We start from the raw sequence: 144,179 nt of genomic DNA, 5'->3' as shown, positions 1-144,179 counted from the left end.
TTTAATAATGACACAACATCCACAATTCATGCAGTCCTTATATTTGAAGAGTTTAGTGGTGCTAGTGCTAGTGCTAGGCTAGTGCATGTCTATGGTAACTAGTAGCCTGCATTAAAAACAGTCTGACCCAAGCACAGTGCACCTGAGGCAAATCACATAACACCAGAATACTGATATAAACGTCTGTGTTGACTGAATCATTTTTGAAATATAACCATTTTGCATTTAAATTAACTTATACTTGAGCAGCATTAGCTTCCTGGTCGTAAGCTACGCTGCGGTGGAGTGATCTGCTCGGTTGCCGGATCTTCATTAGTTTGTTTACCTGCGACCGGCATTACTACACGTGGAATTCACAAAGGAGCTTTCTTCAAATCAGATATGGCAACGTTTGGAGGACAACCTGATGATTTTGAAGAGGTTTTTAATGCAGGCTACTAGCTACCATAGACATGCGCTAGCCTAGCACTAGCCTAGCATCACTAAACTCTTCAAATATATGGACTGCATGAATACAAAATACAAAAAAATCTCCAGAAATCAACAACACTCAACTAGGAAATGAGGCCCTTCGTCAAGAATACTGAAACATCCCTTTAAGGAGAGATACTGCAGACAAAGGGTTGTTAGGATTTCAAAACATATTGGTCTCTAAACCTATAAGCTTTCACAAAGAAACAAAGAAATAGTCCAATCTAAAAACTCACTAAGAAGTCCAAACTCCTTAGTGCCTGAACAATAGTAATTCTGCCTCTCCAAATTTGTGTTTTTATCCACATCAGACAAATTAAACACTTTTGCTGATGTTTACAGAGTTTCTTAAAAAGAAACCCTTATGCTGTTGTGATACAGTGTAGTCTGTACAAACAGGCGGCTCTATGTCTTCCCTGCATCCTCATTGTCTCATTAGCTTTCCCGGCTAATCCCCATCCCGTGACTTTACTCGACTGTCAAAACAACCCCCCCCTACGCCCTGTGTTTCTCCGTGGGATGTCCCGTAAACAAACAGCATTGATTCTGTATGTCCGTGACATTTGCACTGTTGAGGAAGTATAAAAGGGAGGGCAATTATTTGAAGAACATGATGGGAAGTACACCAAAAGTGCCAGAGGGAAATACCAGAAAACCGCAGTGTGAGTAATTAGATAAGACAGTAATGAACATAATATGACTTAAGCAGAACATGCCGGTTATGTATGAGAACTATGAGAACTATGAACAACACTATCACTTCGCCTCCACTGGCACATGTTTGTACCCTAAGATATTTAATAAAGCTCTAGATGGCGCTTATTTTCGTGGCAAACGTAGTGGCCCTCTTGTAACTAGTCGGTGAGGCTAACCCCTATAGCAGCCAATACAAAACCAGGAGCAACATTTTCATTGATCAATGGCAGAATGTGAGATACACTCATTGTTTGTGATTGGTTGAATCACTTCCTAAGGCGAGGTGTCTCAGTCAGAATCATGACTTTGAAGTGTCTGTGTTTCTAGTTGTGTTGTTAATAGCATTGTTTTTTTCTCTGTTATTTCTGTCCCATGTATATAAAAAAATGTGTCATGTAGTGTAGACAGCTTTAAAGTAGGAAACAAATGTTCTATTTGGTATAAATAGAACTGAATCAGAAGTGTTTGACAGGAAAATGCATGAACAAATAGTCTATGCAACTGAAATAAAACTGCAAAAACCTTATTTTCTAGCTTTATGACATATGATCAGTCATAATTATCAACGAGTCATGAAATAACTAAAAATAGATAAAAACAGTATTAAGGAAATAAGTGATGTTTCCCATGTGATTGCATTGCACTTGATTGGAAGGGCTAGTCACAAGATGGACGCCAGAATTGCCATATATCTATCTACCTACCTACCTACCTACCTACCTACCTACCTACCTACCTACCTACCTACCTATCTATCTATCTATCTATCTATCTATCTATCTATCTATCTATCTATCTATCTATCTATCTATCTATCTATCTATCTATCTAAACCAAATAAATTCTAGCTTATGGTCATAGAAATTGATGTCAAATGGCCAAAAACTGTCATTGAATAATCTAGAAGCTTGAAGTCTCTCCCAACTCTTGACCCCATCGCTGTCCAGTCCAATAAAGCCTACAGGACAAAAATACATAAAAACAAAATAAAATAATGAATGAACAATGCATTACTGTAGCAACCGAAACATATTGTGTTACGGCTCGGACTGGAACATCCTCCACTCCTGTCACGTCCAAACTAAACTAACCCGAACATGATATTTTACTCCGCTGCATTCACGGTACATGATGTAGTGCACCCACACTGATGCCAGGATGTTGCTCCGAGAACTGTCCGTCTCTAAATATTTGACCTATTCAACCTTTCAGGGACATTTGGCAGCGTCTGTGCGAGTTTGTGCCGTGAATAAGCCTTTCCCTCTGGCCCGTGTGCGTCTGATTACTGCATCGTTGTGTTTTGCTTGTCACTCTCGCCCCGTGACGCATCGGATTCAGTATTTTGTTATCTGCCTGTCCTCGTCTTCCTCCACGCTGCCCCCCTCCTGCATACCAGCCCGGGCTGTTCAAAAACAGCCATTGGACCGAGATACAAAGCGCTATTCATTTTTTCCCCCCACAAGCAACAGATTTTAATCTTCATGGTGCCTTGCAAAAAATGTGAGAATGTTCGAGAGATGGGACTGAGAAAAAGGACGGAGAAAGTTTCTTCTCAAGCCCGAAAGCAGAGGACGATGAGATTTCTCGAGAACACATTTGAGAAGTTAATTTCTTACGGCGGTAGTTTGTCAGTTATTCACAGAGAAGTGTTGGGCAAGTTGCTTAAAAATTGCAATATATTCTATATTAGTGATTACAGCTCTAAAAATGTACTATGTTTGTATATTGCTTCACAAATGTAGCTGTTACACTATTTTGAGTTACTTTTGAGTTACTTCAGGCAAATTATAAACTGAATATAATAATAATGCCACCGAGCAAAAGCGCGGTCAAAGATTTCCTTTTCCTTCGTTTTCCCCCATTTTGTTTTGAGGACATTAAAGGGACTAGATGCAAGTTGGTCATTTTTATACTCACTACTGCCCCCTCGGGTCTTACGTGTAACTGCAGGTTCTATATTAAGTTCTATATATGTTTGTTAAGTGTGACGTCACGACTTCCGCTTCCGGGTCCTAAAAGACCGGCAAATATGTGAGAAAAAAACATAAAAAACTCTTAAAAACAACCATCAGTATTTCTGAAACTCAACGGAGAGTTACTGAACCTACTTATTTCTCAAACTCATTAGTCAAAAATGCCGCACCTACTGCTAAAAAAGTATTATTTACTAAAGTCACTACTTCCGGGGTTAGCGTAGCTGCTGCTACGCATTTATCTCCACTAACACGGATGTAGCAATTTTGGTAAATATTACTTTTACATCCAACATTTTGGCTAATGGGCCTAATAAATAGGTATGTTCAGAAACTCTCTGTTGAGTTGGTGAGTGAGAAATATTGATTGTGGTATTAAAGAGTTTTTTGTAGTTTCTCGCACATCTGTGGACCCGGAAGTAGAGCTGTCATGTCACCACTTAAACGTATTATAACTCATTACTCTTAATACGTTACTTTTAATATGTTACTCCCAACACTGTCACGAGAGACTGGTGCACAGTAGAAGTTGCCAGCTCCAACAGCCACAGTCCTATTCGTCACTAAACTAATAGCTGTACCAGAAACCCCCAGTGATAATTTTTCAAAGCAGGTGCGTCCACTTTAACACCTTTAATCCGAGCCCTGCAGTGTACGATCGTTACTCCTCTATCGAGTCGCTGCCCTCCTTCTGGGCTACCTGCCGAGAAGCTTTCTTGGCTGTGGCTTTCAAGACGTAGCATGACAGTGTACAGTGGGAAGTAGCTCACAATACAAGAATGGGAAAGTTGATAGACAGCGACAGAACCCCCTGGGGAAATCGGCCGACCTGAGCCTCACTAAGCAGGGAGCATTCATAGACATAGACCTAGATCAAGATTGTGACAGACACAGACACATCACTGAAAAGAACTTTAAGGGGCAATTTGGACAATGTTAAACCAAATTGAGGCTTAGTATGAATTCAGTTTGATTTATGTGTATTAATTTTGCCATTAAACCCAGAGGAAATGAACCCTGACCTGAGCCTTGCCCTAACCCTAACCTTGAAGACTTCAATGTAGGGCCTAACCTCATTGTGGAATTGTGGAAGGAGCCTTAAGTTACACGTATATTCTCTTCCACAGGTATGCATCAACTCGTCTAAGCTCAGGTAAGAACATATCTCAGTATGTAAAAAAAATGGTGGCCTATTCCTTTAAATACAGTACAGTAGAATAGAACATACAGCTGAATTCACTCAAGCTGTTCTTCTGAAAGGCCCCTATACTTTTTACAACAAACAATGAAATCCAGTAAATTAAATTCTTAGATGTGGTCTAAACTCATTTCAAAGTCTTTCCTAGCACATTTGTAGCGTCCCAATTCTTCACAGGGAAGACTTTATGGGCAGGTTTCACAACTTTCAGAGTCACTTTTCACTTACGAATACAAATTTGTTCCACTGCTAGAAAATGATCAGGTATAGGGCCTTTAATTATTCTGTAGTAGCAGCACTTTCACTTCTTCCATCTCCGTCTATTCGGCCCCCAGCTGCTTGCTCTGACACCGGTCCCCTCCTGCCTCTTTAGCCTCTTCACTGGGGGCCAAGTGTGTAACAAGGGGGGCCCCTCACCTTTGAACCTTGAACTCTGAACCCAAAATTCGGGCCCTCCAGCCTACGTGCCCGATCCCAACGGCAGATACGGAGTCTGCATTCAAGCGCAAGACCAGACCTGCTCCTCCATTCTTCACATTAGTGGGCCATCACATCAGGACGGAGCCCCTCGTGGAAAAGCGCGGCAGACGCATATTTCACCACGTGCAAACAAGACATCGCCAGGATACAAGGACCAACAGTACCAGTGACGTAGGCGAAGGCACAAGCTGGCATAATCTAATTTGCTCGATGTGATACGGTGAAAGAAGCATTGTTACGAGACCAATCTTCTCTAACACGACAATGCTCAGGATGAAGCTATTTCTAACTTAAGATTTTGTGCATGTGTCTGTTTGGGTAAGTTTCCTTTTGGTGCTATGGTTTCTCTCTCATGGTGTGAAACAATAGACTAAAGCCTAGAGCTTGGTACAGAGCATGAACCTGCATCAAAACCTGGAAATGTGTCTCTAGGCCGTGTAAAATCTTCCTATAGTAGTTTATTTATAGTAGAATCAGACAGTTCTACTTGCATGTCTTCATTGTTTTAGCCAATTTGTAGCTCTCAAACTGTGTTTCAGGAACCACTATATTTTTAAACCACTAGGACCAACCTTTTTTAGTCCTAGTTTTTATATCTCTATTGAATTAGTTTGCCCCAAGACTCAGTTCAGTATTTGACAGCCAAATGCTTTCAAAATACCAAAATGGTGCTAACTTACTAGTATTAGCGTTATCGGTACTTGGTTTTCGATACCGATTCTATACCAATAAATCCTTTTTTCAATACTTATGCTAAAATATTTGTCATAATAGAACCATAAAATAAAACAACAACGTTAATTTATTCCGTAAAACACAATCTTCTTTTATTTGAGGAGAAACAATCACATAATTTCCTTTAATGATGTCCCTGGACTGACAGGCATCAAAAGTTGGTCTCTAAAGATACATACATTTTCAATTGAGTGTATTTAGCAGAGTTTTAACCGGGGCTGCACATCTTTATTTAGTCCTAGAACCTTAAAGCAGTTCTAAGTAACTTGTTCACCTTCATAAATCCCTTCCGTAGTCCCTCTGGGGATAATAAGTGTTGATAAAGAGATTGAGGGGTCTTTCCTCTCGCCCTGGTGTCTCTGGCCAGAAAACAACAATTGCCACACTTCCCTGCACCGGGTCCGAGTCACCAATACACACTAATGGAATCACGAAGAAGAAGCTAACAAGCTAATGGGAAAAGCTAACTGCGGGCTAGCGCCACTTCAACAATATTTACAGCCACTGCTTTAATCTTCGATACCAGTAGTACCTAAACTTCTTTTTCCGATACCATACTGGTACCATTTGACGCCCTAGCATTAGCACACGTTTGATTCTCTTCTTGCACATGTTTACAATCCAAACTGATTTATCTTGACATAAATGACTCCCGTCTACCATTACTATCAATTACTGTTTACTGTTCTAATCAAAGTCAGACTGAGTGATTGGATACGGTCCAACTTTCACTCCATATCTTACATCTTATTTTTGTTTCACCATATTCTTTTGCACACACACAACTGGCCGAGAAAACGTTTGATCGAAAAGCGATAAGCTTTCGCAGTCTGCATCTGACAAAGTAGTCCAACGGTTCCCATGTAATTTAGCATTTTCAAGTTATGAAAGAGTAAAAACAGTGTTGAAATCAAGAACGACGACCATGGCAAAAGTAGAACCAAATGGCCAGCTTAATCGAAACGGCATGGCTTTCTGAAAAACAAAAAAAGGAGTTTATTTAAGATCCAAAGTTAGGCCAAGAATAAATCACTACAAAGAGGCACAATGAGCAAACAAAGCCTGCATTTATCCTCTGTTTCGCTGCTTGGGGAGGGGGATTTTTCCACATACGCAACTGATCGGCAATCAATAACAGAATCGATATTTTCTCATGAATTGACATGGCGAAATTTTTTTTTTAAAGTGAAGCGAAAATGAGAGTCCTTTGAAGACTATTCCCTAAACATCGGGTATGTTTAGACGTCGGGGAATGAGCGGTAAACTGACTGTAGGAAAAGGAGATCAATGCGGAGCCATTAGCTGCAGAAACGCAGCTGCTGATAGAGCCGCTCCCCTCGCACTGGAGTAAACAAGGTCAGGCCCGGCTCACGTCCTTCCAGTTCACCTCAACAAACTCTGCCTATGGATTTGTAAAAAAACTGACAGCCATTGTGTTAACTTTTATGTGTTTTTCAAGTTTGTTTGAGAATGTTGCTACACCAAAACCCAATTTCTTGTATTGGGAAACAAAACATATATCTGGATGCGTGTGTGTTTTTTGTCCCCCATAGGGAAATTTGTCTGATGTGTTGGCCCATTTTCCTGATCTTGAGTCAGGACCATATCAAGCCAGAGAAGTAGCAGGTTCTGAGGAAACACATGAAGTGAAGTGAGATGTCTCTCTTTCAAAGCAAATCAACTTAATAGCCTTTTTTATAGAATTCCTAGTATTTTCAGTAAATGTTGAAGTAAAGCAAACAAATCCAGTGTTGCCTGTATTAGCACAAACTATTACCTACACCACAAAAAGTAAATATCAAGCAGTGGATTAGGCCCTGTCCATTCAGCAGTCAAGCTGAGGACCAAACGCAAAGATATTTTCTCCATCCGGTGTTTCGTTCATACGAGCCCGGCGTTTTGGGCGTCTGTAAACAAACATTTTCCAAACTAGCTCCCAGAGTGGAAAGATCTCAAAACGCCGTTTACGTGGCCCCGTTGTTACGACGTCTCCGCAACTTTTACTAAAACAATGACATCACAGCACCAGAGTGGTGTCTGTTATCCATAATCTACTGACCTTGTAATGAGTTTTACTCATGGATCTATGATGGTTTTTCTTTGCTTCACTGCAGTCCGCAAGCCACAGGTGACAAGTAGGAAAACACGGTCGAGTCAATCTGTGTTTTTGGACTGACAGCAAAAGTCACTGACAGGTTTTTCTGCTTTAGTCCCGTTACATATGAAGAATAAACATCTCATCTCTTCTGTAGATCGTAAATCCTTGAATCTGCTTCATTTTCACCTCTACCTTTCACCCTCTACATCTTGTTCTATTATCTGTGTTAGCGTCACAGCGCCTCACACAGGCCTGGAAGATGAATTGCGCCGTTTTCTCAGACCTGAGTCGACCCATTTGGACGCACACATTTACTAAACTGGCTTCTTTCTTACAAAGAAGATGAGTTTACTTTGCTAGTTTGATTACATTTGAGACTAGTTCTAAGGCCATCTTGCTTGAAAAAATAAAACAAAACTGCCACTGGAGAAAAGTGCTTGAATTCCCAGAAATTGTTCTGATTGTGAGAAGGTTTGGACTATCGTATTGCCAATGGAACTAGACAGATTTTTCTTATCTTTAACTTTTTAATCTCATTTCAAGTTAATTTCTCTTATCTTATTTCAAGACAAACATTCTTGTCTTATTTTAAGCACAATTCAAGCCATTTTTCTAAGACAAAATGGCATTGTTTTTCCCAGTGATTGGGATAAGACCAGTTCTCTTACCCCATTGGCAAAGAAAATTACCTGAAATAAAGACAAAATATATTGAAACGAGTCAGAAACATCTCAGAACAAGTGAAATAATCTGGGTCAAATGCCCACCTAAATCTTAGCTACTCAAAACAACTAAAACTTTGATTGGTTAGTCTAGCTAATTACTTTTTGAAGTGCACAAAAAAGTCCATAAGCCCTATTTAACCCTATGATTTCCTTCACACACAGAAAAGTTCTCACACCTTTATCCCCCTTTAGGTGCCGCTTTGACCCGTAAAGCGTAATCCAAACAGTGAAAAGTGCCGTTTGAACACCTGTGCTGGGACCCACGTGTGCGTGATTGATGAAGCCCGTGTCCACAGCCCTCACAGGTTAATGATTGAACAGAGGAGAGCAGAGGATCCGTGACCAGCTGCTAGAGTGGAAGAATGCAGAGGAGAGAGGTGTCAATGGAGTGATGCCAGAAAGACTCGCTGGTATTTTGTATCGGTGCTTTCACACTGCACTGAAAGCTTTATGGATATCACATCATTGTTAGACGCAAAAGTTCAATGTGTGTAATGTAAATAACCCCTGGAAGAGTCATGTAAGTCATTTAAGATGGCCCTTTTTCCATGCTATCTACCATTATACTATTATACGATTATTCAACTATTATTCAAAGAGTGATTTGACAGGATTCTACACCAGACTGATCTTCTGTAAAAGCCAGCTGTAATATTACTGTAGTACTAATACTGCTGTTTACTACTGCAACTACAATTGTATACTTTAACAGCGACTATAATGCTTTTTAATGCCATTTTAATGCCCAAATACTATATTCTACTGCCATAAACGAATACAATTTGGGGATTGGATTGGACATGACGGGCGACTTTAGAGCAAAAACAATGCAATCAATTTCAGCTAAGACTGCAGCTGAACATTAGACCATAATTCTGATTCTGAAGTGCTTTATTGTTATTGTACAAGCGTAGTCGACAATAGTGTTCTGGTGTTAGTCCTGAGCCGCTGCAGCTGAGCCGCGCTGCCACTGTGTGTCAACCTGACCCGCTTGACCCTGGAGGGCGGGGAAACTATAGCACTCGGAAGAAACCTTACTGGCTGCTCTCTGTCTCCTCTGATCCTCCAAAACGGTGCAGCGCCTCCAGGGTTTGTCCCTGTTTCAGAGCGTGGTGTCCTGCACTGGTCAGCTCCTCTACCTCGTCTTCGTCCTGCTGCTCCAAAACAGTTTTTCACCATCTCCTCTTGGTCCCTTTTTTGTTTCCTGTAGCTCCTCTTATGACGCCTCTTCTGTGCTGCAGGTGTGGGGGCTCTTGGTGCCTCTTCAGTGTCTCAGAAGAAGAAATTTGTAGGTCTCAAAAAAGCTGATGAGCTAACTTTTGTTTACCTTTAAAGGGTCCTGCTTTCTTCAGGGCCGTTATGGACTGTCAAAATAAACAAATCCACCAAATCTCCACAAAAAAAACAGCAAAGACGTACAAAAGTATCCAGAAAAACAATGTGGAACACAGAGACCACAATGCAGTTAAAGGTAAAAAAAATAATAAGCTGTACCAGGAGAAAGGGCGGTTTCTTCCTATTTTCAGGTTGTAATTTCTATTAACTTAACTGGTAAAAAGTGTTGAATTTTCTAATAAATTTGGAGCCAGTTTGAATCCGATTTAATGCTTTTTAATGACATTTAAGGCCTTGATTTTGGCACTGAACGACTTGTAATGCTTTTTAATGCACCGTAGAAACACCAAACAACAACCGATCCACATAAACTAGATGTAGCCTGCCAAATATCCAAAATACAAAAAGATGTCGTCACACTCTCAAATGAGGAGCACGATTATGAATTATATTGTATTTTTTAAAGTGATGAGGTCCGTGAGCTGGCTATATCGCACAGACATTCATTCATAAATCCATAAACATTCCCCGTGTGGCAGAGCAGTCCGGCGTTACGTGCCTCTTCAGAGCCCGCGCATCTGTTAGTGCTCTCAGAAACGCTTCCCTCTGCAGCATCTCGCATGTGTTTCCACTTACTGCCGCCTTAATCATTCCGGACCTGCTGACTTCACTGCTGCCTGTGGTCTGAGCACTGAAGCACCCGCACAAGACTCAAAAGACCATTAGTGGAAAATGCTCCGCTCTGAAGTTCGGGTCTTCGTTATTAATAGAGGCTATGTTTGAAGGGTCAACAATTAGGCAGCAGCGCGATTTAGACAAAATTAAAGTTTTGCCATTAGGTTTGCAATTTACTGATATGTTCCTCGACCCCTTTCACCCTGAAGTGTCTGGTCTAGTAAAGCCTAGTTGTGGAAAATACCACTCTTGTGGTGGTGAAGATGAGGACATGAAGAGGCAGATAGTTGTACTGCTGCTGTTGTTTAGAGGAGGGCTGCGACTAGAGGAGCTCAATATATTACAGAATTATTATTAAATAGTATAACAGGGTTTGTACAGATTGTTTTTCAGGTTTTCCATGACTTCTCCATGACCCTTGACAAAATTTCCATGACGCCAATGCCACTATTATTAACCGCAATTGTTTTTTAGCTGTTTATCAGTGCTATCATTATCAGTTTCAGTTTGGGATTAATAGGAGTACGCCTGCTGTCGTCGAGACCCCCGATATCCCCGGGACATTGGACATTACACTGGAAAGAGCGAAGTCAGGGCTTCAAAACAAGTCTTCCCACAACTTGCCTCAGGGGAACAGAGAAACATCACAATGAAAATTGCTGCATGTCATTTTCAAGCTAAGAACCTGGATAATTCAATCACTGAGTTAGTTTTAATCTCCCCGGTTTTGTGTTTTTTATGCAAAATGCCGTGGCTATCATCAGTATGCTCATGCTAATGGCAGGATGCTAATGCTAATGGACACTAATCAAAGCTGGGACAGAAACTATGATTGAATTACCTAAAGTAATATAATAACTGCTGATGAAGTGGTCAAGTATTGATGTTTTTAGAAGATTATAGACCAGACATTTGGAAAATGTCGGTCAAAGATATCGGCCCAGCATATCGGCATTGGCCAATAAGAATACCCAAAAATCTGTATCGGCCTTACAGTACAGTACACACTTTGTGCATTTTTATCAACACAACTACAGACTAACTCTCTGTTCTCCTCTGAGGGTTTAGTTTAGCTCACTTTAGTTCGCTGTGAGTTTGGCTTGCTTGCCTCATCTGTGCATAATCTGGAGTGGCCTGAAGCTTGAGACAAATGTGGGGAGCGGCTCGGACAGACAGGTAGAAGCCTAAGTATGTTTCAAATCGGGCTCACGGTTGGATGCTCTGAGGGAACCTCCCTACATAAGGTGATGCAATATCCACAAGAGGCCACAATATGTCACAAAATCACTGAGGCCTGACTGAGTTTAACATATCACATACATTGTTTTGTGCTTTTTATGATGTCACAATTTGATAGAAAAAGACAATATTTATATGAGTGAGTTGCATGAATAGCTTGAGGTGATCGGTTGAGCGGCTGTCATTTGATGAGAGGAGAAAATATTTCATTAGAACGATATAGGAAATACTGTAAGTGTCTTCCTGGTTGTATTTCACTTAAGCTTAATTACTTTTTACTGAGACTACCCTCCTCTGCCAGTAAGCCTGCGAAGTTCACCCGTAACAAGGAACAAGACGGCCATTATATAAAACACAGAGTCATGCACACGCCACAATGTGATAGTGATACAGGAGCCCAGCACTAAAGACATGGCATCGACCGCTCCATCTCAAGACTTTCATAACAGTGCGCTCATGTTTCCTGTTATCAATTCAGTCAGCAGCATCACATGGAGGGAAAAAAACCTGCAGCTTTTAGCCTCGCTCCCCCCCCCCCCCCCCCCCCACTGCCCCGCCCTCGAGCGTTATTGATCTCACTGCACAACGTTGGCCCGGGACGCAGTAACAGTATTACACTGGTCCCCTGCGGTGGCCATTCAAACCGGCGTCATGTTCTGAAACAGCAAAAACAGATTTACTCGGGAGCCGGCCTGACGAATTAGAGAGTAATTACATTGCATTGAGTGATTTTCAGGCACTTTTTATCAACTGGATCTACACACTTGCAGGGGCAGAGGCTAAGTAGGTTGTAAATGTGTTAACTTCACAAAAGGATAAGTTACAAGAAAGGCTGTATAAGAGAAAGGCCTGTCACAATAACACTGTTTCAATGTTTTAAGTAATTTTATGGCAGAATATAAACTTATTTATCACACACAAAGTCAAGTCCAGATCAAGTCCATATGGATGTTTTTTTCACAGTAGATTGTTCAGTAGAAGAGAAATAACGGCAGTCATAGCTAGCATTAGCATGTAGCATGATGCTAACATGAAGCATTGTGTTAGCATTCTCCGTTATTTATGTATTTATGGGCTGTTGAACCACTTTGCTCCTCTCCATTATCTTTATATAGTAGAAAACTGTATATTCATAATTCAGCATTTGTTAAAGTAGTAGTCAAACATGACCAAATATGGGCGATTCCAGAGATGCCGTCTTTATCTATGGACATTGCACTAAATAGCTGCAACCATTCAAACTGCAATTTCAATTAAAGCCGCAAGCGGCATCGAACGGCCCTCGCGGGCCGTGCCTCCTTTAGCGCCTCTATTGCCGCGTCTATGTAACCGTACCAAGGGCGCCACACTGCATTTTATTGCCCTGATGTGCCATTAATCTTTGTCAGTAAACATCAGAGCTACATTTTTAGCCTCTCCATGTAAGCAATGGCTCAAGCCTGCAGAGGGCGCTAGCGCGCCCGTAATCTTTTTAATTTCACAACTGGCATCAGATGACCCTAACGGGCCGTATTTCCATGACCACTGTCCACAAGCTCCTGACAGGGGGCGCTAACGCGCTGTAATGTTGTATAATGTGAGATGTATGTGTCAGCCCCATTGGATAACATGGGGGGCCCCGGGGGTCACCATGGCAACACCGTACAAAATACGATATGGGTGTCATTGGCTTTTTGGATCGGGACGCCATCAACTATTTTTGTACCGAATTTCATCCATTTCCGACAAACTAATTTTTTTCCCATAATGCATTTTTTCTTCTGCACCTGGAGGGGGCGCTATCGCGCCCAATGGCACTTTTTCCACATTTGTTGCGTCCAGGGGTGAAAGGTCAACAAAATGTATATTTCCGATTTTTAATCGGAGTTTGTTTGTGCGAATGGGAGCGATTTTTAGTTTTTGATGAATCGCAAAATACTTCGGAAAGATTGCGGCTTCGCCGCAAACGAACCATAAAACTTAGCCAAAAAATTTGGATAACTTTTGATGCCCCACATCTGGAGATGAGCTGGAGCGATTTTGAGCTCATTTGGTGAAACGCCCTAGGAGGAGTTCGTTAAAATGCGACGTCAGCGAAAACGCTGACTCAGCATTCTCAGGACTTCCTGTCAAAATGGCGGACTTCCGGTTTGTCAGGGGGCGTGGCCACAATAATATTTTTTTTTTGTCGTCACATGACGAATGTCTGGACCGAATCTCGTCGCTCTACGACAAAGTTTACTTCGGCCCCTCCCCCATTGGCGCAATGTATTTTGATTTTTGTAGGTGGCGCTGTCGCGCCATTTTTTTTCCCCCCAATATGAAACACACATTTAAATTAATTTTTCACCGGACCTGAATTTTGGGCAAAGTTTGGTGAGTTTTCGACAATGTTCAGGGGGTCAAATTCCTGCTCAAAGAGCAGAAGAAGAAGAAAGAAAGAATAATAATAATATTTTTTACAAAAACAATATCGTCGCTTTCGCGACGATATCATAATATACATTTTTGGAAAGCTTTCAACGAACCGCACGCACCCGTGGGGGTCCTGGGTGGATGACGAGCGCTTCGCGCTCGTCATCCACTATATACCCCCATTCACACTATATACCCCCATTCATTTTAATGCAATAATAAGTATAAAGGGCCCACACCTCCGGTGTGGGCTGTCACTGTTTTACACGGTGAGTTTACGGTTGACATGGGGACAGCGCTTCGCGCTGTTTTTGTGCGCTCCGCGCACTTAGGTTCAGTGCGCTGCGCGCACTGCGCTGTGATTACGATTACAATAGGCCCTTGCGACGGCAGGCCGCTCGGGCCTAATTAAGCATTAAGTTGCCTCGATGACATTTAGACAACACGAGAACAATAGAAGTCGAGTCTGTTGATCCAAACAAACCACAAATTGGGAAGTCGATGAGGAATTCTGACGTGGGATGACATCTGTAACATTTCTTAAACAAAGTGAGTCTTGTGCTTGTGACAAACAGTGGAGTTTTGAGAGTACGAATGCAATCAAACACCAATGAAGCCTGAGCTGTCTGGAAAAGCCTGTCTATGTTACACAAATCTTCATCTGAAATGTCAAAGGAGCGGATAATTCCACACAAAAATGAAATGGCCCAACAGAACAAATGTGTAACAGCGTCTTAAATACAGTTTTTTGGTAGAATCTCGCTTATAAGCTTATTGTTTTCTATTTGACATCAATCCAAAGGGAGTGAATTCCTTTCAGCGTGTAAAGGCAGGTGAAATTAGCTTCGCGGAAATTACAGCTAAATTGAAGCCGGTGGGCGTTGGCTGAAACATGCAGGGTCAAAGGCTAGGTATGAAACGGTTTGGACACTGGGGTGAGCAAAGCAGAGGCGAAGAGAGCGAGAGCCCACAGTGCAGCTTTGTAGGACGTTTTATTAGTTAGCGTTGATTAAGGAGGCAATTTTGCGGCTACAGACGCAGCAGTACCAGTGCACTTACTACCGGCTGCGTGGAGCTTAAGTCCTGTTACGAGCCTAGAATTAAAAAACATAAAAGCGAATTAAACATGCTTGAAGGCAACAGGCTATAAAGGCAACATGCAACTGAAGTGGTTCAATTATAGGGCCACAGCGGGGAGGAAACGCTCAAATCTTTGCTGGGGGGAAGCAGAGCAGGGAGGTGAGGAAAAGTGCCGTGCAAGCAGGTAGGCTGATAGATAAATACAACCATAGGTGGTCACAAGCTCATTTAAAAAGTTAGAGAATGAGAGGGATGTGTCAGGAAGGGCATTCAGGTTAAGACTTGTGTCAAAGGGGCGGCACGGTAGCACCTCCGCTTCACAGCTAGAAGGTCCCGGGTTCAATTCCCACCAGGACGGGGCCTTCTTGTGTGGAGTTTGCATGTTCTCCCCGTGTCTGCGTAGGTTTCCTCCGGGAACTCCGGTTTCCCCTACCACTAAAAACATATGCAATAGGTGACTCCTCCAGCCAGGTGATTCTGACCATCAGCCTGGCTCCACATCATGGAGATGGGTCCCCGGGCGCGGCACAGCCGTCGACCATTGCTCCGTACGGGTTGCCCCAGTGGCATTGAAGGATGGGTTAAATGCAGAGGACAAATTTCCCTACAGGGACAATAAAGTATACAAACAAACAAAGAAATGATAAATACAAGCTCAAGGCAAGGGCATACTTGTATCACCAGTAACATGGTGAAGGGGTTTGAGCACCTGAATGATCTTGGGAGATCTGTTGTCGGGGGCTTCGTGCCCCTGGTAGGGTCTCCCATGGCAAAAGCCCCTTATGAGAGACCAACAGGCCCAGTTAATGAGGCCGTCCTCCTGTCGACCCACCACCTGCAGGAGGAGCCATAAGGGGCTGGTGCAATGTGATTTGGGCAGCTTGAACAGTTGCCCTCACGACCCGGCAACAGACAAGTGGATGAAGATGGATGGATGGATATTAGATGATGCAATATCTGTATCGCAAGAAGCCACAATATGCATGAGACCCATGTATGTTCATTAACATGCACTGTCCCAACCAAATAAACCAATAAATAAACAAATATATTGCAACATGATTAAAGTCTTCATCTGACTGAGCTCGACACATTTTTTTTTACAAACTCAGCCAAAAACAAACAATGCATCTAACTTATAAAGGTGTTTTAGTTCAGTTTTAGTTAAACATTTACTAACTTCAACTGTTTTGTTCCTGATGTTGCTTGGTTTTGCCATACCCTCGTACTCTTTGCGTTTCGTACAAGGGTCTGGACCTTCACAATTGAGCTCCGTTATCAGGTGGGAGGGGTGAACTCCTTTGAAACGAATGGATCTGATTTTCGCTAGCGTTTGTAATGTAATGCCCCCGAGTGAGTGAAGCAGCTATCATGACTCTATCATAAGTCTTGGAGGCATTCCTTGTGTATTCCAAGGCATCAATTTCTATTACTCGATATTTGGGAGCCGAGCCAGAACGGATTGAAGAGCTTCCATTACTTCCGCATCCGCCGCCATTGTCAAACTACAACCAGCAAATGCGGCGTAAATGCTTGACGTCACCTGCAACACCCGCCTCCTCCGCTCGCTGAATGGCAGGTTAAAATTCAACCGATGTAACGCGGCCACTGAGATCAGACCCAGACGTACATGTAGGGAAATTATAATTGACCGGAGTTTACGGATGTCTATGGATGACGCAGCCCTGATGGCCAGTATTGAGAAATGTGTCCCAGTGGGAATTCAGTACAATCCAAATGTTGACAATACAAAATGTTTAGCAGATAGAGATAGCTGTATCTGCTTGTGTTTCTATTCGTGACTGAGAAAAAGTCCCTGACAGTCATTTTGCTGCTATGTCAGGTGGGCGGCATAGAATCACTATCATTTATTTCATTATTATCATTGCCTCCAGTCTTAAATATGAATACAGAGTGAGCATGAAAAGGTGCCCCTGAGAGTGATTTACAACGGGAGAGAGTGTGACAGCAAACTGAATCTAACTAAGCCAATTTCATGTTTACAGACTTGTACTAACACCATGTCTCAACAGCCTTGTGATCTAAGAGTATGGCTCTGTTTGATAAGAAACGCGCACATATTCCAAGGCCGTAACTTGCTGTGAACAAGACCAGGCCAAACTACACCGAGACTTCAATGCCACAAGATGTTTTTTTAGGGTTTTTTTTCCTGTTCAACTCCCGGCACTGACAACACACCCTTGCAGCGTTAAGTTGTGGGAAAGTGCTGTGGTTTAGCCCCAAAAGCAGAAGAGATTTCCTTTGAAGATATGGCCAATTAAAATAATTATGCGTTCAAACATATGAATTGGTTGTGGTTTCGGCTATGCTTGATGTAGAATCCAGAGGCCACGAGTGTAGCGTTTATGTCAAAGGTTTAAAACTTATTGCTACCACTCAAAGACAAGCCGGGCAACGGGGACCGAATCATGAAACATGTATTATCTCAATATTGTTTGTGAAAAGTGTCAATAAATGTCTCAGTTTAGGCAGATGTGAAAGAGAAGTGACTTTTTTCCCATTATTAGTAACACATCATTTATTGTGTTTAGATTATAGATGATAAATAACCCACAGATAGTATAGAGAAGAAACTCAATGCCATATTGTCGCACACAAACACCATTATACCGCCAACCCTAGACAAACAATCCTACATTCATACAGAGGGAAGGCAGAGAGGAAGTCATATCTACTGCAAATAACCAAACAGCCCCATATGTTCAACTATACTGCCCTGTCAAAGACCTCCGCCCCTCATGACTCCATCATGACACACCACGTTCCTGAGTCACACTCTTACAATTAAATACCTGCACATTTAGCGTGCAGGGAAAAGGGAGATACAGAGGTGCTTTGTTAAGCTTATAGCAAATTCAACACACCCTGGGGCAGGAATAATGGCGAGGTGAACTAAAAACTAAAAAAAGCACGAGCAAAAAAGTTTAAATCACATCCAGAGACTTGGTGGCTCTACCCGTAATAACCTGATCGATTTGATTTTGCACAGTGGGAACAAAGATGGCACTGTGTACAGGCAATAGTTGCCTGCGAGCAGCGTCGGAGTTTGGGACGTCCTGTCTCGTCTGACAGCAGCCTGATGCAGCGAGAGGCGGACAAAAGACTGCAGCAGCCCACGCGTAAAGACAAGTCGGAATCACTTTTAAGGAACTTTTAGCCGCTAAATCCTGAAAAAAAAAAACGTGGCACGAGCGTTGCGAGCGACCAAGCAAAAAGCAGCACACAAACTGTGATTAGATTCTTCACCTTTAGCGCAGTATATAGTTCATTGTGTGTACACAGTGGCTGTGTAAACTAGTGGTAATCCTCTTAGGAAATCACGCTCTCTGACCAGCCCCGGTGCAGCGGACTTCAGGCGGTCCCGACACAATAACGTGCAGGTAATAACGGTGCCAGCGCGCGGTACTTACGTGGTTCTCAGCGTAGGGTGGTATTCCAACAAGGCAAAAAGCAACTCCATTCATTGGACAACACGAACTGTTCGGTTGCAACAGGGAGAGGCAATTAGTGTCGCTCCAACAGCGATAATAAACACGGACGAGGTCCGCGCGTAACGAAGCGAATCGCTCCAACTCCAAACTTATATCTCCAACTCTACTCCAGCTTCCTTCCTTCTTCAAAAAGCCCACTCAGTTCCCGTTGTTTCGGGCTGCTCCCCCCGCCTCCCCCTTCTCCTCCTCTTCTTCAACGGGACATAACTAAATCCCTCCGTGTGCTGGGCCTGCCTGGAAACAGGAGCCGCAGCGCACAAAACACACGGGCCATCGGAAGTGCCACGAGCGCCCCTTCAAAGTAAAAAGGGGTCAGTGGGGTTTGATTCGCGAGATCAGATGGACATTAATGGAGGCTCGACGCATCGTCTCGGAGAACAATAGTCTGCAAATAGCGGAGTTAGACGATGCAGTGAGATTTTTCAAGTAAAACTGAACACTAATGCGTAAAGTTCTCCTTTTTCACACTTTCACAGTGTTTTGCAACGTTGAGTCTGACTCTTGAGCAAAAACAGTGGGTTAAACATGTTCTATGAAAGGTTAGGAAACTCATCACGACTTAACGCACCATTTGATTATTTTTCAAAGGTTTTTTTTAAATAACAATAACGAGGTACAGGAAGTCACCGCCGTGTGTTATGGTTGACTTGACTTTTCTGAGCGAGGGCAAATTACAGCAGAGTGCATGTGGGTGCACGAGCGCGCTCCGCCCTATAGGCTGCAGTGTGCGGGCTCCCTCTGTCTGCGCTAACCTGATTTAGACCCATTTAATGTTACCAAAGATGCACATTAGACGTATGAGTCAGACAAACAATAATAATGCAACGATATAAATGAAATACACAGGCCTGTCACGATAACAAAAGCTAAAGTTTGATATATTGAGGCAGGAAACTATTGCGATAAACAATATGATTTAACCTCTGAAACCCCGCCTTTACCATGTGTATTTTCTCCAGTTCGGCTTTACACAAATCTAAAAGCTTCCCGACACATTTTTTCAACATTTTTGTCGCGTTTTCGTACATTTTTTGCCTTGTTTTGGTCACTTTTCTTCGCATTTTTGTCGCTCTTTCATGGCTTTCTTGTTGATTTTTTATGGCTTTTTCTTTTCTCTTTCGTAGTGTTTTGAATTGCTTTTTTTTGTTGTGCAATTGTTGCTTTTCTGGCACATTTTTGTCACTCTTTTGCCGTGTTTTTGTCACATTTTGGAAGTGTTTTTGTTATGTTCTCGTCTTTTTAATCGCTTTTTTGTCATGGTTTTGTCAAGGTTTTTTTTGTTGCTTTTTCATCTGTTTTTGTTAGAAAAATGGGGGGAAAATGTGTTGTTTATCTGTCATTTATTGAAGTAATTCTCGTGAAAGCCCGAAAGACAAAAAGAATCCCAGAATTTCCCCACTCGACGGACTGTGTGAATCATATCAACATGTTCAAACCCAACAATAACTTACAATAACTACCAAGAGCTATATTTTTAGCCCTAAACATGCCCCACACCCAGAATCCGTAATTCTTCTGGGAACCGCGCTGACAGACCTGTATTTTTAGCCACATAAATAATGCTCATGTGAGTTTATGGAGAAGTGAAAGGAAGCTTACTCATCGGGAGGAAGAATGCAGTACACATCACTCATAGCGACTTGTTGGATTTGGCTGCTCCCCTTGGCACAAAGATGAGAAAATAAGCGACACAAGAATCAAGAGAATGGACACTTGACCGTTTATAGTTTGACATCATTCTTTTTAATCATAAATTGCAGCCCAGGATGTCCAGTTTCTCATTTTCAGAAGATTTTTCCCTTATATATAAACCAATTGAAATCTATAGGTCTAGTGTGAAAGGCCTAAACTTCAGTGTATAAGTTATGTCACGGATAAAACGGATAAAAAACCAGGGTCAGATGGAAAGGTAAAGTGAATATACGGCCATAATGCTGGTGTGACAGCTTTAAACTGTGCTGTGCATGTGGCTGCTATTACTCTGAGGGGAGCAAGTGTCGGGAGCCACTTCAAACGCTCCTAATGGAGAGACCGACTACAGTCACAGACAAGAAAGCGGCTTATACTTAATACAGGGACAGATGAATTCCCACGACTATAGCGGGTCCAGGGTGAAAAAGGAATCACAGACACTCAACGTTGTCAGTAAAGACTCAATAATATATCCTTTTAGTTTTACAATGAGGTTTTAGCTCAAGATGGAGATCAGTCGTCTGACATTGCTCCTGCACATCAGCACTGAAGGATGGATCAAATCACAGAACAGATTTCTAACCGAACCTTAATCTTATAATGCATCTGGCTTATATGATTCTTTGCAACAAACTTATTCTCTTCAACAAACACCAACCAAGCAGCTAATTTAATTGAGTGATTACTTTGTGAACTAACCTCCGTCCAAAGTGAACAGGAGATGGCCGGATTTGAAGCACCAACCTTTTTGTTATAGCACAGCCTAGAGCCTTATTACAACATTTGGAACAAGGACTGAATGATTTTGGAGGAGAATAAGTATTCGGATCGCAAATATAGTTGCAATTCAGGGTTTAAAGAAGAACTAAGTAACTTGTTAACTTTAATAAATCCTTTTCGTAGTCCCTCTGGGGGTAATACAAGTGTTTCATCTCCCCTGGTGTCTCTGGCCAGAAAACCACAATTGCAACATCCCTCCCTCCGGGTTGGAGGTGCAATACACACTAATGGAATCACGAAGAATAAGCTAACAGGCTAACGGGCAAAGCTAACTGCAAGCTAGCGCCACTTAAACAGTATTTACAGCCAAGTTTGGGCGAAAACAATTATCTCCATTGTGTAATTGGATGTACAATATTCCTCTCTCCCTTTGTTGGCGTAGTATTTACTGTCACGGACAATTAATAAGTGAAAAATCGCAACATGCTACGACGCCTGCAGTGACGCTTATGGCCTCTAGGGGCATGAGTTACTTAGTTCTGCTTTAAGACCAAGATTCAGTTCTCGGTGCACATTTTAAACGCAACCAGGAGCTCTGAAATCTAAATAAAGACTGAAACTGTTCTGGTTTTATGGATTAGAAGACCTCATGGATATACTGGGACAGATAATTTTCTGCTGAGTGAGGACACAGTAATAACTTAGAAACTGCAGATTTTTTATCCATTGAACATAAGATACCTTTATTTACTATTACTTGTTTACCCATTACCTTGTTCTTCTTTGATTTTTCCAAACTATTTGCACAGCCTGAGTGTTCTTGAAATATGTTGTAACAAGTCCATTTTGAGATCAGTAAAGACCTTATCTTATCTTTTGCCATTTGCAACCATTTAAATTGCCATTTAAAATCATTGTGCACCTTTCCCAAATGTGTTTTCAATCTCCCCTCAACAGGGATAGTATCCCAGGCCAAAAGCTTAGACAGGACACTCTCCAAAAGTCTCGGATCTTACCCCCTCTCATCTCCCAATCTGCCCCATTTCAGGGTGGATAATTCCCACATGTCTCCCCAAATCCCTCCTCGTTCAGGACAGCGGACTCGAACAAGCTCCAGGGCTCTCGGTGAAATCCACCAGACCAGCCCGGAGCCCAGTGGGACTTAACAGAAGTATCCCGGTCTTAAGGCGGAAAAGGCAGATGGTCCGAACTTAACCTTCAAGCTGAGAATACGATACTTTCCCAATAGAGATGTCGTGTCGCAGCAGGGGCTGGTGTCGCATCAACGTGGACACACAAGAGACACAACAAACAAAATGGCAGAGTTCTTTAGAGCACGATTACTGTTTGTAAACCTGTTATGTAGGGCTGGATTTGCTCTTTTTTAGATAATAGTACTTAACGATACTTGGTTTATGATACTTTTTTAAATACCTACACTGAAATGTTTGTCATCTAGAAACATAAATAATAATGTGAATTTACTTACTATTTGAGCTGAAACAATCAAGTGCCTTCCTTTAGTGCTGTGCCTTTTTTTTGGTACCTGCTTTCAATTATTCTATTTTTTGGATACCAGTAGAAGCTAAACTTTCAGTACAATACTGGTATCATTTCACCTCCTAACCCTGAACCTGAGTACATTTTCTCTAGTTTGGCTTTATCCAAATCTAAAAGCTTCTTGAAAAAAGCAGCAAAATAGCAACAAAAATGAGAAGAATGAAAGAGGACGAATACACAACAAAAAAAAAGCATAAAAAAGTGATAACAAAAAAAAGCTATAAAGGAGCAACAAAAAAGTGTCAAACAAGGGATGAAAATGCGATGCGGCCAATAAGCCAAATCAGCATTGTCAGTACGCATGGGCGGTAATTTTCTGGTCAAAGTTCACAACTACCCACGGTGTCAACAAAGCCCATTAAAACCACACTATCATAGTAGAACAACCGGCTATGTAGTGACTATTACGTCGCTTAAAGTGGTTTTACGGCGATATGCAGGTTCGCATTCAGTCTCCATTGCAGTGCGACTGTCCACGTGGGCTTAATCAGTCTGTGGAAGAGTTTTGCTCTATTCACGAGGGCAATAAAGGAACCTCACAGCGTTGTATGTATGGATATGTGTATATGAAGCCACCATACGCACTCATCACATTTCCTACTGAAAGAAAAGATCCAGAACGTCGTGACGAATGGATTCAATTAGTAAGTTTGACATACAGCTAACTAGTAATGCTATTTGTAACCAATACCTATTTACTTAATACTACAACTGTTTTTTTATTTAGGTATTGGTTTAGTACGGGGCGTGAGTTCTTTCATTCTCTTCCCAGTAACACTGTGTCCCCATTTCTTACAGAATTCTTTTAAGACATCGATTTTCAACGTTATTCAATATCTGCATCACACTTGGTCATGTCAACAGTTTGGGATACGACCTGTAACCTGGACAACAATGCAGGGAAAAAGATCTGTTCAAATGAGGCTTTGCACTGGCCTATAGGCTGTAATCTCCAGTTAAGAGCTTTTAAATTTGGGTAAAACTGGAGAAAAGGCAAAATGCAAAAAAAGGCAGGTGGTAAGAGGTTAACGGTACCCATCCCTACTATTATGTAGGTGCATATGAGAATCCTCCAGACTGTGAGGAAAAGTGTGGCAAAATGAGGCAAACTGGCCAATAAAAAGGGGGAACTATATCGTAAGGCGTAATAACACTTTAGGAGCACTTTGAAGTCCACAAAGTAAAGTCACGCACAAAGACCATCTAAGAACATACAGTATCTCCGTATGGAAAAACGGTGTCCTGATCCTTTAAACATGTCCAGGAGACTGAAATATGAATATGTGATCCTTTTACTAATACAGTACCAGAATAAGAATCACATGAGGGGATATTACGCTGCCTAAATAATTATTTCAGGAGTCTTTGCATTCAAACAGAGACTTCAACTCAAGACTGTCCTTTCTGAAATAAAGAAAATAAAGCCTTCTGGACCAAATATATGTATAAGTAAAGTTGAAAACTAAAAACACGACATCTGTGGAAAACTCAAGTTACATCTCATGTGGGACATTGCCTGTTTGATGATGGGGAAAAGTCTGATTCCCAGACAAGGCACAAAAAACCCATCTCCATCCCTCTCTGCAGGACATCGATGTAGCACTGACTCCTCTCTCCTGCATTGCATGTGTTTTCTATTTGAGCGGACAGAAAAGATAAATCAGGCCAAGCCCCTGCGCTTTTCTGTGGGAGAATAATCGTCCCGCGCCGGTGCCCCCCTCCGGAGCCGAGGTCTGGCCACATCTCGTCCCGGATCACATGGAAATACAGACTCAGGTCGGGCATAAATTCGCTTGTCAGGGACGTAGCAAAAGGAGCTTTGTGTTATTGATGGCAGAGGGAGAAAAAGAGAGATTTGTACATTGTCAACGCATCATCACGGCGAGGTTTAGCTCACACAAACCTTGAACCATTGGAACTATTACAATGAGAACAAGCACTGGGCCTCATATATTTGACAGTGCAGACATGTTCTCTTAAATGTGTTTATTTAAGAGGAGGGAAAACAGTAGATCGTTTTTCCATTTGAAGTTTGAACAATCTCACTTGTTTGAGTGAGTTAAGGATTTTCTCTGCCAACTTAAAACATGCACAATGGGCTACTCGTAATCATGTTGAGTCACTTTTTGAAGAAACTGTACATTTTGGAGTTTAATCTCATAATATGCTTTACTTCTACTTGAGGAATAACATTTTGAGGTACCAACGCAATTGTTTGGGTAGTACTTTTTCTTTCTTTTTTTTTTTTTGCTTCTGCTTGATTAAAGTCATTTTAAAGTAGCATTCCTCTTATTGGAGTAAACATTTTGACTTCTGTACCCACTTGCTCCTGAACCTACAGCTCACACTTTAGAGATGGGTCTGTGGGTGCGGCACTGCTGATACAAACGCATTTAACCTCTTACCTCCCGTCTGAACCAAGTCGAGTTTGGCTTTACCCAAATCTAAAAGTTTCTCGACTGGACGGCAACAGCGTAATGCCTCATTTTAAAGTTTAAGGCTCATTCATACTTCACAAGACGCAAGAACTTCTTGTTCTTGCGCCCTGAGCTGCAGAACAAAATGAAGTCACTCTTGCCCCGTCGCCATGGAACTGTCATCAGTTACAAAATGTTTCCATGGCGACAAGGCAAAAGTGACTTCATACGTCTTGTGATGTATGAGCCTGAAAGCCTATAAAACTGATCCCTAACTTTTTTGTTTTCATCCGTCTTTTGTCTATTTTGTTGTAATGTAAAATTGTTAGTTTTCTTGCTTCTTTGTCGCTTTTCTTGTCACCGATTTGCTTCGTTTTTGTCACTTTTCTGTGGCTTTTTTTGTTGCTTTTTTGTTTTCGTGTTTTCGGTTGCTTTTTTGTCGTGTTTCGCCACATTTTTGTCAGTCTTTTGCTGCTTTTCTGGCACGTTTTTGTTGCTTTTTTGTTACATTTTCATCTCCCTTTTGGCACTTTTTTGTCACAGGTTTGTTACATCTTCATCCTCGTCTCTGTTGCTATATTGACACTTTTTTCCCCAAAAGCTTTTAGATTTAGGTAAAGCCAAACTGGAGAAAATGTGTTTGGTTCAGGTGGGGGTTTAGAGGTTAAGGATGGGTCAAATGCAGAAGACAATAGTCATAATACTGAATACTTGCCGTAAAATGTATTTTGTAACGTTTTCTGTTACTTTGTCCACTCTGGGTACTGTATTCGGAATACTTAGAATACTTTCAGGTTGATTTACATTATATTCATGCATAAATTAATTAAATATCATGCATAAATCAATGACTTGTCGGCTAAACCTGTTATAAACTTATTTACTATTAATCAGGAATGCCAAAAAAGCACTTTGCAAATGTCCACAGCCCAGAATGACACACATGGATCTTCTCTTTCTTATTAATCTTATGATTATGAATTTGAAATGTATTAATGATAGTGTACTGTGATGCGTTCCTTTGATTTTAAGAAAGTAACTGTGTTCTAAGTACCTCAAATGAAAGAGTACCTGACACAGATACTCAAACACTGCAAATAAGCGATAGCCCGCACTGATAGGACTTCCTCCACACAGTTCTAATAATTTTGCTTAACGACCTACTAAAAGATTTCTCATTTCAGCCTCTTCCCTGCCTTGACCCTGACACAGAGCCTGGGGGGACGCACTCACTCCATCTCCATCATGAGTGACTGTTCGGGCCTCAACAAAGTGGCAATAATTTGAGCAGACACCCCCCGATCTGCCCGCTCCAGGGCTGACACGGGGCAAACGGGGAGCACCCATAAACCAGAGAGAGAAAGAAAGAAAGAGACACCCTCCAGCCATTACATAATCACAATTAACAAGTGTCATCCTCTTTACTCGCATGACTGCGCCCAGACACCAGCCTCCTGTGTGGCCCCTGCAATCTGCTATTTAAGTAATAGGATTTTTTACTGTTCTATATAGCTCTGCACAGTTGATCGACAAATTGCTGTCATTGCAGGATTGGATATTCTATATTCAGTAATAAAACTAAAACTGATTCACTCTGACATGTCACGCCGCTTTGCCCAATTGTCATTTCATTCTTTGGACGGTCCATTTTCTGACCTTGTTCATATAACTTAATCTTCCACTAAAAGCCACTCAAAAGTAGTAGCAGTTTAACCTCTTAAAGTCTAAAAGCTTCTCGACTGGAAGAGAGTTTACAGCGTATAGGCCAGTGTAACGCCTCATTTGAAAGCTAAGGCAATCTTTCCATGTTTTTGTCGTCACATTTTTGTTGCTTAATCCCAGCTACATTACACTAAAATACAAGATGCGGCCAGAGTGCGTCAAAAATGTGCCGAAAACGTAACAAAAATATGCCAAAACCCCTACATTAAAGGGGCTAGATGCAAGTTTGCCATTTTATGCTCACTACTGCCATCTCAGGTCATACATGTAGCTGCAGCTTCTATGTTAAGCTCGTGCATGACGGCACTTTGGACCCGAATTAACACGTTTTTGAGTGCAGGATTTTAGAGGCAGTTGTGGTGAACAGGTCTGGGCTCATTCTACACATTAGGACATGGCTGGAACATGTAGGGGATGAAAATACATTATTTTAAATTTTTTAAACTCTGTTTAGTCCCTTTAAGCAACAAAAATGACTAAAACTAGACAACAAAAACAACAAAGAAGCTTAGATGAGTTTTGTAGGCCTTAGCTTTCAAATGAAGCGTTACCCTGATCTACTGGCTGTAAGGTCTAAGGCTAAGAAGCTTTAATATATTAGGGTAATTAGGTCGCAATATTAGGTGATGCAATATCCATATCGCAAGAAGCCATGATATATATATCGCAACATCACTAAAAACTTAATCTGACTGTGATCGACACATTTTTTTGCAAACTCAGACAAAAACAAACAATGCATTGAACTTAATGTCTAAAAGTTCAGTTTTAGTTAAACATTTACTAACTTAGTTCAATTTTAGTCTTGTTTTGGTCTTTATTTAAGTTTACACAATTTGCTGAAAAACGAGTTACTCACAGTTTGTGTTTAATAAGCATGAAACATGTTGAAATGGTTTAGTGAAATATCGCAATAAGATTGTTATTACAATAATATTAAAATTGCATGGCCGTATCGCACATTACAAGTTACTTCAATATCGTTCAGCCCTAGACTTTAGACTTTATTGTCCGCGGGGGAAATTCTGCAGGCACACAGTGAATGTTTGACAAAAGAGCAGACAGAACAACAGGGAACAAACAATATGGGATACACTCAGCGGGGCCTGTTGTTAAGAAATGCTATGGCTGACGGGATCAGGCTTCTTTAAAAACGAGCCTTCCTTCATCTGAGCATCCTGTACCGTCCTGAGGGCAGAGGGGTGAGGAGAATGTGCAGGGGGTGTGTGGAGTCCTGTTCTATGAAGAGTGCGATGCGTCCAATGGCCCGGTTATTCAGATCTTTGAGGTTTGGTGTGGGGAGTACTATGATTTTTGCTGCAGGGTTTGTTACCTTGGTGAGTTTGGTTTTGTTCTTGACAGTCACCAGGTTAAAAAAGAAGGTGGAACAGAACAATATTACCGGTTGAATAATTGATAGATATAAGCTGAGTAGCAGAGATGGGGCAACATAAGTAGTAAGCACATTTAGATGCTATATTCCAAAATTATGCAGCCCTGATGTCACACTCCTCTTCCTCTCCTTTATCTTTGAAACAAATGCCAAGCCCTGGTTGAGACATTGTACAAACTGTGATGCTTCTCACTATCTCTCCCACTTAGCTAATCTAATAAAAAAGTAACTGTATTTTCTCCTCGTGCAAATGCAATAAGAAGCGGGACATTATCACTCGAGCTCAGCTGATAACATGAAGGTTTACAGGCGGAAAATATGATCACAGACTCGTTCACAAATCTATCCATATGTGAAGGAAATGGATGCTGATTGTGGCAAAAAGATGTAATGATAACTCTTCAGTGGTATTTGGTTTTGTAACATAGCTGGCCAACATGTAAACAGAAGTTGTATGTACCTTAACTACACCACGATAATAAGTCACAACTGTAGTAGAAGAAGTCCTTTGGGTAATAATACGGACTAAACAGGTTTAGAACCACTGTATTATTCATCGAAACATCAAAACTAATATAAATGTGACTAGTAAAAACACAAACTGGCTCTTAGGGCTGAAACAACGTATTGAGGGTTCTGTGCATTGTGTATTTCATAAATATCTGTCTGTGTCTCAGGACAATTATCCAATCAGAAAGCAGAAGAGTCTCCTACAAACACATTCACATTAAAGGCTATACACCTGATTATTTTTATTTCAAACAATGAAAGGGGAAGCCACTAAATTAAAATGTTAGTTGTGGTCCAAACTCATTAGTAACTTTCCTAATGTATTTGCAGCATCCACATTCTTTTCAGGGACAAGTTTCTAGGCAAATTTCACAACTTGCAGGGTCACTTTTCAGGTTCTCATTCACAAAAATGCTGCAAAAATAGCCTGAAAGATCATGAAATTGATACAAATGTTTTATAATTTGATGCACGCTATTTTCCCTACAAGCATTTGAGTTTACGATATACTAAAGGAGGATAAAATAATTTTCATTCCATTCCTAGAGGTAAAATCAGGTATAGCTCCTTTAAGTTTGCTCCATCAACATGTCCTCAAGCGGCGTCACTTTAAAAAATGAATCGAGCAATTCATCATAAAAGTAATCTCTGCACTGGCTTCCTGTCGTTCAGAGGATAGACTTTAAACAGCTCTTCTCAAAGTCTCTTCATGGTTTAGCACCGAAGTACATCTCTGACATGTTTGAGCCGTATGAACCATCTCGGGCCCTGAGAACTTCAGGGAGGGGTCTCCTGGTGGTTCCCAGAGTCAATAACAAACACAGTGACGCTGCATTTCAGCTAGAATCAGTCTTCATGAGGATGTGAGACAAGCCTCAACTCTGCAATGTCCAAATCCAGGCTGAAAACCGTTCTTTCTACCCGTGCATATGAGACTGGAAGTATTTTATCTGCACTCTTGATGTCGATGTTCTATTTGATCTGCTTTCGTATAATTTCATGCAACTGTGAAGCACTTGTGTATGAACTGTGCATGTACCCGTGTTGTGTGTGGGGCATAGAGAGGTTATCTATGGTCTATAGGCTGGTGGTCGTAGTGTTTTTGCTTGATCAGCTGTTTACGTCACATATGTAGGAGCTTAATAAGTTATGTCCAGCTGCTGTGCGTATGACTGTCCCATTATAATTGAAAAATGTATGGGCTTAAAGCAACAGAGCGGGTAAATCTGCACTTGTGGTCTTCATACATGCAAGTCTATGGTGGTCTCTGTTGACACTGCTTTGAAGAGGCTGCGGGACGTCCTGAGCAGAGCAAGGGGGGTGTCGAGAGAGGGCGCAGGGGGGTGTAGGGGGATTCCTGCCAGAGAGCCGTAAATCTCCCCCCCTCTCTCTCTCTTTCTCTGCGGGACACGGGGGCAGCTCTTTGTCAGTCGGGACAACTGGCACGAGAGCAGGAAACAGCTGATGGTCGGAACAAGTGGGCATTGTTACAGTTTATTACAGTTTACATAAGAATATCAAAAGATTTCCACTCAGTTTACAAGACAGATTCGTCGGAAATTTGCTTCAAAGGCCAGTTACTGTCTAAGATGAAAGCTCGTCCAAGTAGCACCCGCAATAAATTACCTGAACGTTGAAATTATACACTGTACCAGAAGCAATTCAAGTCTTAAAGGGATATTTCAGGACGTAAGGGCCTAATTTCCTAGTTATCCAGAGTGTTGCTGAATTCTGGAGATATTTTTTTTGTAATTCATGCAGTTCTTATATTTGAAGTGTTTCGTGGCGCTAGGCTAGTGCTAGGCTAGTGCATTTCTATGGTATCAGTTAGCCTACTTTAAAAACAGTCTGACTCGCTCCACAGAGCACCTGAGGAAAAAAACTTATAACACCAGACTAACCATATAAATGTCTGTGTTGATAGAATATTTTTTGGAACCTTGCATCACATGAATGATCACATTTTGAGGGACTATTTTCTAGCAGATCCCTCCACCGCTACGCAGCTTATACAACCACGAAGCTCATGCTGCTCAAATATAAGGTATTTTAAAAGCAAAATGTTAAAATGATTCTATTAAAGGGGGGGTATTATGCAAAATCGACTTTTTCAAGCTTTACATCATGTTATTAAGTCATTCCCTCATTAAAAACATGCCTGAAGTGTTGCCTTGGCACATTCACGTATTTTTGAGTAATCTGTAAAAACTCTGATGGCGGCCATTTTAGGGATAGGTTTGCCTGAGTCCTCCTAGGAACGCCCCCACCTCCTGGAGACGCCTCCGAGCTTTCGTCACCAGCCGAGTAACCAACCACTGCTCCTCAGCAGAACCCCCTCCCCACTGACGCCACAGGCAGCGTGTGGAGGAGGCGTGTCTGAAAGGGTCAGAGGTTCTTAAAGAGACAGAGGCCTATTTCAAGACATTCACTACAGCCATTTTGAGAGAGCAATTTTATACAAGACAGTTATTCTAATTTACTGCATTTACAGACCAACAGAAGGTTTGGTCATCATTGTAGTGTGATATATACTGGTGCTATGTGATTGAAAAAAGCATAATACCCCCTCTTTAACACAGACATGTATATGGTTAGTCTGGTGTTATAAGTGATTTGCCTCAGGTGCTCTGTGGAGCGAGTCAGACTGTTTTTAGTGCAGGCTAGCTGATACCATAGAAATGCGCTAGCCTTGCACTAGCCTAGCACTACGAAACTCTTCAAATATAAGAACTGCATGAATTACAAAAAAATATCTCCAGAAATCAACAACACTCTGGATAACTAGAAAATGAGGCCCTATGTCAAAAATCCTGAAATATCCCTTTAATGTTCCCCTATAATGTAACGTAAAAGAAATGTGAGCAAAGAATGGTGGCGCGTTAATAACATGTTATCAATGAAGTCTCTAGACCTTTGTGAAGCAGCATATTGAAAAATTAATCTTCAAATCAAACTAAAACATAGTCATTTTCTTATAATAGTAATATGCTTAATATAATTACAGTTCAGGCAAGTCAGAAATGAAGACAAAGGGGCTGGGAAATGCATTAATCTCACTAACTTTGTACCCGTATTCACAAGACATGTAATGTTAGAGTTTCTATTGAGATAATTCCACATAATGTATATAGAGCTGTTTTGTTTTGTTTTTTTCTATTGTCGGAACCCTTTCATGTCCAGATTTGTCTTTGCTCTGCTGATAGACTATCTCGCAAAGTGCTGAGGCCCCACTTCGTATAGTTTTCTTTTTTGGCCTGCACACAGGGAGAGTCGATTAGAGACGCCTTGTTCGAGATATAAGAACAAAGGGGAGGAAATAACTTGGAATGTGTCACACACACAAAAAAAAACTTCGGGATGACTGGTGTCGGTCTGCGATTCATCTTTCCACAAGTGTCCAGACTGTTGCAATAGGAAACATCCAAACAATAAAATGAATCATATCAGTGTTTTAGAGATGCTATAAAAAGTACCAGTGTTATCAAAGAGGGAGAATTCTATATTGGGGGGGGGGGAAAGTCCCTTAAATCTATTCCTGCATATCAAATATCTAAATTGTGATCCCACCAGTTGGATTTTTGGCCTGGTCAAAAGATGGATTTAACAAACTGTTCTGATCTGGGGATCCCGCAGCAGTGTTAAAGCTGTGGTACCTGATTTTTTGGTGTTGTAGAATACACTTATTTTTGTCAACTCTGTTTGACACAGAAAAACACAGACCTTGTTGTTTTGTCTTCACCTAAAGTTTTGAGCAATGGATGATAGAAGGCGAATCTAAATGAGTGGAATTTATCCTGCTTTACTTTGTCACCGCTCAATGCTGTACATGGGTGTAAAATGTGCATGTCATTACATTCTTTGAACGATTTGAATACACAGGAGGGACTGTGAGAGCTAGAAACAAGTTTGGGCCAAAAGAAAAAATGTCACTATTTGAACAGAAAAAATCAAGTTCCCCAGCTTTAATTTTTTTTAAAAATATTTTTATTTAGTTTTAGGGTTTAGACGAAAATGTAATTTATTTTTAGTCGGGATTTAGTCAAATAATTCTCTTCAATTTTAGTCTAGTTTTAGTCGCCTAAAACAAAGACAAATTTCGTTCACTTATATTTAGGGCTGTGCAATTAATCGAAATTCGATTACGATTTCGATTACAACAGTAAACGATTACAAAATTAGCATAATCGCAAAAAATCGATTATTGATTGTTGTCTTTTTTTTGATGGATTTTTGTCTTTTTTTGATGGATTTTTGTCATTTTTTTGATGGATTTTTGTCTTTTTTTTATGGATTTTTGTAATTTTTTTGATGGATTTTTGTCTTTTTTTTTATGGATTTTTGTAATTTTTTTGATGGATTTTTGTAATTTTTTTGATGGATTTTTGTCTTTTTTTTTGATGGATTTTTGTAATTTTTTTGATGGATTTTTGTAATTTTTTTGATGGATTTTTGTCTTTTTTTTAATGGATTTTTGTAATTTTTTTGATGGATTTTTGTCTTTTTTTTAATGGATTTTTGTCTTTTTTTGATGGATTTTTTTTTAAAGGCAACAAATAATCGTTTGAATAATCGTGATTTCAATTATGACAAAAATAATCGTGATTATTATTTTTTCAATAATCGAGCAGCCCTACTTATATTTATTATGATCATATTTAAAGGGACTATACAGAGTTTAAAAATGTTAAAAGTATTTTCCTCCCCCTACATGTTCCAGTAATGTCCTAATGTGTAGAATGAGCCCAGACCTGTTCACCACAACTGCCTCTAAAATCCTGCACTGGACACATTTTTCGTTTAGTTTGTTTGTCAAGGGGCCGTGTACGAAATACATCTTAAAGAAAAAGATGCTTGTACCTGATTTTGCTATTGTTTTTTCTATCTGGACACTGCAGTTTAAATGTTTGTGTTTTTCTCATACTACTACCGCCAAACATCAGTCTATTTTTAAGTCTCCAGACTAATAAATGAGTCCCATCCACGCTTGGGATAGTCCATGTTGCTATAAAAGGGAATTGTTCCTAAAAAAAAAGGAAAAAGGTCAACACGCTATTTCTCTAAAGGACATCCCCGATCGCAGCCCCCGCTTTAAACACCAGTCAGGAAAAACAAACAGTGGTCTCATAGTAGCAGTGGGAGCGCTGGGGGCTTCCTTCCTGGTTCATTCAAACTCCATAATAGAGTAGCTTTCTACCTTTCACAGCTCCACTTCCCGTATTTTGGAGTTTACTTCCTGTCCGTGGGGATTCACTTCCTGCGTCGGTGGGGGAGCGGACGGGACAATAGAAACAGCGACGTCGTGCACGGGTGGAGGTTCTTGGGTCAGATTCGGGAAGACGAGCTCTGCTTCGGGGTAAATATTTCCAGTAGGACAAACATGAGTCAGATATGAGGGGATGTAAATGAGGCGGGAGCGCTGAAAGGTGAAGTGTTGTGCTTCCTAAATGCCAATGAAGAAATGAAAGATCAGTTTACCCAATGAAAACCCAATGAAAAAAGCCAATGAGTGCAAATTAGTACAATAACAGAGTAAAATAAGGACTGGTGCCGGTGTCTGTTCAGTAAATTCAACTTTTACTTCCACTTGACCAATGCTATTTTCACATAGAGCAGAGATAACTTCATCTGGACGTGGCCTTAATGCACTGAGCACTGTTTTCTCAAGCGGCAGCAAGTGCACAAAGACAAAGCCAAGGGCTCAAGAGAGCGATGGAGAGTCTACAAACCAGCAATGACCGTTTAAAGTCTCTATGTTGAGCGGAGAAAGTGGCAGAAATGTTTCTTTGCTCATAATGTGACTGTTTATGGGAAAATTACAAGCGATATGATACATAAACGTCAAATTAGTACAGGGGACGTTTCATTAGATGAGTATTATGAAAAAATATACAGCATGACTTTTGATTTAACCCCTTAAACTCTTGACCCCCACTTTATTGAATGTTCCGCAGTGTGGCTTTAAAGTGCATGTGACACATTAGACACACTTTTTGCTAAAACAACACAGCTATATTTAAGATTTTGCTAAAGAGCGTACCCAGCTTTCTTTATTTTGTGTGATCATGAGAAATAAGACTAAACTAAAACTAGCGATTATAAATGCAAATCTACAATTAAATAATGTGCTCCTGTTGTGGCTTAAGTTGCAAGAACATGAGGAATGACATTTGAGTCGATAAAATAAGGTTTATCTGATATTTCCAACAACAGTTAGACATTTGTTTATCATTACTATACCAACAGCTACAATGGAAATAGATAGGAATCTAGCTTCCCGCCTCCAGCTAAGCCAGGAATGTTTACAAACAATTAAAGGGTCTATTGGACACTGACAGGAAGTGACACATGCTGCGTTCATGTGGTCCTCAAGAACTCGGGCGAACGACTTCCCCAGTTGGGGAAATCATGTGAACGCTCGCTCAACAGGGGAAAAGGACAGGGGAACTCGGGTCAATACGAGCTTCCCGACTTCCGCACCTGACCGTGGAAATCAGCTGATTTATTGTTTTATCGTCTAATGTGAGCTTTATAGTTTATAGTAGTAACACTGCTCCTTTATTTAGTTTAGTGTGAGCTGTCGTCGTCCTCGTAGTAACAAAATTGCCTGATAAACGCTAGCAAAAAGTTTACGTGACACTTTTTTAAAACTAGCAAACTAACGTTAAGCTTTTGAGATGCTAACACATTTAAATGACAAGCTAAGCTAAGCGCTAATCAATGATAAAAGACCTTTTTTTTATTTGATGATGTCAAAATCCCCACTTTCCCAGATAAAAACCACATGAACACAAACCAACTGGGGACAATGTCGTCACATCTCGGGAAAACGAGCTCCCCAGTCCACATGAACGCACCAAAAGATGAAGTCAAACAATTTTCAACTGTTGCCGTGACAACCATGTTAAGTCAATACGTTTGTTAATAATATAAGTATTTGTATAAGTATTCCGGTACCAGCAGACCGGCAAATATGCGAGAAAAAAACATTTAAAACTCTTAAAAACAACCGTCAATATTTCTGAAACTCAACGGAGAGTTACTGAACCTACTTATTTCTCATTAGCCAAAAATGCCGCACCTAATGGTAAAAAAGTAATATTTACTAAAGTCTTCCGGTGTTAGCTGCTGTGTGTATACCAACAGAGTATGAAGAAGAAGAAAAAAGAAAAGAGGAAAAAAAAGAGTCAAAATGCTATGGAACTTCCAGTCAGCAGCTTAAATATTCTGATAAAAATAACTTTTCTGCCCAACTGAAATAAAATAAGTCATATTGTCAAAAGCATTAAAACCTGTCAAGCATTAAAACACTTTAAATTCAAACACATATACATAATAATGCATTTTCGCATTTATCGAACCTCTTTAAAAATGTTTCATACCTCACTTTATGTGACTGAAAGCCCTTAGCCTCGCACTTCCTGGAGAGGTATGAAATAATAAGAGAAAAGGACTCGTCTAGACAGGATTTTACACGTTAAACGAAAGATAGTATTACCCTAAAAGTGCAGAGTCATCACCGTCTGTGCTGACAAACATCTTACTGAGAGGCTAAATTCATGACAGAAACCGCCATCTGCTGCTAAAGTGATAATCCCCTCTCCCCCTGTAAACGGAGGGGAGGCAGTGACGGGAGGAGGCCACAAGAGGGCGCACTACTTGGAGGGAAACAGGAGTAAAAGCATGACTATGTGGTCAATGGGTATTTTTATAGAATAGAACGGCTACATGGGAGAACAGACTAATGACAAATGGATGTAAGATGACACAGATAAAGAGAGTTACTGGTTTATAGGGACAAATACAAAAATAAAGGGAAGCTGGGTTGCCTTAACATGTGTATTTCAAGTTTATTGCCAATATGATCTGGCAACTCTGTGAGCGTCATGTAAAATGTTTGTTTAGCTGTAAATAAATCTGTCTTTTTTATTGAGACATGTTTATTAAGGGGAGACACTACAGGCAAAACTCAACAAAAAATATACCTAATCTTCACAATAACTTGTTTAAATATTGCACTGATTCAATGTTTCCCCATAGATTTATATAGGACAACGCAATTTCAAGGGCCTTTTTCTCAAAACACATTTTTCTATCATTGTGGCGACACTTTCTCCACAACAGTAGCTCCTAAAGACTTCACATTTTCACCTTGTTTTTGTATGAAAACATAAAATACACTTGCAATGTATTTTTTTCTCACATTTATCCCAGTAATCTACAGCAGAAGTTTCAAATTGATATCTGTAAATTTAAACATTTTCCCTATTCACCTGCAGTGTCTCGCCTTAAATAGCCAACAACTTACGAACCCCTTTAACCTCTTAACCCCCACCTGAACTGAGCAAGTTTTCTCTAGTTTGGCTTTCTCCAAATCTAAAAGCTTCTTGAAAAAAAGTGTCAAATTAGCTACGAAAATGAGAGTGACATAAAAGCCACCAGACTAACAGAAAAGTGAGAAATAATTATAACAAAAATGCAAAAAAGTGACGACAACCCGGCAACAACACTAGGAAAAAGATCCATTTAGATGAGTTTTGCAGGTCTTAGCTTTCAAATGAGGTGTTACACTGGCCTATAGATACAGACGGCATCTCTGGAATCGCCCATATGTGGTCATGTTTGAAAACAGTTAAGGGGGAAAACAATTTTGAGAAAAGTCTAAACTTTCTCTATTTATTAAAAAATTACTTTAACAAACGCTGAATTATGAATATAGTTTTCTACAAATTAAAGATACAAAGACGTGAGGAGCACAGTGGTTCAACAGCCCATAAATACATAAAAAAAACGGAGAATGCTAACATGATGCTACATGTTAGCAACGTGCTAATGCTAACTCAAGCTAGCGCTGGCTACGACTGCCGTTTTCTCACTTCTACTGAACAATGTGCTGTGAATAAACATCCATATGGACCCGATTTAGACTTGACTTTATTTGTATGTGATAAATAAGTTTGTATTGCACCAGAAAATGGCTGAAAAGAGTAAAAATTCTTCACTTTTCTTCCATGATGTCACATTATGTAACTGACACTTGAACTAAACAATGACACATTATGTAACTTTCTTTTAGATTAAGAGGAAACAAAAGACACTATACAAGTTTAATCACCTTATTCCAACAATCATCGCTATTTACTCGAGAGACAAATGCATAAATCATCCACACAAGCTGCTTTTTCTACAATATTTTAACCTTTAACAGGATGCTGAGATTGTAGCTTTATTTCCACCAACTGCAGTCATGTTCGAAGCCCCTTGTAATTGAATGTTCTCCTCCTGTCGCTCCTATACCCTGAGGCTTAAATGTTTAGTCCCATTAGCCGCCCTCAACCCACTCTCAAGCAAAGTGCTGCTGACAGGACGGGCCTAACCACACGGGTCGAACTTTAAACCCTCAGAAAGGACCACCCCTCTCATTATAAGTTCATCCGAAGAAAATTGTTGTCGAGATATCCGCGGAGAATTGTTCAAACATCTCATTTCTCTCTCGTTTTGTGCGGCTCTGACTTGCTATTATTAAGCCCGTGGTCTTGAGTTGTTTACTTGCAGAAGTAGGTTGTCCCAGATTCGGTCTTGAGACAATCTGTGCATTGTCTGCTCATGTACCAGTGGGTTATTGCAGCCTGACAATATAATGGCCCCCAGACCCGTCCCCTTCACACAAGACTTCACTGCGCTAATAAAGTTTCCAGTCACTTTTCACCACTTTTCACTAATGTGAGCTCAGACGTTGGCGCAATAAAGTGTAGTGCTGATTGCAAGTGCAGGAGCTTCCAGAGTTGAGTCAAACTGATATATTAAATTTAGACTAAAACTAAATCAACTGGTTCATCCTGATGCTTGTAGTAAAATCAGTGTAAATATGATACAGTTTAAAGGGACTATATATGTATTTTCCTCCCCCTACATGTTCCAGCCATGTCCTAAGGTGTAGAATGAGCCCAGACCTATTCACCACACCTAAAATCCTGCACTGTCACTCAAAAGGTTGTTACTTTGGGGCCGAATTGCCGTCATACACAAACTTAATATAGACGGTGCAGTTACACGTATGACCTGAGGTGGCAGTATTGAGTATAAAATGGCCAACCTGCATCGAACCCCTTTAATTTTATAACATATCTGTCGAGTGCTTTATGTGGCCTCCTGTACTGGGCCTAACTCTTCATAATGAAGTTTTTGCAGGACTTTAAACACTTCTTTTGAATTCCAAAAGGTAAAAACCATGGAACAAAGACATGAATTAACATTTTTCCCATATGAGCATTCATCCCTTGGCTCGTCCTTCACATTAAAAAAATAATGGAAAAGAAGCTGTATCTAGTTTTAACCTCTTAACCTCAAAATGAACTGAGCACATTTTCACCAGTTTGGATTTACGCATATCTAAAAGCTTCTTGGGAAAAAAGCATCGCTATAGCAATGAAAATGAGGATGAAAACGCAACAAGAACAACTAAAACGTAACAAAAAAAGCAATGAAAAAAAGGCCACAAATAGTGACAAAAACGAAGTGACAAAGAAGCAACAATAATACAACAAAAAAGTGACTAAAGAGCGACAAAAAGGTGACAAACACGTGATGAAAACACAACAAAAAAGGACAAATATCTGACGAAACACGTAAAAAAAAACTATGGAAAAACGGAAAAAAAACTATGAAAGAACTATGAAAAACTGCACATGTAGCTAGCGCTAACTGCCGTTAACATTAGCACGATACTAACATGAAGCATTGTGAAGCATCATGTTAGCATTCTCCATTTTTTATGTGTTTATGGGCTGTTAAACCACTTTGCTCATCCCCATGTCTTTGTATCTTTATTTAGTAGAAAACTATATTTAGAATTCAGCGTTTTTGAATAATTAATTTAGAGAAAGTTTAGATTTTTCTCCAAATGGTTTTCCCCCTTAACTGTTTTCAAACATGACCACATGTTGTTGTTATTGTTGTTTTATTAGGATCCCCATTAGCTGCCCGTTTAATGGCAGCTAGTCTTCCCGGGGTCTTTCAAAGGACTGTACATACTTTGCAAAAAATATATTTGCACAAATGCTTGAAGGTGTCTACAGAAATACAGTGAAACACAGTGTCAATGAAAAACATTGCTGGAAAAGTCAAATTTTCACATGGTCATCTGCAGTAGTTCTCGTGAAGACATATTTCTAAATATGTATTTATTTTGTACTCTGCGTGTGCTGACTGAGAGCTGATTCCAGGTAAATACTGCTCTGTAAAGCACTGTGGACTTCAGAGAATTGGTCCCACATATGGGCGATTCCAGAGATGCCGTCTGTATATACATTAAAAAAGACTTCAAAACTTTCTACTGGACCTTTCTGACACCTGCCGTAATTGAAAGCAAACAAATGGTCCATAAAATCAGAAATACTGTAAAATGCTGCTCAGGTGAAAGCAGCAAGATGCATGTTTCCCTGTACACTGCGTTCCAAATTATTATGCAAATGACATTTATCTAAGATTTTCTAAATTGTCAACTCAAATGAGAGTCAGCATAATTTTTAAGTCTTTAACTGGTAGAGGATCATTTAAATGTGGTGGAAAAAATTTCCTAGTGAAAACAGTATTTTTTTCAAAAATAAATATAGTAAAAACCTCAAAATCCACTGTTCCAAATTATTATGCAACTCATCGTTTCAATACATTTTAAAGCTCGTAATTAACTGAAAATGGTCATTTGTTGTATTTGTAGCATTAGGAGGTCATACTTACTGAAATCAAAAGCTATTTCAATCAAAAAAATATTAACAGGTCAAGTTATATTTTAACATAGGAGCCCTTGTGTGATCGCAGCTTCAAAATTCTTAAATCCATTAAAATTGTGAGTTTTTGGACAGTTTCTGCTTGGATTTCTTTGCAGGATGTTAGAATAGCCTCCCATAGCTGCCGTTTGGATGAAAACTGCCTCCCACCCTCATAGAAGTTTTTTTTGTTGAGGCTCCAAAGGTTCTCAATAGGGTTGAAGTCAGGGGAGGAGGGGGTCCACATCATGAGTTTCTCTCCTTTTATGCCCATAGCAGCTAGTGATACAGAGGTATTGTTTACAGCAGGACATGGTGCGTTGTCAAGCATGAAGAGGATTTCGTTAAGGAAAGCACGGCTCTTCTTTTTGTAGCATAGAAGACAGTGGCCAGTCAGAAACTCCACATATTTTTCAAAGGTCATTTTCACATCTTCAGGGAGCCTAAAAGGGCCTAAAGGGGCCGACCAGCTCTCTCACCATGATTCTGGCCCAAAACATGACTCCGCCACCTCTTTACTGACGTCACAGCCTTGTTTGGACATTGTGGCCATTCACCAACCATTCACTACTCCATTGATCTGACCATCCAGGGTTACACGGCCTCATCAGTGAACAAGACTGTTTGAAAATGAGTCCTCATGTATTTCTGAGCCACTGCAGCCGTTTCTGTTCATCAGCATTCAATTAACCATTTAGGGGAGGCCCGGATAGAAGGTTTATGCACAACTGCAGCCTCTGGAGGGTCCTACACCTTGATGTTTGGGGGACTCCAGAGGCACCAGCAGCTTCAAATACCTGTCTGCTGCTTTGTAGCATCTGTTCTCATAATCTGATGTGTTTGTCTGGCAGAAACCGTCCATATTATGCCTTTATCGGCACAAAACGGAGTGTGCTCCGAATCATCCACAAATCTCTTATCTGTATGATGATTACGCCTAATATTTCATGAAATATCGAAGGTTTTCATACCTAGACCAAGGCATTCAACTATTTCACACTTTTCATCAGCAGAAAGACCCTTTTTCTTTCCCATATTGCTTGAAAATGATGATCTGCATAATAAAGTGGAACACCCTTTTTCAGTAGTTTTTCCCTTAACTGGGCTTAACCTGACAACTAATCATCTCAGGTCTCTGAGATTAATGTCAGTGATTCATAGAGCCCCAAGACACGATACCATCCATGAGTTTCATTATTATTGCTTTTTTTTTAACCTTTTTGACACAAAAATCCAATTTGCATAATAATTTGGAACGCAGTGTAGTAACTAAGCTAACCTCCCCGGACTCCCTCATGAGCGTCCCGTGTGTCTCCAGAGGGGCGCGGCGTGGCATGTTTTGCTCATGTCACGCAATACCACTTGAAAACATCTCTTCGCCTCCTGCGGTGTGGTTAATTTTCATTGTAAGTCCTTTCTGTTTCCCCCCCGTTTCAGAGTAGAAAATTAGGTCACGGGGGCCACAGTGACTCAGGCATAGGCCCATAGTGTCGAGCATGAGAGGGCCGCTATATGCTTTTAATATGTGGGCCCGCATTTGGATTTGAATGCAAAATAGCCAGAACGAGCTGATGTTTTTGAACTTTCTATCACCGGGGACAATAGTGAGAAATTCCTAAGAGTGCGTAAAGATTGAGGCGCGTTAAGTCCACGGGCTTTGGGGTGGGGTGTTGGAGTCGACCACCTGTTCGCCCCCGTTTTTATCCCAACCGTCTGCACACACTTGTTGTTTTTGAACATTCGTGTTGAACCTGAAGTAAATCAATCTCTGCAAACAACAAAATGTCGATTGGTCCTAGAATCCTGCTAATCCTGTGGTTTAGATCTCGACAAACATGTTCATCTGAAATGCAGCATTTTGTGTTTTATCAGTTAAGCTCTTAGCCCCCAACCTGAACCAAGCACATTTTCCCCAGTTTGGTATTAGTCAAATCAAAAAGCTTCTTGAAAAAAAAAAAGTGCGACAAAAACGAGAAGAAAAGTGACAAAAACACAATTAAAAAAGCCACAAAAGAGTAAAAAAAAAAACACAAAAATGTTATAAAAAAAGAGGGAAAAAATGCATGCAAAAGCAAAAAATGCGATGAAAAAGAGGAAAACAAATTTATTAAAAAGAGAAAAAAAATTATGAAAAAGGTGAAAAACTTGTGAAAAAGAGGCAAAAATGTGGTGAAAAAGAGAAAAAAATATGATGAAAAAGAGGAAAAAATTTGATGAAAAAGAGGAAAAAATATGATGAAAAAGAGGAAAACAAATTTATTAAAAAGAGAAAAAAAATTATGAAAAAGGTGAAAAACTTCTGAAAAAGAGGCAAAAATGTGATGAAAAAGAGGAAAAAATGTGATGAAAAAGAGGAAAAAATATGATGAAAAAGGGGAAAAAATATCAAAAAGTTTGTTGAAAAAAAATCAAAAAATTTGTTGAAAAATAGGCAAAAGTGTGACAACACAAAAAAAAGCCACTGAAACACAACAAAAAGTGATGATAACAACGCGAGGAAAAAGATCCGTTTAGATCAGTTTTTTGGGTCTTAGCTTTCAAATGAGGCGTTATCTGGCCTGTAGGCTGTGAACTCTCCAGTCAAGAAGCTTTAAGATTTGTGTAAAACTGGAGAAAATGCACTCTGTTAAGGCGGGGTGTAAGGGGTTAATATTCAAGCTTTGCTCTTAAATATTGCTCCTGAATAAATGTTGGTTTCAAACATCAGTCTGGCTGCAAAATCAATATTTGTCTGAAAAATCACACAACCCCAAAACATACTTTTACTTTAAAAAACATATCTTGGTGCTGTGTAGCTTTGAGCTAATTCTGACTGCATTCCTTTCCAGTCAGGCCTCTGGGAAACAGACAGTTTAGCAGATAAGTCAATGAGCTGGGAGCTGCACTGTTAAAGACACATAGTTCAGACGCTGAAAGAACCGCCAGAACGCATGGCACTTTTCTGCTGAAAAATGGCCTCGTGGGAGATTTTACTGGCAGAAATATAAACAAGATTAGGAACGCATAGCAGAGAAAATGTTAGCCAGATATTTCCATTCCCTTTGGGGCTTCAACAAATGTGGATTTGTCAAACAATGAATGATCCACCATTAGACTCTAGTCTTGTTTTGACTATCCCTGAACTGGAGTATTGCAGTTGGATTGTGCAAATAAATGTTTTACTCTGTGCAATGCAACATTTGGCTTTTATAGTTGTTAACTTGTAAGTTCAAAAAATCCAATATAAAAGTGCTTGGGAAGATTTTGTAAAATAATGTTCTGTGGAGAAGATGCGCTTTGATCTTAAAGGGACTATACGGAGTTTAAAAATGTTAAAATTATCTATTTTCCTCCCCCTACATGTTCCAGCCATGTCCTAATGTGTAGAATGAGCTCAGACTTATTCACCACAACTGCCTCTAAAATCCTGCACTGTCACTCAAACAGGTGTTACTCTGGGTCCGAAGTGCCGTCATGCACAAGCTTAATGTAGAAGGTGCAGTTACACGTATGACCTGAGGTGGCAGTAGTGAGTATAAAATGGCCAACTTGCATCTAGCCTCTTTCAGGGAACATTAACATAGACTAGAAAATCTAAATAGGTTGCTTTTGCTTTTCTTTCATATAAACTTGTATATCGTCAGTGTACTGTGACTCTATGTATGAGAGAAAAAAGGTGATATTCAAAAACAGTCTTGAATATTGTCACTGAAATATTACAGCACTATTTTACAGAATTATTTCAAAGAAGTACATAGATATTAAACAAATTGTGTCAAAATAAAACTTAGAATAAAAAAAAAACTGGACATGAACGAGGATAAAATGGAAAAAAATGTTGACAAAAACTGAAATTTTGCACATTTTTGAGTACATGTGTTTTTGTGCAACTATCAGTCAGATGAAAGTCCTCAACTGGATGGATAGAGTAGAGCTGCTCGATTACAGAAAACATTATAATAAACGATCATTATAGTAATAATTAAAATCACGATTATTTGTTGCCTTTAAAAATATATCATTTTATTTATTTATTAATCTAAATATCTTTTTTGGACAATTAAAAAAAATAAAATACATACTTAATATGCTCACATTTCAAAACTAATACCTCTATTGAGAGCCCTGTCACACCTACCCCCTGCTGATCCCTCCACCAGCCCTCACACCTGCCCAAGCAAACCAAGCACGCGGCCTGATGACATCATCACACAGCGCTGTTTGTTTATGTCGGACCAAAGCATTTTCCATTAGCACAGCAAATGCGAAAGGAACAAAAACAATCATCCCAGCGGCATGAAATAATATGTATTTGTTGAGATCTGCTCCTGAAGAAGAGTTTTAGACGCTTCGACACAAAAGCAGCGCCTGGGCAAAGGATGTAGAACTCCATTATGCTATTTTTGTAAAGTTTAGTGTAATACTCTAAATCGTAATTTAATTTTGATTAATTGCACAGCCTATAGGTTATAGTGTCACCTAATACTACAATAACAATAATTAGGCGATATATTGTGTAGCTGTAACTGTCACAAAATGGTTTATACTCGACATTTACATCATATGATATTGGCTTTCAAAGGCTACTACGCCCACTGTCCTCCTCTCCGATTGCGCTGCGGCCGTTAAAGCTTTAAGGAAACCGCTTGTTTGTGATGGATGTGTTTTGGACCGATCCATTTCAGATGCCAGAGTTCAATGGACAGTGGCTGCCACAAACTCCTGTCCCACTGAGGCCTTAATTACTATTGATTGGGGAAAAAGCACTAATGACACAAACGCAGATGCGCTGAATGTAACAATTAATCCTCCCGGAGCTAATGTTTAACAAACTTTCATTGAGTTGGCCAGTGTTTTACGAGCTTATAAGAGCGGACGCATCCCGATTAAAAGTATCATGCCTGGAGAGGAGTGTGAAGCGTTGCAGTAATGAGACGGCACCAGCGAGAAGGAAAAGGCCTTTTATATAACCAGCCCTATCCCTGTATGGGACACTGTCTTCTTTTCTGCTGTTGTGTGTTGATGCATGTGGGATGCTGCCTCATATTAACAAGAGGAGGTGGACTCAGATTATGGACAATGATGCTCTGTGTACTTTGAAACATGAAGTAAACACTGGGAGTTGAGGGTAAAGCCATTTGTTTACACGTCTATTTCGGATTGTAGGATCCGGCTCGAAGGACCAATGTTCAGGATTGTAGGACTGTATAGATACAGACGGCATCGTGTCATAGAAGGGGCGTGGTTAAATAGAATCTTCTGACACAGTTTTTTAGCTATTCTCTGGTGAAATATTAACTTATTTATCACATACAAATAAATTCAAGTCTAAATCGGCTCCATATGGATGTTTATTCACGGCGGATTGTTCAGTAGAGGCGGAAAAAAAATGGCAGTCGTAGCTAGCGTTAGCATTAGCACGATGCTAACATGTAGCATCATGTTCGCATTCTCTGTTATTCTCTGTTATTTATGTATAATTTATGTTATCTATGTATTACCCTGTTGAACCACTTCGCTCCTCTCCATGTCTTTGTATCTTTATTTAGTAGGAAACGGTTCATAATCCAGCATTTGTTTTAGTAGTTTTTGAATAATCAGAGAAAGTTTAGATTTTTCTCCAAATTGTTTTCCCCTTTACTGTTTTGAAACACCAAATATGGGCGAATCGAGAGATGCCTGTATCAAAACTGATTTCTAGAATTCTTCATCCACCCAACACTCTTATTTAGTTTAGAAGTTTTAATGAAGTTTCAATCTGTCATAAAGTCTAGTGATCTGAAAAGTAATGGTGGACGATTTACTACTGTAAGTAACTAACTGTTACAAACAAAAGTGTTCACCAGAAACTAATAACTGACTAAAAATCACCAAAAATATGAATTAGCTGTCAAAATACATCTTTAACCCACCTCTGTCACAGACTGCCCAACTATTTATCTGCTGCTCCGTAACCTAGCAACCATAAACTCCACCCACCTGGGCAACTATAATAGAGAATCTATGACAATGTCTAAAAATGTAAATATATGTAGGCTATGTAAGCAGAGAGTGATCCCAAATCTGTTGCTTCAGTGTTCAAGGCTCACTTAGATGTCACAACATTAAATCCTTTGTCAAAGTACTTGTAAAAGTGTAAATTAAACATCACAGTCTGCCTCTATTACGTTACTATAGGCGGTGGATGGATTTTGTGGAGTTTGCATATTCTCCTCTTGCGTAGGGTTTCGTCTGAGTTCTCTGGTTTCCCCTCCCGCTGAAAACATGTACAATAGGGTCCCCTCTAGGACCAGGACTGCCCTTCAAATGGGACTTTCCTGGTCAAATAAAGAATAGCACTGCTGTAACTGGTTCTAATAGAAAGCTCAAAGTGAGGATTTTTAACAAGTACGCTGTCAATGTGTACAACAAGCGTGCAAAATTACTTCAGTGCGATTATTTGTACCATTAAACAAAGACTCAAAATGCACATCGCATACTTCCCTAAAACTAAGTCTGATCACAGATTAGTTTCTGTCCACAAAAGCTCATTACAGCCCCTCTTACCATGAACCAAACCCATTTCAGGAGTAAACAAGTGAAAAAGAAAAAAAGCCGGAAGAGATAAAAGCTCCTTAGCCACAAACTAACGTCACGTGACTCACAGGAAGTCCGACTGTAGAGCGATTACGTCACAATATGTTTCCATCCATCAGAGCGTCCCGCGTCCCGGGCCGAGCTCTGCACCAAGGCCACGCGGCGTCAGCGTTTCACGGCACTGCGCACAAGTATAAATAGTGTTTGTTTCCTCTGATATAGAAGGTTGTAAGTTACACCAGTCTACGCCTTCATGCAGAGAGCAACTGGAGAGTCTTTTACAGTTTTGTATCAAACGTCCTATTATTTACGGATGCCGTTCCCCCATGATCCCTCCTATGTCTGACCCTCTGTACTTTGCAGAGTACAGGCGAAGGTTAGCTTCATATGTACTGGGTTGTTTGGGGTTTTTGTTGCCTTGCAGGACGATTTTTCTCTCTTCTCTGACCTCAAGGTGTTCAACTGGACTTATGTCTACTATTCCTATATCCTATGTGACTGAGTGGAACTTCTTTAACCCCACCTGAACTGAGCACATTTTCTCCAGTTTGGCATCACTCAAATCTAAAAGCTTCTTGAAAAAAGCATCAAAACAGCGACAAATCGAGAAGAAAATCAAGATGAAAAGGCAACAAAAAAGTGACAAAAAAGCAATGGTAAAAGTGGCAAAAAATGATGGAAAAAGAGACAAAATGTGATGAAAATGAGACCAAAATGCAACAGAAAAGCCACAAAACAGCAAGAAAAAGTGACAAAAAAGCAATGGAAAAAGTGGCCAAAATGTGATGAAAAAGAAAGTGAAAAAAAGAGATGACAACACAGCAACAACGCAAGGAAAAAGATCAATTTGTTTCAGTTTTGTAGGTCTTTCAAATGAGGTGTTACACTGGCCTATAGGCTTACTATGGACCTCATGGTTTTGGGTATTGAAGCCTAGGCGTTAATTCAACCTGGTAGACTAATTTCAGCATCACCTACCAGCCGATGATCGCTTCAGAGAGGGCCACACCTCCACCTCAGCCATCAGCGTACGAGCCGCACCTCTGTAGCAGCCAATCATTTCCCTCGGTCCCGCTTTTAAGCCCCAGCAATCATGGTTTGTTCACTTCCCAGCTGTGCTGCGACCCGCCTCCACCCCCCCGTCCACGGCTTCTCCCTGCTGCATCTTCACAGGTCTCCTAAACCACCACCAGTGTCCAGGCTCCGAGGAAGACACCCCAAACTCCAGGCTGTACATCCATACTGACTTTCATGCATACATCGATGTTACCGCCGGGGTCTGATCGCCAAAACTAATAAACATGTCAATAAATCTTCATAATCGCAGCTTTTGTCTGTTTGAGTCTATCCAGGTTGAAATGCCGAAATGGAGAAAATCACTTGGTTAAAGCAGGGGTTAATGCATTTTTTCTGTTATTTTGGATGTACATGGTTTTAATATTGGATGTATTGTATTCCTGATGTAATGTAAGCAATTTTCCTCCATAGACCAGTAAAGTTTGTAAAAGTCGTGCTGTTTTTGTGTTCCTTATGGCTCATGAAACTATAATTTCACACTTACACAGCAAACGTGATAAACTATTGGAGAGTGCTAGTTGTATTCCCTAAAGATTGCATTTGCTCTGAATGAAATGAATTTGTCGTGAATGAATGCTGCACACCCATTACTGTCTAAAAAAGGCTGTTTTTTTTATCAACCTCGCAGAGTCGGGCCGTGACTGCACTTAACTATGCGGCGCTCAGGCCATGAACCGCACACATGTGGCCTTCGCATTTCTCCGACACACTGCGCGCTCTGTGCCGCGGCCTCGGGCTTCCTATTCGGGGGAATAAGGTTATGAGATAAGCAGACAACAAACAGAGTGCTTGTTCTTTTGTGCGTCTGACCTTACAGCTACATGCTACACACAACAACGCGCAAGCCAAGGTTCCCCCTGACTCTTACATGTGCACCAAGGCATGCGCACCCAAACAAACACATTGTCTGGCTGGCAATGGGGTGACATCATCCAAGCTAAAGCGGGCGGGCCAACGTCACAATGACCTAGACCCGCGGTGAGGAGATGTGCCTCTTTTGGATCACTCATCAGGCTGTAAAGACAATCACTATCAAGTCGGAAATCCTATGAATGGAGTTGGCAAATGTGATTCTTGTATTAACATGGCCGTGTATATCCATTATATATCATGCTTCTGTCATATGTTAAAGCCTTGGATGTGTTTAAAATGAGAACTAAGAACTGAATCTAGATTTCAAAAACATAAATCACAATCAGACAATTTGCCAAAGCTATTGTTCAAATACCGGACTCTCCCCATACTCTCTGAAAAACCTGCTGCACGTGCCCCTCCCATCAGAGCAGCCGAGGAGATGGTGAATGAGGTAATCAATGTGCAGCACACTGCTCCGTGAGGGCATCGCAGGATATATGTACGCTCAGGCGTGGGAGAGGAGGTCTGTCAGACAAACCATTCGTCAAACTCCCACTGGGTCATTACCTACGGTGCCAATCGAGCCCGAGCGACTACCATGATGTAAAGCAAGTCATATCACAAAGCAGAACGGGTATTGGAACAGCGCTGATTCAAGATTTACTTAAATAAAATCATGTTGCAACGGAATAAAAGACCGGGTTTGGAAATGGATGTAGTGAGTTCAGTTCAGAGCTGACTTTGCACCTCTTTGAGTGTTTTGATTCATATTGTTGAAACAGAGTGATGTTTAAAGGAACAGGACTCCGTTTTTACAAACTGAGATACATACTGAGATATACACTTGGGATGGATTTATATAGATGTCTACTATTTCTATATCCTATATGACTGAGAGCTTCTACAACTGTATTAAGTTAATAAGACATGGTGCCAACCTCTTTCTACACATTTAATGGAACAGGCCACTGTTTTTCCATACTGAGATATGTTCTTGCCTGAGCTTAGACGAGTTGTTACGTACCTGTCTGGTCATTGTGCGTGCGCTCAGTCGCGGAAAACGAGCAAAGATGTTGTTAGCGTTTGGCTTCTCCCAATGTATTCTTATGGCTCCAACCGGGGGTGAAGTTGGAAGCTACCACGCTCTTCCACGGGCACAAAGACCAGACAGGTACGTATCAACTCGTCTAAGCTCAGGTAAGAACATATCACAGTATAGAAGAACTGTGTGCCCTTGGTCACGCAAAAAGACCAAAGATGTTGTTAGCTGTCCCCGTCTAAATAAAAAACATACTAAGCATTTGGCCTCTCCCAATGTATTCCTCTGGCTCCAAACAGGGGTGAAGTTGGAAGCTACCACGCTCTTCCATGGGCACTAAGACCAGACAGGTACGTACAACTCGTCTAAGCTCAGGTAAGAACATATCTCAGTATGGAAAAAAGGTGGCCTGTTCCTTTAAGATCATCATCTGCGTTAAGATCATATTGCACATATAACAATAAAAAAAGCAATCAACTTATCTCCCGTGTAATGCCACCTTTCAAACCTGGTTTAGAACTGCTTCATCACAACTAATTAGACTTTTAAACAATACAGCTCTCTCCAATATGATCAGTCTATTCATCCTGGGTTATTACTATTTTCAGGACAAACAGGCTTTAGATTAAACATCCTTGCCTTTCCCCTGGCTTCCTTTCACTCCACAAACAGACAGAGGTGCAGGTGACACGAGTGAGTACACAGTGTGACAATACGGCGCAGCCCACAGACGCCCTGTCGCGTGTCAAACCCTCCGTCCAAAAAGCCCTTCAGTCGAGACACGAAGGGCGACATCGGTGCGGCAGATGTCATCGTAGCATTAAGTAAATAACTGACATCTCCTTAAAAGCGTGGACTCTTGTTTCAGTTTATCGGTTTATACCTCAGTGTTCACTCACATGTTAAAGCTCTGGGACTGAACCCTGCACTGTGGACTGAAGTTGCAAATTTAACCCCAATAACTGTCAGAAACTATTCAATCTCAAACACCTTGCAGCCAAAGCATGACGCCCTGTTGCATGCCACCCTTGCATCCGAGCTACCGCCTTCACTCATGACTTCGAGGTTCAATCTGTGACTCTGCCTCTAAACAATAAAAACCCTCGGTGCCACCTTTACCTCACTTCACCCTTATCGCCACATCTCTCTAATCCGACTGTGATGGTTTGGGCGATGTCACGTCTCGGGGAGGCACTTGCCGGAGGTGGCAGCAGCCTTGCCCCCTCCCCCCTGGCTGTTCCCACCCTGTAGTGTAGTGTAGTGTAGCGCCGGTACAGTGGGAAACACACCCTGTACTCCGCATGCGAGGGAGAGGAGGCAGCAGCAGCATGGCTTGTTTAGTTTTGCCAGCTCTCTCTCCGCCGGGGGATGCTGTGACAGTAAAACGAATGATGCGCTCCTGTCCTTACCTGGTCCATTCTAGCAGAGTCTCGCCTCTTCTCTCCTCTTCGTCCCGGTCATGGCACTAGATGTTCCCCGCGTCCCTTCCCCTGTGACCTTTACCTCGTGTCTTCTTCTTCTTCTTCTTTCTTTGTGAGTAATTCCCATTTAGCGAAAGGAGCAAAAGTGACCCCCGCTGTCCTCACATCGCAGCCTCGCAACCTCTGTCTCTCCAAACAGGCATGGGTGCTTCCTCGTCTCTCCCAATGTGACAGTTTGACACATCCACATAGACACTCCTGTGCAGCCTCGTCCTCCCCAAAAGCAACGGGACAGTGCGAGAAGGTGCAAAGGGGGGGGGGGGAAGAGTTGTTGTTATTTAGCAGGATCTTGTACGCCTTCTTGATAGGACACACAGAAGAAGAGGAGACTCCCGCTTCTTGTTCTCAAGCTCCCTGTGTGTGTAAGCTGGCCCCTCGCCCGGACCCCTCCCTCCACACATCTACCCTCCCCCCTCCCTCCCTGCTGCAGCTAAAACACAGAGTCCCGCAACGGCCAATCGAAGGCAAGCAGCCGCCCCATTGGTCGAAGGGGAGCCCATGTGACCACCGGCAAAAGCATCGACAGACCCTCTACCAGCTGTCCAGCCTGAAAACCTCAGTTACCATTGACAACAGATCCCCAGGTGGGAGGTGATTGGCCGGGAAGGGTTTCCAGCCCCCGCCTCCGCTCATTGTACGGGTATAAAGAGGGAGGGGGGCATGTTGGGACGTGTAGTCTGGGCTGGGAGCAGACACGCACGCTCGGAGTTCATACAGTAAAGCAAAATCCATCTATAAAAAAAGGAAGATGCCCAACATGCTGGAACAATATTCTGGAAAATGTTTAATTTTTCTAAAATGTGAAATGATCCTGTGACTGATGGGAACTTTTGCAGAAAAAGGAAGACTTGCAGAAATAGTTAAGACAAAAAACAAAGTCTTATGTCTCTATTGTCTCAGCTAAAACATGATGATGGTGGCTGATACTGTAGATCTAATATATTGGTTGCAGGCAAGAATAGGTTTAGTAGGTTTACCTGTGTTTTTGTCACACTATAAACCTCTTAACCCCCGCCTTAACCAAGTGCATTTTCTCCAGTTCAGCTTTACCCAAATCTAAAAGCTTCTGGATTGGAGTTTAGGCCAGAGGAGGGCCATTTTTGGCTCCCAGGCCTGACGTTGCCTCCCTCTGAGTTAGCAAAATGTTTTAGAAATAATGAATGCATTATTTACAAATGTATCGCAAGCACCTTCACCTCTTAATCCCCACCTGAACCGAGCAGTATTTTTTTTCAGTTTGGCTTTACCCAAATCTAGAAGCTTCTTGAAAAAAAAGTGTCAAAATGGCCACGAAAATGAGACGAAAACGAGGATGAAAATGCAACAAAAGAGCGACAAAAACAAGACCAAAGTGACAAAAAAGTGACAAAAGAGAGATGAAAAAATTACAAAATATTACAAAATAGATGGAAAAATGACAAAAAGTGACAAAAAAGTGACATAAAAGAGATGAAAAAGTGACACAAAAAATGACAAAAAAGAGGTGAAAAAGTGACAAAAAAGCGACAAAAAAGAGATGAAAACGTGACACAAAAAATGACAAAAAAGAGGTGAAAAAGTGACAAAAAAGCGACAAAAAAGAGATGAAAACGTGATGCAAAAGTGACATAAAAGAGGTGAAAAAGTGAAAAAAAGCAACATAAAAGAGATGAAAAAATGACACAAAAAATGACAAAAAAGAGATGAAAAAATGACACAAAAAATGACAGAAAAGAGGTGAAAAAACAACACAAAAAATGACAAAAAATAGGTGAAAAAGTGACCAAAAAGGATGAAAAAATGACACAAAAAATGACAAAAAAGAGATGAAAAAATGACATAAAAGCGACATAAAAGGGGTGAAAAGGTGACAAAAAAACGACATAAAAGGGGTGAAAAAGTGACAAAAAAGCAACAAAAAAGAGATGAAAAAATGACACAAAAATGACAGAAAAGAGGTGAAAAAGTGACCAAAAAGGATGAAAAAATGACAAAAAAGATGGCAAAATGACAAAAAAAGTAATAAAATAGAGATGAAAACGTGACACAAAAAAGTGATGAAAACGTGACACAACAGAGCAACAGAAAAGTGACTAAAATGTGTGACGAACAAAAAAGCCATGAAAAAAGCGCACACAATGTGAGGTGAGTTTTGTAGGTCAAATGAGGCTTTACACTGGCCTATAGCCTGTAAGCTTCTAGATTTGGGTAAAGCTGAACCAGAGAACACGCACTTGGAGGTTAATAGTGTGATGTAACAGAAACAATGAATACTCTATTACGTTTTGAGCTGTCGTTACATAACACTGTGTTACTACAACAGGGGTGTAAAACGTGTCAATAAAATTCATAGAAGTAAAAAGCCCGGGCGTTCTCAGCGAGCAGGAAAAAGACATCCTCTGCCGTTTCCCTCTCAGTCCACACTCGGGGAAACTCCCACTGAAAACAACAGGAACCCCAGCACCGCCACACCGAAGGCCACGGCTGTCCCTCCTAAACCCCCCCCCCCCCCCCCCCCGTCCTCCACGTATACTCCTGACCCCATCCATTATAGCCCGCCTCTTTTATTACCGTCTTTTCTTCATTTGCTCTGGCTTTGACCCCGGTCCTTCTCTCTCCCCGTGTTTTGTGTTATGGTCCCGGGCTGATTTATCCTCCGCCCCCTCGCATGGATTTCATTGGGATTCCTGCAGGGGGTTATTGGAGGTTACAGGTGCCGCAAAGGGGAGTTGTCCGGACAAAGTGACCGATATGAGTCACGGGTCACAAAGCGCCATTCGTTACAAGAAATATTTACAATTGGGACTGGCTTGTTTAGCTAAATATATACTGTGGTGTCCGGCGATGTGTGTCAAAGCAAAAACATGTCTCAAAGTATAAGGAAACTGTATCTCGCAATGGTAAATGTAAAGCATTACATTCTGACGACAAGAGCGAGAAGAAGCCTCTGTCCAGTTGATGATATCTGAACATTTTGGAGCATTGTTTTTACCTGAAGATCTGGAGAACGGTCCTCGGGCGCTGAACTGCGGTTCCCGACTGAGAACAACTCTCCCTGTAGGACAATAAAGCACAACATGACCATAATGAGTGAATTTACTGTCTATCAACATTCAAGGCTTTCCGAATGACAATAACACAGAACCCAGATCTGAGTCAACATTACAAGTTTGAGCTCTATGTAGCTCTAAATGACTATGGACTAAAACTGGACAAAAGATTTTAGGGGAGACACTACAGGCAAACTTATTTTTTGGGGGCCAAATTGGTCTCTTAACATAAACTTTCACCTGGGATAAATAAAAAAAAAAAAGCTAATCTTCAGAAAAACATTGTTTTGCAATAGAGATACATTTGGGAAATTGTAAAGTATTTTTCCACAAATAGGTTGCATTCACGTGACATCATAACATAAAGAGCCCATAGTTTACAATGGAGGTGGAGCAATTGAATATTCTATGACGGTAACTATGGTAACTGATTTTTTTTGTCTTAGTTTTGGTTGATATCATTATCATTACTGTAAGAATCCACATGAAACAAAAACGGTTTCAAAGTCCATTGTCTCCTCTGTCAGCACATATGAACTAATGTCCAATTATTTTCTCTGAGAGGCGTCCAAAAGTGGTGACAATATTCGAAAACATGAGTGTGATGTCGGCCAATAGAAAGGACTTTCAGTCAAAAAATAATATGTCAAGTTTCTGAATCCAATCACTTACACATCAATACTGATGAGGAAAAACATCTGACAATATCCGTTTTGGAGATTTCTTACAAAAACTGTACTTCTCCTAAATCGTGAACGTCTGGTTGCAGGTTCTAGAATGTGATGATGTCACAGGGCATCCGCTAACCCGGATGTACCAATTTTGGTAAACATTACTTTTATAGCGGTAGGTGCAGCATATTTGTCTAATGGGCCTGATAAACAAGTAGGTTCAGTAACTCTCTGTTGAGTTTCAGAAATATTGATTGTGGTATTAAAGAGTTTTTTGTAGTCTCTGGACCCGGAAGTAGAGCTGTGACGTCACCACTTAAATGTATTGGCCCCTGCCCCACCTGCCATTATGACATCATCACATTATAAATCGCCAGGGTTGCAGCTTCTAGAATGTGATGATGTCCCAGGAACCAGTGGGGGCAGGAGCCAGTTTTTCCTATTAACTACATTACACTTTCACAAGTCGGATCTAAAAAGAAAATTTATGAATTGCCCAAATGATCGTTAATATCAGTCACTGGGTCTATTATCTCTCTGTACAAGACCAATAATTTGCACAAAGACAAAATAATTCTACCTCTATAAAATATTACAGGCTTTTAGAATGCTGTGACGTCACACGAAACCCAGCAATTGGTTGTTTTCAGGTTCTATAATGTGATGATGTCACACGAGCATGTGGGGGGCAGGAGCCAGTTCCTACTGACTTTCCTAACACTTTCACAAAATGAATGAATGAATGAATGAATGAATGAATGAATGAATGAATGAAAGCAGCACTCTCCATACAAGGTCCAAATCACCCTAAGTAGTATCTAAATCTGGGGTGCCCAAATGCGGCCCTAAGACCATTTTTTGGTGGCCCTCAACGTTCTTGCACATTGCGAGATGGTAGTTTTTACAGCAAGTTTCGTAATTCTACACAATTTTATCATTAAAAAAATGAATATTATTGTGGGATAGAGGTGGTTTTGTCACACGGACATAATTTTTTTCACTCAAACTTGGCTGTACATACTGTTTAAGTGGCGCTAGCCCGCAGTTAGCTTTTCCTGTTAGCCTGCTAGCTTCTTCTTCGTGATTCCATTAGTGAGTATTGGTGCCTCCGACCCGGTGGCAGTCAAGTTGCAATTGTGGTTTTCTGGCCAGAGACACCAGGGGGAGATGAAAGACCCTCCATTAACACTTGTATTACCAAAGAGGAACTACGGAAAGGATTAATTAAGGTAAACAAGTTACTTAGTATTGCTTTAAAGGGGGGGTATTATGCAAAATCGACTTTTTCAAACTTTACATCATGTTATTATGTCATTCCCTCATTAAAAACATGCCTGAAGTGTTGCCTTGGCACATTCACGTATTTTTGAGTAATCTGTAAAAACTCTGATGGCGGCCATTTTAGGGATAGGTTTGCCTCAGTCCTCCTAGGAACGCCCCCACCTCCTGGAGACGCCTCCGAGCCTTTGTCACCAGCCGAGTAACCAACCACTGCTCCTCAGCAGAACCCCCTCCCCACTGATGCCACAGACAGCGTGTGGAGGGGGCGTGTCTGAAAGGGTCAGAGGTTCTTAAAGAGACAGAGGCCTATTTCAAGACATTCGCTACAGCCATTTTGAGAGAGCAATTTTATACAAGGCAGTTATTCTAATTTACTGCATTTACAGACCAACAGAAGGTTTCGTCATCATTGTAGTGTGATATAGACTGGTGCTATGTGATTGAAAAAAGCATAATACCCCCTCTTTAAGGTTCTAGGACTAAATAAAGATGCACAGCCCTGGTTAAAAGTGATATCTTTAAATTGAAAAAGTTGCCTGCAGTGTCTCGCTTTAAACCTGAACCAGGAGATAATCAGTGTGTTATGTAGGCCTATCTGTAATAATAATTGTCAGACAACCACCAGAGGGAACTTGAACCTCTAAAACGTGCATTTATTTAACTAAAACATAATAAGTCTACATCTATTCAACTCTCTTGATAGTATTACGAGTTCCTCATTTACTCTGCTCATGTTTATCACCGCTTTTGTATGTTGTTCAGTGCGTTCCCAAACTCATTATGTGTTGAATTGTACATCGTCTCCGTTTGAAACATCAACCAATAACTCGAACCCTTCACTGAAATATTACCCGATGGAAAGATATTTGGACAAAGTGGTTCTTTCTTATCTGTGCTTCCAATTATGATTTACTCTTGGTTGCGTTGGAAACATCTGGCCATAGCGTCCCACTATATATCTTTAATGTTGTCCAACGTATGAGGCGCTAATGAAGATGAGAAATGTGCGGCGTCCGACCACTAACAATAAAAAAAAAGAGGTGGACATTTCCTTTTAAAGCCATTTTTGTTAAAGGAAAAATGCACTATGCTCAATAGGAACAACAACAATACAACCATAGCCTCCCCATGTTCCTTTCTAAACTTATGGCCGTGCTCGTGCTGTAAAAACTTTTTGCGCTGCTGAACAAATTCGTCCAAAGCGTGATGTTGCGTGTGTGTGCGTGTCCGTAGACAGAGGAACAGCCGGTGCATTGTAATGGAGAGAGATTATACTATCAGCAAAGGAATTCAGATTATTTCCCAAAGTGGTCCTGTCAGCAGAGCACAGCAGAAACATTAGACGAGTGGAGGCAAGAGATGTGTGTCACCTGACTTTAAAGAGACAGGTTTTTACACAGGCTACAGTAAATGTTGATAGATACAGACGGCATCTTTGGAATCATCCATATATGGTCATGTTTGAAACAGCTAAGGGGGAAAACAATTTGGAGAAAAATCTAAACTTTGTCTAATTATTCAAAAACTACTTTAAAGAGGGGGTATTATGCTTTTTTCAATCACATAGCACCAGTCTATATCACACTACAATGATGACGAAACCTTCTGTTGGTCTGTAAATGCAGTAAATTAGAATAACTGCCTTGTATAAAATTGCTCTCTCAAAATGGCTGTAGTGAATGTCTTGAAATAGGCCTCTGTCTCTTTAAGAACCTCTGACCCTTTCCGACACGCCTCCTCCACACGCTGCCTGTGGCATCAGTGGGGAGGGGGTTCTGCTGAGGAGCAGTGGTTGGTTACTCGGCTGGTGACGAAAGCTCGGAGGCGTCTCCAGGAGGTGGGGGCGTTCCTAGGAGGACTCAGGCAAACCTATCCATACCTAACCTAAAATGGCTGCCATCAGAGTTTTTACAGATTACTCAAAAATATGTGAATGTGCCAAGGCAACACTTCAGGCATGTTTTTAATGAGGGAATGACATAATAACATGATGTAAAGCTTGAAAAAAAAGACAATTTTGCATAATGCCCCCCCTTTAACAAATGCTGAATTATGAATATACGTTTGTTAAGTGGTGATGTCACAGCTCTACTTCCTGGGTCTTAGAGGTGCGAGAAACTCAACAGAGAGTTACTGGACATACTTCAGGCCCAGTAGCCAAAAATGCTGCTATAAAAGTAATATTTACCAAAATCGGTACATCCGGGTTAGCGGAGATAAATGCTAATGGTGCAGCAGCTACGCTAACCCCGGAACTTTTGTATACTGTTTTAGCAGTAGGTGCGGCATTTTTGGCTAATGAGTCTGAGAAATAAGTAGGTTCAGTAACTCACTGTGGAGTTTCAGAAATATTGATTGCTGTATTAAAGAGTTTTGAATGTTTTTTTTCTCGCATATTAGCCGGTCTGCTAGGATCCGGAAGCAGAAGCCGTGACGTCACACTTAACAAACGTATAGTTTTCTAGTAAAAAAAGATAAAGACACGGAGAGGAGCAAAGTGGTTCAACAGTCCATAAATACATAAATAACGGAGAATGCTAACATGATGCTACATGCTAGCATCGTGCTAATGCTAACGCTAGCTAGCACTAGCTACGACTGCCTTTTTTTTTCCGCTTCTAATGAACAATCTGCTGTGAATAAACATCCATATGGACCCGATTTAGACTTGACACTATTTGTAATAATAAGTTTATTTTTCACCAGAAAATGGCTAAAATGAGTGAAAAATAGTGAGATATGTTCTTACCTGAGCTTAGACGAATTGATACCTACCTGTCTGGTCTATGTGCGTACCTGTGGAAGAGCTTGGTTGCGTCTAACTTCACCCCGTTTGGAGCCATAGGAATATGCTGGGAGAGGCCAAATGCTAACAACATCTTTGCTCGTTTTGCGTGACTGAGGGCTCACACAAACACCAGACAGGTACGTATCAACTCGTCTAAGCTCAGGTAAGAACATATCTCAGTATGGAAAAACTGTGGCCTGTTCCGTTAAGGTAGTTCTGGCACAGCTTCTACTTGAGTTTTGGGGTCATTGTCCTCCTTTAGGGTGAATCTCTGAACAAGTTTAGTTTAGTTTAGTTTATTGGTTTATTAACTGGACGCATGCCAGGGTGCTGCATGTCCCAGCAGTGCAGGGTCACTACCCCTGGATCCAGTAAACCCGCTCTGAACCGTCACACTTCCTCCTCCATGCTTGAATCACACTGAGCACATCTATGGGAACTTTCACAACAGACTTTGGATTCACTTTCTGCAATATATATGTTGATATCCATTGTCGAAAAAGCACCATGAGTGCCTCCTGTTATATCTGCCAAAATACATGGATTGGTTTCCCCTAATATGTATAGCATATGTGAACAAAGAACAGAGAGAACATGGGATCTTACCAAGTGACGACTAGTTCAACCTTCATCAAAGAAAAATACAAAGAAGCCTCTACTATGATACAGTGTGATACTTCTACTACAACAACTTTGCTTGCAAAATGCCGCGAAAATTAGATCTTAACTATGAAAATGATTTGCTGGAACGAATAAGATGCAATGGCCTTTACCAGAGCATAAAAATCACTGCGAAAGAAGCTTCCAGAAGTCATGTAATTTACAAAGCTGACTCACCTGTTTTCCTTCAATCAGGATGATCTTTTCCACTGATGAACCGCCATAATTGACTTCGCGTAATGAAGGTAAACACCGCCATCTGTAGGTGGAAAGAAGAACTGCAGCCCGTCTCTTGTTCAAATACAAATCTCATTTCATAACAGTGAAGAGCGACTTGCTGCATGTATCTTGTTGGATTTAACCCTAGAACGCTATTGCCGGGTGTTTTGTCCCCCGAGCAAATACATTTAAGTGATTTTCATGATGCTGCTTTTATCTGAGTGTCCTGGGTCTCTGGGCTTCAGCTTCGTCTGGGTGTTTTCCTAATCCAAAACACACTTTTTCCTACAGGCACATGTTCGGTTGATTTTCACCCAGCAATAGTGATAGAAGGTAGGGTAGGGTTAATGTATTTAATCAGGCTCTTGCCCCTTTTCAAGGTTGACATTCAGGGCTGCCACATTTATTTTGCGATTTCAACTACAGCTTTGCTCCTGTCGCAGAGTTCAGTGTCTCTGGCCTCACAGAAAGTGAGGAACACATAGTTATTTTAGTCAGCTGGTCATTGAATGGGTACATTCAAAATATGACTTATTGTGTTTCTCCGGCTGTTTGTGCCCAGGACACTGAGCCTTCACCAGAGAAGTCTCACATATCCCAGGAATGGGTGGACCAAAAACCAAGTTCATCTTCATTATTTTGTTTTTCAGGAATTTTTTGTTCCCAAATTCCTAATATTTCCATTCCAAATTTTTTTTATATGGTCTCATGATGCTTTTCTTACATTTTATTAGACTTGACACAGTTTAATATAAAAGAACACGACTCAAATGTGTCATGTATCGTCATGTCTTAGATTTTGATGACAAGTACTTTTTATTTTGTGTATTATCTCGGGTAAAAATCACCTAATGTTAGTGATGGTGTTTTGAATTTGAGCGACAGTTTTCTACGGTTAAGCAGTCAGAAAGTCCTTCATTATAACATCTGGACAACGCGTTCGACACACATGCATGTCTTTGTCAAGGCAAAAGTGTGTTACAGACAAATCTCATTTATTCCTGGTTTTATACACACCTGCTTCTTCTATATCATCACTTAAACAGCCAACTGATAAAGCTGCTATATATAGAAATACTAAGGAGAAAGTGCTTCAGGGCCCAACTCGGAGTGGACCTCAGCTGGGACGCCTGTGAGAGGGTGATGTGCAAAGACCCATGATGAAAATCAGGAAGTTGAAATGTCCAAAAGCAAGTATAATATATATATACAGTCTATGGTATAAAGCTAAAACAATACATAATAGTGTTATAGTTTCACAGCAATGAAGGTGCATTGGTGCAGCTTCAGTGACGGTTACTGAAAATGTACTTCTTTGCTCGTCACATCCCAAGGACAGGGGAATAATAAGAAATATATATCTTTATTTTAATTTTACCAAAATCTTAAATGTGTTAACTACGTTCTGGTGACAAACATTTAGAATAACTTTAGTAAATACATGCTAAAATCTGATTAATTAGAAGAATAAAAACTGGACGCACTCGTATGTACATAAATCTTTATTAAGTCATAATATATAATTTAAATACTGCAACAAACCAGTGCATAATTTGGTAAACATGTCTCTTATATTTCATAAATCATATGAGGTCTGGTGGTGATGTAAGAAAGTGGATAAAGCCTTTTGTTTTTGCAGAGTCCGAGTTGTTAACCCACTGATTATAGCCTTTATAAACTGAACACGGTGGCTCATGGGTTATTGACACATTCCCCCTTTCACCCAACGGGGAACTGATTGCCATCAGAAGACAAGAAAGTATTGGCAACATCGAGGATGGATAAAGGCATTTTGATGTAGAAACAGAAAGGTATTGGCCACAAATTCTGTACAAGACACGTCTGTTGTGCTACTAAAAGGCAATTTGTGCTCCACCTTTTAAAACAAATCAACAAACACAGTGAGAGATGGATAAATAAATAAGAGCATTGCAGGATGAAATACAGGCAGATTTCATGAGCTGCCAATTCAGTGACAGATGTGATGACAGAGAGTGCAAATCAAGGAGGCAGAGAGTTTGGCGTCAGCTCATAGTCCCTTGTCCTCACAGCCTCCTGAAGATCTCCAAGAGGACAGCGTCGTCATGGCCCGGCTCCACTCTTCTCCCCTGGAAAGAAGCGAAATATCACAATCTAAGCATTTCTGACCAATCGGGGTGGACTGACAGAAGCGAGGCGGCCAATCTGTGCTCCTATGACCATCACCAATAGAATAGAATAGATGGCTCTCAAAGTCTATAAAACACTCAGACAATAAGTGAATGACTTGGCGAGGGTGCCAGCCATACAGCCACTGTGCCACCATGTAGTACGTCTACATCCGGTCTCAACTCAGACTATACTAGCCCACAATTTTTTGAAATGTAGTGGAAATCGCAATACTTACTTTGGTCAACCTCAATAATGCTTATGAGAGTTTATAATCGTCAGGTTTGCAGCCATTTCTTTTGCAGAAACAGCACTAGTTGTGTAGTTTGGATGAGACAATGGAAGATTTTAGTAAGTTAAATGATACTGGGAGAAAGTATTTGTTTTTGTTTGAGCTGAGGTTTGTAAAGGTGAGTTCATGAATCAGCCACATGTATTAACCTTATAATGGAAAAATCTAATAGAATATCGAAATGGATCAATACAAAGAAAAAAATATATGTATATTTGTTTTTTGGCATATCGTCCAGCCCTAGCCCACACAATATACTACATTTAGGCTATTAATAGACTTGTGGATTTCCTTTCCCCTAGTTTAGGCGACTGTAGCCAAGGCCGGATTTATGCTGGGGCTTACAGGGGCTAAACCTAGGGGACCAGCAGGTTGAAGGGCCCCTGGGCATAAGGAGAAAAGCTGACTCCCTACCAAGGCTAAATCAGATGACTTTGTACCCGAGGCTAAACCAGAAATAAACCAGGACTAAACTAGATCTAAAAAAAAGGTCTGAGCCATTTTCATTGAGTTGACACTGGGAAAAAATAAGTAACTATTGGTCTGTTAAAATGTATGAGAATGCACCAAACCGCACCGTTAAAATAAAAAAAATCTCTGTGGGAGGATCCCCATCATACCCCCCTTTTAAACATGTCCCCCCACCAGTCTGGCAGTAGCAACACTTCTTCCTGTCATTATGTTAACTCTTTTTTCCCACAAATTTGTCTTTAAGAAGTTACTTCTGCATGTTCAAATTAAAAGAAGTTGTAAAGAGAAATCCGACAGACAGACAGTATGAGGGGGGCCCTGAAAAAACTTTAGCCCCGGGTCCCATTATACTTAAATCCGGCCCTGACAGCAGCGTTATCACATATCTGCTACCAAACCTTTATAAGACAATTACATAAATTGATGTAAATAAAAAATTATGTAGGCTATAATTGAATGGAGTTTGATCAGGGACATGCACAACAGACATTATAGGTTATGCAGATTCTATATCTATAAATCTAAATAGAAAAGGAACCTGAAATGAATGGACAAATCAAATGAAAACATAAGGATATCATTGTAGAGATGGCCACTCAATTTTGTTTTGACATCACATGCATAAGCTCTATTTGTAGGCTCGATATTAAAAACAGTTTAAGATGAGATACAGGCCTAAGATATTTATTCATTCAACCTATACCTACCCAGTTATACTGAAACGAGAGCACTCACCGCTGTCCATGATGGCAGCCAGGGATGCGGGACACGGAAGCGCACATCCCCGCGGCGCACGGGCGCTTCTGAGGCCGGGGGATCTTCCTTTCCTATCATCGTGTCTTCATCATCGTCCTCCTCCTCATCATCATCACAGCACGTAGATGATGTAGGAGAGGAAAACCAGGCCCATGATGGCGAAGAACATCAACACCAAAATGTCCACCATGATGGAAATACTGTATGTGCGGAGGAGGAGGCGAGCACGAGCGGCACTAACGGGAGCGTCAGCGGCGGAGAGACGAAAGCCCCGCCCCTCCACGGCGTCCAGCGAGAATAAACAATAGACCTGCTGCCTGAGGTCAAGCAAATAAAGGCTATTGTTGAGATTAAGGCAGCATATGTGCTTCTGGAGCAGGGCTGTGACTCTGCTGTAGCTTTTGTTTTGTTTTTATTCTGGGCTTCTCACAGCGCAGCAGTCACGCGGTCAGACTGAAACTGCACTCAGCACAAAAGCACTTGGGGATTGTACCAGCCTAAATCTTTGATGCGTTTTGGAGTAAATGGCCTACATATTTAAACATTTGAAATCAAATATCCCTCATTAATGTGTAATTGTACAAAATAATAGATTCCATTAGTGATCACCAGGCTTATTTAATAATATAGAGAAGTCCTGCTGGGTAGAGATGCAACAACCAACTCTATATGGATACAATAAACCATTGTTTCCATAGCAATGTTGTGTAATAATATAGATACTATATTTCTCCCCAACTGAACCAAGCACATTTTCTCCAGTTTGGCATTACCCAAATCTAAAAACATCTTGGAAAAAGGTGTCAATATAGCAACGAAAACGACGATGAAAATGTGACCAAAAAAGGGCGACAAAAAAGCAACAGAAATCCATAAAAGAAAACTACAAAAACACACACACAAAAAACCTACGGAAACACAGCAAAAAACGACTAAAACGGGGAAAAAACCCGACAAAAAAACTACAAAAAAACACTACAAAAAATGACAAAAACACGACAAAACACGATAAAACACAGGAAAAAAAAAATACAAAAACACCCCAAAAAATACAAAAATACGACTAAAAACTATGAAAACACAACAAAAACATGAAATGCATAAAAGACTACAAAAATAGGGCAAAAAAACCCAGACAAAAACACATATAAAAAAACACAAAAAACTACAAAAACACACAAAAAAAAACGAAAAACGCTTCAAATACACGACAAAAAAAAGTTACAATTCGTTTTGTAGGTCTTTGCTTTCAAATGAGACATTACAATGCAGCTCTCCAGTTGAGAAGCTTTTAGATTTGGGTAAAGCAGAGCTTGAGAAATGCACTCGCATAAGGCTGTTTTGCATAAAAAGAGATCATTTGTAAAAGTTCTAAAACACAAACACAGCTGGACATTTATTCACCTTCCTCCATTTTTCTTCTTAACGGGGATTAAATGTATAAAGGAGTTCTCAATCATCCAGTCGGGAAATGTCCAGGTGAAAAAACCTCAGTGTTTCCAGTGAAAATCAGACGACGGCGTGAGAAAAATGACATTTTATTGAATCTGCAGAATCATAAGTACAATTTGATGTGCTGTAACGGGGCAACAGGAGATGAGATCAGGTCCGGTGCATATTATGTACTGTTCGGTTTGTTTATGTCATCATCATTGTTAATATTATGCATATTATGGTCATCTATTTCATTTAAAAAAACAAAAACAAAAATATATATCAAAAAGAAAGTAAGAATGGAATGCACAAAACTGGATTATTACATTTTCTCAGCAAAGTCTACAATTTTTAAACCAGTTTCAAATGACGGGTGCCAGGAATGATTTCTTTTTTTTTTAGTTTTAATTTACGGGGAGGACAGGAACTCTAAGGTGAAGTTCGGAGGGATGGGGGTGATACAGACATGACAGGGTTGGACAATGGGTGGACAGAGGTTAGTACAACGCCAAATGTACATGTACCTGGCGTTGTACTTCAGCAGACGATGGTATTTGGTGAAAACTTGTTACCTCCTGGCTATTTTTTTAAATATTATTTTCAGGTCAAACTTACAACTTGCCCTGCCTCTGATCGCAAACTCCATCCTAAACCACATTTATTACACAAGTTTGGCTGCCTCTTGCCAGTTTCAAATAGTCCAAGACACTATCTACATTTGTAAATTTAGAGGAAATGAGTGAATCGCCGTACTATCCAAAAAAAAAAAAAAAAAAACAGTGTTATGAGACGAGCACACTGTACGTTCATTTAACTCGGCAATGGCTTTTAGCAAAACACTTCAAAGTCTATTTTCATTACATTATAAAGTTGCAATTTCGTTTTGTTGCCTTTTTTTCTTTTTTCTTTTTCATGAACACCAACTTGCACCACGCTTTATTTTTTTTTGCATCATTTAAAAAAAAACACAAAATTTCAAATCGCCTTCGGTCTCACATTCACAAAAATATCATGAGCCCACAATTTCTTTCGCAAATGCAGGCAGCCACTTTCCCCAGAGCACGATGACCTGTAAAATAATTTCCCTAACTCATCATTATGATACATATAATTGTACAATGTCGTCTCTAGCTACATAATGAGAGCCAAGAGTCTTTTTTTTCTTTTTTCTTTTCCCCATATCAAAGCTGGAGTTTGACGCCCAGAATCAGAGACACATTGAAGAGTATTATGGTTAGGGGCTAGTGAGATATTTACACCACTACGCATAGATTTAAAAGTGACATTTTTTTTTTCTCTTACTCACAGAATTTGCGGTATCAAAAACTAGGATAACAATACAGCACTTCTGTGAAATCGCCAGCAAAATAATTGACAATTAAAGCCACACTGCGCAACATTTCACCCAGTCGATAAAATATAAGCATTTATTTCATTGTGGCCGTTTTTATCAGTGTAATACAGTCAAAAAAACATGCCTCTCCTCAGACTTTGTATCCATGTCCGGCTGCCAGCAAATGTACACAAACAGACGTCCACAAACAGCAATAGTCGAGGGGGAAAACTAAGAGGAAACATAACTCTTTCACCTATTACTCCACCACTGCTTTAATAAACTCTGTTTTATGGATGTATTTTCTACCAGATAAAAGATATAGACACATGGAGTGGAGCAAAGTGGTTCAACAGCCCATAAATACATAAATAACAGAGAATGCTAACCAGAATGCTAACGTTAGCTGCATGCTCCAAGCTAGCGGCTAACTTTTGAGTGCCGCTTTCTGACTATTAGACTGTGTAAACACAATCGTAATGGCTCAATTTTGACTTGACTTTACTTGTGTGTGCTGGAATCACCCATATAAGGTCATGTTTCAAAACAGTTAAGGGGGAAAACAATTTGGAGCAAAATCTTAACTTTCTCTAATGATTAAAAAACGACCTTGACAAATGCTGAAATATGAATATAGTTTTCTACTAAATAAAGATACAAAGACGTGGAGAGGAGCAAAGTGGTTCAACAGCCCACAAATACATAAAACATGTTAACATGCTAATGCCAACGCTAGCTAGTTCTTGCTATGACTGCCGTTTTTTGCTTCTACTGAACAATCTGCTGTGAATAAATATACATATGGACCCGATTTAGACTTGACTGCATTTGTATGTGATAAATAAGTTTAGATTTTGCCACATAATATCTAAAAAGAGCACAAAAAAGGTTTCTATAACTAACTTGCTTCCCCCTAGCATTGCCGTCTCTATCATCTTGTTACCATGGAGATGCTGCCACTTTGCTATAACTACAGGTAGCAGCAAAACATTAGGTCAATTTCTGAATGCATTACTTTGATAACCAACGACAGGAGCATGTTTAGCTACTCGGGTTTACGTTTTTAAGTCTTGGTTAGCAACATTATAATCCGGCATGTTCCGCAATGTGGCTTTAACTTTGTATTCATGAACTACTTCATACTCCACCGACCACCACCAATTAAAACAATGCTCTTGTTAATACGGCATACATTTCAGATTGTAATCTTTGTCTCTGCCGCTAGCTTTGATTCACACATAAGTAAAGCTAGCTACTCTTTTGTTAATGATGTAATACTGCGTCTAAGAAGATATTTTTTTTCCTCACATTTGCTGGCAGTTGATACAGACTTTCATTTTGCAACCAAACAAAGATGGTGAAAAAAACATATCTATGACATAACAAAAATCACATGTTAAAACTTTTAGAACCCACATCTCAAAAAAAAAAAAATCAAGATTGAAATGTTAATTTGTAATTGTATCAAGTTGTGCTTGGCCTTGTCATTAATGCACTAGATAAAGTGGCTATTTTAATAGGTACACCTTTTATTGTACTGACATTTCAGAATGTAAATATCTACTCAATCAGTAAAGAGTCAATGGCAAACGTGCTGCAGTTTAAACAGAGCATTGCAATTGAGATACTTCGTGAACAGACTGGCGTTTGCAAGTAAACATTTCAGCATTAAAGTGATAGTCTACATGTTTTTACAAATTTTAAACAAATGTGCAAAATCAAGCACCTGGTCTAGCATTTTGATGTAAAGTAAGTGATAATATCAATAAGTCCTTCCTTCCTGGATCTCAGCAGCTAATCAGAGTCTAGTATCCTCCCGCGTTGACCAACGAGACAAGCTTTTCCTGTGACCCAGCCTGTCAGGTCCAATCAGGAAGGAAGGGGAGGGGCTTGATCGTTTATTTTTGAAAATTCTACTCCTGCTCTCCACATTTTGCAAACTAAGAATGGTTTTCTGGTTAAAGGAGGAATTTGATTGTTCACTTTCAAACGTCACTCTCTCTCTCCTCACTTTGCAAACTTACACTATCACTTTAAGACAACATGTGCACCTATTAAAACTGCCAGAGAATGTTCCTAAGAGGCATAAGGTGGAATAGGGGATTGTGTCCATCACTAATCAACAATTTCTGTCACTTTTTCTTTTTTTCCTTTTCTCTGACTGAAGGCATCCATGCGGCAAAGTCGGGAATAAAAGATCGTAGCTACATCCGCCCTGACTTAAGGTGGACTATTCAGGCGAGGCTGTTTTTTTTTTTTTTTAAGGTGGACTGACAACGTCCCCTTGTAAATGTGTCCCTGATGCCTCCAGTGGTAAGTTCGTTTGCGCAAGCCAGGAGGTGCTCTTCAGTTTGGCTACAATTCCAGTTTCACAACCCACAATGCAGTGCTGAACTAAAGGTTTTTCCGACTGATTCCAGATATAAATATATTTTTTTGTTGCATTACATCGTTATCATCATTGTTATGATTGAGCAAAGTATTTTAAAGGAATGTACACAAGTCAAGCTAAAGTTAGGCTGAGATACGACACTGTTGTTTCCAGTCTGGCCAAGTTTGAGCTGCAAAATGTCATCGCGGAAAATTACTGAAGGGGGAAAATCGTCGTTGTAATTATTGTGCAAAGGTTTTAAGCTTGTATAGAGGCATAAATACTAATCTGTAAAATCAAGTTTGAGGGGACACAAGTAGTAGGTATGGTATGCTGTTAAGAAATGAGGTACATTGTGGGAATTAATATGTAAATTTAGATACCCATTAGGTGGCATTTGTGTATCCAAGTTCATAATCTTATGCCCAAACTTCATTCCAGCTTAAAACCTTTGCACAGACTAGATTTAGAAGCTCCACTGGTTAAAAAAACAGTATATTAACTTATTATGCACCATACGTTTTTTTCCCCCAGTGCTGCAAGGTATAGCGGGATGAGCGTTGATGAACCCGGATACGATGCAATGATCTGAAGGTTAATTTCACTTTTTTTTTCTTTTTTTTTTTAGAGATAAGATGATACAAAAAGAGACTCCAGCACTGACAGACAGTAGAGGCAGGCAGACAAAAACAAAGACAGACACACATTCACTTTTAAGGTGTGCGTATGGGGCTGAGCGGGGCAGGTAGGATGCCAAAGGACAAGTCATGGGGGGCATTAAAGAAACAAGTATAAAATCAATAGAAAGCGGCGTTAAGGTTAAGATGAGATGGCACTGGGCGTTTTTTTTTCTTTAACTTCCCCTCCACCTCTATACTCTCTCTTTCTTTCTTTCTCTCTCACACTCCCTTTCCTTTATCTCGCGTTTCGCTCAGATGGGCTCCACGTAGTTGGCAGGGAGCATGCCCGACATGCCAGTGCGCTCCACGCGGCCGAACATCCAGCCCTCGTCGATCTGCTGCACGTCCAGGATCACGTCTCCGTCCACGAAAGAAACCTCGTCGTCGTCAGCGGCGGCATAGTCGTATATCGCCCGGAATCGTTTCTGGGGGGGGAAAAAAAGCGGTCATTGAGTGTCTGTGAGTGAGAGTTGTTCTTTTTATGTTTTATTCTGTCACGTGCGGAAAGTCCAAATCAGTTCATACTTGACATCACAACTTTCTAAAGAGCCCATAGATACAGACGGCATCTCTGGATTCACCCATATATGGTCATGTTTGAAAACTGTTAGGGGGGAAAACAATTGAGAAAAATGTAAACTTTTTCAAATTATTCAAAAACTACTTTAAAAATGCTGAATTATGAAGAAAGTTTTCTTCTAAATAAAGATACAAAGACATGGAGAGGAGCAAAGTGGTTCAATATCCCATAAATTCAAAAATAACGGAGAATGCATGTTAGCATCGCGGTAATGCTAGTGTTAGCTACGACTGCCGTTTTTTTTCTTCTACTGAACTATCTGCTGTGATTAAACATCCATATGGACCTGATCTAGACTTGACTTTATTTGTATGTGATAAATAAGTTTATATTTTGCCAGAAAATGGCTAAAAAAAAAAAAAGAGTGAAAATTTGTGTTTCCCAAGGTTCTGTTTCCCCCCTCGGCGAGGCCACGTTATTATTTAGAGCAATAAGATGTCACTGCAATTACCATGAGTTTGTTCAACTTTGCTAAAGATTTTGAAAAATTACCAGATAAACATTAGGTGCCTGCTTTACAAAGTGTGTCAGGAATAGCAGGTGCCGTTGAAATGTTGAAAAGGCACAACACAAAAAACCCAATGAGCACCAAGACGACTCACTGCAACAGCGAGGAGTGGAATGAGTCATATAGTCTGTAAGTCTAAATGTTTAACAGAATACATAATTGACCTTCTAGGCCTGCATTTAAATAACATGAAATAATTAGATTTTTTCTAAAGACCGTCCCTATGCTGACCTCGGCAGCAAATCAGCCAAGCAGGATTACACATAGCGACCACATACAGTATTTTCAACTTTCAACTTTTGGTATTACTTTTACATAACCCATAAAGAAAACCCCAAATGTTTGATTGGGAACTCACCACAGAGCTGGGAGTGGGAGGAGCAGGGGCAGCCTCAGCAGCACGCGCCTTTTCATGGTAGTTCTGGGGAGGGGCAGGGCTGGGCTGATGGTCTGATCATAAAGACAGAAACGTTACATTGATTGGAATCTTCGCAGAGTTTCAGTACATGTTTTACACTGCGAGCATATTCTGCTTTCGTGTCTGTGAGCAAAACACTGGACACTCTTGACTTAGAATATGCTACAGAGTAATTAGTGAAAGTTGCAATACATCAATTTCCCGATATATCGCGATGTTTTGTGGAACGATACGATAGCGATACTTTTTATTCCGACATTGATACTTTTAATGAAATCATGCATATTAATGAGCGACTTAATGCATATTAATAAGGCAGCAGTGCTTTCACAGTTAATAGAGGCCAACAATGACCAAGAATTCAGTCAGGACAGCAGGGGGCAGCACTACAGTTTTAAGCACTTGGACCAAACACTGTCCCACAAAAAAATAACTTTTAATGATAGTTTGAATATATTAATATATAAGACTAATTTGGGGCAAATAGGACTGTGGTTGCTTGTATTTTTAAATGTAAATGAGGTCCCTGACAGATCTATAGACCCATTTTCAGTCAGGGATCATTTATAGAGACAGAAAACAATGGTACAAAAATCATGAAAAGAAATGTAAATGATGAATAATATGTGGTATGTTAAAACTAAGGTTAAAAGTATCATGTTTTTTTGTTTTTTTATCGCAAGTTATTCTTGTGCAATATATCGATTATCGGCGTATCGCGAGGTAATCGTTATCGTAAGCCATGTATCGAATATATTTCGAATCGTGAGTACCCAGAGGTTCCCACCCCTAGATGAGACAATAAAATAGTAATCCACACTCGCATATTAAACATGGGGTTATACAATTCACACTGTGCACTGAATCACTCAAACAATACAGTGAGAAGTGTTTCCAACAGGATTTTTTTTTATTTTTTTTTTAGACCATCTTTCTCGAGAGGCGAGTTTTCAAAAACAAGCTAAAACCTGCATGCATTAATTCCTAATATCGTGTTACACAACGCCTGAGACAATGCTGCTCTGTGTCTGGGAGAAGACAGTGCAGCCCGCTCTAAATCCTCACCTACCTGAGAGACTCTGATACTGCATAATAGCAAATGTATTCATAGTTAAAGTGCTACTTGGACTTAATAGGTTGGGCTCTTCTAAAAAGTGGCTCTTTGGTGCAATTATGACGGACGGTGTGGAGCGATTTTATTATTATTTCATACTAGCTTGCCTCCTGGTCATGTAAAAATAAAGGTTTTTGACTATGTTTTGGAGAGCTTCGTGTGTGCTGCCTTTTCCCCCCCACATTCACAGAACAAAAGACCCAAAACACACAAAGCCAAAGTAGTAAATAAATGGGCATCAGCGAATCAACACCGAAGGGTTAAGACCAGAACAAAAGGGTCTGAAGTCAAGGAAACAAAGAGTAAACACTAAAGTAGCTTCCACACTCAATAGGCCGTTAACAATAGGCTTTGGGATTATAATTTCACTAACAACAGTGTTCCAAAGGTGTAATGTTAGACCAATGGAAATTTCAACATTTTATCCTCAAGATGGTTCTGTACAATAGTGTATTTAAATCAGTTGTTTTGTTGGGTCATGGTTTACATACACACAGTTTAGACATACTATCCCTAGTACAATTTAGGTCGGTTCAGTCCTGGTTTGGTCCTGATTTGATCTGGATCCAAGTCTGGAGGTACTTTGAAGGCTGAACATTTTATGGAGGTGGTACTGGAAGGATTATGTTACTTGAAAAGTGAAGTTTGAGAACCACTCACTGGGCTTTGTCTGCTCACAGGGTCAGTCATAAGAGATATTATCGGAGCGAATCACACGGCAAATTATTAGTTGCTTTGAAAAATGTAATTGCTTTTAAGTTGGGAAACCCCTGACATAAAAGAGGAATTGTGGAATGCATGCCAACAAGCTTTTCAATGCAATTCCTTAAACAGTTTTATGGCATTGATATAACAACAGAAACACTTGGAAAATAATAAATTAAGCTTCATACCCTGGCCTGGTGTTCCTGTATATTTAACCTTCTCAGTCTCATGATACTTGACCTGCAAAAAAGACAAAAAAACAAAAAAAAGATTCCATGAATATTAACACCAGAACAGTGTCAGTACCCGTGTTGTCCAGCAGAGGTCTCCTTTCTGCTTCGCCTGTGAGAGAAAAGGTGGGGCGTATTCACAACAGCAGCAGTGGAGGCTTTGACGATGACAGGAAGTGACATTTCGAGAGGCAGGAAGTAGAAGTCGCCATAGCAACCCCTGGTGACACATCACTGCAAACAGGTGAAGCGGAAAAGGGGGGGAGACTAGCCAGACTTTAGCGCGATTTTGGTGTTTCCTGGTTATTATTAATGGCAATAGGAAGAGGCTGTAACCACTAGATGATGCAAAGTGAACTTTTAAAGCTTGTGCATTTATTTGAGAACTATGTGGAGGAGGGTAGAGTAGTCAAGAACTGTAAATGTAAACGAATGTAAATGAAAGTGAATGTAAACCTAATAAGCAGGTCGATAAATAAATAGGCTCATTTCAATAATAGTTTTTTACTGTTCAAACTTATTTAAAAAGCTACTGACCTAATGAAGTAAAGAATATACTTTTTATCCAAGGATTAATACTGGCTCTTAAGTTGAGGTTAAAAATAGCGCATGATGAAACAGGAAACAACTGTGTGAGGCGTGAAAGGCGGCATTCAGGGCTACAACATGTCACTGTGACTCCTCTATGATAGCGCTCAATAACTGGGCGAACTGAACAGTGACTAACAGTGCCAGAGTTTGTTCTGTCAGGCTCACGGTCAAAGAGCCCACTGTTGGTAAAGAGCGAGTAAAGAGGGTGATTCAGTCTGTAGATGGGCCAGTTCTAAGTGTTTCTGCTCAGGACAGTGTGTGCGAAGTGAGTGGGAAGACAATGTGGCTTTTTTTTCCCGAAGTGCAATATGCTGAGCTGCGAGAGTGGATGTAGTTGTTTGCCTGACTGATTCATTTTCTTACAGCCCTACAAAACAATTACGTGTGGAGCAGGTGGGGTGATGCTGCCGTGTGTAAACGTAACCATCTAAACTCGCCACACCCGTCTCGAATGTCAGGCTTTCAAAAGGGATGAGGTGTTGGAAGATGAATATTGTATCAACTATGTCACACTAAACACCTGTTAGACAGAGAGGAGGACTACTGCAATATTGAACAGACGTAAATGTACAAAGTAAAGGGTGCCGAGTGTTGAGTCGAGTAGAAAGTCGCAGCTATGGATGCTGCTTGTACTGCCAGAAGAAAAACAGTTTCCAATTGTGGGGGAAACAACATATACAGTTTTTCCCACTGATAGTTAGTGCATAAAAGCATTGATTTTGAGTCAAACTGGCGTTGAAACTAAATTTGTTGTAAAATTATGATTTGCTCGACAATTTTTTCTGGATAAGTTTGCCAAAATACAGAGAGTATCATCTAAATCACATTCCACTTGCAGTTTGCAGCTGACATTATACACACTTTTTGGCTCAAAAGTGGCCTGTTTTTGTTAAATAACTACAAGATGGCGACAGTGCAGATACTCAGAAACAAATGGGAGGAAGATTTGCGCGTGCAGATTTCAGATGAGACCAGGAGAAGGATTATTAACAGAATTTTTTCATCATCTAGCTGTCTCAGGCTTGTTGTTATACAATTTAAAGTTGTACATCACCTTCACTGGTCCAAAACCACATTGAGTAAGTAAGTTGTGATCGGTGTAAACAAGATCCAGCCTCTTTGGTGCACATGTTTTGGACATGCTCAAAATTGCAGAGCTTTTGGGAACACATATTTGAAATTGTGGTTTTACCCTGAAACCCTGTCCATTTGTTGCATTATTTGGAGTGACTATGGATGCCCATCTGCCAAAGGCACAAGTCAGCTTGATAGCCTTTGGTGCAAGAATTTTATTGAATTGGAAGGATTTGCATCCACCTGTATATGGGCACTGGGTTAGGGATACAGTGATTTAAAGCAAGGGTCCACACGGCAGTAAGAGCGCCCAATTTTTGATTAGTTTCTTACACCATTAAGAGTGACGTTTCCGGCCTCATGCCCTTCAGACAGGGGATCCATCTTCATGAGGTGGAGCCATGCTAATGGTCAGAAACACCTGGCCTAGGGCTGCAACTAACGATTATTTTGGTAATCGATTAATCTACCGATTATTTTTACAATTAATCGATTAATCATTTGGCTGTGAAAGGTGCATGAACTTTTTAAAAAAAAAAAATTTCATCACATAGAGCTACAGTGACGCTGCTTGAGGACATGTTGATGGAGTAAACTTAAAGTAAACGTTTGTAGGGGGCTCTTTGTGCTAATTCTGCTTTCTGATTGGACGATACAAAGACAGATATTTATGAATTTTACAATGTACAAAACACTGCAGACCCTAACTTTAAAAACAAAGTAGGTTTTCATCCAAAATACATAATTTTCATGTCTTTTTTGCTCTATTTTAGTCTGTGTTTACTAGAATACGATTAATCGATTACTGAAATAGTTGACAACTATTTTAGTAATCGATTAGTTGTCGATTAATCGATTAGTTGTTTCAGCCCTAACCTGGCCAGAGGATTAACTTATTGTTTTTAGTGGTTGAGTACCCAAAGGAAACCTACGCAGACACGGGGAGAACATACAAACTCCACACAGACAGTCCCTGTCCTGGTGGGAATTGAACCTTGTAGCTGTGGGCAGGGTTTATCCAGGTAGCAGGTCAAATGAAATGCTTTTGATGCAATTTTAACCCCCAAATAACATGTTTTTGATCAAACAAATACAAAAAATCTGAGCATATTTCATTTCTTAGGATCTGCAGACATTCAAAGAAACCTAAAAATGACGGGATATTTTGATATTCAAAATCAGATTGGACAAAACAGGCCACTTTTGAGCCAAAAAGTGTGTGTAATTTCAGCCCAAACTGCAAGTGGAATGTGGTTTAGACCATAGTTTCTGTATTTTGACAAACCTATGCAGTAAAAATAGTCGAGCAAATCATTATTTTACAACAAATTTCGTTTCAACGCCAGTTCAATGCTGTTTTTATGACTTTACGGTCTTAATTTGGGCACAATTTCATTAATAGCTTTTAATGTCCTGCAGAAATGTGTTTTATCACTCAGACATAACAAGTTTAAATCAAAATGACACTGGAAATGTGTAAATTTAGTGTATTTGATGAAAAAGCATATACTCTATTAGCAAGTCCCCAAGCGGCATCCATTTAGCTTTATATGTGCATAATTTTGTAGACTTTTCACACCTGCAAGTAGTTCCTATGGCTACCGTTTTGACTACGTATAGTTAGACACTATAATGTACAGTGTTTGGAAATGATGTGTATTTATTTTTTAATTGACAGAATAAACAAAATTCGATATATTGTGTTTCATGCGGTTTTAAATGTGGCTCAACCCAAAAATTGGTGAAAACGTGTGTATTTTTCTCACCCCCAGAATTCCCTCCCTTGATCTCAGACGCGAAAATCTCTCATCAAAAGGGAGCCATAATTAGCCAGTGCCCTCCACGCTTATTATGCGATTAGAGGCCGTAGCTGCAGCTCTGGTTTGGCGCAAGCGTGAAAATGTCTTAAAGTCTCGGCCGAGTGCACACGAAACCGGCGAATGCGAGGGGGAAACATGGGGATATAACAAGATCTAACTCGGATTCATTACGACTATAAAGTGAATCAACAATGATGGACCTCGGTATTCCCTAAAATCTCATTGCACAGTCAGTGGCTTGTAATTAGTTTCCCCATGCAAGAAAACAGCCGACTTAAGCAGACTGCGGCGGACACTGTGCATGTGCATTTTTTTCCCGTGACGCTGTTCGGTATTTACAGAGAAGACGGCGATCGATAACTGCAGCTGAGGGACACCGGCGGGGACGGAGAACGAGCCATGTGGAAAAGCAATGTTAAAGGGAATTTCGGTAGGTTATGAATTGTGCGATGGAGCGAGCAGGAGGTGGATGGCATTTAGCGGTTTAGCAAAGGAGAATGATTGATTAAAATGATTGAAAACGAGGTAAGGTGTTTAAGTAAGCCAGTGTGACGATAATTACTATATCGACTTCAGTAAATAACAGACAAACGATATATTTTGGGCTTGATATTTAGCATCGATACATTTATTAGCATTAGTCGAGAGTTGACAGTGTCTAGTATCGTTAGAGTCAATAATATCGTGGATCTAACCACCAAACCGAGGGGTGTCACTGTGGGCTCGATGTGACGGTGTTTGTTTGTCTAAATAAAGGAATTAGTGGCTCTGATGCTGCTTCGCTTTTGGAGGAAAGAGGTACACTACAAAAAGTAAATATCAAGCATTGGCTTAAATGACTTGAATTTAGGAAATGTTTCTCGTTTTGAGCAGTTTTCACTCATTTAGACACTTTTCCTGATCGGACCAAGTTTACTTTGCTTGTTTGAGGACATTTCAGACCAGTTCTAGGGGAAATCTCGCTTGAAATAAGAAAGTAAAATTGCCAATGAGATAAGACCAATTTTCTTACCCATTGGCAAAGAAAATGACCTGAAATAAGGACGAAATGTATCGAAACGAGTCAGAAACATCTCAGAACAAGTGAAATAATCTAGGACAAATGCCCAAGAACTTCTTAACTAGTCAAAACAATTAAAATTTTGATTATTATGCTCAAATTTAGATATTTATACTGATCTAGTTAAACACTTTTTGCAGTGTAGTGAAGGAAGTGGCCATGAGGGGCTTCTCTAAAGCTGGGGTTCCCAAACTTTTCAGGCCTCCAAAAGGTGCAAAACATTGAAAATCTAGTTTAACACAGTGAGTGCTGCGCTGTTTTGGGGATCTAGCTGTTGAGTGCCAACAATCCAGACCATTTTTCATGATATTTGTACAGCGTATTCCATGTTACAGCTATGGACATACGGTATGCTATGGCTCATTTAAAAGACGAGAATCTAAGCTCTCTAGGTGAAAACAGTTTAATTGTATGTGCCTCGGTTCCTGAGAAAGCTAAACACAGGCTAGTTTTGATCAAAATCACTGATTTTTTTTCTAGATTCGGAGATAATGTGTTTTATGTGTTAAATTATGTTTTATGCTCTCCTTTCTGATTAACTCCTCCTCCTCACTCCCTCCTCCTCTCTCTCTCCCTCCTGTTTCAATCCTTCCAAATAAAAAAATTAAAAAAACTTGACAAAAAATGATGAAATGATGAAAAATGATGAAAAAGCGTCAAAAACGTGACAAAAAATTATGAAAAAGTGACAAAAATGTGTGATAAAAATGATACAAAAACGCTACAAAAATGTGGGGGGAAAACGTGTCGAAAAATGATGAAAATGCAACAAAAATGTGATGAAAAAGTATGAAAAAGTGACAAAAATGTCGGAAATGTAAAAAATAACGTCTCCAAATCACCATTCACTTTTGGGAACCACTGCTCTAAAGAACACAATATGTGAACTGGTTTGTAGAGACATCTGAAAACGTAAGCAGCCAGGTGGTTTCCTGATTTAGCAGCAAACCTATTCATCAACTGCTAAACAAAAGGCTGGCACTGATGGCAAATACTGTAGAGGTTTTGCAAAGTCCTGGAAGTGTTGGTCAGCTGGAACGGACTCCAAAGTGGCAAGAAAATTAAGGCTACATTGATGAAAGATACGATTAAGCCTAAATCCCCTTTCAGATCTGGTTAATAGCATTAGTTACTTAAATCCATTTATATGAACACTTTAGTGGAAGCTGCAGCAGCGTACTGAAACGGGCCGGTAAATTCCCCCTGGCAACATGTAACCAAAACAAGCCAAGTTTAATGAGGCGCTTGGTTTCGTGCATCAATAACAAACTCCCTGCATTGATACTAACAGTGTAATGCCACTTACATTGCTGATTTGGCTCTGCGTTTTCTTTAGTCTTTCCATCTCTGGTGTGTCTGAGACTACGCTGACTTTCCCTTTGTTCCTCTCGAAGTCCTGTTTGTAGAGAACCTGCAAAATAAAAACAATAGTGTAAGGACAAAGACAAATTCACAAAAACAACTTTTATTACAGAGCATTTGAACATGCCTTGTAGAAAGACAGACATCGGAAATACCGAAAAGTCAGACAAAGGCCAAGATTTATGGCAGTTTGAAGGGTTGCAATTATTAAGGTGTTATAAAAGTCCTCTCCAAAACATAAACCATGTCGATTAGCGCTCTCTTTGAAGAGCAAACCTGTATTGGTTTAGTAGTTAACCTGTTAACCCCCGCCTTAACTGAGCACATGTCTCTAGTTGGGCTTTATGGATCTTTTTGGCCGAAAACGTATTACAAAAGTAACGATTTGTAAAAATATTGCTTTTTCAGTAACTAAGGAATTACTTACTGTTACTCAAAAGTACCGGATTAGTCATTACAATTCAAGCATCTTGAGTTAAAAGTGTATTTAAATGTATGAACTCCCCCCAAATAACGGACACTGGTGTATAAGATCTGCAGTTGTGTGTAGCGAACGTCGTCAAAACAAAACTGAGAGAATGGGGGGAAAGAGAAGGAAATCACTGACTGCAGTTATTGCTCTGTGGAATTATTACAGTTATCGGTTTATATTTTGCCTAAAGTAACTCGTAGTAGTAGTAGTAGTGTAATTCAGCTACATTTTTGAAATAGTAATGTGTAATACAAATACTTTTTTAAAGCTGTACTACTGTAGCTAACTACTAATACAGAAGATATTACAGTTTTAAATTAACTTGCCCAACACTGCTCTTTTGGCACTTTTTAGTTGCAGTTTGGTTGCTCTTTAGTCGCATTTTTTAAAGCTTTTTGGTCACTGTATTGTTGCGTGTTTGTGTCTTTTATTTGTCACTTTCGTATTACATCTTTGTCGCTCTTTTGTTGCGTTTTCGTCCTCATTTTTGTCACTGTTTTGACGCTTTGTTCAAGAAGCTTTTAGATTTGGGTAAAGCCAAACTGGAGAAAACGTGCTGGGTTAAGAGGTTTAAAATGGCAGTTGTCTATCAAATGTAGCTTCTGATTTCTGTAAATGAAATTGCAACGCTTGTCGAAGAAACAACATTTATACTAAATTCCTCCCCCTAAAAAAAACAAACAGCCTTAAACACTACGATACATTTTATTGTTGCCCAAAATCTGAAATGAAAAGTCAAAAAGGTCTTGTAATCTTTTTTGTTGCACCGACACAAAGGGATTAGTCATGAGTCCGACAACATGGGATTAGATGGGACCAATGCAGTTTTCAGATTTACTGATTTATTTTTCTTCGTGACACAAACAAAGCACAAAATGAGATCAAATATTGACATTGTCATTTTGAGAAAACAGTTTTGTAGATATTAGCGCAGTACATTTAATCACAAACCAACAGCAACTTCTAATGCTTCATTAATTGTCAAACTGCAAAGATGGAAATGGTTTTGGCAGTGAATTTCCCTCTGCAAAGAACAAAAAAGCCATTCAGTCTTGCGTTTTAAACTCTCTTCTAGCATATTCTGAAATGCGATTCTTGTATTAGCTCAGCAGTTCGTATTTCAGTCTTTTCTGAAAGGACAATGCTCCTGACGTCTTTAAAATCACTCTTTGATAGCTAAAAACTGCACAAATCAAGCTACAGCCGAACAATTTTCTCCCCCTTTTCCCCCACAATCAAAACTTGATAATGTTATTTTTGAAGGGGCAGTTTTTAGAGAAACCTGTGTCAATACGTCCTCTGCTTTTAGGCAAAACTTTGCACCCAAAAAATCTCCACAAAGAGGAGCATGACCAAACGAAGAAGGAATTTCCACTTAAGGCGTATCGTCGCTAGCAAACAAAGCTACATATTTAACCTGCTGCTCTATTGAGGTGACGCTCTCAGACTTCCTGTTTGGTGGGGCAATAGGGCGACTGGCAGCTCCATATATGGTCACGCGAGAGGTAACATGACAAGTGCAGTGTGTACGTGTCTCGCTTGGTCCGTCCTGCAGCGGGACAGGGGGAGGAAATGTCCACCCAAGCAGCCCAAGATGAGTATCGCGGTTTTCAATGCGCCGCCTCAACGCTGATATGCAGTAATTTAACCTCCGGCCTTATTTTGCAACTGCAGCTTTTGTGACATAACTGAGCTGTGGGTTATTGAGAGCTTTATATAAAACCTTGGGAGGTGAAAAAGGGCTCATATATTATACATACTAACCAAAGGTAATGTCAAAGGTGGAAATGTTCGTTCTTCTAAAAAAACAGCCTTGATCCAATAAGCTGAAAAGAACAACTTTATAATCAAGAGTGTAAAGAGTAGAGGTGCAATCTGTTGAAAAAAGGCCTTGTGGGATCTTCCTGTGAGGAGTTTAGTTCTGCCTGTGTCAGTGTAAAGTTTCCTCCAACTGCTTCTATATTCCCCGAAAAAACATGTACAATAAGCACCTCACCGTCTACTCTCCTTTTGAATCTAGACAGTTTTAATCTCGGTGTCAACAAATACATTTAGTGCTAGTCCAACCAAATCATTTACAAAAATGAAGTAAACAAAGCAGCCCTAGCCTCTTAACCGAGAGCTTTTGCTCCAGTTTGGCCCAAATCTAAAAGCTTCTCGACTGGAGCTCACAGCCTATAGGCCCTGTGTAAACTTTCCTGTTGCGTTGTCGCCGCGTTTATGTCACAGTTTTGCCTTAACAAAAACGTGATGAAAAAGTAACAAAAAGTTATGTTTTAGTCACGCATTCATTGCTTTTTTTGATGACTTTTTCATGTTTTGTTATGCTTTCATTGCTTTGTTGTCACGTTTTCAGTGGTTTTCACGCTTTTTTGTCACGTTTTTGTTGTGGGTTTTGTTTGTGCCTCATTTGGAAGCAAAGACCTTGTAGTTTCTGAAAATAATATGTAAGATCTGTGTGAGACATATGACTGTTTTATTCTTATACATCTTAAAGGAACAGGCCATCGTTTTTACATACTAAGATATGTTCTTACCTGAGCTTAGACGAGTTGATGCGTACCGGTCTGGTCTTTGTGCGTGCCCTCAGTCACGCAAAACGACCAAAAATGTTGTTAGCATTTGGCCTCTCCCAGTATATTCCTATAGCTCCAAATTGGGGTGAAGTTTGAAGCTACCACAGCTACCAGACCAGACAGGTACGTATCAACTCGTCTAAGCTCAGATAAGAACATAATCTCAGTATGGAAAACCGGTGGCCTGTTCCTTAAAGGTAAATATACTACTTATCATAATCACTTACAGTATCACAGATCGGCCCCTAAGTATCGTGATACGTATCAGATCATGACAAAAGTGTATCGTCCCAGCACTAATGTCTAGATTTCTTCCAACCTCAAGATAAAAACAACATACTGCTCCACTAGTTCTTTTAATAACAGCAAACATTTAACTTTCTGAATGAGTCTTCTGCACTGTCGACAGAGCCTCGGATCTGTTATAATCCTCTGTAAAACTGCCCTTGGACACACTTCAGTGACTAACACCAAACTGCTGAAGCCTCCACAGTGACAGTCCGCCCCGTTACTCCCTCCATCCACAACTCCTACAGTATCCTAAAGATGAGTCAGCAGACGCTACACACAGGCCTCCTTCTGTATATCAGCTTTGCTCCATCGGTATCAGTGTTGTCATGAGTAAAAGGTCAAACCCCTCAAGTTTGAATTTCAATACAATTATAATAGAGCAGTCCCAACCTTTTATGTCTCGTAGTCCCTTTGGACCCTTCAGTGGTTGTCCCTGTACCCCCGACCTCAAGGGTGTTGCAGTTTGTTCAGAAAGCTGTCACTTTAAAGTCTTAACCCCCCACCTGAACCGAGCACATTTTCTCCAGTTTGGCTTTACCCAAATCTAAAAGCTTCTTGAACAAAGTGTTAAGAGAGTGACAAAAACGAGGATGAAAATGCAACAAAAAACGATGAAGAAGCGAAGAAAACGTGACAAAAAGGCAGCAAAAAAGCGATTAAAAGTGATAAAAATGTGACGAAAAAAAGCAATGAAAAGGTGGCAAAAATTCTATTAAAAAAAAAATGTCAAAAAGTGACAACACAGCGAGGAAAAAGATCCATTTAGATCAGTTTTGCTTTCAAATGGGGCATTACACAGGCCTATAGTCTGTAAGCGCGAGTCAAGAAGCTTTTAAATTTGGATAAAGCTGAACTTTTTCTTCTTAAAAGCATTATTTTTTTTTTAGGTGAAAAGACAATGTGTTCAAAATCAACCTAAAATTCTTCCTAAACTATACATTGTACTGCAAAGCAAAGCAGTTTTTCAATCTTAAATTCCAAGTACCCTCTGCAAAGTCCCCGAGAAACACTGCTATAGAGTGAGCTCTTGTGTCTTATCCCTCATCTCCACAGTATTATCTTAAATGCATAGGAGTCTGGACCTCCTTATCGCTTCAGAGATCCCACGGGAGCCCAGCCCACCAATAATAACAATAATTCACTGCATTCAACAGTATACTGATTCAAAGTGGTCGAATATAACAAAGGCAAGTGACTTTATTTTCAAACTAGTGGTCAGGATTGTTGAGTCATTGCATGAAAAAGGTGCATCGCTAAATCGAGATAAAGTGTTTTGGTAAATCCACTTCAAATGACATGCTATAGGTCTGTCAAAGTTGTAATATTGTGACAGGCCAAGCCACATAGACACAAACAGCAGCTGATCAACCCTCCTCCACCTCGCCACGCGCTGCCTTGTGGTGACGTGCCTGGTTTATGAGTCAGCCGCAGTGGTTATGTGCAGTTCGTGCACTAAAAGCTGTTCATTTGTCCATATAAGCAAGAGTGGCGTGACATACTACAGAAACTAAATATCAAGCATGGGTACTTTGCTTGTTTGATGACATTTCACATGGTAATCTTGCTTAACCCTGGAACACTATGCCGGGTGGTTTTCACCCGAGCAAATACATTTATTTCATTTTCATGCTGCGTTTATCTGAGTGTCCTGGGTCTCTGGGTTTCAGCTTTGTCTTTGACATCTTTAATGGCCTGGGTGTTTTCCTAATCCAAAACACACTTTTTCCTACAGGCACATGTTCGGGTGATTTTCACAAGGCAATAGTGATAGAAGGAAGGGTTAATGTATTTAATCAGGCAATCTTGCCCCTTTCAAGGTTAACATTCAGGGCTGCCACATTTATTTTACCTACGTCAAATACAGCTTTGCTCCTGTCGCAGTGTTCGATGTCTCTGGCCTCACAGTAAGTGAGGAACACATAGTTATTTTAGTCAGCTGGTCATTTATACACATTCAAAATATGGCATACTTTGTTTCTCTTTCCTGCGGCTGTTTGTGCCCAGGACACTGAGCCTTCACCAGAGAAGTCTCACATATCCCAGGAATGGGTGGACCAAAAACCAAGTTCATCTACATTATTTTTGTTTTTAGGAATTTTTTTTTCCCAAATTCCTAATTTTCCAGTAATTTTGGAGCATTTTTATATGGTCTCATAGTAATTTTCTTTCATTTTATTAGACATGACACAGTTTAATATAAGAGAACACGGCTCAAATGTGTCATGTTTTGATAGATTTTGATGACAAGCACTTTTTATCTGGTGCATTATCTCGGGTAAAAATCACCCGGCGTTACTGATGGTGTTATGAATTTGAGCGATAGTGTTCTAGGGTTAAAATAAGAAAGGATAACTGGGGCAAAGGGACAAGTGCTATTTCCTCACCACATTGGCAGATAAATCAACCAGAAATTACGACAAAATGCATTGAATCGAGTCAGAAACATATCAGAACAAGTGACATAATCTGGGTCAAACGCCCAACCAAATCTTAACCAGTCAAAACAACTCAAATTTAAATGATTATGCTCAATTTGAGACCTTTAAACTAATCTAAAGACTTCACCTTCTTCAACTTATTGATCTAAAAAATCCCACTCTATCATCACTTCATTTAGAGTCGTCCTCCAAATTCCCTTTATGTAACAGCCTGTTCTCCTCCAATCACATCTTCTCTCTCTCCTCCCACTTAATCCATTCATATTTCACTGCATCAACAGCGGCACCGACAAAACCCGAGCTCCCACTCATTAGAATTAGCCTCTCATATTTGCATTCCTGTAGCATCTTCCTCCTGTGTCCTCAGGGGGATTGTGGACTTTTATCTCGTTGCTTTTCCGCGCCGCTGCCTTCCTGTCTCTCCTCAAGCCTCCCTCTCCATTTTCGTCAACACTCCTTTTCCCTCCCTGGCTGTGTGTGTTTTTTTTTTTTTCCCCTCTTCGGTTTTGTGCTCTGAAAACGTCTCGTAATGAGGTGTGACAGACTTGGCGCTGGCTGCCATGGCAATAGGGTCACTCTAGTTCCCCATAAACAACCTCAACTTCTGTACGCGGGCGGAGCAGTTCAAGTACAGTCAAGGCCGTAAAGTGACAATTAATTTACCGGCATTAACACTGTGGGGCCTGGAAGTGTCTGCCTGTGTTACTTTGGGCTCTCTAGGTCAGTGATTCTCAACTGGTGGGTCGGGACTCAAAAGGGTCACAGGACTATGACTAAAGACATCTTTTTGTTAGCTAGTCTTGACATCGACTGTTCAACAAATCTCTAATAAAACACTGCATTTGGAAAGTATATAACAAATAGAATGTTTTTTTTCTTAATACTAGAGGTTGAACGATACATCAGGCCAATATTACAGATATTTTGAGACTTCTGCATCGGAAAGAGCTTAAAATGAATCCTCCAATAACCTCCTAGGCCTCAGGGGAACCGAGAAACATTAAGACGAAAATGTGTTAGTTACAAATTTGTTAATATCTTTCACTAAACCTCAGTCAATATGTACATGCTGCATAGAACGTGAAGAATTTAATCGCCGAGTTGGTTTTATTCTCTGTAATTGTATGCTTGATTGCCAGACAACATGCTGTGGCTAGCAACAGTATGCTAATGCTAATGGCAAGTAATCAAAGCTGGGACAGAAACTATGATTGAATCACCTGGAGTGATAAAATAAAATCTGCCAGTGCTGGAGTAGTAAGTATTTATGTTGTTACAGGATTACACACCAGATATTTGGAAAAATTGGTCAAATCAAAAATATTGTGTGCATCAGCATCAGCCAATAAAAATTCTAAATAATCGGCCTGAGAAAAACACACATTGGTCGACCTTTACGTAATACTTCCACTTGGCTTGTCGAGATACTTTGAAGATGGTCCCGTGCCATGGATCTAGGTGACCCATGTTTTCCTTTAAGGTTCTTGTTCCCAGTTTGTCTTGTTTTGTAACCTTGACAGTCAAGGTGGGTGAATTTTACGTTTCAGTTGTTTACACACTTGAATTAACACGTTTTACAACTTTCAGACGTGAAATCAGGGCTACCCGACCGTCACAGCAACATTCAGAGTCAATATTCTCAAAAAAAAAAAGTTACAGGCTGATATTACTATGGCGTTGAAACGTCTAACACCTTGTCCAAAGTGTCTCTACAATTAGGCCCATAGATAGATTGCATTTTCAATTAATATTGTAAAACATAGATACAACATAGCAATGCATCATAGAAGGGGGCGTGGCCTAGCCGAGGGGGAAGAATTGAAGCCTCTCATGTGAATCACAATTTTTCACTCTTTTAGGCCGTTTTCTGGCAGAATATAAGCATAGTTATCACACACCATGAAAGCCAAGCCAAAATCGGGTCCATATGGATGTTTTTTCACAGCAGATTGTTCAGTACAAGTGAAAAACAAGACTTGTTGCTAACGTTAGCATATGTAGCATGAAGCTCACGTAACTTCCTTGTTAGTATTGTCCGTTTTTTACGTATTTATGGGTTATTGAACCACTTCGCTCCTCTCTCCATATCTCTGTATCTTTATTTAGTAGAAAAACACATATTCATAATTTGTTAAGTAATAGTGCAGAAACGGAATAAAGGTTTTTTTTTCTTCTTTGTTTACCCCCGCTGGCTGCTTCAAACATGAGTCGGGACCATATATATACTACTTAAAAGTTTAAACATAAAGGCATAGGCACAACCTTTTGGATTATACTGTTGCCTGTGATACAAAACATGCTCCTAATGACCAGCTAGACACAAGTAAGTAGCGGATGATCAAACAATTGATTTGGATTTTGACTATTTAAATCTCATATTTGACTGCTTTGTCAACAAATGTCAAAGTTAAGTCTAAGGAGAGGGTTAGGGTTATCTGCTATATCTGCAAAAAAATAAATGCTTGTATTTTGTTCTATTTATTGGGTAAAATGGTACGCAGTGTTGCTTTAAGATATTTGTTTTGCCCCATATATTAAATAACTGGCATTGAGCCTTACACTTACCACTGATAAAGTGAGGCATAAATCATCCCTTTAAGATTTTTTTATTTTATTTTCTACTTTAAGTACAGTTCTTACGTGCTGCCAAAATGTACATTGACATAATAAAATAAATATGGCCTCGCTCACTGTTGGGCTGTTCCCATTGTTTTGAGTCCTGATATATAAACCATGGAGAAAAACACCATCTGTGCCACAATCCCTCAGTAAACCCCAGCACAAGTGACAACCACCCCCACCCCAGCGGCCCACAAAGAGAGACATCTCCCCATACAGTAAACTAGCACATATCTGACAGCACCAGGCTAAAACATTAACTAGAGGGTGGTTGCTTTCTTATTTGTTTTATTACACCCTTGTAAACAGCCTCGCCTCATCAATCTGCTCTTTATTATAAACGGCTATAACTATATTACACTAGAATGGGATTGGCAACAGGGGTCGAACTTGAAATCAAAAGGTGTCCGCGTCCCCCCCCCCAAAAAAAACCTACAGTGTGTGAAAACCTCTCCCTTTCTTTCCCTCCACGGGCCTTATCTTATTAAAGCCGCTCTCATGACCCAGTTGTACGGATATTTTTATCTTTCGCCTCAAAATATCTTAACCTTCGCTATTTATGCAGTAGCTGTAGTATCGTTTTAGGTAATAATTACAACTGGATGGACAGTGTACTTTGCATTTTTCCCCCGAGGGCAGACAGGTGGCTCAGACAGGCTTGTCCTGCTTATTATGTGACAATTACAAAGGCAAACAACCAGTTATACACTCAAGCTTCCTATTAGAGGCTGAACCACGGCCAAAAAAATCATTCAAAATCAAGCACTGATACACTGAAAAACATCCTATACCAAACCATTAAAGCAGGTCTAAATAGGACAAAACACTGTCCAAATCAAGCACAAAGCCAGGAAAGTCCAAATACTCCAGGCCTAACATACAACAAGGGCAGAACCAGGGCTAAAGAACCTGGAAAACTCTTTCTTAGAAGGTCTCAGGTCCAAGTCCCGGGTGGAGCCTTTCAGCGTGGCGTTTGCATATTGTTCTTTTCATTGTTTTTGCTGATGATGCGCTTCTTAAGTCACAAGTTGGTTTATCTCGATCCCAGCAGAACTGCCATGAGGAACTGAAAAACTGACTGAAGTTAAACTTCCTAAACCAAAATGAAAGCAAAACCGAGGCTATTGTGTTTAATCAAGCTGATCAAAACACTGACCTTGGTGACGTCATGATTGATAGTTCTTTTAAATGAGATAAAATAGCAAAGTGGTGAAAGCAAGCAAGGAGGAGAAACTAATTTACATGGTCTACAATACGTCTGGTTCATTGCCACTCTTTGTATTTGTTGCTCACAAAGAGTACAGAATGCAGCTGAACACATCACTCCTCTGCTGCAGTCTCTGGCTCACTGTGACTTCTAGAACTCAATTTCTCAATTCTTTTACTCTTTAAATCATTGAATGGCTTGGCTCCAGTGTAATTGTCAGAAATATTGTGTTTGCACGCTCCTCTATAGTCTTGCCGTCATGTGACCGGTTGAGCTTAACCTCCCCTAACCGGAGGTGACAGGGTGTTTACGGGACACTGGACCTAAACTTTGGAATGAGTTTCATCTGAGCATTCACACACATGTTTGCTTTGGCTTTTAAAGAAGAGCTAAGTAACTTCTTTACCTTAATAAATCCCTCTGGGGGTAATACAAGTGTTGATGCTATGATTGAGGGTTTTTCATCTCCCCAGAAAACCACAATTGCAACTTTCCTGCCTCAATAGTGTGCAATGCACACTAATGGAATCATGAAGAAGCAGCTAACAGGCTAACAGGCAAAGCTAACTGTGGGCTAGCGCCACTTAAACAGTACTTACAGCCAAGTTTGAGTAAAAACAATATCTTCATTGTGTAATTGAATGTACAATATCCCTCTCTCCCTTTTTCTTTTCTGTCAGCGTAGTATTTACTCTCACGGACAATTAATGAGAAAAAACGCAACATGCTACAACACCTGCAGTGGCACTTATGGCCTTTAGGGGCATGAGTTACTTAGTTCTGCTTGAGCTGAGCAGAACATTGGACCGCTGTTTTGTTTTTTAGTTTATTAGTGTTATCATTATTATTTATTTATTATAATTTTGTCTAGTTTCAGTGCATGTTCACTTTGTCTAACTCCTGTGCATTGTTGACTGCATTTTCAATGTGCTCTATAAATAAAACTTGACCTTGACTTTCTGTTTCCCTCATCAGCTCAAAACATAATTTAGGATTTAGCACAATAGGCCTCATCTGCTTTATCCCCTGCACAAATATGCAAATAAAGAATAAAATTACCATAACTGCTAAAATCTAAAAAGCTTACAGTCTATGGGCCAGTGTAATGCCTGCCTCATTTGAAAGTAAAGACCTACAAAACTCATCTACATTTTTCCTCGTGTTGTTGACACCTTTTTCCCATTGCTTTCTTTGGTTGAGTTTTCACCCCATTTTTGCCACATTTTCATCACTTTTTTGTAACGTTTCTGTAGCTCTTTTGTTGCATTTTCATCCTTCTCTTGTCTCATTTTGTTGCTATTTTGACTCCCTTTTTCAAGCAGCTTTTAGATTGGAGTAAGGCTTCGAGGTTAAACGCCCTTTACTTGATTTTTTTTATAACAAACAATGAAAGAGGAAGCCACAAAATTACAATGCTAGTTGTGTCCAAGCTCATTCCTAACTTCCCTAACATATGTGGAGCATCCAAATTCTTCACAGGGACAAGTTTATTGGCACATTTCACAACTTGCAAGGTCACTTTCCCAGAAATGCTTCCAAATGCTTTTTAATTAGATGCACAGTGCTTTCCCCACAAATGTCTGAGGTTACAATATACCAAAGGAGGACAGAAGAAATGTTGTTCCACTACTAGGAAAAAAAACAAAACAGGATAGTGCTTTTAACTTCCAAGGATGCCAGTTTCCAAAAGCCAAAACATGTACAGAGAAGGTTCATTCTGCAACTAGGAAGTCCTGACCACGATTTTGTCTCACAGTCTGGCCCAATTCTCCACACAGGTCGCCCTGAGCATTGGTTGAAGGTTGCAACAGCACCAAGACTTAAAAATGTTATCTAAAAAGACACTTGTTGACTTGGATAAGGCTCAAGGTCACTTCATTTGCACTTGTAAGTATGTTCTGTTCCGTGAGTGGGGTGAGTGAGGTTTTTTTGTGTGATTACCTGGCTCTGTTTCTCCGACTGCGCTTTGAGGCGAAGGTTCTCTGGAGTGTCAGCCACCGCAGTGAACTTCGTGGTGGGGTAGTGTCTGTGCGGCATAAGACAACAAAACAAAACAAAAACATGCTGGTTAATAATTCTGATGCAAAACTCCGGGCTCCTCAACTAAAGCTTTTCAAAAAAAACACAAGCCACAAGTGCAAGTCTGCGGCCCCAAACACGAGGTGCATTTTGTTATTCAAGGTGGTCCCGGGGTTCGAGTTAGGAGCCCCTGTGGACAAAAGGGATGTCAGTAACACACTCAATGCGTTGTCAGTGCAAGCCAAGGTACTCTGAAAACAGGGAGGGAGGGAGGGATTGCAGGCAGAGGCTGTGAATGAGGGTAACATACAGTACGGGGGGGAATGTGGAGGTGAGGATGTGCAGGCGTACAAAAACATGGACCGTAGGGCGGCACAATATTGGAAAAAAAAAACATCTGATGTGTGGAGGGGTTCAATCGAGGCTTGATTGAGACATTAGCAAAGACAAAACCAGGGCTAAATGAGGACTAAATCAAGTTTAAATCAAGCACCAGGACCAAATGCAGACCAAACAAGAGCTAAACAACCTCAAATAACATCCAAACTGTCTGCTTGTGGGATTTTCTCTACTGTAAAACGATGTTTACTTTCCTTGCCTTAGGACGACAGTTCCAATTTAGCGATTACGCTAACCTTGGCACAATTACATTGAGGCTTATTGCTGACATGTTCATTCATGTGCCCACTCCTAATTCAAATAAATACATTTCAAAAACACCCAGAGCTGACTCAACCACTACATCAAGTCTGAACCAAGTGTAAACCAATCACCACGTTTCAAAACTAAATGAGGACTAAAACAGGGAGGAATTTAGGACCAAGTCAGGAAGAAAAAAGACTAATTGATCTTCCAAGTACCACCAAGTCGAGATGAAGGGTAAATCAGGGCTAAACCAGGTCAAAAAAGGGTGAAAAAGTGACAAAATCAAGGCCGTGGGAACCCAGGGTGCTGAGGGTACTGCATCACCCCCTAGTGGAAGGTTTGCGCACTGCAGGCAATAGTAATAAATAGGCAATCAGCACAGAAAATAGCATTTTTGGGGGCAATCTTGTCTTTCAGCACCCACTAACCAAAACATCTTAGCCTAAAATGGACTAAATCATGCCTAAACTGTGCGTTCACTCCTTCTAAACCAGACAAACACCTAATATCTATTAAAATAAAAGCTAAAACTGCTGATGATCCAGAGTACACACGAAAGAAGCCCGAGTGCCACAGTTTGACAGCTACTGGACCCGACTGCATCAAAAAGCAAGGTCCCGTTACTGCCTCAGCATTGGTGATATATTGTGCAGCCCTATACATGCACACAGACAGACAGGGAGTCCTATGGGGGGGAGAAAGAGAGAGACAGGAAGTCCACACAACAGCACACAGGTCACACAGACAGCGGGTGAATGATGTCATGGGCAGCGGCTTGGTTCTCAGTGAATTCTGGGAAATCTCTCGGCAGCCCCCTCGGACCACCTCCTGAAACAAATCACACAACATAACATATCGGTGGCCAGGATTAATACGGCACATTGAGGGGTTTTGGCTGAGCTTTGTTGCCAAGAAATACTGTATCAAACACGTTATCGACAGAGGAATTAAGTTGTACAAAAACAGGAGGAAAAAAGATTTATGCAATAACTCATACAGAAGAACAAGCAAACAAATAGCTCAAATGGAAATGTTGTGTGTGACATCAGTGTCTAATTTTGATTCATAGCATATTAGTCAGCCTCCTTGCTAAATTACCCCAGTCATATTTTAAGGTTTTCAGGAAGAAAACCAAAAACGTGACATATTTAGACAGATGGTGTTTTTGACCAATTCATAACACGGTTTTTATTTTTGTTGAAGACAAAGCCAGAGAAGATTTATTGACTTATGTTCATGCAGTACATGTTACATTTTCAGCCATTCAGTGAGAAACATCGATGCTTGAATTGTGAGACCCATCCAGTATGATTCCCCCATTCAACGGTCAATAAAATATCTATACCATTTTGAGATTACCCCTAAAATGAACTGCTAAAAGAGGCTGAAATACCATGTTTTTATGAGTGAATAGAGGAATCAACTCCACACTAAGACCCACACACTTATTTAAATATCACTCAGCATTGCTTTATTGATCAACTAAACCAAAGCAAGCGTTAGTCAATGCTTTAATTGACTCGGGCTTGTATTCACTGCCACAATCCGCAGTAGGTCTCGTAGTGAGGGGGAAGACCTCTTTTCGCTGCTCATATGGACAGCGCGCCTCGGGACAGGGGTGACCTCAAAAAACGTAGCCTCTGAGCACAACACAGACAGAGAATTAGCAATTACAATGAGGTGATTAGGAATTGAATACATTTAGCGTCATATCGGCTGCTAGATTAGCACAGGGGTCAATTCCATGTAGAGTTTACAAATGAGGAATGACATGTGCACATATAGTGAAACAACATTTTAGGGGGGCCAGTTTGAACACCGACATAATTAGGTATGTGGGGAGTGAAAATGTGAGTGAATGGGATTTACCTGGCTCAGACTGCCACGTCCAAAGCCAATAATAGCCCTCGTCTGCACTGACTAAACAGTCAACAACGCCCGATGCAGGTGCCAGCACGCTCTGTCCTTCCATTCAGTCTGACCCTGGCGCTGCTAAATAGCTGCCGAAATTGCGCTTGTGCCTCAACAGGAAATATCCGATTCCAATAAGCTCTTTTTTTGACTCGAGGAACCAATTTGATAGCTTTCGAACACCTTTTGTAGAGTAATACTTCAAGGCCATGCCTAAAAACTAAGGTGCAACAAATATGAATGTCTTATGATACATTTTCCGTGGTGGTACTGCTTTGTTTTGAAGGACAAGTTTCCGTTTCAAGGGGCGATGTTTTTCTTTGGTGAGAGCTTGTTCAGCGTCTTGTTTTGTTGGAGAAAATAAAACGAGCACGCCTCACGCCTCGTCAATCTCCACATTGGATAATTTTAACAATCTAAAATCGGCCACGTTTTCAATATTTGTATCTGCGCTTAAACAGGTATTTGATCCCTGTGTGGACTTGTGGGTTGACTTGTGAGGGATTGTGTCCCCGGGCCACTCTAGTAGGAGAATTTTTCAAAAATTAGCTCCAAGGACAGTAATTAACTTTAGCTGGAATCTCAGAAATGTGGCGCTCTTGTAATCGAGACTCCCAAAGCTATTAAGGCCATTAACTTAGAGACAAATCCGGCAGCATTATAGCTCTTTAAGTGTATTTATAGTATATATGTTCCTCGATTTATGCTGGGAAATAACAACATCTTCCCTCTCTCTGTTGGGTGTGTCACTCTGTGGTTTTCCTTTTCGGGAGCATCTCTGATCTCCGAAATGCCTCCATTTCTCAGGCCGGGGGGCGTTGTCATCACCCCCACAAAACCAGCAGCTCGTAAAAGCATTTCTCAAGTCGTGCCTTTATGAAGCTGTCCTTGAAGTTACACAGGGGGTAAAGTATTGGTGGCGTTATGCCGGTGTGTCAAATGCATTTATAGCTTGTGTTCTGGCAACGAGTGAGTCACGGAAACACTAATCTCGATCTGACAAAGCTGTGTAACAGGGCGATGACTCAAAGGTGACACACGCACAGACTATTTTCTAGAAATGAAAATAATTATCAAGGGAGGAAGATGAATCTATATCAAATTGAAATCGGAATTAGCATACCACATAGACTGTAATGACTGAGGTAATAACAAAATCCTGTCTCAATAGCGAGTTTAACTGTAGTTTTGATTCATAACCGTTCAGAAAAATCACAATTAGCAACAACTCAGAGCCGTGCATTACACAGTTTTAAAGGGATATTTCAGGATTTTTGACATAGGGCCTCATTTCCTAGTTATCCAGAGTGTTGTTGATTTCTGGAGATATTTTTTTCTTAAATTCATGCAGTTCTTATATTTGAAGAGCTTAGGCTAGCGCATGTCTATGATATCAGCTAGCCTGCATTAAAAACAGTCTGACCCGCTCCACAGTGCATCTGAGGCAAATCACTTATAACGCCAGACTAACCATATAAATGTCAGTGTTAACAAAATCATTATAACTATTTTGCATCTAAAATAACTTATATTTGAGCAGCATCAGCTTTGTGGTTGTATAAGCTACGCAGCGGCGGAGTAATCTGGGAGAAAATAGTCCCTCAAAATGGGGTAATTCATGGTATACAAGGTCAGTTATATTCCAAAAATGATTCCATTAACACAGATATTTATATTGTTAGTCTGGCGTTAGTTGGTCAGACTGTTTTTAATGCAGGCTAGCTGATAGCATAGAAATGCGCTAGCCTAAGCTCTTCAAATATAAGAACTGCATGAATTGAAGAAAAAAAAATCTCCAGAAATCAACAACACTCTGGATAACTAGGAAATGAGACCCTATGTCAAAAATCTTGAAATATCCCTTTAATGCACGATGTGGAGGCATGGTGTTCCTCCACAAAGTCCCTTTATTGGACTGCCTAACGGAAGTACAGCAATGGATGCACAATAACTTTGAGCTTAAACAAAGCTGAAACTGAAATGATTGTCTTTGGACAGTCAGACCTCCTGATGATGCGTGTGCCACGCAATTGGACCCTTGATTTAGTTTCAAAAGTCATTTTCTAGAAATCTTGGCGTTATTGTTGACCATGATTTTAAACTCGACAAACAAATAAATGCTGTTATTAAATCAAGTTTTTATCATTTGAAGGTTTTAAGCAAAGCGAAACCCTACAGTCCACGAGTGCACTTTGAAAAGGCCATTCACGCCTTTGTAACTTCGCGACTCGATTATTGTAACGCCCCGTATGCCGGTATGGACCAGTCCCAAATCAGCCGATTACAGGGAGTTCCAAGCGCGGCAGCCCGCCTTTTAACAGGGAAGAAGTGCAGGGACCATATCACACCAATCCTTGAATCCTTGCACTGGCTCACTGTGTATTTTAGAATCCATTTTAAAGTACTACTGATTGTTTTTAAAAGCTTGAATGGCTTGGCCCCTTCTCATGATCTAGTTGAACTTTTTCAGCTTCATGTCTCGACCAGAGCCCTACGGTCTGCTGACCAGCTCCTCCTGGTTGTTCCCAGGACCTGCCACAAAACTAGAGGAGATAGAGCCCTCTCTGTGATTGGGCCTAAGTTGTGGAATGGCCTACCTTTGCACATTAGACTTGCACAAACACTCGAGCTCTTTAAATCTTTACTAAAGACACACCTCGTCTCACTGGCTTTCGGTGCCAATTAATGATGTGTCTTGGCATCGTTGTTAACTGCTGTAAGTGTAAGCTCTTGTTTTAGGATTGTTATTTGCTCGTCACTGTACAGCACCTTGGTAAGCTTTGGCTGTTTTTAAATGTGCTTTATAAATAAAGGCTATTATTATTATGATTATGATTATCATTAAGATTATGACTTTTATTATGACTATGATTATGATTATGATTATTATTATGATTATTATTATTCACCCAGACCATGGTAGCCCTGACGAGGCATGTTCCAAAAAAGGGCATCAGGGCGGGATCTTCACTGTAGACTCAGGAGGAATATTTGGACCAGGCATTAAAGTTGTTTTTAACGTGTCTAAAGTCCAATGCTTTCCAATGGGAGACTAGCGGCCATATGGAGGTACTACAGCAATGGCGGCCCCTAGAGTCGTTGTCAAAAAGCAGAACAGCCAGCGGCCATTGGAGAAGGCTCGTTCAATAAATACCAGATAAACTATATATTTTGGGCTCGATATTTATCGTTGCTACATTCATTAGCATTTCCCATGTTTTTTTGTTGTTTGATTTCCAACTGAAGCAAACTGAGTTACATTATATTGCATGTTTATTGCAGCTTGTGTGGTATTTTAGGATATAACGATACACTTTTAGAACAAAGGTTTACTGTCATTTTCATGCCTGAGAGTTGAGAGTATCCAGTATCGTTATAGTCAATAATATCGTTTATCGCGATACTTTCCTGCCTCAATATATCGAACTTTAAATTTGTTGTCATGACAGACCTACTCTCCCATCATCAAAAGACAAGATCTTGGTGAAAATGTCAAGCAACACTGGATCTTTTGACATTGCAGAAGTTTAATGAAACGATGCCACAGTGAATGCTGAATGACCTCTTTTTTGTGGCGATTTTTCTTCTTGGTCAGGCAGTGTATTTCAATTAGTTGTGTGTGGTTCCGGCCGGTTTCCTCTGTTAAGCAAAATAAAAACAGCAAAAAGATATACTTTAAGGAGCAACTATGGGAGTGGGGCTATGGTGGAGTACACCCAGGACATTTAGTCGCCAAGGAACACAACACAACACAAGGAAATTCAATTTAGTTTCCTTTTAAATGTTTGCCAAGAGTGTTCAACATGTCCATAACTCATCATTTGGCACACAAAGAGAAAATTATCTACAAATGTGTTGGCCAAGACAGCTGTAATCAAATTTCCCTAGTTATATTTCTGTAGGAAGCCCAGTGCTAGATCCTTCTGCAACTGTAAAGTCACTCATCAACAAATGGACGTATTTTATAGATAAACCGCTAATGACAAATTATGTAGAATCCGTTTAAAATAATCTGTGCTTCCCTTAAGCAGTGAAGAGGTTTAAACAGGACACAAACATATCAGTTACTGGGAACATTAGTTACCGAAGAGCCTTATTTATCCCCCTCAATAACAATAACATTTACAAACTTCCTTTCCTAAAACTGGAGGCTCTTAAGGAGGAGTTTACTCGATCCGAGCTGCTCTCAAACAAACAGAATCAGCCATAATAAACAGCTCTGAAGAACGATCTCCTGCTGCCGAATGAGAGTCAGGCAAATAACAAAGCCTTTTTTAAGAGACGCTGCGATCGTTCAACCTGCCATCGATATAAACTGTAAACTAAAAGCCTTGTTTAGTGAGGAAACAATGGAATTTTCTGGCATGCTCTGAAATCAGCTTGTGTTCAGCTTCACCAAAGCCCAAACAAGCCTTTAATTTTAACTACTTTGGTTAGATTTTATAGATAGATTTATTATTGTCATTAGCACCATAATTTACCACAGTTATGTGCTCTTTTCTGTTTTATCAATAACATGCAGCCTACTCAAACGTCACAGCTGAATCAAAATCCAAATTTTAATGAATTAGCTAAAATGACAAATATGGCTGGGACGACACACTTTTGTAGCGATCCAGTACGAATCACAATACTAAGGGCCCGATAAGATACGTATTGTGATACAATAAGTAATTTTGATTTGTAATATCCATCCATTCATCCATCCATCCATTTTCTTCCGCTTTATCCGGGGCCGGATCGCGGGGGCAGCAGTCTCAGCAGAGATGCCCAAACTTCCCAATCCACGCACACCTCCTCCAGCTGTTCTGGGGGGACCCCGAGGCGACACCAAGCCAGCTCGGAGACATAGTCCCACCAGCGTGTCCTGGGCCCACCACGAGGCCTTGTCCCTCTAGGACATGCCTGGATCACCTCCCGCGGAAGGCGACCAGGAGGCATCCGGAACAGATGCCCTAGCCACCTCAACAGGCTCCTTTCAACGTGAAGGAGCAGCGACTATCTCTCTCTCTCTATTTGTAATATGTTTAACTTAAAAGGGACTATACAGAGTTTAAAAATGTTAACACTAAGTATTTTCCTCCCCTACATGTTCCAGCAATGTCCTAATGTGTAGAATGAGCCCAGACCGGTTTACCACAATCGACTCTAAAATCCTGCACTGTCACTCAAAAAGTTGTTACTTTGGGTCCAAATTGCCGTCATGCACAAGCTTAAAATAGAAGGTGCAGTTACACATATGACCTGAGGTGGCGGTAGTGAGTATAAAATGGCCAATCAGCCCCAAATGTGGATTTAATAAAAAAAAGTCCAAAATATTTGTACATGTTTTTTTTCTATAGCCGAGTTGAGCATCAAAAGTATTAGTAGTTTCCGATACGATACATGGATCACACCAAAGTATTAGTATTGCGATATATTGCAAAACGATATTTTGTCCCAGCCCTAATGACAAAGGCAGCAATTAAGTTACACAACAAAATCTCATCTTGTCTGCAAAACTTGGACCTCTGTAATGTCGATCTCCACAAACAAGCTCTAAAATGCATGTGATTTCTGCATTAGTTAAGTAGTTAGTTCATATTATCCCAGTCTTTTCTCAAATACAGAATCAATGGACATGTTTTAAAATGTGTACTGTGGGAACTGAATCCTAATGTTGAAACACAAATTGCAAATCTCTGCAAGTTACAACCCAAACGTAGGCCTCCTCTCGCGCTCCTCCGGTGTTTATCCACTTCCCATAGGCCTAAATGTGCTCTGGGAACAAGCCTAGTCCCTCCCACCCATTTTTTTCCTCCCTTTTTTGCATGGGGGCCATCAACAAAGGAAATTCCTCAAGTTCCTGTACGGTGACACCACAAGCCTCACACGAGGAAAAACTAGGACTAACTGTACGTTGCATAGTTCATTGGGAATTTAAGGGATCCCCCCAAAAAAAAAAAAATCAGTGGGGAGGAATAATAATGACTGTGTGAGCAACGTGGGATGTGGAGAGCAGGCAGTGTTTCAAGTTGAGACGAGTCCTTTTGCTCATTGCTCAGCGGGGAAGCCAAAAGTGTTGCGTAAGACATCTGTTTAACATACAACATCTCAGCTGGAGAAGAGTGGCCTTTTGTGCAATACGCAGGTTTTTAAAGCTTACTTTTGCTATAACTATTGATAGAAAGTATGTTGAGATGTAAAGATGTACTTTGTTAGTTAAATATAGTAATGAGTAAGCAAGGGAACATTAGGAGGGTGTGTCTGTTGTATCTGGACGACACAAAGGAATAAAAATAGGTGCCCACAAATGTTTACGTTCATGAGCTAAAACAAAGACCAACCCTTTCCCCTATTACTCGAAAACTACTTTACTTTCTACTAGGGCTGAACGATATGGACAAAATTTCATATCTCGATATTCATGCCAGATATCTCGATATCAATATGATACGATATAACTATGGCTTAGGTAAAAACCAAGCATTCATCTGAAACATCAAAACATAATACAAAAGAGTTGCAGTTTTATTGATGAAAAATCTATATTGTTTAAAACTTGCTTATTCGATTTTAATGCTTTGAATGTGCATATCTCAATATTGATACGATAACGATATATCTTTCAGCCCTACTTTCTACCAATTAAAGATACAGAGACATGAAGAAGCCGACCGATATATCTGCTGGCCGATATATTCAATATTTGGGGGTATTTGGGGATTTTACTATATTGGCTGATATAGCGCCGTAAAAAGCCGACATTTCCGTGACTTTCAGGGCTCTAGAACGAGTCCTCCCACAACTCCCTATGGGCCACAGGGAAGGTGAGAAGCATCGCAATGAAAACTGGTTAGCTTCAAATTTATTAAACACAAGTTTCACTAAACCTCCGTCAATATGGACATGCTGCATGTCTTTTTGAAGTGCAGAATCTGGAGAATTCAATCGCTAAGTCAGTTTTAACCTCCACTATATACTGTATTTTTGATCCCCCCGATAATAACAATATGCTAATGCTAATGACAACTAATCAAAGGTGGGACAGAAACTATAATATCGCCTAAAATATCGGCTGAGCATATCGGCATCGGCCAATTAACTACCGAACTATCGGCATTAGAAAAACCCATATCGATCGGCCTCTAGTTCAATGGTCCACAAATACATAAATAACAGAGAATGCTAATCATAATGCTACGGTTAGCTTTATGCCACATGCTCTCACGGTCTTCACTTCTTTTGGACCGTCTTCTCTATTTTCTAACGCAGAATGAGACAAAACAGTCACAAGGACACGATGTAGACTCAACTGTATTTGTGTGTGCTAAATATGCTGATAATTCACCAGGAAATGTCTACAAGGAGTAAAAGGTGTGATGCCCATAACTAGCTTCCTTCCCCCTCGACTGGGCCACACTCCCTAATTCATACCAATTGAATCAAAAATTGTAATATGAAGAGCAGCAAAGCAGACCGTAATGGAAGTACAACATATTTTACCCATAAAATATTCTGTCCCTGTGCAGCCAGTAGTCTAGTTCTTCATACACACATGTTTCAATGGCAGATGCGAGACTAAATTAAGGATTACACATCACGATTAACCCATTAAGGTTCCTGTAAATTATCCACTTGTGCCGACAGAGTAAATTCCAGCCAGATAAAAAGAGTGTGTGTGAAATAAACTGTTGTTACTTACGCGTTGCAGTATGGTCTCTTGTTGTAGCCTTTGTAGGTCTTCATGTTTAGAGTCATTTGGCAGATCTCGCAGCTGAAGCATGATTTATGCCAATACTGTAACAGAAAGACAACACAGAGTATGAGACTCAAAGGGCAGAGTGGAGCCATTTATTTCTTCATTAGTTTATTCAAGTCACCCTATTTATCTGTCTATACAGTTCCCAGAAGTGTCAACAATCCCCTACACATATCTAACATCAAACCACTGCCAATTAATCTAGTCACATTTACTGCACCCTAGGAGGCAGGTAGATGTAGCGCCATGTGTAAAATATCCAACTTATCAACATCATAGCCGCAAATTACATGACACAAATGGTTCTACTTTCTCTAAACAAGAAACAAGTGGAAAAGTTAGTCCAATGGTTAGTCTGCGGGACCTTAAAGGCTGAACATGCCATTATCAGTCCCAAAAGAGCTTCCTTGGGATTATGTTCAGAAAGTATTTTGGGACAAGTGACACATTCAACAATAACAAATCAATTGGGATTTCCAAAATGTTATCCTTCATGTAAAATATTTTATTTATTTATTTATGGTTTATTTGGTCGGGACAGTGCAAGTTAATGAACAAGCCACACCGGATTGTAGCCTTAGGCTAATTTTCATCCGTCGTCCCCCATGCGCACTCTCAAACACACTCTCATACATCCTGGCCTATTGTACATGTTTTTAGTGGTAGGGGAAACCGGAGTACCCGGAGGAAACCTACGCAGACACGGGGAGAACATGCAAACTCCACACAGAAAGGCCCCGTCCTTGGTGGGAATCGAACCCGGACCTTCTAGCTGTGAAGCACAAGCACTAACCGCTGTGCTACCGTGCCGTACCGTACCGTGTCGTACCGTAATATTGGGACATTACAGAAAGAAGTAGCTGTAGCTGTTTTACATCATTTTGGCTACAGTAAATCTTTGGACATTGTTGTCATATATTTATCAACAAACATTGAATTTTGCCCGTAACATTCCATTTTTACAAACTCTATATTTTGTCTATCTCTATTGTGCAGTACTACACAACTTGAGAAGTAATATGTAGATCCTTTTAGCCACTTGAGAAATATTTAGAAGTGATGGGAGTACAAGTATTGAGTATTTCTGTCCCTTCTTGTCACTTCAAAATACTCTATGGGAGCTTATTATACCTCAGGGTAATAAACAAATGAGGCCTGACATTTGCATTCTGCTGCTGAAGTGTTGGACAGAGCAGCTTCCTCTTTTCAACAGCTCACACTCAGGAAGTTTCCAAACTACTGAAGCTCAAACATGGGATTTCTTTTTCCTTTTTCTTTTGGTCAGTTTTGACCATGTTGTCTTTAAAGGTTTGACTTTTTCTTAGAGTTTGGGCATTCGTGTTTCATACACACACACTCCGAGATCATTTGCATCTTTTTAGCATGATTTAAAGCCATTAGTTACACAATATTTTCATATCTTAACACGGTGAAGGTACAGTACCCTGGGCCTTAAAGGTGCATTATGCAACTTTTTATGAATAGTTGACCTTGTGGTAACACTGTAGCTGTATGAGGGGTAGGCGCCATGCTGACCGCTCATACAGCCGCTGGGTCACTTCAAAGTCAAACACAGACAATCAACTTTTTTGTCACATAAAAAGTTGCATAATGCACCTTTAAAGATAATAACAATGCGAAGTTAGCAACCATGTCCATCCAGGGTAAATAGTCCCAACTTGTGTAATGCTTTTCCACCTCCATTAGAAGAAGATCTTTATTTTATATAGCGCCTTTCACAGACATGGTCACAAAGCGCTTTACATGAGACAATTGAACATTCACTCCATTCTCGGTGGTAGTAAACTACGTTTGTAGCTTCAGTTTCCCCTGGGGAAAACGCTTTCGCGACTACACACGTCTGCACCAATGGCCCCTCTGACCACCACCATACATTCACTCACACACATCATTCATCTTGACCTTTTGTGCATGTTTTTAGTGGTAGGGGAAACCGGAGTACCCGGAGAAAACCTACGCAGACACGGGGAGAACATGCAAACTGCACACAGAAAGGCCCCGTCCTGGTGGGAATCGAACCCGGACCTTCTAGCTGTGAAGCGAGAGCACTAACCGCTGCGCTACCGTGCCGCCCGCTTTTAGGCACTCAAAGCGCTATAGAGCAAGGACCCAGTCACTCATTCACTCTCTCACTCATTCACCAATGTACTACGCACTGCACTGACACTGGAGGAAAGGTGGGAGAAGTGTCTTGCCCAAGGACACAACAGCAGTGTGCACCTGCAGTCACCGGGATTCGAACCCCTGACCTTCCGATCATGACAAAACCCATCCGTTTCGTCAACAGGTAAAGCAGTGTGGCAACAAAAACAATATTTTCTTAGTAATTATAATTTCACAACTAGTAACTAAAAGTGACAATAGCTCAGCTGCAAAAATATCGGCCAGTATTTTCTTTTCTGTTCTGTAGAGAAACTTTTTTTTAAGCCACCATAGAGTTGGGCTGCACAATATATATATATATATCGCAAAAAATATCGCAATGTTAGGTTATGCAATATCTGTATTGCAAGAAGCCACAATATATGGCAACATCACTAAAGTCTTCATCTCACTGAGATCGACATTTTTTTTTGCAAAAACTAACATTGCATTGAGCCTATAAATGTGTAAAAGCTGAGTTTTAGTTAAAAATTGACTAACTTAGCTCAATTTTAGTCTCATCTTGGTCCTGATGTGGTGTTTTTCTAAGTCTGGTTTTGACACAATTTGCTGAAAAACTGGTTACGTCAATATTGCTCAGCCCTACCATAGAGTATTGAAAAAACACAAGTACTGCTTGCTGTCTGCATCTGTACCATACTGTGGAAACTCTGCTTTGTGCTACAGAATAGGTAATTCATTAATGTGAGCAATTGGGAAACAGAAGAGATAGTGACTGAGAGAGAGAACAGTCTGGAAACTTCAGGCGCCTTTTACAAGCCTCTATAATTCATTCTCAGGATTGCCTTTTTCACATGTTGCTGCATACATTATCTGCAGTACATATGTTAGACAAAGGTGAATGGTCCAGACACTGCTCAGTTCTCCTGCTACCACGCCACAAGCCTCAGCATCCAATTCATCTCCAGTCCACAACTTCCTTCTACTTCTGCCTCCGTCTGTCCCTGGCGTCGTCCTGAAAGTTCAAAGTGTTTAGAGCTGGAGCAAAGCATTAGCATTAGAAGGCGAGAGGCATGAAAGCAGAGAAGGCAAGCGAGATGGAGAGAGCACAGAGGAGGGGCGGACAAGAGGAGGCAGTGAAGCAATGATCTGGCTGCTCCCGCTGTAATTGTCAAGGGGAAAGCAGGGAGGAGCGCGAAAGATTTCAGGAGAGGAAGAGAGAGTGTTCCTGTTAGCTTGGCCTCTGGGTGTATACTGCCATCTTTGCCAAGTGTGGAGCATTTCTGCACCACATGCTAAAACAGAGAAGAGATGGAGGAGGATGTGGACCTAATCTGTTCTCAAGATGCGAGGGCTGGAGAGAAATTCATGACCATTATCACTCCGTTTTATTGGTCTAGATCTCTGAGTGACGAGTTGCAAAAAATATTTGGCTAAAGCAAGAAAGAGGACAGTGATAAATGATTTGTTAATACCATGTCATGAAATTAGAACTTTGAATTCATATATTTATTATAATGCCACCTCTTCACGAACTTTATTTGTGTTAAAATGGCCAAAATTGCTCCTGTTCAAACTCCTGTTTAAGATACTATATAAAAGTAGCTGTTAAAACCACTGAAAAAGATTTACCCCCAGATCTAATTGTGATCCATTTCCCTGTAAATGTGTCCAGGAACATTACATTTGACAGACCGGAGACCAGTGTTGCCAGGTCCGTAGGAAGGGCGGTTTTTTTTTAAGTCTTTCCTCGGGTGAAAAGGTGTCTGCGGTTTTCCTGAAGGGGGTTATTTACAGTTCAAGCAAGATTTACGTCAGATTGTATAAATACAAGGTGAATGGCAGCACTATTCTTGAATTCAGGCGTGAGATCAGGGAAAACAAAAGGCATACAGGGTGACGCAGTTTGACCTATTAAGCTTATGTTCTGGGGCTAAGGAGGGGGGGAGGGGGGACAGGGGTACTGCGCCCCACCAGATCTCGTGATATATTCTGCGGGTTTTGAGATGCTCATGGGCAGGTTTGGCTGCTGAGACTAGACCTGTCACGAAAACAAATTTGTTACTTGTTTGATATATAATCGCGATAAACGATATTATTGACTCTAACGATACTGGACACTGTCAACTCTCAGGCATAAAAATGACAGTAAACCTTTGTTTTAAAAGTGCACAATCATATCTTAAAATACCACAAGATGAAATAAAATGTAACTCACTTTGCTTTGGTTGGAAATCAAAGTTTTAGAAAGCAAAAATAGGGGGAAATGCTAATACGTTTGTTAAGTGTGACGACACGACTTCCACTTCCGGGTCCTAGCTGACCGGCAAATTTGCAAGAAAAAAACATTAAAACTTCTTAAAAACAACAATCAATGTTTCTGAAACTCAACGGACCTATTTCTCAGACTCATTAGCCAAAAATGCCACACCTACTGCTAAAAAAGTAATATTTACTCAAGTCACTACTTCCGGGGTTAGCGTAGCTGCTGTGCCGTTAGCATTTATCTCCGCTAAACCGGAAGTACAGATTTTGGTAAATATGACTTTTATAATAGGTACAGCATTTTTGGCTAATGGGCCTGATAAATAAGTATGTTCAGTAACTCTCTGTTAAGTTTCAGAAATATTTTATGTGTTTTTTTGTAGTTTCTCGCACATCTCGGGACCCGGATGTAGAGCTGTGACGTCACCACGCAAGAAACGTATAAATGTATCGAAGATAAATATCGAGCCCAAAAATATATTGTTTATCTGTTATTTATTGAACGATAAGTCGATATAGTAATGATCGTGACAGTCCTCACTGAGACCTGGCAACCCGGCAGAAGACTGTGATATAACCTGCAAAACTAATACTAATAGTTTGTGGAGGTCTAGCACAATAAGACGCCAAATGATTTGTTGTTTGTTAAAGATGTTGACTGTATGCAGCAGGAATAACTGCAGAATTTGCTCATTTACATACAGCTAATGTGCTTCTAGAAGTATCACCAATTGATTACATAACTACTGCCTCTAAAACTGCTCTCATACAGATACAAGATTCTGTGGCAAAATGAGTCTTGCAATGTCTTTCTCCAGCTAATACTAAGGCTAATACATGGACTTAACATTCGAGTAATTTACATCAAGATGTTCAGGTGGTTCTTTTTGTTGTGACATGTTACATTTGCTCGTGGTAATAACAGCCTGTCCGGTCACACAGCAGCACACTGGGTATTTTCCAATGGCAGAAATCTGACCTCTGTGTCCGGATGTGAAGGACCACCCAGGATGGGACACAGTAACAGTCAGAGGCGCGTGAATGTTTGGGGCTATGGTCCAACAATATCACATAGTGTCTGACAAAAGGCGAGTTATGCAAGAGGTTCCTGCCCTTTTTCAATTATAAATCAATAATGCAGGATTATAGCGAATTCAAACGACCAACTGGGACCTTTTTTCCAGCAAGGTTTCTATGGACACAAATACACTGACACATAACCAGAGACTATTTAATGGGGCATGTACACCGTTTTGCTTTTGCATCCTCCTGTTTGAAGAAGATTTGAAGAAGAAGAAGAATTGAGGGCGTGTTGTTGGAGTAAAATCAAAGTGAAGGTTTGTAGGAGGTTCTTAGCACTTTGAATGCAGAATACATGAGCGCAGGTATCTGTGAACAGGCAATTCCTCATTTGAAACCTCCAGAGTTTAAAGCTTTAATGACTGGGGGCTGCTCTGGCACTGACTGGGACTTTATTTGGGAAAGAGCTGGAATTGAAGAAGTTTATTTCCAAACTGCTTTAAAATTAAAGGATCTGGCAACAATACGAGTAGAGTTCATTCTTCTTTCTGACTGGATAATTGTCCTGAGGCACAGACAGATTGTTTATGAAATTTATAATGTACAAAACTCTCCACACACAAGTAGTTTTCCATCAAAAACACTAGATGTTCATGTTTACGATTTATCGATTAGATTACTACAATAGTTGGCAACAATTTCACAACAGTGGTCCAACTTTATCATCAACACAAGGTGATAAATTAATACAACACTGGGTGATAAGCTTCTGCAATGTCGTGAGATTCATTATCAAAATAATGCGACTGCGAATCTGTGCTGTAATCAAAGCTATAGGTCATCCAAGAAATGTATCTGTGAGCTCTGAGCATGACCTCTATGTCGGTGGAGACTTTTTCGGGCTTAAGGCGGTTTAGTTTCTTGACCGATTCAAGCGATTTCCCCCTCAGGGACAGCACCTGTAGGTCATATCACACTACAAATCCACAGCTTCAGCCAACAAGAGCTAAAACTACGACATATTGCGACTTGTGTGGTGAGAATAATAATCAGCCGAGGGCGTCCGGTTCATTCCAAAGAGTAAATATTGAACTTGCGCCTTTAGCGTGACTTAAGCTTGCCACTAATACAGTACTTAGGAGACCGAATGAACCCAACTCAAGCCGCTGACCCACATTCCTGTGAGAAAACCCTGCTTCAGTATTGACCTTTATAGGAGAATTCGACCCCCATTGGACAAACAAAGGCCCTGTTCAACCTGTTAGAGCTGCTCAAATGGTCACAATAAACAAGTGAAAACAGGTGAGGCATTCAGCAGGTAGCGGTACACAAGGAGATGTTGTGAAGTGGTTTTAAAAACTATTTAACTCATGCTGGATACACCTTTATGTGCAAGTGAAGCAACAAAACGTATTCATTACTCTACAGATGAGGTGGATTTGGTTCTGTAGGATTTGAAGCCTACTACATACAGAAAACTTCCAAATATCGTGACAGTCGCAAAATCCGTCCGTACATCACAGAACTGCTGGCCCACAAGATGACTTTGAGAAATAGTACATAAATTAGGGGTCAAACACCTCCTAAAGCACCCTAAAATGCAGTCAATTACGTCAAAATTTCCTAGAGGACACCTCCGGTCCCCATATTAGGACAGATATGATGAACAGCACAGGGATTTGGAGAAAGTGGGCTTTACTTTGGGCCATGATTTGGAGGTTCGGAAGAAAATCAGTCACAAAGCTACCTGCTAAACCCATCTCACTTTTAAAGAAAGATGGAAACATAAATTGCATCTTATTAAAATTAAATTAAAGTCTCAGGCTACAAATCTAAAACGCATCTTGTCAGAAAAAGCTTCAGTCCTTTAGGTGCATCCTCAAAAGACGGCCGTTAGCAATAGCGTATAGGCAGACGAACGAGACTCTAGCCTTTCTTTTCGGAGAGGCCGAGACTGGATCTACTCATCAGCTGGAAAAATAGGCCACTGCAGCAGAGTCGAAGCGATAGAAATAAAGAACCAGAAACGCGGCTGCTGTGTCTGTGAGGCTCAAGGACACGACGCTCCTCTTACAACTGAGGATTTCGTGAAACAGGACGAAGAGGAGTCAACGATAACTGGGCATTTTACCTTGACAAAGCGGTTTGAGTACTAAAGGCAAATTGCGATATTTGATAGTGATGACACAGTACGTTGATTTATTTCACCAAATTGTTTACTAAAAAGCCTAGATCAGGACTAAAACTGAACTAAATTAGATAATCCATGACCACATCAGCCACAATATCCAAAGAAAACCGGTGTAGTAGTAGTAGTAGTAGTACTGTATGTGGGTCTGCTGTGCATGTGTGTCAATGGAGATTCCAAGCCTCGTGTGTAAAATGCTCAGTCAGCCTTTCAGCTTCCTCCTCATTGAAGTGAAGGCTGGACCGTCCCATTCCCTGCAGCGATGGGACGTCCCACACATGACAGCGCTGCGCTCAGACAGAGGGGGCGAGCGAGGGGAGCTGGGGTTACGGGGTTAAAAGCGCGATATTTGCCAACAGCGGGCGTGGTTTATGCCCAGGAAAGTTATCCGTTGCTCGGCTGAACGATGAGGAAACAATTCAAGAGAAATGATTAATGTCGCTATGACGATATCTTACGAAAGCAGAACAAACCAAAGACCAAATATGGACAGAGCAAAACAAACATGACACATGATTAGTATTGCCACTGTTTTAGTTTCTTGTAAAATGGGTATTACGTTCTTCAAGTCATGCAATTCTCATTTAGCGTCAAAAAAGTTGATAATATGAAGCTGAAATAAGGTCGTACAACACTCTTATTTCATCCCTGAAGTCAAGATAAATGTGTGTATACAGCTCAAAAGCCTGCCAAAAAACAACTTGATAGTAAGTTGAAGCTTGGATATTACTCATTTGTTGTCGCACCCTACAATAACTCTTCCAGCTGTTATCTTCAGGTCAACTTTCCATTGACTTTCTCGCCCCTTTTCACCGCTCGGCTTGTTCAGATCGGTCTGATAATGACACATGATGCTATAGTTGGTCTTCCTTGTCAGGCTGTGGCTTCATGCGACCACAGCCTGTCGGTTAGAAGTCATGCGCACTCGCTCACACTTGGTAAAAATGATGTTGTATTCTAGGGACTTCTTCATTTACTGACGCTGCCATATAAATAGTTTCTCACTGGCTTCACAGATCGGGTTGCTTTAGATCGGTAATGCTTTGAAATAATAATTACTTTTCGCGCAGTCTTGAAAGGCATTTTAATGGCCTATCGCGGTGGCCACAATACAGTAAGTGCTGGAAGAAATTCGAGGCTTGCAGTAACGCAACCCTTGGGATCTCTTTCAAAAGCATATTTAGTTAATCTGAAGCAATTAACGTTATCTAAAGCACTATTTTGGGGATTTTTAGAGACATGACTGATGCCCAGATGAAACTGAAGAAAAATGAAAGTTAGATTGCACAGATTTGAGCTGGCTAATTTTGCAGCATGAAGGCGAGAACCAAGAAACGGCCCACATCTGGCTGTTGCTAATGAAGGAGAAGCTAACTGGTTAATTATTGCCTTACCTGACACAATTAAATGGCAGCCAAGGGCGTCTTCTGGTATCCTGACCTCGATTTCGAAAGACATGCTAGCCTAGATTATGCTAAATGTGGAGTATGTTAGCATGTAGCATAAAATGAGACGCTAGTCAGTGGACCAAACTGTATTGGATGGTTTAGTGAAACATCGCATTAATATTGTTATCCAGTTTAATGCTTTTTGAGGCCATTTTAATTAGAGTCTGACCAATATATTGGCCGGCAATTAGCTTCAAGTTTGTTAAACACAAGTTTCACTAAACCTCTGTCAATCTCTGGACATGCTGCTCATTTTGAAGTGCAGAATCTGGAGAACTCAATCGCTAAGTTAGTTTTAACCTCCACTATTGCATTGTTAATCGCCATGCAAAATGCCGCTGCTAGTAACAATATGCTAATGCTAACGACAACTAATCAGAGCTGGGACAGAAACTATGATTGGATCACTTCAAGAGACTAGATGCAAGTTGGTCATTTTATACTCACTACTGCCACCTCAGGTCACACGCGTAACTGCAGTCTCTATATTAAACTTGTGCATGACGGCACTTCTGACCCGAAGTAATACCTTTTTGAGTGACAGTGCAGGATTTTAGAGGCAGCTGTGGTGCCTGGGCTCATTCTACACATTAGGACATGGCTGGAACATGTAGGGGGAGGAAAACATTCTTAAACTCTGTATAGCCCCATTAAGGCAACAAAATTGGCCAGTGCTGAATCGGCCAAGTATTTGTTTTTACAGGACTATAGACCAGACATTTGGAAAACCTCAGTTAAGAATATCGGCACTGGCCTTAGAAAACCCATATCGGTCGGCCTCTAATTTTAAAGCCCAACTAAGGCTTTTTTTTCTATATTCACTGTACATATTCCTTTTCTAAACTTCAGCAAACATTCTGTCCGTCAAATGAATGAATGAGGTGAACTTCCGAAATTCAAAGACAAAGGGGAAGCAATAGAAAACTTTTGAGTTAATAATTGTGTACAATTTCAGCCAAAACTGCACCTGAATGTGTGTAGGATCATAAATTTTGTATTTCTAGTGAACATATGCAGCCAAATTAGTCGAGCAATGTTGTTATTTTGAAATAATGCGTATAAGAATCTAATTTTGTGTATTTAAAAGTCATTTAAGGCCTTCATTTTGGCACACTGACTTTTTACTGTATGCTTTCTAATGCCACAGGGGTTCAGTCGGCACATTTGTTTAGACAAATAAAGCACAAAAAGAGGATGGCAAACAGCAAAATGTAAGTTTTGTTTATTACAGTTGCATATCTTCTACATAAACGCTCTTGGCACTACAGTACGGTGACCTTTATAAAACATGGATCACTGCAGTAAAGTCCCGACTGCAGTAAATTTAATGGGGTATGTGTTATGTAGACAGATATGAGCTGCACTGGTCCCTAATGCCCTGGGAATCAAATGTGTGATGGAGAAGTGAAGTGAGAAGTCATGTGTGACAGTGACCTCAGTGACTCAGCACAGACCGTCCTCCACCTCTGGATCAGATGAATCAGATTTCAGAAATAAGCCGCTATGACAAGGAAGTCGTCTCGAACCTTAAAACCAAAACTGACAGGAATGATCAGTCTGCGCATGCGACTACAGTTGATTTATTCTCTCATCACTGCTACTTGGTGCCCAAAGCGGGTATACGCCTTGGTCACACTTCCTCTCTCAAACCTATACATGAGACTAAAATGCAAATAGAAAACTTTTACTTTTATTGCACTTTTATTACAAGAGAAGTTTACATTTTACCCATGTTCCCCCATGTAGAGAAATACAGGAAGTCCTTTGCATTAGCCCCGTCTTACAATGCTGCTGGGGCAATCTGTGCATATTTTGGGTTGAGAGGGGAAACTGCAGCACCTTGGAGAAACACACAGATGCAGGGAGAACGTGCAGCTCCACGCTGGTAATTTGGCTGAATTTGTATGAATCAATAAGAGGCTGACAGTTTGCTGCGATAAGGGAAACTCAAGGGCATGAAGTTTTTCCAAACTACAGGGTCAAATACAAGGTTCATCCACCTGGACATGCTTGTGGCAGGATGATGGAACACAGTGTTTAGCAGCACTTAGCAGGGGATACTTGGAAATACTTCAGATCCCCAAAAAAGTCCAAACTGGACAGCAGTTCATTTTAAATGATCATTTGGTCTGAATTGGAGTGTTTTTGCTTTATCTTTTAACACAGTACACACTAACTAACAATAAATCAGAGATTGTTTTATTTATATATATATGAATAAATAAATAAATGTATATTTATATTTTTTTTTTTTAAGTTTAGGGGTACTTTGAGTAGAAAAGAAAGGACCCAAAGGGTATCTGAGACACACTGATGTAACATATACTATATTCTTATATTATTGGACTGAAACACAAACACACAAACAAATTCCTAACATAAATCAGTTTTTGTGTTTTTAACCATGTTAACTTTGTTCTCTCGTCAAAAACAATCTTATATCACTTCACTTAGTACTTCTGTAAGTACCTCTTCTACTGTACTGTAGAAGCACTGGGGCTGAAAGATATTATATCAATATCGATATGTCTGAATTATAGTTGCAAATGTTTCTTCCACATTTGTAAAGTCCACCATCGCCAGACCAGTTCTGAGCAGCTCTGAGCAGTTCTGCACTATCACGGCACCATCAATTTATTAGCATGCCATTAGATAAAACAGTGCTCTGAATTTCACTCTTTTCGTGGGTAAGTCTTTGAGTGCATGGCACTCCCCATAAAAGAAAATATTCTCAGAGAGCGGTCTTTAGTCAAGTATCTTTTTTTCCATATAAAGACATTATTCTAGTTATACAACATGGAATATCAATACTGAGGTGCCCAAAGCGCAATTATACACTTTAAACAGACTCATTACGAGCAGAAACATGGGAGTTTATTGTTTTGTTCGGACGCTGTAAACGGCTGCACTTAACGTCAAGGGAATTGGCTTCAGTTCAGCTTTTCATTAAATTGTATTTTCTTCTAAAGGGCGTCTTTGTTGAGTGCAGGAGTGTGACTTATCCACAATCCACTAGATTACGACATTAACAGCGGCATTGGAAAATCAAACAGCTCTTCACAGGAGAACACTTAATCTGCATTGTACTATTTAATAAACAGAGAGAGCGCTTGACAATGTAGCAGAAGTTAAGGTATGTCCAGATATTAGCTAATACTATAGTTATCAAAACACACTGAAGCTCCTGATTTAGTTTAGGTTTAAGCAACACAGCTCCGACAGTGAGCAGTGGTTTGTTCACTTTTCATAACAGATGCTTTTAACCAGGCACCAAAACACAGGTCTGGACATTCAGTCAAACTGCACTTTAGTTTAACCTTCAATTGCAATTTGGACAAGAAGACAATTGCAATTTGAAAGGGTGCGATAAGCGTATTGGAAAGTAGGGGTTGGCAATATGGCATTTACCATTTCGGTTTATGAACAGACAAGAATCTCTTCACTCCAGTCTCGCTCCATTTTATTCCTTCAAAGTCTGAAAGGACTCCTCTCCAAACCCGGTGCTGTTGCTGCCACCATCTATCAATTATATCCACAATCAAACTGATAACAATTCAATTAATATTTCATTACTTGCAAATCCGTATTGCACAGACAGCAGACTTTTACAAACAAAATATCCTGTTTCCATGGGGTTTTATATTTTAGTATCAGGTGGCTATAACATGTGAAAATGTTTGCAATGGTACTTGTTCATCACTTAGTAACAATTGTAAAAAATTAAACACATTACGGAGTGAGACTGAAACTATAAGCCAAACCCTTCTGTGCATCTTCCTGGCTGCCAAAAATGTTTAGTATTCTATTATTGGATTTCATTTTCCCGCCAGCACACACCCATGAACATAGAGAGAAGCGTGCACTGGAAGTTTGCATAAGTTAAAGTTCATAAAAGAGCCCTTATACAAATGTAGGCAAATACCAACTCTACATAAAAAGATATGTGGAGGCATGTTGCGAGTATAGGAAGGAGAGCAGCAGTTAGACCAACAAAAGCTGCGGCAGAAATGCACTTCCTGTCTCAAACATGACGGGCTCTGTTCCCCTCGGCTCAGCCCTGCCCCGGGAGACTAACCCACATGCTGACGACAAGTCACTACAGTTCACTCCAGGAACCACGAGTTAACCCCAAACTCAGGTGAAAGCACTCTGTGAGTGGATACTGGATAGCCAAGGGAGAGAGAGTTGCCAAACAAAACAAAAAAAGCACAGAAAAGGTAAAAAGTTGAATTGTTGTAAAAATCTGAATAAGCTTTATAAAATCTCACTGTGGAGAAATTAATCTGCCATGGAAGCTACGGCTGCAAAATTGGGACAGATATCTACCGTATTTTCCGGACTATAAATCGCACTTTTTTCATAGATGCAGACGGCATCTCTGGAAACGTTCATATATGGTCATGTTTGAAAACAGCTAAAGGGGAAAACAATAAACTTTCTCTAATTATTCAAAAACTACTTTAACAAATGCAGAATTCTGCATATAGCTTTCTACTAAATATAGATACAAAGACATGGGGAGGAGCAAAGTGGTTCAACAGCCCATTAATACATAAATAACAGAGAATGCTAACATGATGCTACATGTTAGTATCGTGCTAATGCTAGCTAGCGCTTGCTACGACTGCCCTTTTTTGCTTCTACTGAACAATCTGCTGTGAATAATTGTCCATATGGACCTGATTTAGACTTGACTTGATTTGTATGTGATGAATAAGTATATAGTGGCTAAAAAGAGTGAAAAACTGTGTTTCCCAAAAGATTCTATTTTCCCCTCGATGAGGCCACGCCCCATTCTATGACGAGATGCCGTCTGTATCTATAGCTTGGCTTGGGGTGCGACTTATATTCCGGAGCGATTTATATTCCTAAAAAATACTGTAATTGGGATTTTCTCTAACAAGTTTTGATATTGCGATTCAATTTGCCATTTATGCAAAAAACAAGAATCAGTTCATATAGTACACATTTTAGACAAGTAGCTTTTGAGAGTAGACAAAACCTGCTCCACCAAAGCATTTCACAACATGTTTACAGAGATTTGGCAGTTTACACGTAATAAGACCCCAGGGAGACAGGATATTTTATTGTTTGCAAACAGCACCGAACTGCAGGCTTTGCTATTCGTTATTCACAAACCATTCAAATTGTGATAAACAGTGCAGCCCTAGCAACAAGTAGCTACTCTCGACTCTGGTCTACCCCTTTGTTGAGCATGCGCTGATAAACTTTGAACTACAGCCCACATTCTTTAGCTTTAGCACACATTTCTGCATCAGCACGTCTCCGTACAAACAGAAAGGGCCACACAGGGGAGTAAAGGAGGCTGTTTCGCAGGGCTGTGTATGTATTTAGATGCAGCGGGACGGCAAACGTGGAGGGCAGACGCGTCCCCGGACAGCCAGAGGTCCCAAGAGCGGCGAGGCCTTTGACAGAGCACGTTTTATGGGAGTGTCTGGCTGTAGGAATGTGCCTCAGCTCCAGGGTGGATTCCTGTGCATTCAACCTGCACGGGCAATTTAGGTTTACCATACAAACAAGTGCCTCAGTTTGGTAAATAAATAAAAGGGAGGAATGCTTAAAAAATGTTGATAAACTGATCATTTAAAGGAACAGGCCACCGTTTTTACATACTGAGATGTGACGTCACAGCTCTACTTCCGGGTCCCGAGACGTGCGAGAAACTACAAAAAAACTCTTACATACCATAATCAATATTTCTGAAACTCAACAGAGTTCCTGAACATGCTTATTTATCAGGCCCAGTAGCCAAAAATGCTGTACCTACTGCTATAAAAGTAATATTTAACAAAATCTGTACATCCGGGTTAGCGGAGATAAATGCTAACGGCGCAGCAGCTACGCTAACCCCGGAAGTAGTGACTTCAGCAAATATTACTGTTTTAGCAGTAGGTGCGGCTAATGAGTCTGAGAAATAAGTAGGTTCAGTAACTCTCCGTTGAGCTTCAGAAATATTGTTTTTAAGAGTTTTTAAAGTGTTTTTTTTTCCGCATATTTGCCGGTCTGCTAGTACCCGAAAGCGGAAGTCGTGACGTCACACTTAACAAACGTATAGCTCCAAACGGGGTGAAGTAAGAAGTGACCACGCTCTTCCACGGGCACGCACCGAGACCAGACAGGTATGTATCAACTCGTCTAAACTCAGGAAAGAACATATCACAGTTGTTAGCATTTGGCCTCGCCCAATGTATTCCTATAGCTCCAAACGTGGTTGAAGTTAGAAGCGACCAAGCTCTTCCTCGGGCAAAGACCAGACAGGTACGTATCAACTCGTCTAAACACAGGAAAGAACATATCTCATTATGGAAAAACGGTGTTCCTTTAAAAGGGACAGTGTACCAGTACTAGTACCAGTAATACTTGTCGAGAGATGCTTTATCTTAATTTGCTACAAAACTAACTTCATTCATACCATACCAATGTTTAGGTGGCAGCAGTAAAATGGGACCAACTCTTCAAAACAAATGGGTCCGTTCAACTTGCTACTGTATTTTCACCACTGCAAGATCGACAACGGGGCAGAGATAGGTCTCTGTTAATATTTTATGCTTTGTACATGGAAACCTATGCATTTTGCACAGCACCTTATCTTTAGCTGGAAAAGGCCTCCTCTCTAACCTCCATTTAAGGCACTTTGGGGAAAGCATTAGTCACGATGATATCAATGTAACAGCGCAATAAGCATCCCTTAGTGCTGATGCTACTTCAGATAATGTGCTTCGTGCGCCCCTTTCTCCACCATCCTCCTCTGTCTGATAAACTCCAGACAGGGATTGATTTCCAGAGCATCCAGACGTCAATTAGACAAATATTCAACTTGCCTTCAAGATAGAAATCACCACAATGTCATCTAAAATATGCTTTCTAACCCAGAGAGTCGGGCGAATTATCCCCCAATCACATCACGGTTGCTTTTGTGTGTGGATTACAAGCGTGAGTCGCGTCTCTTCGGCTACAACTGATTAGATTACCACCTTGCCTGAGATTAGAAAGCCTCTTTTGATTGCAAACTAATCGAGAAGGCTGCTTTAATCATCCTTGACTTGGATTAGCGAGCGCACTACCACACTGGACGCGGACACGATCAGACCAGTCCACGCTAAAGCCTTTCTTTTTTTTTTTTACGCACGAACAGGAACACCACCCGACACACACATTGCACTTGCTATGCCACGGCACCCCCTCAAAACACTAACATTTGAGATTATGAACTCGCAATTGGACACGTATTGTTTTGTAAAGACTAAAAGTTTCAAACAGGGGCTAGCCCGGGACCTATGAATCTGTTTCCTCCTTGAGCATTTCAAGGCCCACACGAAGAAGAAGAAGCAGCAGCAGCAGCAGCACGTCTGTCTGTTCGGGAGGAAGCGCGCACTGGTTGGCCTTTTACCACACCCTAAAGCAATACTGCAGATTGATTCACGCACAAATTATATCGAATTATCCACAGAATCCATTAAACTCTCACACCGGACGCTTCACTCTCCGTTTTTTTGGGGAGGGGGAGCGCTTTCCTTGCAGACGTTGCTAGCCGTTAGCTTCCGTTGCTAGCGATATACCTGTCCTGTCGGGTGTTCCAATTCATTCACAAAAAATGGCACTTGGGTGTGATTTTTTTTTTTTTTTTTTTTGTGAGCGTGGGTTTAGCAAACGGCTCTTTACGCAAACGGTTAACGTGCAACAGGGGGGTTTACTTTGGAAGTGAGGGCGTGAAAAGCACCCCACTCGTGCGCTTACCTTGTCCAGACAGTTTAGTTTTTCCACGGGGTAAACCACTCGATCACATCTGCTACACTTCGGATTCATGTTGAGGAGCGCTGTTGTAGCCTGTTAGCACCGGAGAGGGGGGGAGAAATGGTGATACTGGCGTGAGAAGGGTGTCCGCTTCTTCCACCGACTCCTCGCTTTGAAGCCCGCCTACGCTACACGCTTGTGACCGGCGGAGGACCGACACTAACCTACTCGTATATGTAGCAAATCCAGGAGGTTGTTGTGGTAGCCGCACAGCTGGCTGTCAGTCCTCGCGCAAAACCAGACACGGAAAGCGCGCTCCCGCCGCTCCCTGGGCTCCAAAAGCGCGTCCACGAGCAGATGAGGAAGAGTGGGTTTTTTTCTTGTTCCTCACTTCTTTGGGCGCTCATTCAAAATCTGTAACATTTTAGGTTGTTTTTTTGTTTTGTTTTTGCCTAAGAGCATCCGGGTGCTGTGGTTGGCACTAATGTTTGCCTCCCAACGCTACCCCCAGACTTAATTGCACCTTCTAACAATACTTAATGATTCAATTGTACATAATTATTGTTTAGCACCATTGTTTTGGCTGCCCTACCGCCAATTATTTTGTCCAAAAATAATTAATTGTACACATCTGATCTTCCACGTTCGCCCGCACGTCCCCACTTCGTATTCATTTGATAACAACGCCCCCTGCTGTCGAAATGGTGGCACTGCATCCCCAATAATCCATCATTTGCCACTTTTGGATTTTTTGGAAAATAAAACCTGTTTTTTTTTAATCACATCAGTCAACAGTCATACACACAAAAAAAGTTCATGACGCTTCAGCAAAAAGGGCCGCTTAGGAAAATATAGGTGCGTAAGTCAAGGAAGAAATGCAAATTACAAACAAGATCACTCTTCTTCAGTCGTGTAAAAATGAAGCACTAATTATTTTACAACACACTTTGATTTACGAGCACAGAGTGGAAACTGTTTCATTATAGAAAATGAGCATATGAAATGTATTTTTAATCCACTTGATCACCATGTCCCATTAGAAGGCATTTCATAAAAGGCTATTCGACTCTTTTTTTTTTATTTTTATTTACAGAGGGGGTCATTTATCAAAGGTTTGCTCATGTGCGGAAGTGGATAAGCTGCAGAGTCATGTGCACATTTGTTAGTTAAGCAGCATTCTCTCATTTACACATCAGTTTTGGGGCCTGCAATTGCACTGGCTGACGATCAGAAAGTGCATGTGCTCAAGAACCTCATGAAGTTGTTGCTACACTGTTGACATATCTGTTGTATTTGCACCACTGAGGCTGCCTTGATGCTGCTTGAAAGTGCCAATTTTTTTAACACAATCCTCCGCGGTCCAAGTTTCATAATCTGATGCAAAGTCTCTTGCTTAAGATCAAAAAAGGGAATGGCCTTGTCTCGTTTGCCTTGAATAACACGTGCTTCTTGCTTCTCATGTTCAGTAGGGTCCAGCCTCAACAATGCAGTCCTTCTCGTTCCCATCGCTCCCCATCTCTGAGTAGCCCGGTTTGTGGTTCTGAAACTTCAGGGATGGCCAGTAACTCCCCCTCCGCTAGAAACAAAGCAATATTTTCTTTTTTAGCCAACAGCTGTACTCCTGAATCGGGCTTTTACAGAGCTTACCTGCATGTGGGAAAGCGGTGAAGAAGCAGCTGGGTAGCACGACATGAACACAGCGACGACGACCAGGGAAAGAATAAGCACCAGAGCCACAATGATACCAGCGATCAGAGCCAGATTAGGCTGTTCTTTCTTCTTCAGTGAGGGGTCTGTTTTTACATCTAAAAAGAATAGAACATTTAAAAAGTACACAATGCGTGGATCGGGAAGTTTGGGCATCTCTGCTAAGACTGCTGCCCCCGCGACCCAGCCCCGGATAAAGCGGAAGAAAATGGATGGATGGATGGAAAAGTACACAATATCAGAGTGACAGTATACCAAATGAATACCACAATTTCAACTACTGATACTACTGCAACAACTTTAGCACAACTACTTCAGAGATCTGCCGTACAACAATCCACAATAAATCCATATCCTCATCCAATTCTCTCCTTCAAAGGGCCAAGATATGAAACTTGGGGTGTTGAACTCGTTTGGGTTGAGGGCCGAACTTCAGCCCCCACAGCGGGTCGTGGGACGCATATTTGTAAAGGACTGTGGCCTCATAAACAACATCTCACACTTATTCCGCTTTATCAGCCTTTATCAGTCACATGTTTCTGAAAGTGCGACATAAAGTCATTATTAATTCACTCCACACTCAATGGCAGTAACTTACTATTGTAGCCACAGCCATCCTGGGGCAGACTGACCATTTACCATGTGGCTATCATAGATATAATAAAGGCTAGATGTCTGTAGGCGGACTCACTTCCGGCATTACCGGCGGCCATCTTGCCACAGGGACGCTTTCTGGCCAGCTCTGTAGTATCTGAAGTAACGTACGAATACAAATCCTCTTATCTCCCTGAAATCTTGATAGATTTACAAATTAATGATTTACAATTAATAATTCTGAATGCTGGAACATGTTGAAATAAAGATTTTCTTTTTCATTCACATGTATGCAGTGTCATAACTATCTCTGATTTTGGTTTATAACAAACAAAACCGTTTGAAAATCAGTAGAAAATTGAGCCAGTTATGGTTATTTAAAAAGTGCATGCACCAAAAAACACAATGGCTGTTTCCCAATTGCAAGGATCGGCCACTTCGTTGACGTCCTCGGTGGTGGCTCCTCCAAAACGGAGCGGAGTGTCCTCTCACTGCCGCCTTTGAGCTCAAATGGAACGGCCTCCGGAGCGAGCGGCTGCGTCGTGTCACGTGTCAAATCATATAATCAAATGTCAATCTGTGCTTATTAAAACAACTGTTTTATGAACAACAGAGGCCAGGAAACAGTTTATGTGGAACAAAACTTTTTTTTAAAGTGAGTTCAAACTAATAAAGTTTTGCGAGAAAAGAAAAAAGAAACTATGCTGCAGTGCATCATGGGTAATTTCAGCTCTCCGAGGCAGCGGAGGATCCACAGCTGTATCCTTCGTAAATGAGCCAAACGGAGGAGTCGAGCTGCGAGGGGGCGAGTGGTCCAAGTGAAATGGAACACCACTTGGCGGCGCTATGATGACGCGAATGACGTCCGAAGTGGTCGAGACGCCGAGGATCCTGGCAATTGGGAAACAGCCAATGTTACGAGTGAGCGAGCTCCCTGTGGCAAGATGGCCACCGTGTGCGGACGTCGACCTCCATTGACCAGCAGTGGGTACGACACATCTAGCCTTTATTATCTGATATTTATGGTGGCTATAATATGCTGTTTATACCCTGATCTCTTATTATGTTATTTTCTTTTTTTAATTTAAGCTGCCCCCTAGTGGCTGGAGTGAGTAAACTGGTTATTTCGTTAAAAATCCCAGAGACTTACTTTTTTTTTGCTCAGCAATTCATGCTCCTCAAAGGGCCACATTAAATCATCTCGAGGGCCACATATGGGCCTTGACCCTGACACATGTGTGTTAAATTATTTGGCTGATTTACCATTTCTACCACTAAGATCTATTGTAGTAAATGTGTGTTTTAGAAATTGACCACCATAATCACTCAGTTGCAAAGAACATCTCACCTTTGCCACCCTTTAAAATTGTTATTGTCCCATCGCCTGGTCCTGAATGAAAATATAAAACCTTATATTGATTCTACAACAGTGAAGTATATTTTATAATAAATACTGATAAATCTTCCTTACCATCTTTCTTGCAGCCATTTTGCAGAGTCGTCACCCCACTCTTCCCAACACTCTCGGAGGAAACAGATGGGTCAATAGAGGTTTCATCCCTGAAATAATCTTCACAGGTCATATCTTCACTCTGCAAAAAGAAAAACACGAGCATCCTCAGATACAAAATGCAACCTTTTACTGTATGGAGAATGTATTCTTCCGTACCTCATCAAAACAAGCATAGTCCAGCCATTCCTGTCTGTGTCTGTCCATGCCGTCTGAGCACCTTGAGTACAGAGAAGTCAGATGAGACTATATATAACTATACATTTTATTTATTTAAATGTGTCTTTATCACCTCTGTAGCACATGGCACCAGCTACACCCCAAGGTTTCATTAGCAGAGTGACAACGCTCACAGCTGTTGTGCTGCAAACATGCTGAAAAATGGTAGCAAAGTTAACATCGTGCATCGTTTAATACATAAATCTATCGGTACGACTTACTGGGCAGTGCAGTAAATTCAATCGCAGAGTTGTTTTTGATTTTTGAAGGGTCAACATCAACACGGTGGTACTCGTAAATTGTCTGTTTGCCATCTGTAACTCACAAAATAATAATATTATAATTATGCACTTTTCTGCTTTAATCTCTTCTGTTTTTGTTTTTGTGATGCGCACAGGAAAAGGTTATCTTTTCGTAACGTCACTGTGCAAGCATGCGCTACATAAGGGCTTGGAATTCTTTTGCCGCTACACTGGTTTAAATGATGATGATGTATTTGAATACCAAGCAATACCAACGGAAAAAAGACCCCAAAAAAAACCTGTGATAGTAGAAACCTGTTGAGAAGTGCAGACCTAGGACATTTGGAGGAACTCAAAAGACAATTTGCAGTTTGATCAAATTTACTTTTATCTATCAGTGACCAGGTTAAGGTCCCATTTTAGTGGCTATGTTTTCCTTTAGTTTGGTTAATCCATCAATTATCTCTTGGTTTTTGCCTGATTAGTCCACATAGGGACATTTTAGTCTGTAGTCTGTAGTTTCCAAGGGGGACGTGAATAGAATGGAAGCTGAATTACTGCCTTTTTTCTTTTTCTATACCTTTATGTTTTTTTTTAATATACCAGGTATTTGAGCTTTGAATTGAATTAATTCAATATTTCTCAACCTCTTACCCCCCACCTTAACCGAGCGCATTTTCACCAGTTCAGCTTTACCAAAATCTAAAAGTTTCATGACCTGAAAGCTTACAGCCTAGAGGCCAATATAACGGCTTGTTTGAAAGCTAAGAGCAACAAAACTGATTGTCAATTTTTGTGATGTTTTCGGGTTTTTTTTTTTTTTTTTAGCTTTATCATGTCTTCTTTAGGTTTTTTGGTTGCGTTTTCATTGAAATTTTGCCTTTTTCTTTTTTTCTTTTAAGAAGCATTTAGATTTGGGTAATGCTGAACTGAAGAAACTGTACTCTGTTCAGGTAGGGGCTAAGAGGTTAAAATCATGTCAAGGCCAGAGGTTTTATGCTTGAGGGCCGGATTTGGCCCACGGGCCTGGCGTTGTCTACCCCTACTGTAGGCTAATATATCCATCCAGCCTGCTCTGGCTCAGGATCAGCAGACGATCCAGACCACGGCAAGTTGGATGAGTATTGTCCGGCATCAAGGGCTCCCAGGAAGCGATCGCTGGATCACTTCCTGAGGACCCCTCCACTGTTTCGCTTTGAAATTTGAAATGTATGCACTCCGATGTGAGAAAAAAAACAATAAAAATATGATCATCTTCATCACAGCTATCACCAAGAAATATAAAAGACCTGTTAGAGGATAACATTAAATCGCTATTATCATACTGGGTCAAGCTGTACAGTCATACTATCTCTGTCATAGCCTTGACTGTGGTGCTCAGACTCTTGTGTATCAGTATGACGCTCTGAGAGGGTATTTATCCCTTTTTCTGTGGAAGCATGGACAGACTTGAATGGTAGGACTAGCGCAATGTCACGAGTTCATGTCTCCGGGTTCCGCACCGATGGTAAATAAACTTCTCCTGTATAAGACATCCAGACTGCTGCCTATTCTTCATCTATCCTCTCGAACACCATTGTTAATTCTCTAACAATACCAATGATTATCTGTAACCATCTCACAGAAAAATATGATTTAATATATTAGTAGAGGATTCCAGGTCACTCCCCATTTGTTTTGTTTTACCTTTATTTGACCAGGAAAGTCAAACTGAGATTAAGACCTAGCCACTTCTATTCTATTGTACACGTTTGTAGTGGTAGGGGAAACCGGAGCACCCGGAGAAAGCAACGCAGAAACGGGAAGATCATGCAAGCTCAACACATAAAGACCCTGAGGTCCGGTAACACAACCCAGGTCCTTCTTGCTTTAAGGCCTGACACTGACCTGGTGCTGGAGCTGTGGAGGACGTGATCATGAAAGCATCAGACAGCCCTGCCTTCACTGGATGGTCCGCGGAGCTGATCTTATCTACTGTCAGCGGGATCTAGCAAAGACCCATAATTAATATGTTTGTTAAGTGCTTTTAAATCTATAAAGAAACGTGGCTTTACATTTTTGTAGCTGAATGAAATGGTTCCTGACTTGTGCAGGGCAGCCTGGAATGTGAACGCGCCATCTTTCTCTCTGCCCTGAAGTCTCACTTTTCCCCACTGCACCACAAACACCTCACCTGGAAAAGATCGTCAGGTTTAAATCAATATTGTCCACTCTAATACGATAAATAACGTTAAGCAGATATTTCAAAGAGAACATATCAATACAGTATCACAGCCTGCAGTACCGTTATCCAGATATTGGACAGTGGAGTCTTTGGAAAAGCTGGGGTCAAAGTTCGCCATCAGAGGAGCAATGTACTGAGTGGTCGTCAGCATTCGGTGTGTAATGTCCCCCATGAAGATGAAGCCTGGAATCGAGAGTTAAAAATTATCCATGAACACAGAACACGACCCAGGTCAAAATGAACCTACCTCCTGTTGCTATGGTGATCTGCCTCAGGAAATGACCATAGAAGGGAAAGTCAAAAGACAGGGCGACTCTCTGTATAAAAAAAACACAGACTTTTTTTTTAAATTTAGATCTCATTATACACTAAACTACATAAGAGGAAACATGTTCAGTCCTAATTATAACATGAGCTGCCCAAAAACACAAAGGCAGACTGAACAATTGGACAAAGGTCCTGACGGGGAAGGTCTGTTACCAGGCAGTGCAATTACTGCATTTGGCTTCACTCAGAAAACATTACAAATATGGGCTGGAGACGCAGTTGTTTGGCGAGACCGTGTGAAGGAGTGATTCATGAAGCCTTGTTTGCATGCAGTGTCACCAGTCATTATCTCCACCTATAGTACAGTAATGTTTTTACTGGCACTACTTTCTTTGTTCATGGGTAACATTACCATAACAAGATCACAACAAAAGACTATAATGAAATTTAAAGACGAAAGGTATTGTCGATGCAGAAACTGAAAAGTGAATTCGGTATGAATATAGAGTTCTGTCTGGACTAAGGAACTTATAACGTCATCCTATAATGAGGTACAATTAATGTGCTACGATCATGCACAATGTTTCACTTCCTGTGCAAATAAAGTGTAGCAAACGTGAGGATTTAACTTATTGCGCTGTGTTATTTAAGTGTGCTGAACTGAACTACAACAGAACAAGTAATTTGTATTAAGATAAGATAAGAGATACGAGATGTACTGTATTTATGAGATGGACGAATGTTTGGCTGTGAAGCTGCAAATGAATTGCCCCTCGGGAAGAAATAAAGTCTTCTAAATCTGAATCTGAATAAGATAAGGTAATTCTGTGACCTCACAACGGAGAAATTCACTTGCATTCAATAAGATGACTCAGGGTGTGCAAAACAGACAGGAAATGTGCAGTAGTAGAAACTAGTAGTAAAAAGAGGTATCTTATGCACAATAAGTAATGGTAAAAATCTTAGGGGGCGGAATTATAACAATAAGGAAATAATAAATAAAAACAGTGCAAAATTAGAACATATTATATAAGTAGAATATCGAGGTGCAAAGTTTACAGTCGTAGTGCAGGTTGTCAGTAAGGGACGCTGGTACAGGGAATAAAGTGGATGAAGGCTTTGCGGTAGCGCTCCTTCTTGCACTGAGGGTGTCTCAGTCTGCCACTGAAAGAGCTGCTCTACAGTCCCGTGCAGTGGGTGGGAGGTGTTGTCCATGATGGAGGTGAGCTTGGCTAACACCCTCCTGTCCCTCACCTCCTCCACAGAGTCCAGGGGGCAGCCCAGGACGGAGCTGGCCCTCCTGACCAGCTTGTTCAGTCTGTTCTTGTCCCGCTCTGTGCTGCTCGGGGCCCAGCACACTGCAGCGTAGTGGAGGGCAGAGGCCACCACAGAGTCATAAAAAGTCCTGAGCAGAGGCCTGCTCACTCCGAAGGACCTCAGTCTCCTTTGGCCCTTCTTGTACAGGGCGTTGGTGTTGTGGGACCAGTCCAGTTTATTGTTGAGGTGAACACCCAGGTACTTGAAACTGTCCACCTCCTCAATGTCCTCCCCCTGGATGTTCAGCGGTGTGTGCGGTAGTGGCTTCCTCCTGAAGTCGATCACCATCTCCTTCGTCTTACTGGTGTTCAAGCACAGGTGGTTGCACTCACACCAGTGTATTAAGTATATTCATAAAAGTACTACTATGATTCATTTGCATAGTGCATTTCAAGACATTCAAAGACGCTGAAAGTTGTCGACCAAGTTGTATGTTTTAAATCTGTGTTCTGCTGTTGCTGTGAGGCACATTGAGTCGTCTGTGATATGAAATGTGCCATACAAATAAAATATAATGACCAATATAGTTTGTGCATTCTTTTTAATGGTGCAACTATAGAAATCTTACCGCAGCTTGCTTGTGTGCGTTTGACAGGATGCCGTGGACTCTCACTTGCCCGTGCCTGAGGTCACCCATGTCCACCCAAAGATCCCGTGCGCGCTGGTCATTTGGGCCAAAGCTCCTCCATGTGTAATATTTCCCTGAATCCTCCTGCCCACACAGAAAACATTAAAAAGCAAAGGCTGTTATTGTGCTACCACGTCATACAGGTGCTGAAATCCACCAAATTACATGTTAACTCTGATGTGCTTATACTAGTGAGTTTTCCATAAAGAGCACTGGGTAGTGTTTAAATATATTAGACAAAGCACTGCCAAGACTACCTATAGTGCCCAGAATTTCATGCAACGCACCTGGTCAGGATTATAGTTGGAGGATAAACGTATGTTTATTTTCGTGTCCCAGACACGAGACAAACTCCAGAAATGCCCACACAGCCCAGGAATCTAACTCGGGACCCTCTTGCTTTGAGTGTTGGCCACTCAGCCTTTGTGCCAAGTAATCAGACCTCTTTCTCTGGCCACACAACATACTGTAAACATGCAGTAACTATCCAATGGGACACTCTTAAAGCTTTTTCTGTTTCCTTAGTGATGTCCAGGTATCTATTTTGGTCAGACAGTGCCTTATGTATCATGCATTTAATAGGCAAGGCAAGTTTATCTGTAATTCATACACAATGCATTTCAAAGAAAGCAGATAAAATCAATCCATAAAACATGAATTAATCACAGAAAAAAGCAAGAATGCAGATAATATACTTTCAGCTGTCATATGCACAGGTAAAAATAGCTGTTTTCAGCCTGGATTTGAACATTGTCAAAGTTTAGGCCTTTAGTCCAGACTCTGGGAACCACCACACTGCAAAAAGTAAATATCAAGCATTGGCTTAAATGTCTTGAATTGAGTAAATGTTTCTTGTTTTCACTCATTTAGACTGTTTTCCTAATCTGATCAAGTTTATTTTGCTCTTTTGAGGACGTTTCTAAGGTAAATCTCGTTTGAAATAAGAAAGTAAAACTGCCAATGAGATAAGACCAATGTTCTTACCCCATTGGCAAAGAAAATTACTTGAAATAAGGACAAAATGTATTGAAACGAGTCAGAAATGTGTCAAAACAAGTTAAATACTCTGGGTCAAAAAGCCAATCTACATCTTTCCTCGTCAAAACATCTCAAATTCTTACTATTATGCTTAAATTGAGACTTTTATACTAATCTAGTTAGTACTAGTACTTTTTGCAGTGCAGGGGACCCCTCCCTGAAGTTCTCAAGGCCCGATTTGGTTCATATGGCTCTAACATGTCAGAGATGTACTTTGGTGCTAAACCATGAAAGACTGAAGCAAAGGCACACAGGTGACTCACCACTACACGTGTCAGGTTGTTTGACAGTGTCTCGATGGTCATACCAGGCCCCAAAATTGCTCTGTTCCTCCTGGGATGTCCGGCCAGTGAACTCTGGGGAAGTTTACTGCTTGTCTCTCCTTGGTTCTTGGTGATCACTGTGTAGAAACTGCCTGTACAAAACAAATGTAAATAACTTTGGATAGGAAAGCTGCAAGCATATTTCAATTTCATAACAAAAAGTGATTTATTTTAGCAACTTAAACACACCAATATTGGAAAGGCTTCTCCAAGAATAATATTGTGTTGTTGTGGTTCGGCACATGACGAAAAAGCAATCTGTTTAAGGTTGTTCTGTGCCAATTTTTGAGAAAAAACAGAAATCTAACATAATAAGAAAGTATCATGTTATGCAAACAGAATCTTTTATGTTTAATGAGCACACTGAGGTAGGTAGGGTTGGTGTTAAAGTCTTTGGGTGTTGTAATTGACTATTTGTCTCCACTTTCAACCACAAAGGATAGGATTTCACTGTGGGGTTTAAACCATTGAGTTAGTTTATGCTAACACCGGGCTTCTATTTTCAATGGGGTAAAGAGTATGTCATCATGATTCATGCACAACCTCCTAGAAAGTCAAAGGAGGTGAAGTATACTGTGTCAACAAAACACACAACTTTATCAAAATCATGAATTAGATTGTGGAAAAAAAATAACTAAAAATGAATAGGCACCTTTCTACACCTATATAAACTTTGGGTTAATAATGTTTTTAAAACGCAGATCATCTTTTACAGAATGACAGTTACTTCAATGCAGTTACCTCGTAGACGGTGGATTACGACTCTTTCTATCACTTTACTGCACGCTGCGTAACTTTGACGTCACTGAGGCTATATAAACCCATGTCGCCTGCTCATTTTACGCAGGGTGTCTCTTCTAACCCTAAATCCGGGTCGCCCCCTGTACTAAACGTTTGCTGTTTTTCTCCTGGGCTTTCAGCAAGCTACAGGGGGTTTTCCGAGTTGACACGGTGGCAAAAGGGCGTAAAAAAGTCCAAGAACATCACCCTGTGAAGTTCAGTTCCCGGTCGGAGGCACCGTGAATTACGCCGTGGTCAGTTAAGTCTGCCGCGAAGAGTTCGTCTCTGTTGCTCCGGTTCTCTGTCGGGGCATGTCCCAGCTGAACAGAGCAAACTGAGCAGGGCCAGCCTCCCGGACCCTTTCATGGTCTGGTGTGGTAGCCTACGCTCAGACATCCCTCCACTGATCCAAATGATCACATTTGACCAGCTTTTACACGTGTTTCCATGTTAATGTCTTATGCTAGGGCTAACGCACAACTTTCACACCTGCTGCTGATGCTAATCCTAATTTCCGTGTACTTGGACCATGTTTAAACGCTTTTTTTTTAAACTTGTATTTTACTATTTACTTGTTTTGTGGTTACTCCTTAGTGCACCAACATTTTAACAGCGGATTTGATCTTTTTTTTTTTTTTTTTGGTTCAGTCAAACGGTGAATCCAGTTGCCATGTATCAAAAACTGTCAATTACTCTTCGAAGATAATAAATATGCAAATTCAATTGTTATGTGGTGGTCATAGTTTACACTAAATGTATGGTTTTGTGGTTATCCGCAAAGTTTTGTACATCTGAAATAAAGAGTTTCTTTTACCTATTCCGCCCGCCCACTTTTTCCTTGTCTCGGCACTTACGTTGTCCTGACACTTCCGGTCGAGCGCGAAGCCCGTTGATTTAAACTGAACAAGGGAAAATATTCTCCGCTCAAATCTGATGTTTAGTCGATTTCATTTGTGTAAAATGGCCAATTTCCACTTGCACCAGCATGACAACACTGCACTGTATATCAGCGCGGCTGAAAAATGGCTTTGTTTTCGTGTTGTAACTGATGTATGTGGACTTCTCCAGTCCCATGTTAACAGATGGGAGAAAAGGGGCGGGCACAATTCATGGCGGCGCCCACGCGAACTTCCGGAATAAGGTGAATAAAAAAAATAGATGCATTCACATCATTAGAGCTCCACAGTCCCACACACTCTCGTGTGGGACCAACCCGTGCCGTCACGTGTCGGGTCCAACACAGAAAATCCCATGTATTTTTAGCGTTGACTTTTTGAAAAAGTCAATTATTAATGGCTGGACGCCGGCTAATCAGCTATGTGCTAACTACCGACACTTGCGTGGGTTTTTTGCAAGAAAAAAAGAAACAATACTTAAAAATACTACGAGATTTATTTTATACTTTGTATGTTTCATGCCCGTGAGTTAGCACATAGCTGATTAGCCGGCGCCATGAAGTTAAACTCTTTATAGTTGACTTTTTCAAAAAGTAAATGCTAATAATACATGGGATTTTTTATGTTGGACCCAAGCCCCGGGTTTCCAATATGGCCGCCTGTTGATTTCAATGGCCTGTGCTCATTGGCGCAACGAGCCAGAAAAAATTCTTACTTCCGCGTTAGTTCCGTGTTCATTGGGCCCAGCGAAAATTTTAACGGCTATTATATGCTTGTATAATTTATACTATTAATTGTTATGGCCATATTAGTGGTCTTTTATCATTTCAAATAAAAAACACAAAGAAACCTGGATGTTTATTGCCCATGCCCATGATTCTCAGCGCGACGAGAGCGAGCGCCGCAGCTCGGCAGCAGAGCGCAGCTCCACCGTATGCTGAGCAGGTCAACGTCGCTCAGCCTAGTTTTTGATGTAATATAATATCTGCTTTTCACTTTTGGAACTGTTTTCCAACGTTTAATTAAAGGTTAATTATACTTCTACAATTGACCACATGTCAAGTAAATTGTATGTTCTCAGCACGACTAGAACGAGCGGAGAATCAGCCTTGAGTTGAACAGCAGACCCAGCTCGCAAAGTGGCCACAGCCCAACGCGTATTTAAAGATCTGCACCTTTTTCCCCATGTTTAAAAGACACATTCAACTTTTATTTTTCACCATTATGACAAAGTCAATGTCAGTTTATACCTTTGTAAGTTTTAAATAACCGCAATTTTGTACAACGCAGCATTTGATCCATTTAACTTGTGACATGAACATAAACATGAAATGAACGAGACCCACTTTCAGACGTAGTATGCAAATGTTTAATATAATAGATCCATGGTAAATGTCCTGTACAACACAATTACAGTTTTACCTTATTTAAAGTAATATTTTCAGTACATTTGACCTTTTCTGTGTCTTGTTTGGCATATTGACTTTTCTTTTACACACCATCATTAAAAATATCAAGTATTTGTTGCTATAATGCTTCCTTATAGGAGCTGAATTTGCATGGACACACTGAAATGCTATCTTGTATTTTATGTCATGTAACATGTAATCAAAGTGTGTATATGTAGAAATGTGCATTTTTATGGATGGAACATGAGAACAAGAATCATTGCAATTTGTATATTCATAATTATCAACAATGGCAAAGTGATTAAGACCATCCTCTAATTATTAGGCTGGCAAGATCTATTATAATACATTGCATTGTATTTCACAACATTTGCAGTTTAGCAATATATCACAAGTAAATCAGCAGTAGAAAAGAGTAGAACATTGTACAGTTGTGAGTAGTGTTATTTTAAATATTTTTACTGTAGCAGAATTGCAAAATTAGTTTAAAAAAAAACATTCTAGTAAAATAAATCACCATCAACATTTATGTCAATTGTCTATGGCATTGTCACAGAAACTAATAGATGTAATTGAAATGCAATGAAGCTTTTTATGTACAACATACACTAAATTAATGATCTTGCAAAAAAGAAAACTGCCGCAATATATTTGCAGAATAGGCCTAGAACACTATACACAAAAAACAATCACTGGGTTTTGCCCAAATTGTACATTTTATTGATTTACACCCGATGGCAGCAGTTAAAAAAATAAACGGTAATCCTCTGCACTCTGAAGAACACGTGGTATTAGCTTCATTTCCAGAAGTGCCCGTAATATCTACCATGACAAAGTGAAAAAGAATAATGCCCAAAGCTGTTATCTACTGAGCTACAAACTCAGCCCAGACCACCTTAAGTTCTTTTCTCCGCTGTCAGAGCACAGAGTAGATTCAACGACAATCCCAGACTGGAACAGGTCTCCTACTGGACAATACAAACATCTCAGGTATAACACATGCATTCTCACATAAAGCTTTAACAGTCTGAGCACGACTCTTCCAACAAGAAACCAAGGAGTAACTGCCCCGTGAGGAGGAGATGGGTGACCGGACTCAGCCATCAGCAGCATCTGCTCAATATAGGAAGAATTACTGAGCAGCAACTTTATTACAGTTTTATTTGTGGCTATGAAACACATAACAAACTAACTGAAGTAGTAATAGCTAATCACCTGATCAAGAAGTTCATACAAAGCCGCACCTTCCATATCCGTAGTGGACACAGATCCTGCAGCAGACTCCTCTCTGCAGCAGAACAGCCTCAGTGAAGAAAGAAAAAACATATTGTCATCCTTATTATACTAGAGTTCACATTTCTGGATCACAAGACCAGAATGAGAATTATACAGATCTCTACTGTGCAATTATATGTCTATTACGTGTAATATAATCACCAGTCTTGTTACATTAGTGAACAAGTATGATAGCATGTTTGTTTTGTAATTTTAACATTACTGTTGTCTCTGTTTTCTGACCTTCATTTTTGTCTTGCTTTGCTAAAACAATGCATAGAAAGACATGCAGTGACCAAGGGTTAACACCACTTTTTATTTTCGTCTTGAACAGCTCAACATGTTGCTTTTTGTTCATTTTAATGCACTTAGCATTGGTTTGAGAGACGAAGTCAATTATTAGTTATTAGACAAACTTGATTAAAAATGTCACGTCATTATATATTATTCAATGAACCAAAAACTAACAATTTCCAACTCCTGGAACTAATATTAGCCAGTCAGATATTGTTCAGATCGAAATGTGACGGCAAAATAGCAGGGAAGCGTCCGACGTCATAGACACTATGAAAACTAACCTTATTTTGCTCTCGAGACGTTTGTCCAAATAACAAACTTCTCACTATGTATTAGGCCTTGTCACTATTGTAATTCGATGCACATACAGTATATTTTAATGACTAAATGGGATCGGGGGACTGTCATCTTTTAGAATAGCTTCTGTTTGTTTAAAAATGGTAGTCGTAGTAGTTTCTGTTTGCTATTTTCATAAAGCTACATTCTATAAATAACTGTGGTGTATGCTAACATTTACAATTACAGAATACATTCTGTGTGATACAAACTTACTTGCAAAGTTAGTTTTGCGTCCTCTTTTCTCTCGGTTCCCCATGCTGGTCTTCATGCTGCTGCGGCTGTTGTTGTTTTTCCTCCGAGCCCACATGTGCTCGTACACGGACAGCGAGGGCGCGCTCTGCACGTGCCCGGCTGCGCTGCCGGCACCACGTGCACGTTCTGACCAATCAACGCGACGGAAAGCTAGAGCGTGGCTAGAGCGGAGCTCGGCTAAGTCCTTACAAATGTATTTTTTAGACGATACGTAAATTTTGAAGGGGAAAAAAGTACATGATGTTAATGTAGATGATAATCGACACTAAATCCGACCTTTGTGAAAGTTGTAGGCGTCCTGTCAGCCGAATACGGACAGTTTTTTTTCGCATGGCTGCTCTATGGCAAAAATCCTTTCTGGGCCCAATGTGAATTTGCTGCTGCAGTACCATCGAGTGGCCGTCCGCCGACCGGCGCGCGGGCAAGGGGGGAGTGTCTTATCCAGTTATTATTATAGATCCATGGTTGGACCCCGACACGAGACCGGGAGTGGGTGGGACTGTGGAGCTCTGCTACTTTTCGAAGATAATAAATATTCAAATTCAATTGTTTTGTTAAATCTATGGTTTTGTGGTTATCAGCAAATTTTTGTACATTTGAAATAAAGAGGAGTTTCCATTAAAAAAAACTGACCCAAAGGGCGTTTTTATCATGTGCTTTTATCGTGTGAATTTTAAATCCTAAAATCTAGTGTCTTAAACATAATTTGTTCAGCATGGTTAGCAGAGAAAAGGGGGGAATTTAGCCTAATCCAGAGCATTTGTTTGAAAACAAAATGAAAACGTTAATTTTGATTGAAAATGACTTCTGGCGTTGGCCACAGTTGAGTTTCTCAGTCTGTTTTTGCCACATCGCAGATCGTGAAGCTCTCGTGTGCAGTGATTGGTTCCTCAACAGACAGTATCTATTTGGGAGCAGAACCTCCTGGCAGCTGTGCCCTTTGCCAAACTCCCGGAGTCCAGTCCTGACTCTGCGTGGGATGTTGGTGAGACCTGTTTGCAACATTATGAAGTTACAATTTAAACGGAACGCCAACCACATGTTTGAAATTTGCATCGCATAACAAAAATCAGCGGTTCTCAAACATTTCACAGCAAGTATGACCTTGGAAGACCCAGCCGACTCCCTCTGCTTTCAGACAGCTGATCTTGATGGACAACTTGAACAACAAAAGAACAAAATGACTATAGGGCTGCGCTATTTATATAAGCACATTGCCTTGTGTGTGAAATGCACGGTATAAATTTGCCTTGTCTGTTTTCTGAAGGAAGAAAAAAAAGAAACCTACATGAGATCAAACCTAAGTAAGAACATAAAGCTGAAAAAAAAACAGATCTTAATTAGGACTCCAAAAGCTGTCTGGTCATGTAGCTTTAAGTAGCCTATGTCACTGTTTTCCTCCACCCGCTCATAAAGTTATGCGTCAAGGAGTTTGTGGCAACTCAGAAATAATAACCTTATCATCGTCGATCACACAATCCGCCCGTTTACGGCATCTATGAGGTAAGATTGTGAGCGCAGTTGTTGAAACGCACTAAGCTGGGAGGAGCGCAGACCGTGATTATAAATGCCGTTTTGTTTTGGTTTCCCAGGTTCTTGACTGTCAGTCGTGTTGAGGCCTCTGGCAAAAGGCCTGAGCTGTGAGGTGGGAGTCATGTTGTCTGGACACTAGACAGCACTGGAGGACTTGACAGATGAGCTCAGAAAACCTTAAGCGAATTAATAATTTCAAGGTTTTAGTACTTAGGCTCTTAAACATAAAACCTCATCGTGACCACAGATGAGAAATTAAAGCCACTGTAGATTAGAATGGATACTGTCTTGATAATGGGGAGCAATATTTCACAAAATAGAAAGATCTTTGTCGTAATTGCAGTTGCATGACAAAGGGTATTTGTATCACATAGCTACTGTTACATGAAGCACTGTAGGAATATCCCACAGCCTCTGATACAGTATATCTTTTTTCAGCTGGTGTGGGAACTCTTAAAGGAATAGGCCACCGATTTTGCATACTGAGATATGTTCTTAGACGAGTTGATGCATACCTGTCTGGTCTTTACGCGTGCGCTCAGACAGAAGATGTTGTTAACTTGTTAACTTAGCCTATCCTCTATGGGTCTAAAGGGGGTGAAGTTAGGAGTGACCAAGCTCTTCCATGAGTTCCCTATTTAAAAACGGTTATGCGAGTAGTAACATTATCCAAGTATAGATACACAAAATTAAACATGTCGATTTTCTAAGCGCCCCTCCTGGAACCGCCACCTTAACGTGGTGGAGGGGTTTGAGCACCCGAATGATCCTGGGAGCTCTGTTGTCGGGGGACGGTAGGATCCCCCATGGCAAACAGGTCCTAGGTGACGTGTCAGACAAACAGCGGTTCAGAAGCCCCTTATGAGAGATCAACAGGCCCGTTTAATCGTGAGGCCGTCCTCCCGTGGACCCACCACCTGCAGGAGGAGCCATAAGGGAATGGTGCCATGTGATTTGGGCAACTCCAGCCCAAATCACGACCGGGCATCAGACAAGTGGAAGAAAATGGATGGATGGATTTTCTAACCGGATAAAAAGGGGTACTATATTGTAAGGCGTAATAACACCTAAGGAGCACTGCGACGTCCACGAAGGTATCATTACACCTTGTGCAACTACTTGGATCGTGTAACTACTCACTTAACCTTATTTAAATAGGGAAAACATGGCAGAGTTCAGTCGCTTCTAACTTCACCCCCGTTGGACCCATAGAGGAGAGGAGGAGAGGCGTCTAGTCGTTTAAGCTCAGGTAAAAACATATTCAGTATTGAAAAACGGTGGCCTGTTCGTTTAAGTCAAATCCAGCAGTACCCAGTAATTGCACCTCATTGTGCACTGTCTGACCTACAGGTAAGCGAGATCGGACTCTCTCGTTGGGACACTATAGGCCATTGGTTCTCAAATTGGATACTGTCAGGACCCACCTGAATCCTCGTATGGTAATCCACGACCCAAATAAGAATTTTATTTGTAGTATATCAATTGAAATATTGCTTTTAGACATTAGATAAACCTATAAAGCTGAAATGATGACGAAAACAACAGTGTAAAAGGATTAATGATTCAGTCGTGACATAAATTATGAGAAACAAAACATGAACTCCCATGAAATCAAATTAAAAAATCATTACAAAGAATTAGGTAACAAAATACATCTATTTTATTTCAAAATCAAGATTAACCACTTAAAGATTTACTCACAGTGGCACAAGGTACTATTATTATAAGAGTACAGATACTTTTTAATATTACTCAAGTAGAAGTAAAAAATACTGTAAAAGCAACTTGCAAAAGTACAGTTACTTCAACAGGTTGCTTAAGTATATGTGCTTGAGTAAATGTAGCTTGGTACTACCCACCTCTGATGAATACTGAAAGTTTCTGTTTGTAGGAGCACTTGCCTTGACCGAAGCAGAAATATTCATGGTAAATTCAGCAATATATATAAATAGCAATAGCAACGTTGTTTTACTCAAGTAATTTTCTGTGCACTTCTCCACTTCTACTTCAGATCCTTTTTGTATCTACTTGAGTGAAGGTTTAAAGCACTTTCACTTTTCCCTCATCCTTGTTTTTCATAGCGTTCACCGAGGTCCCCTATTGTTGGATCAAACCTGGTCTTGTTTAGTCTGGTCACCAAATACTTGATTTCAACTTGAGCCGTCTGAAAAATGTTTTATGCCTGATGTTTTCTTTCTGTTGTCATCAGCGTAAACTCAACCACAAGTCTTTATTGTTAAGCCAAATTGTCACAGAGAACATCAAAAGTTGTCACAAACAATATTTTAGTTTAATTTTGGTTTTGGCCCAAAGTATTTTACTCCACTGTAACGAGCCACATGGTGACCAATGTGACACGCTCCCAGCTAAACGAAAGCAAATGCAGGCGCAGATGTTTGGCCAGAGAGTGACCTGTGCCCACTCGTTTAGGATCTACCAAACCACGGCATTGGGATGTTTTTTTCTGTGAGCGGTCAGCAGACGGGCACACCCTTCCTGAGCAGGGACTGGCATGGTCCCTATAACATCAGCCACAGTGGACAATTACAGTATAAATCTATGCGAGGGGTAAGTTTAGCTGCACATGGGAGCTTTAGGGTTTGCTTCCTCTAAGATGTGACTGTTTACTGGTGTTTCCTCCTCAAGCTGAAATAGGCTGGAGAGTTTTATGTTCACGCAGGTTTTTATGGTACAGCAGTGATCAGGAAGTACTGTATAACATGATGACCGTTGACATCTGAAGTGGATAAGAGCTGTTATGGATTTTCAGGCCAATGCCCCGATGAAGACGTCGAAATGTAAAACTTTAGTCCACCTTTTGAAAACATTGTGCTTCGCTGCCTCCACAGTTATGGTATGATTTTAGCAAGCTTGTTTTCTGCTCTAATATACAATTGGAAATGGAGTGGGCCAAACCAAAAATGGATAAGGCAAATCGGTGTATCAATCAGTCAATCAATGGTTTTGTACAGCCCAAAGTCACAACTGGAGTTTCCTCACAGGCGGACTGCACTAAACATTAAAGGGACTATATGGAGTTTAAAAACGTCAAAATTAAGTATTTTCCTCCCCCTACATGTTCCAGCCATGTCCTAATGTGCAGAATGAGCCCAGACCTGTTCACCACAACTGCCTCTAAAATCCTGCACTGTCACTCAAAGAGCTGTTTCTTCGGTCCGAATTGCCGTCATGCACAAGCTTAATATAGAAGCTGCAGTTATACATAAGACCTGAGGTGGCAGTAGTGAGTATATGATGACCAACTTGCATCCAATCCCTTTAAAGTTTAAGTTAAATGTTTTACAAATGTTATAAATTGTGCAAAATCCACCTCCTGGTGTCGCATTTTGATGTAAAGTTAGTAATAATATATACATATTATTTTTTGTAAAGTCCCTCCTTCCCGGATCTCAGCAACTAATCAGAGTCTAGTATCCTCCTGCGCTTTGACCAATGAAATGAGCTTTTCCTGTGAACCAGCCTGTCAGGCCCAATCAGGAGGGAGGAGCTTGGTCGTTTACTTTTGAATATTTGGATTCTGTTCTCCTCATTTTTGCAAACTAAGAAGGGCTTTCTGGTTAAAGAGGGGAGGAATTTGATTGTTTACTTTCAAATTTCAGTCTCTCTTTTGCAAACTTACAGACTGTCACTTTAAGGCAATGAAGCAAAACAGTAAATAAAACAATGTTAAGTCCAGGCAAATGAAGTATCCAGGCAAACATAATGTCCAATTAAATATTAGCAGCAGGTGGTGACAAGCCCGTGGATGTCCCTGTCCTTCGACTCTCCAGCACGGCGAGGAAAAACTCAGGGACCTCAGGGAGAATAACAAAAGGAGAGATCCACCCCCATGGACGGACAGGCTATGGAGACCCAGGCCCTCAGCAGACGGGCCAAGACCGCAGAACGTCCAGTCCTTGTTCTTGTCCAATCCCTGTAGGCGGGGGTTCCTCTGCTCAGCGGGGTTCCTCCATTTGCATGTGGACGAGCAGACGTTCACCGTGTGGAGCAGATAATGAGTAGCAGATATATTTGCTCTCTGAATTTTGATGGTGGGAAAGGTCCTACGACCGAGAAAGACGAGCTGATACAGTACGAGCAACGCCCTCATTTGTGCTTGGTTTAGTCTAGACCTGGGGTTGTCGAAGTTAGTTTTGTCTCTTCTGGGTTGTTTTTGCTAGTTGTAAATGTTTAATTGCTATTTATCATATGGGGTCATACATCACATACTGTAGCTCTCACGCCCATGCTTTCAGGCACTGATTGTTTTGGCCTGCACACCAGTATGACGTCCAACAGAGGGTATTTATCCCTCTTCCCATTGATGCATATGCAATATTGAATGGTTAGACAGCGCAATGTCTCAAGTTCATGTCTCCGAGTCCCACATAGGTGGTAAATAAACTTTTCCTGCATAAGACATCCAGACCCCTGCCTATTTTTCATCCATCCTCTCAGACAGCATTGTTTCTTCTCGAACAGTAAGATTTAATCCAAAAGCTTCAACAAAATTGCATTGGACAGTTTTTAGAGAAAGTCATTATTCTTTGTCAAATATTTCTTCTACTTTATTGTTTGAAGAAGACACAAAACAGACTGAAGGGTCAGAATTGCATTTCGTGTTATTTTTTGGCAGGTCCCGTTTTGACTCATCCCACATTCAAATCCCCTAAAACTCCTGCGTGTTTAGCTATCACCTCACACTCTCGGACAACAACATCCTGCCTTGTGAAACACCATTGGTTTGCAACTCTCTTATTTCATTCACTTAATCTTTGGGCTCTCTGTGACCCGGTGCTGTCAGCGGGACGGGGCGCAGGAGACCAAACACAGGCCAGCGGTCGTACACAAATCATTTTCTACTCAGCGGCTTAGAGTTTTTTCAGACCAGCTGAGATCATGAACACAGCTCCCCCGGGAACCAAACTGATTCCTTTTTAAGTGAAAGAAATTCAGTTAATAATGCCTTTTGACAAGACAGATAAGGACTCTATTGGTGCTATAATCCCGGTGTAGATCTGGTTTAGATCTAGGTTTGTGGTTAGGAGAACCTAGCTGGGAGGATTTGTCGATTGTTTATGCTTCGGGTTGAAGGGGAAAACCAGAGCTTGTGGAGGAAACCCACCCAGACCAAGGTTTATACAGGTAGCAGCGAGACAAATGTAATGCTTTTCAATGCTATTTTAACGCCCAAGTACTTTACTTCTGCTGAACGCACAAAAAACGGCATAATTAATTTCTTAAAGGAACAGACCACCGCTTTTCCATACTGAGATATGGTCTTACCTGAGCTTAGACGAGTTGATACGTACCTGTCTGGTCTTTGCTCTCCCAGTATATTCCTATAACTCCAAACGGGGGTGAAGTTGGAAGCGACCAAGCTCTTCCACAGGCACGCACAAAGACCAGACAGGTACGCTTCAACTTGTCTACGCTCAGCTAAGAACATATCTCAGTATGGAAAAACGGTGGCCTGTAAATATTCCATATATTTTGTATTGATGAGCAAATTGGACAAAACTCTGAGGGAAAAAGTGCAGTTGAATGTGTTTTTTCCTCAACAAATAGTAAAAAGAAGTAGAAATGTAGATTTACTTTCAGTTTGAATCCAATTTAATGCTTTTAATGCCTTTTAAAGGCACACATGCTCCTAATGACCAGCTCAACACAGAAAATGCTGTTTTTGCTGTATAGATAATGGATGGATGGATTTTGATGAGGACCTAACTTATTTAGATCTCATATTTGGCTGCCTTTAGTTAACGTCTAAAATCTGAAGACGAGACGTTCCCGCTCCATCTCCATCAAAATCCAGTTTGATAATGATCATTAAGGCCTTGATTTTGATACTCTCACAGCAAAGACACATGTTTGTTCATGTTTTAGGTATTTTAGGTACAGTAAGAATATATGTTGTGAATAAATGCTTGTATTTTATTCTATTATTGAGTGAAATGTTATGTGGTGTGGCTTTACAGTATATTTTGGTACAGATCATTTAATGACTTGTAATGCTCAGCGAAAACCTACAAACACGGGATGAAACTTTACACAGACAAGTCTCACAAGGTCTGGGAATGAAACCTGGGACCCTCATGAGCGCTATCAACTCATCAGTTCCTCTGTTTGTTTCTTTGCTTGGATCCACTTTAATGTTTAGTCTGTTCCATCCCTATATAGTTCTCGTTCAAACTTGGCTTTTGTCCCGTTGACAAAGTTATATTACCTTATCTTGTTCTCTGTTTTTCGTTCCTTATTTAGTGATTCACCCACGGTTTGTCCTGAGATCATGTGGGCTACAGAGACTCCCTCAGGGCTGCACTCGTTTTTAAACACTTGAAAAAATACATTTCATAATGTTTTTTGACAGCGCAGATAAGGAGCGTCAGCCGCTCGGACCATGGGGTTAATTTCGACAGCTGACCCAGATGTTGCAAGTGTTGTTCTGAAGACGAATGGGAGAAGGTGATTGCACTTGAACGTCCAGGAAATACATGTCAAAGCATTTGTTTTCAATTTAGCTGTGTGAATCAGGAATCCCTATACAGTCCTTTTAGTAACGACTATTTGTCATTCCATGGAACTATGACTGGTGTTCATTTAGACTTAGTGTATCTAGAAAAGTATTCACACCCCTACACTCCCACATGTTGTGAGGTTGTAAGGCTCTCCCATTTCCTCAGAATAACTGGAGCTCTATCAGAGGGACCTTCAGACTAAGGCCCTTCTCCCCGATGCCTCTGTTTAGACGGGCCCAGCTCTTGGAAGAGTCCTGGTGCTTCTGAGCGTCTTCCATTTACAAATAAAGGCTGTCACTGTGCTCTTCGGGGACCTTTAATGCTGCATCAGTTTTTTCTGTACCTTCCCCAGATCTGTGCCTCGATACAAACCTGTCTCTGAGTCTACAGACAGTTCCTTTGACTTCAAGGCTTAGCTTCTGCTCTGACATGCACCTGTCAGCTGTGGGACCACATAGAGAGGTGTGTGTCTTTCCAAATCAAGTCCAACCCATTTGATTTAGCACAGGTGGATTCCAGGAGAGCTGCAGAAGCATCTCAAGGACCATCAGTGGGAAAAGGATGCTCCTGAGCTCAGTTCTGAGTGTCAGAGCAAAAGGTGTGAATACTTAAAGGGACTATACAGAGTTTAAAAATGTTAAAATTATGCATTTTCCTCCCTATTCCAGCAATATCCTAATGTGTAGAATGAGCTCAGACCTGTTCACCACAACTGCCTCTAAAATCTTGCACTGTCACTCAAAAAGGTGTTAACCCGGGTCCAAATTGCCGTCATGCACGAGCTTAATATAGAAGGTGCAGTTACATGTATGTCCTGAGGTGGCAGTAGTGGGTATAAAGTGGCCAACACTTGCATCTAGCCCCTTTAATTACTCAACTTTTTTTCACTTTGTCATTATGGGGTATTGTGTGTAGATTGATGAGGAAAAAAAATGAATCCATTTTAGAATGAGGTTGTAGCATAACAAAATGTGGGACTGTACGTTGATCTGGACCTTGTTTAACCCTGGTTTGATTTATTTTAGTTATGTTTTAGTTCAGAATTTAAGCCTTGGACAGAGACTTGATTTTAGTGGAGTCTGTATAGTCTTTGTTTAGTCTTTTTTTTTTTGCAGAACTAGTAAATCATTGGTGTGGTCCTTATTTAGATTTGTCCAACCCCCATAGTAGCCCTGCCATCATTTTAAAGGTATTAAATGTGCACTTATATTTGCCTTTTCATGTTTTAGGGGGATGGAGAAACCCGCCCAGACACAGGAAGAACGGACAATGGTTCTTCTTCATCATCATCATCTGTAGTTGTAGTGTAAGACGTTTCACCTCTCATCCAAGAAGCTTCATCGGGGACATTCAAGAACTCTGACCACAGGCGGACTAAATATAGACCAGTGGGAGGGGTTGTTCTATCCTAGTCCCACCCCTTTTTTTTCCAAAGCCTACTCTCAACCTTTGGAACTCACTTAACACTTGTTTATCGACAGGTTGAGAGTATCCTTTGAATAAAAAGGGGTGGGGCCAGGACAGGCTAGCCCCTCCCAGTGGTCTATATTTAGCCCAGCTGTGGTCAGAATTTGTTTGTGTCGCTGACGAAGCTTGAAAGCCGAAACGTCCTACACTTCAACCACAGAGTACAGATGATATCTCAAGAACCTTCGTCGAGGATCTACACATAAAGGCTTGAGAGAACTAGCCACGCCTCCATCTTTGTAAGTAAGTGCTTTATTTGTCATTGTTCAACAGTGCAACGAAACTGTTCAGGTGTTTTATTCTCCAGTGAACGTCCATGAGCCAGAAGTTGCAAGAATGTGTGGCGTAGCTGCGTGTCTTGCCCGGATACCTTAAAAAGCTGGTTCTTTCAGGACCATTAAGGACTCTAAAATCAGCGGAACCCCACAAAAACAGGGCAAAGACACACAAAAGCATCCAGTAAAACAATGGGGAACTCAGAAAGAACAAAAAAAGCAAAAAATTCAGCAGTACCAATAGAGAGAGAGGTTGCTGCTTGTTTACACATTGCCATGCCAGATATTACAAGACTATATGTGTTGATTTGAGCTTAATCTAGTTCCGCTTCAGCCCTGTTTTTTCTTTCAGTCTGGGTTTTCATGCTCTGAGCCTCAAAGTCCCGGGCAAGCCCTAGTTCTGCCCTAGTGTAGCTCTATTTCAACAGTTTACAGTGATCTGCTCCTCAATGGAAACTCTCTACGTCCGCAACTCATCACCCGAGCCTCCCAGATGCCCTTTAAGCCTCAGTGCTGGACTTGCTGTGAGGCTAAACCTAATTTTAAACCTGAAACTGGCTGTTTGTGGGCTGTTGTTTGGACTTGGCCGCATTTTTGTGGAAGAGGGTATTTTTATTTTGCACTTTACAATAAACTGGGTCAGCCTCTTTAGGGCATAAAACCCAAAAAAAGGGGAACGTCGCGCTCATTTGCTGCTCCATAAATGCTCCCTCTAAACTCTGGTTTTATTGCTAAATTTAAATGAGGAACAAGACAAAGCCATGTAAAGTTTATACAACTTTTTCCCCTCCCCAGTTCATTCATATATTTGACAAGCAAGTTACACCTGCTTAGTTCTTCATTGTACTATTATTTAGCAAAACTGCAAGTAAAGATGCATTTCATCATGACACAATGAAGACCATGTGAAGCTAGTAAGAAAGCTGCACTGGTGGATAAAAACAAAATTAGTAGTTATAGAGATACTCACTTGTTTGTTGTTTTGCCATAAACCCGGGCAGCTCTGACTGAAGGAGGCAGGCGAGTAGCATCATCAATCGGAAACACATTTTGAGAAGATTAGTTTAAAAAAAAGTAACAAATGGATTATAGGTCGGTCTTCAACTCTCCTCTCCGTCTGTGTACGTCTGTACTTTTGAAAACAGTCTGGATCCCTGCTCCTCTTGGCTCACAGCACTAACTACACCCTCTCTCTCTCCTCCTCGGAGCTGCCCCGGCGTCTCCATGGTGATCGCAAAGACGAGCCGATTGGACGGAGAGGAGGAAGACAACAGTGAGCGTTCAAGGAAATGGTAGATTATGTGATATCTGTGTTTGGTTTTATTTGGTTGGTGGTTTGATTCCCGACAAATTCATAG

The 144,179-nt window shown here is 40.6% G+C and overlaps 3 protein-coding genes and 1 long non-coding RNA gene across 6 annotated transcripts in view; all 4 read right to left on the bottom strand.

Moving 5' to 3' along the window:
- Nucleotides 1-51,724, bottom strand: part of arhgap23a (Rho GTPase activating protein 23a) — a 131,605-nt gene extending 79,881 nt beyond the window's left edge. Inside the window, exon 1 of one of the 3 annotated variants that reach the window (XM_079564328.1) lies at nt 51,326-51,724. In XM_079564328.1, the coding sequence (XP_079420454.1) occupies nt 51,326-51,334 (9 nt within the window). In that variant the 5' untranslated portion in view covers nt 51,335-51,724. Of the gene's footprint in view, nt 1-18,530; nt 18,857-51,325 lie in introns of those variants that run through there. The other 2 variants (XM_079564325.1, XM_079564322.1) reach the window with 2 other exon arrangements.
- Nucleotides 51,725-61,704: 9,980 nt separating this feature from the next.
- Nucleotides 61,705-64,120, bottom strand: LOC306969730. The gene is made up of 2 exons (XR_013793343.1): nt 63,692-64,120; nt 61,705-62,153 (listed from the first exon to the last, which is right to left on the bottom strand). It is a non-coding gene; the product is annotated as an uncharacterized lncRNA (long non-coding RNA).
- A 4,398-nt stretch (nt 64,121-68,518) lies between these two features.
- Nucleotides 68,519-118,053, bottom strand: lasp1 (LIM and SH3 protein 1). Its single transcript, XM_079564801.1, has 7 exons — nt 117,715-118,053; nt 100,855-100,949; nt 90,537-90,621; nt 78,937-79,041; nt 73,044-73,095; nt 70,977-71,068; nt 68,519-69,955 (listed from the first exon to the last, which is right to left on the bottom strand). Exons 1-7 carry the CDS (start codon nt 117,781-117,783, stop codon nt 69,782-69,784), a joined length of 672 nt encoding a protein of 223 aa, XP_079420927.1. The 5' UTR covers nt 117,784-118,053; the 3' UTR covers nt 68,519-69,781.
- A 1,000-nt stretch (nt 118,054-119,053) lies between these two features.
- LOC306969047 (plexin domain-containing protein 1-like) lies at nt 119,054-143,976 on the bottom strand. Its single transcript, XM_079564658.1, has 13 exons — nt 143,792-143,976; nt 127,721-127,872; nt 126,360-126,503; nt 124,455-124,524; nt 124,268-124,390; nt 124,038-124,156; nt 123,871-123,970; nt 121,963-122,055; nt 121,815-121,896; nt 121,682-121,742; nt 121,484-121,604; nt 119,359-119,516; nt 119,054-119,287 (listed from the first exon to the last, which is right to left on the bottom strand). The coding sequence occupies exons 1-13, from the start codon at nt 143,868-143,870 to the stop codon at nt 119,174-119,176; spliced, it is 1,416 nt and encodes a 471-aa protein (XP_079420784.1). The 5' UTR covers nt 143,871-143,976; the 3' UTR covers nt 119,054-119,173.
- Between the last annotated feature and the right edge of the window lie 203 nt (nt 143,977-144,179).

The sequence above is a fragment of the Gobius niger genome (genome assembly GCF_951799975.1).
Source record: "Gobius niger genome assembly, chromosome: 10".
Lineage (NCBI taxonomy): Eukaryota > Metazoa > Chordata > Actinopteri > Gobiiformes > Gobiidae > Gobius > Gobius niger.
Note: the sequence above shows the minus strand (reverse complement) of the source record. Positions and strands in the feature narration are given on the sequence as shown.

Excerpts from the sequence above, each read along its gene's own strand:
- lasp1 (XM_079564801.1), bottom strand. The coding sequence starts at position 117,783 with ATGAATCCGAAGTGTAGCAGATGTGATCGAGTGGTTTACCCCGTGGAA. Across the intron at positions 79,042-90,536 it reads AGTCGGAGAAACAGAGCCAG|GTTCTCTACAAACAGGACTT; the intron begins GTAATCACACAA and ends TTTATTTTGCAG. Across the intron at positions 71,069-73,043 it reads TACAGGAACACCAGGCCAGG|ACCATCAGCCCAGCCCTGCC; the intron begins GTATGAAGCTTA and ends CTTTATGATCAG.
- LOC306969047 (XM_079564658.1), bottom strand. The coding sequence starts at position 143,870 with ATGTGTTTCCGATTGATGATGCTACTCGCCTGCCTCCTTCAGTCAGAG. Across the intron at positions 124,391-124,454 it reads GATCACCATAGCAACAGGAG|GCTTCATCTTCATGGGGGAC; the intron begins GTAGGTTCATTT and ends TCTCGATTCCAG. Across the intron at positions 124,157-124,267 it reads TGTCCAATATCTGGATAACG|GTGAGGTGTTTGTGGTGCAG; the intron begins GTACTGCAGGCT and ends GATCTTTTCCAG.